Source organism: Toxotes jaculatrix, chromosome 8 (genome assembly GCF_017976425.1).
Source record: "Toxotes jaculatrix isolate fToxJac2 chromosome 8, fToxJac2.pri, whole genome shotgun sequence".
NCBI lineage: Eukaryota > Metazoa > Chordata > Actinopteri > Toxotidae > Toxotes > Toxotes jaculatrix.
In genome coordinates, this window is record NC_054401.1 from 15,244,604 (window position 1) to 15,378,659 (window position 134,056).

At 39.7% G+C, this 134,056-nt stretch overlaps 6 protein-coding genes across 16 annotated transcripts; 3 read left to right on the forward strand and 3 right to left on the reverse strand.

The window, feature by feature from the left end:
• Positions 1-1,982: 1,982 nt before the first annotated feature.
• LOC121186434 (endothelin-2) lies at positions 1,983-4,526 on the forward strand. Its single transcript, XM_041045168.1, has 5 exons — positions 1,983-2,057; positions 2,813-2,969; positions 3,160-3,273; positions 3,961-4,014; positions 4,110-4,526. Exons 1-5 carry the CDS (start codon positions 2,000-2,002, stop codon positions 4,198-4,200), a joined length of 474 nt encoding a protein of 157 aa, XP_040901102.1. The 5' UTR covers positions 1,983-1,999; the 3' UTR covers positions 4,201-4,526.
• A 9,313-nt stretch (positions 4,527-13,839) lies between these two features.
• Positions 13,840-37,108, forward strand: phactr4b (phosphatase and actin regulator 4b). Of its 5 annotated transcripts, XM_041045150.1 has the most exons (16): positions 13,840-13,883; positions 19,501-19,596; positions 20,141-20,185; positions 26,619-26,789; positions 27,152-27,232; positions 28,083-28,592; positions 29,813-30,157; positions 31,352-31,483; positions 32,586-33,117; positions 33,453-33,754; positions 33,890-34,088; positions 34,282-34,337; positions 34,767-34,828; positions 34,919-35,056; positions 35,236-35,312; positions 35,929-37,108. In XM_041045150.1, the coding sequence occupies exons 3-16, from the start codon at positions 20,173-20,175 to the stop codon at positions 35,942-35,944; spliced, it is 2,634 nt and encodes an 877-aa protein (XP_040901084.1). In that variant the 5' UTR covers positions 13,840-13,883; positions 19,501-19,596; positions 20,141-20,172; the 3' UTR covers positions 35,945-37,108. The 5 variants fall into 5 exon arrangements, with proteins under 5 accessions (XP_040901084.1, XP_040901083.1, XP_040901085.1 ...); XM_041045149.1 differs by lacking the exons at positions 13,840-13,883; positions 19,501-19,596; positions 20,141-20,185 and adding an exon at positions 22,992-23,162; XM_041045147.1 differs by lacking the exons at positions 13,840-13,883; positions 19,501-19,596; positions 20,141-20,185 and adding an exon at positions 24,649-25,377.
• A 2,884-nt stretch (positions 37,109-39,992) lies between these two features.
• Positions 39,993-48,036, forward strand: rcc1 (regulator of chromosome condensation 1). Its single transcript, XM_041045163.1, has 10 exons — positions 39,993-40,075; positions 41,709-41,811; positions 42,185-42,372; positions 42,465-42,644; positions 45,297-45,393; positions 45,494-45,616; positions 45,774-45,914; positions 46,086-46,205; positions 46,601-46,753; positions 47,272-48,036. Exons 2-10 carry the CDS (start codon positions 41,733-41,735, stop codon positions 47,445-47,447), a joined length of 1,257 nt encoding a protein of 418 aa, XP_040901097.1. The 5' UTR covers positions 39,993-40,075; positions 41,709-41,732; the 3' UTR covers positions 47,448-48,036.
• A 10,183-nt stretch (positions 48,037-58,219) lies between these two features.
• Positions 58,220-61,059, reverse strand: oprd1b (opioid receptor, delta 1b). 2 transcript variants are annotated; one of them, XM_041045165.1, is made up of 3 exons: positions 60,809-61,059; positions 58,934-59,289; positions 58,220-58,749 (listed from the first exon to the last, which is right to left on the reverse strand). In XM_041045165.1, exons 1-3 carry the CDS (start codon positions 61,057-61,059, stop codon positions 58,220-58,222), a joined length of 1,137 nt encoding a protein of 378 aa, XP_040901099.1. The 2 variants fall into 2 exon arrangements, with proteins under 2 accessions (XP_040901099.1, XP_040901100.1); XM_041045166.1 differs by having other exon boundaries at positions 60,824-60,855.
• Positions 61,060-79,124: 18,065 nt separating this feature from the next.
• tcea3 (transcription elongation factor A (SII), 3) lies at positions 79,125-87,324 on the reverse strand. 6 transcript variants are annotated; one of them, XM_041045152.1, is made up of 21 exons: positions 87,105-87,324; positions 86,256-86,318; positions 85,968-86,073; positions 85,409-85,514; positions 84,331-84,867; positions 84,137-84,250; positions 83,737-83,841; positions 83,549-83,617; positions 83,339-83,440; positions 83,125-83,190; positions 82,792-82,851; positions 82,552-82,623; positions 82,349-82,417; positions 82,178-82,240; positions 81,980-82,054; positions 81,404-81,564; positions 81,168-81,224; positions 80,852-81,006; positions 80,487-80,633; positions 79,673-79,744; positions 79,126-79,575 (listed from the first exon to the last, which is right to left on the reverse strand). In XM_041045152.1, exons 1-21 carry the CDS (start codon positions 87,171-87,173, stop codon positions 79,567-79,569), a joined length of 2,277 nt encoding a protein of 758 aa, XP_040901086.1. In that variant the 5' UTR covers positions 87,174-87,324; the 3' UTR covers positions 79,126-79,566. The 6 variants fall into 6 exon arrangements, with proteins under 6 accessions (XP_040901087.1, XP_040901086.1, XP_040901088.1 ...); XM_041045153.1 differs by lacking the exon at positions 82,552-82,623 and having other exon boundaries at positions 79,125-79,575; XM_041045154.1 differs by lacking the exons at positions 84,137-84,250; positions 84,331-84,867 and having other exon boundaries at positions 79,129-79,575.
• A 15,723-nt stretch (positions 87,325-103,047) lies between these two features.
• tent5ba (terminal nucleotidyltransferase 5ba) lies at positions 103,048-107,776 on the reverse strand. Its single transcript, XM_041045164.1, has 2 exons — positions 107,336-107,776; positions 103,048-104,619 (listed from the first exon to the last, which is right to left on the reverse strand). Exons 1-2 carry the CDS (start codon positions 107,489-107,491, stop codon positions 103,591-103,593), a joined length of 1,185 nt encoding a protein of 394 aa, XP_040901098.1. The 5' UTR covers positions 107,492-107,776; the 3' UTR covers positions 103,048-103,590.
• Between the last annotated feature and the right edge of the window lie 26,280 nt (positions 107,777-134,056).

Genomic DNA, 134,056 nt, shown 5'->3' on the forward strand with positions numbered 1-134,056 from the left:
CCCAGCAATGTTTCTGATTCACTTTCACTGGTCCTTTGCCCAACAATGTTTAACAGCACAGCAAGACAGGGATTATGTAAAGCTTACTCAGGCACAGCAGGAAGTGTGTTGACAAGAAGCAAAAGGCTGATAGTTGCTGTGACTCGACCTTTCATAGGGAATATTACAAAAGGAGGCAGGGACGCTCTTGTATTTTTAGACACTTACTGTATATCAACAATAGTTTGAAGTGAATGATTCGTCCTCCTCCAAAGCCGTGAACATGCTGACAACAACAGACCCAGATGGGTTTGTAGGATATCATATTTTTTTAAGGAGTCAACTGAGGAGGTAATGCTGCTAATTAAAAATAAACACCTGTTTCTAGGACAGAAGTCAGCAGAAAACTCGGGGGTGTGACTGAATAAAAAGAGATGTTCTGGCTTTTCATTTCACTGTTTCTGTCCATTTAGTCTTCTCAGGGACGGGGCACATCTGCGCTCCAGAGGGAACTGAACTTATGGCCTCTGGTGCAAGAGTGTTTTGAAAAATTGACGCTATCATGATGCAGTGTGTGTGTGGCACCTCATCACCATGTCACACATTCCACACATCTTTATGTGAGAGGAAAATGTTGTCCCATTCCCACAGGAAAGTCCTAACATTTTCATATTCAGTCGATTTCACTATCAGGTGATGCTGATAGTGTCATGTGAAATGACAATGGCAGTGAGGATAATATGCGTGCTGCTATGAATGTACTATATTTACATGAGTAAGGGCTGCCATTTGGTTATCTGCATGACTCTGGCATGGCAGACCTGCATACTGGGCACCATGTGGGTGGGACATGACTATAGGAGCCCTGCTGCCAGTGGGCATGGTAGAGCAGTCTGCTTATCTGTGTGTGGGCCTTCCCTAGCCATCATGGAGGCATCAGCTCAGTCACCTCTGGAATTTTGTGCATGACAGCTTACAGTCAAACAGTCGCAAAAATACAAAAATATTTTTATGGAAATGCAACAATTTAAGCTGATATGGAAAATTTGTTAGCAAACAGCTTCTTATTTACACATACAGCAGAAATGGAGTTACATTAGCTTCATTTGGAGTTGCCACTCTCCAACTCCAACTGTCTTTTAGCTCCGACTTTGGTCTTCACCATCTCCTAAAAGAAATATCTGGCTCTGCAGCTGTCAAGTGCTCCACTATGTTCATTACAGTGAATTCCTGGAGGTTAAAACTTGATCAATCTATTGTTTCATTATTGCTCCAAAGAAGAGCTCTTTGACACATTAAAAATGTTGATAGTGTGTCATAATACATTAAAATGTCAGACTCATATCTGATATAGTGTCTGTCTTTGCATCAGGAGCTTAACAATTAGTCTGATATTTAAAATGGAAAGTCCCTGTGATTTGCGTATCTGGGTCTGGATATCAGTGATTAACCATTATTTTGTTTTAAAACATCGATTTTGCTCCAATGGAGAAACTGTTCTTGGGAAAACACCCATTTTTTTCAGCCTCCATCTCTCTAATCTAGGAAATTAAGTAATCCCTCTAACCCTTCTTCAGACCTCATGTCTTCCTCCATCTCTTTTCCACCCCTCAAACCTCCTGTATTGCCAGAGGATAAAGAATATTCCTTTTTCAAAGGCAAACTTCAGACATAAATGTCACTCAGCAGGTCACAGTGGTGTCACGGAGAGGTTACAAAGCAGCAGATATTCCTGGAATGTGTCACAGGTTCGAACACCCTGGGGTTATACAGTGTGGCTCCGTGGCAAGCAGCCGTGGGTGGGGCTTTGACCATGACATCATGAGAGAGAGAGAGAGAGAGAGAGCGAGAGAGAGAGAGAGAGAGAGAGAGAGAGAGAGAGAGAGAGAGAGAGAGAGAGGACAGGAGTGGCAGGGCTCAAACACCTGCAGATAATGAGCAGCAGCAGCACATTAAAAACGCAGCTGTAACTGTGCAGAGAATAGTCTCTCTACAGAGCTCCATCCATCTGCTACCAACAATGTCTACTCACACCAGTGTTCTTCTTTTCATCACTCTTTGGGCTTCCATTCAGGATGGTGAGTCTATTTTCTAAGATATATTCTGAAAAGAAAGACAATTTTTTATGTTCTTGTTTTGGAGGGATGTTTAAGAGGGAAGTGTGAGTTCATCCTCCTCACATCAACCTCAGAACCTTCTTAATTATGCTAAAAGAGAAACAGTTTTGGTTTCTGTTAGACATATTGCAGAGTGTGGTTCACATGTGCATTGGCATTAATCTCGGTCTACCACTGTACAACACAGCATGGTCATCATTGCATGTTGGTGCACATACGTGTTTTGGCAAGCCCAAAAGCACAGGGAACATAATGGGTTCCACACCTCTCCTTTTATCTCAAGGAGATTTTTGCTTTTACTAAGTGTGATACTAAGTTATCATACAGTTTGTAATTGATTCCTGTAATTCCTCATGTACGTAAGTAGTAGGAGCATAATATTTCTTTCTTATTTCATGTTTGCTTCTATTGATCTGAAACAATAAAGAAGAAATGGAGTTTTTGTTTGTGAACCTGTGAGATTTAGTCTTTTATGACTGTCCATGTCCTCAGCAGGACAAAGCCAAGGAAAGCCACTCATTCCCACTCTGTAAATATGTCTGTTTGTTCACTGTAAAAGATAAAGAGTCATGAGAAGAACAGTTGATGAGCTTTTTCATGTTCCCACATCTATCTTTTTGGCATCTGACTTGTCAGTGGCAGGGCCACTGACAAGTCAGTTTGGCTCTAGCTGAAGTTGATGTTCACTGAGTGAGCAGCTCTTTGTCTTGCACCAGGTTTGGGTTTTCCGGTGATGAAACAGCTGAAAACGGAGAATGGTGATGGTGTCCAAACACAAAAAATGAGGACCAAGCGCTGTGCCTGCAGCAGCCTGCTGGACTCTGAATGCCACTACTTCTGCCACCTGGATATCATCTGGATCAATACGCCGAGGTGAGCATGTGAAAACGCACCACATGGAGCGTCTGGATCAGAATAACTCATTGCATTGTAACTCTGAGCCCAATACCTGCAGAATAAACACAAGTTATCATTATATATCGCTGCATGAAGTACCAAAGAGCAAAGTCTGCAGTGTGTTTATGTCATCAATGTGGCACTGAGCCTCTCTTTCTCTCTGCAGTAAGACAACCGTTTATGGTCTGGGAAGTGCTCTGTCCCGACGCAGAAGGTCCACTGGCCGATGCACCTGTGCCAAACCTGATGATCAATCCTGCACCAACTTCTGCAATCACAGGTGAGTTGGGGGTGGGAGCATCCCATATTTAACCAAAGTCGCACTGTCAAGCACCAGTTAAGAGACCCTTGTGAGTTAAGAGATTGTTTGCAAAGGCAGGTGTTATTGCCCTTTGAGGAGGATGAGGAGGGAGGCAGTCTGAGAGGCTATTATTAGCCTAAACGAGTTGTTACTGTGTTCTATGGATCCTACTTGTGCGAGGGAGTGATCATCAAAACAATACAGCCGAGGCCTGAGGGAGTAGAATAATCTAAGGCTGGTGCGCAAAGTTCACAAAGCTTGTTTCTGATTGGCTGAGAGGACCAAGGAGTGAAGTTTACAGGTGGCTGTTGGCAATGAAAGACCAAGTTGAGTATTAGTGTTTCTTAGAAAAGACAAATAATGCCACTGTCCTATACAGTAGAGACAGTGACAAGAGGCATGATGTAAGCATGACAAGGCCTCATGTTTAAATGGTGAGTTATTCACAGAAATAACTGCTGATTGGGTGCATTGTTTGCCGGTAACATAAAACATTTAGAGAGCCTGTAAAGATAAGAGGTTTTTTTCCAGGTTACTTAATGTAAAGTAATTATGTTGGATGCAGCAATGTCAATAAAGTATTTTAAGTGACTGCAGTGTCAGGCCAACTCTGTATTTCAAAGGTGATGGTCATTTTTGATAACCATACTGTTTCCTTGTGTACAGTCCTGAAATCAAATCTGTGAAGACAGATCAACGTAACATATGGAGCATCCTAAGGTGAGCTTTGAATTACTAGCAAAACATGAACTCTCACAACTTCACTTACATTTTGGTCATGTTTTTAATTATGTGACTGACTTTTTGTCCCACAGAACTTTGGATAGCAGGCCCAAGAAAGCTCAGGATGCAGCTGATCCATACAGAGACAAATCCTCTGAGGCTCAGGGGACAAATACTCGCTAAACAAATGTGGCTGCTGAGGCAGCAAGAGAGAGAGGAAGAGAGCAGCGAGCACCTGAACAAATGACACTCCTTTGATAGAGAGAAGGGAAATAAAAGGCTGCTGAGAGATGTGTCCAATGCGGGAAGGACAAAGCGCCACAAAGATGTCTGTTTGTCCCCGGAAATAGAGGGTGGAAAACAAAACAGAGTTCTGCAGACACATCATGGAAACCAGATGTGGTGGATCAGCTTTTAGAAGAGCTCCTGCTGTATCAGGAGATGACAATGCTGTGCCTTTGGTCATGTTGGACTCGAACTGGCAGGTCGGTAAGAGTGGTACAGACAGACAAGGCCAGCACTGAGAGAAGAGGATGTAACAGAGAGAAAAGGACATGCATACTATACATAAATGTACATAAATACATAAATGTATACAGGAATTTCTCACATACATGGCATGAGTGTACTCAGTCTTTTGTAAAATGCATTTGTATTCCTTGTTTTAATGGATCCACAGATTCACTGTTTTACAGTTTAGTTTAGAAAATTACATTTGAGACTTTGTGGATACTTGAAAAAGTTGTTGTCTAGTGGAAATTATCTTAGACATCTCATCAAGGTGTTGTAATTAAAATATTAATTACAACACCTCTGTATCAAGAATTTATTGTGTGCAAAAGTGTAAAATGCAAAAATTAAATCTGAATCATGACAATATTTGCCAGTTTCATTCTTTTTTCTCTCTCGGTAAATTAAACATTCTTCATTGCAAAGATAAATGAAAACTCTCGTGTTAAGTCAATAAAACTAAAACAAAAATTGGAACCCTATCTTGTATGGCTTTCTCTGTTTGCTTTAGGAAAGTGGACCGTGTCAATAAAGTGATTACTGCAGAATAAAACCACACATGAAGAATAATTTGAAGGAAAATAAATCCTTTCAGGCAGCATGTGTGATTCAACCTTGTGGCAAGCAAACACATTTCTGACTTCAAAAGAAGCCCTGAGATGGATGAATGGTCCAGGAATTCAAGGGCTCACAATAATAATAAGTTTACCTGGTATTCAAAGGCAAAGCGGTCTGTGTTATCATAAGGATCTGTGGAAAGAATGCAGCGTTTTGTAACTTTGCTCAGGGGGTGAGAGAGAGGTACAAAATGCTCTGTCACCCCGTGTTCCTTTCAGACTGCTTGTACTGCACATTCGCACACCTGCATATGCGAGAAGGCAGACGAGAGCTGGAGCCGAAGGAGACAATTGCAGGAGACAATTCATTGTCACCTAATGAATAAAGTGGTGGCGAACTGACCTGCTTTTTCTGTCTGATGAAGTAACTTTGATGAATGATAATACTCAAGTGTTAATGTGGCTCTAATTTCAAGCAGTAGGTTTTCCTGCTTCATTGCTTGGCATTTCATTCCTGTCATACTTCTCCTTCAACTTCTTTTTTTCTGGAGAGACCCCCTGCAGCCAAACAGGCCTGAGCAAAGTCACATGCACAGACTGTCCAGAAACTGGCAGAGAGAACTGGTCTCAGCCGCAGGTTCATACAGGTAAAGCAACTGTGACTGCCTGTAGAGGAGTTGCTCTAATGAGCAAGCATGGAAAAAAAAAAACACTGAGAAATTGACTCCGCTACTGTGTCATGATAAATTCTAACAATAGAGTAAAACTGATACCTCTGAAGCTGTATGACTCAGACTCCTGCAATTAGGCTCTGCAAGGATGAGCCACTAATATTTTGCCCATCAGTTCCCTACAAATTTACATGTGCACACTCAGGAAATACACATTCAACTGCTGAACTATTTATCAGAGTGGCATCTACTGTCCTACAGACTGTGCTACAGATACAGGTACAATGAATAAAATTCAACAAATAGCTGTATCTTACAAGAACTTGCTGCCCCATGTCCACAGAAATAGTCAAATGCTTCTAAATTTAGACATTATAATGCCAGCAGGGCTCTTCCTTTTGTGCCATGGTGTTGTAATCATTGCTAATTTTGGCTCCTAAAAACTGGACAGTTGATGACCCTGGTCTGACGAATCTGGATTTCTGCTGAGACTGCAGATGGTAAAGTCAGAATTTGGCATCAACAGCATGAATCTGTGGACCCAACCTGCCTTGTGTCAATGGTCCCAGCAGGTGGTGGTGGTGTAATGGTGTGGGGGAATGTTTTCTTGGCTCACTGTTGGCACCTTAAAACCAATAAATCCTGGTTTGAATGCCAAAGCCTATCTGAGTGTTGTTGAGCATGTGCTTCTCTTTATGACTACAGTTTTAAAATTACTTGATCAGAGTGGCAAGGTGGTGCAGTGGTTAGCACTGTTGCCTGACAACAAGAGGGTTTCCAGGTTTGAACCCCAGTCTGGGCTGTTCTGTGCGGAGTTTGCACAAAAGTCATTGACTTAACTTTCAAGTCAATAACTTTTACAGTGAAATTATTTACTTTCACTATGACTTGACTTTCAGTATTTCCTTACAGTGTCAATTATCTGCTTTCTGTGTTTGGTTATGTTTGGATTATTGCACCCCAACATTGAACTGAGGTAGCAGACAGTAAATCACCATCTCTGACTTTGCAACTCCTTTCTTGTTGCTTTTTGTTCCTGCTCCTTGAGCAGGTGGAACCAGTGAGGTGAAGGCACATCCACTTTTTCAGGGTCTAGTCAGGACCCGCTTATTTTAAGTGTGCAATTAGATTCATGATCATCATAGTTCTCATGGATGACATTAGTGTTTTTTTCCACTAATGTCCGGTGGGAATTTCAGTTAGAATAAATACACTGTACTACTTCTTTTCATGTTGGTTGTTCATTATGGTTGTTTATGCGTTTGTGACAGCTTAGTCAGAGACTTCCTCTGAATCCAATGATAATGAGTCCATTGATGATAATGAAGAGCACCCTGTGGGACTCCCATAATTTTGCCCTGTTGCTTTCCACTTCAGAGAGGCTTGGTGATATGCTGACTTGTTTCAACTTTCATTTCTATCACCCAACTGCCGACAGCAGCAGCAATAAACAATAGCATTGACTATTCTGTAAAACATCCCAAGAGATAAACATAATAAATTCTTATCAATGATTAACTAATATGACAAAACGAGGATTCTTACTGTGTCAACAGGGCTTTGAGAAACCGTCGGCAGCTTCAGTGGCAGAACACTGTCCATGGTGCTGGAACAGGAGCGACCCTAGTGAACCATTTCAATGTCGCCACCATACGCACATGGAAATCACTGGTGTCCAGCAAAATTTTCAGTGTAACCTTTTGTGGTCAACTGGCTGAGACGTTTTCCATAAAAACTAACGTAGTTATTTTAATAAACAAGGTAACGGTGTAGGCAAATATTCAGCTATTATCTCTGTTTCTAAATTGTATATTTGAAAAAAAAAAGAGGGGAAACTGAAAGATACATCAAATCATTGAACAAAATTATCCCAATGAATAAACATCGAACTTATTTATTGCTGTCAAAAATATGAGTTATACTCTCTCATACTTAAACAACTTTGGTTTTCATTTACATGGTATATCAAATCATTGGCCCTATTCACAGCAGGCATTTTGATTTGTCATTGCAGGGAGAGTCAATGATAATGATAATGCTATCAGCTGCTCTCTTCTTTATATGACAAGTTCAATTTCCTGCTGATGCTGCTGTTGCAAAAAAAAAAGTATAAGTCTGAGCTGAGCTGGCCTTGTATTTCTCTTGTTTCAGAGGCCACATGGTTCTACAGTTCTTTCTGGTTCAATGCAAAATAAACGCATTAACTCAGGTACTGTGTAACAATGGTGAGCATTTAGATTGTCCTTTTAATAACACATGTATCTTTTTTTTTCTTTAAATAAAAACGATGGAGCCACACGTTGTACTGTACATACATTAGGCTTCACAGACCTTTGGACTAAGCTGTTGTATCCACTTCAGCCAATTCAGCTCCAAAAACAGGAAGTTCCTCTTCCCCAAACAAACAAACTCTCACCTTTTCTCCTGCTTCTTTCTCTTCAATAAGTCCACCTCTCTGCCATTGTCCGACGAACTCCATCACCCCTCAACTCTCTCGGGTGTTGTTGTGTGATGTCTGGCATTGTGTTGTTTGGCTCCTTTAGCAGCTTTACGTGACTGTGGACTGGATCTATGGGAAATGAAAGTTAAAAGTTATTGTTCTAGTTGCTGATAAAGGAAAAATAAATGATCTGAAAAAAATAATACTGTAAAATACTGTAGAAGAAAGAGGTTACATACACCATGATGTAAATACCTTCTTTCCAGTGCAGGTACAGCGTGTACCAGGTGAAAATATGTACTCTTTAAAGTTTGGTTTTATGTTCTCTGTGACTACCAGTATGATGTGGTTTCTAGAGGTTTCACCTGGCAACATTCCAAATATTATGTTATGTAACTGACAGATTTGTGTACATTGTGGTTGGGACTTCATCCACATGAAATATTAGAGATGTTTTTTTCAGAGGAGCAGGTGCTGGCCTAAAATTGTTTCAGAAAATGCAGCTGTAGGATCAGCAGCATCTGGTGCTGATGTGAAACATCAGCATGTCTGTGTGTATATTTTGCATGGAGAGGATGTCACCATGCTCTGCTTCCCAAAAACCCCAGTGGAGTGTGACCGAGTGATGCTCTTATGTTCTGGTATGCACAATATCATTTATTCACATTGTGAGCGTGATGCAGCTGAATAGCACTGAATCCTCTAAATGACTCATATACCATACCAGCGCTGACCTCTGTGGTATAGTTAGCTTTAAAATGATCACATCATATTAGACACAACCCAAACTCTTTCAACACGATCAGCAAACATTCCTTAAATGCTTTACTGCTCTGTGTACTCCTCTACACAAAAAGGATTTTTTTGGGGGGGGGGGGTCACAGCCAGGTGGCATTGATCATGATTGTTAACAGCATGTACCCACTCTAAAAATAGCCCTCTGTATCACGCATCAGCTGAACTGAGTTAAAGAGCTTGGTAATAAATCAAGAAAATTTAGCTAATATGTAAAGTCTGTAAAATAAGTGCCACAAAAGAGGCACTTTGTTTTCTCCCTGGTCATCATGAGTCACAGGTTACCTCCCTCTGCGTTCACGAGTGTTTGTTTTAATAAAGGAGTGGAACTTCGGAATCCATAAAAATTCATAAGCACCCATTCAAGAGCTAAGAACAGTAAATGAGAAACTTGTCAAAGCAGAGGCTGGGATCTGCTGTCAAACCACCCTGATTCAGCCAGTGATCAAATATTCCACAGCTGTTCCCCAGGAATGTGCAGTGCAGCAACAACCCAGTGTCTCAACCACCTACACACACACACACACATACACACACACACACACACACACACACACACACACACACACACACACACACACACACACACGCATACGGTGTACACATAAACACAACTGTTGCCATGGGGTGCACTTTCCAAAAAAAGTCTGTGCATTATCGTGCAAAGACAAACAGATCTCGCAGTCAAAAACATAAACTAACCCTTGCAGCAGAACAAGTATGTGTTTTACCCTCTTCTGTGCATAGCAATGATTCTTTACCACCAAGGCAGAAGATCATGTTTCTTTATGTGGGCTGAGCCAGCTGTCTGTCCTGTTCATGTCAACATCCAAGCCACTTAACCCATGCTGGAACAATCCCTACTGTGCAGCACTGTGTTGTCAAAACCAGCTAAAGGGGGCATGACTAACAAAGTATAGGACAAAGTGCAAAGGCTCAGTTTGAGGGAGGGATAACGTAACCCTTGGCAACAAAGATGCAATCACTGCACTGAAAATATACATTCAAAATAGATGGTCACTCCCTTGAGCAAGTGTTATGAAAAGGCGATTCGGAGGAACCACTGTAATTTCTTCATTTATGGTCACTTTATCTATTATGATAAATCTCTGTCAGAGATACCAACCAGGATTTTGCAATCTCAGTTGATAAGGCCTTAAGGCAACATAAAAATATATTTCACTGTGAAATCATTACCCCTGTTATTACCCTACATTTGGTATTTTCTTAGGATAAGATTTTATTACTGTAGATATACAGAACAGTACTGTACTACAAAAAAAAATATCAGTATTTGGCGTAACCACCCTTTGCCTTTAAAACAGTACCAGTTCTCCTCAGTGTACATAAACACAGTTTTTCAAGGTATACTTGGCAGGTGGGTTGTTTCAGGCATCTCAGAGAACTTGCCACAGTGCCACAGTGCCACAGGTCTTCTAGGCTGTCTCTGTCTTCTCTGTCTCTTCGAGTAATCCCAGATTGACTCCATGATGCTGATGATCAGGGCTCTGTGGGGGCCAAAGCATCTGTGTTAGGACTCTTTGTTCTTCCTGTCTCTGAAGATAGTTCTTCATGACTCTGGGTGGATGTTTGGACTCACTGTCATATTGCAGAATAGATTTGGGACCCATAAGTACCTAATGGTATTGCATGATGGATGAGAACAAAATAATGTATATGTTATTTACATGGGAATGTTTTTGTTACTATTCCAAGTAATTTGAAATAAATTGAAATTAACCGAGTTGAACTGAACTGAAAGTTGTCAGTCCATCTCACAGGAACACAATATTATAACTACAGATGAACTGTGTGTCTATTTATGTAAAACATACTGTAAATGTTGGTTTTCGTATATACTGTACATATGCAAGCATATGCAAGCATATACTAGCTTTAAATGTCTGCCAAGTACCATCCCAGATGAATGACATCATGACAGATGCCAAAACCTCATCTGATGCTGTTTCGTATCTCAAACATTAAGGGAATTATATTGTAGGTATCAGATGAAAGACTGACCCAGGAAGATTTCAGATATGCTGCTGTGTAGAAAAAACGTGCCATCGGCTTCCTCAGTTAATATTTTACACCAAACACTTACAAGGAATAAAAAATAAATAAAAGAGAGAGAGAGAGAGAGAGAGAGAGAGAGAGAGAGAGAGAGAGAGAGAGAGAGAGAGAGAGAAATGACAATGGTTTAGGTTTTTTCCCACTGAGGAATTTCCTTGTGTTACTTCCTTTGCGCTTTCTACAAAAGCTTTGAACTAAACAGTTATTTGTCTAATAGTGTACATGTACAAGACTCAGTGTACATTTATGACATAGTAAAGGGGCGGGCTGGAGATCCTGGGTCTTGGTTTTCTGCAGACCCTGGGTACATCCTTCCCCTGAAATCAGTGGAGAAACATGCTGTCACTGCAGTTGGCCAGTAGATGGCCTCTGGTTACCATAAACTCCAACTAAAGGAGGCTGCAGAGTCTTTGACTAGAAAGTGTCACCTGATGAATCAAGACTCGCTGATCTGAATTACTCGTAAAAATACTGCCCATAGAATCAATTTCATTTCATGACATTTTACCAATAAGACTTTCACAATAAATTTCTCTGTGTGAGACTTGTAAAGGACTATTATGGTATTATGGTGCTGTTAGTTTTTTTGAAGGGGAGGATATTTTCCCCAGCACAGTAATTCATCTAACTGAGAGAAACCTTAGTTGTCAGTCTAAGAGGCTAAAGAAGAGTCTATTCGTCTGACAGGTCACCTTACTAAGTCAAACTACCTACATCATGAAAAATGAATGAATGAATTGATTTAAAAAAAAAAAAAATTCACACTTTCAGCTTGTGAAAGGATCCCCCAGTGGGGAAACTGCATATTTCACTTTTGCCTCAGAACCAGTTATGCAAACCTATTTGGCGCCTTTCACAAGGAAGTCTTTGGTGATGTTGATAAGAATAAAAGAAAACATGCAATGCTAATCTATAATCTTATGTGTCATCTATTTGCTGCTATGGATATTCAAAATGAAAGAGTTTTGTTTCTAAAAATGAGATGCGCACCAATGAAATATTAACACTCACTCAGATTAATTTCTGGCAAGTAAAACAAATTATGGGTTTATACTTAATCTTGAAACATATGGTTAGAAAATAGAGACAAATTAAAAGCAGAAAAGGGCTGAAAAGCTATCCATTGAATATCAGGTTGTAAAACTTCCACACAGGAATGATATAGGGATATCACTTAAAGTACAAAACTCTGCAGTTTTAAACTTGCCCCCAGTCAGCAGCATCACAATTTATGGTATGAGGTTTAAAAGGTGTCACATGGCTGTAAATTATGATCGTAAGCTCTATCTCTATGTGGGAGCTGTCTTTATATTATTTATTGATTTCCTTAATAAAATGCTGGCCTGGGAAAATTGATAACCTCCTCATTCTTCATCACCATGGTAGGAAGCTGGATAATATAACGGTATGCTGCTCCACCCCCACCCCCCTCATCCCCCCTTCGCTCTCCGGATCAATGCACTGCAATGCCTAGTGGGTACTGAAGTCTTCACAACACAAAGAGGAGCCGTGTTTGCAACGCCCACAGAAGAGATGCAGCTTCCACCGAGAACTACCGGTACCAAGATGCCCGGCTCGGGATGGTTTCCGGTATGTGCGTAAAAATGTTTGGACCGGGAGCTGGAAGAAGGGGAGAGTGAGGTGAGGAAATGACCGGGCTGCTATTTTTAAATCGGCTGTAACTAATTTCAAAGGAGGAGGAGGCGGACGAGGGCGATCAGGAGAGAGGTAATGTGAGTGCAGAGGTCCTGTGGGAGCAAATAAGCCACAGAGTTTGGAGGGAAGACCTCTCCGCAGACAATAACCTAAGTTGCGCTCCAACTTGACCGATACAAAACAAGCCGATATCAGTAGTAAACTGCACGTTTACAAGGCGATGTTGCGCCTGAATATCTTAGTTTTCTGCAGATCTTGGGTGCCACGGGGTGCATGTTTTTTTTGTGCTGCTGTTTTACCACCTTAAACTCCATTTTCCACGGATGCAATGCAGAGGCGTGCAGGCACAACAAAGGATGCGTGTGATCTCCGGGATGTAGATGGTGTTTGTCGATGTTTGTAGTTGGATAACTCTAATGGGATGCACCTTAAAGGTCCGTATGTCACCATTTTCCCCCCTACTAAGGCGCGTTATGTTGCGGGGAAAAGAGCATTCACAGGCCCCTAGAAACGCTTTCCCTTGCATGTATTATCTTGTCTCTAGCCGACAGATAAGGATGCGGCTTGCACCTGAAAAACATGAGCAGTTTCCGAACATATATTGCTTTGAATCATAATTTATAGCTTTATTTTTAGGCGCCGGATTTATCGCAAAGCTGCATTTAAAGAAAACCTCTAAAGCCTCTGCTCCAAAGTAATAATTAGCAAATGGATGTTTGCTTCATGGTGTATCTGCACACTGTATGTGAAGAGCAAAGCAAAATTTGACTTAAATGTCAGCAACAATGATAAGTCCGTGCATAACAAAAACACTTTATTTATCTTGCATTTTAATTATTATTATTATTTTTTTATTTTTCGTACAAATCGTTGCAGTATGCAGTTATCGACGGTGCTTTTATTTTGAAATGTGTGACCGGAATGCGCTGTATTCACTCCCGCTGACTTGACTCTGGTCTCCCATTCACTCCGCAACATCTTGAGTCCACTGGCGCGAGATCCGCTCGCAGAGAGAGAGAGGCAGAGAGGGAGATAGAGGGGGGGGGAGGCAGGTCGATGTTAAAAGCCTTCACACACGGACGGCTCTGTGCTCTCCGTCTGTACCGGGAGTTACAGCTGTTTAATTTGATGCTTTTCACACCGTAGACCGAGTCAACCTCTCAGGTAATTTGTATTTTGCCTCAGGACAGAAAGCGGTTAAGTAATAGTCAGTGTAATCTCGGCGATACAATTAGAAATCAGCGCTCCATTTAGATCTAATTAGGACATGGGCTGTTAGGGCGAAGATGGAAGACGTGAAACACTCTCCTCTACATCCTCACGGCGAAGACTGCGCGTGCATGGCTCTGATATTAAAGTGTAAAATCGAGAGATGGTAGCTTTATGTTTTTTCCCCCCCACACACTATTTACATTTATTTTTATTTATATTAGAGACGAAGGAGAGAGCATTTTTTCCTCTTCAAGGACATTACAAGATATTAGATGCCATAAGGAACATACCAGTAATTTATTCAGATTACAAGTGTCAGTTCAAGAGCAGGCTAAGACACTTCCTGTTAGAAAACCTAGTGATGGAAGCTCTTTTTGGTAAAAGAGTGTGTTTTCAACAGGTATAAAAGTGTATGTGTGTGTGTGTTCTTAATTATTGTTTTAATGTGCATTTATTTTTATTGTATTTATTCTATTCACATTACTATATTTCAGATCTCTTAAAGCTTGGCTATCAGGCCTCCCCTGCTTCTGGAACCTGTGTCTCTTCTCCTATACCCTAACATGCTTTTCCTCTGGTTTCATCTGCCCGTGGCGTAATAGCTCCTGAAGTTAATTTGCTCTTCTAAGAAAAAAAATGCTGCCTCATGGCTTGTGTGGTAGCTTAGCTCTTTCCACTTCCCATTGGAAGCCCCCCCCCCCCCCCCCCCCCCCCCCCCCCGTTTAATGGGCCATTAAGAGGCAACCAGGATGGTTAAGCTGTCATCTGGGCCTGATTGATTCAGTTAGACCACAGATGAGACTGATCTATGCCTGAGATTCCTCCGGAGCTCTCGGCTAAATGTCTCTCGTCCACCCCCACCCTCCTTCAGGCAGCAGCCCCTGGCAGGGAGCAGAGGTGGACAGCCTTGCTTCAGGCTGGAGGCGAAGAATGTAAAGTGGGCATACAACCGTATCATGTTAATGCTTGTTTTGTATGGTCAGTTGCCTTCAGTAGAGCAAAGATGCATTGTGTTGCATGACGATAAGTTTTGTGCTCCATCCTCCATCCTGCAGTGCAGTCTTCTTCACACAGGTGGAGGGGACACTGAGGAAGAAAAGTTTAGCAAAGGCGAGGAGCATTTTGGGCTCCTTGTAAAAGTGGGCCACCGGTCCCTGTGGTGAGTGATGCTTTTCTGGGGCAGGCTCGGTGATGACGCTCACCCGGCCCGGATTGGGAACAGACACCCTCGTCCATCCATTTCGGAGAGGGGTGCGGAAACTGTGCAGCTCGGATACACACTGCAGAGAGATCCAAGCAGAGAGACGGCTCGTCTGACTTGGTTGCCACTTTTTGTCCATCTACAAATCTATGACTGATACCTCTCTGGAGTAGGTCTGTAAGTATGCTTCAGCTCAGTCCACCTGTCTCAGGTATTAGCTATTATTAAATCAGTTATTCACCATTTTTGTCAGTAAGAATGTTAATTGTTAGGACATGTGTTTCAGACAGAAAGTCTAAAGTGTGGAGTTAATGACTTTTCTCCTCTGACTTGGTGGCTTTTTGTGCCCAAAACCCAAGCGCTGGAGTGAGAAGCAAACTGCTATTTAAAGATGGCATAACCCAACCAGCTGCGGCAGTTTCCGCTCCCATCGTAATTGAATCAGAGCTAGCACAGTGCGCCAGTGAGGGTGTGTGCGCTCCACAGAAGATTATAAAGTCGGGCGAGCTGTAACGGCTACTTTCACATACCTGATTGGTGGCTCCTATTCCTGGTGAGTGCAGTTTGTGGGATGGCAGCTGGGAAAAGGACGAAAATCCCAGCTGGTATCATCTGTCCTGAGGCTATCATCCACAAAAAGGATGTGGGCTCTTAATGTGAGTTTTCAGACAATGTACTTCATCTTCATTGTATAGAGTTTTGACAGGATGATGGTATGGGAAGTGATTGATGGAACTGGGAACTGAGGTAACTTTTAGCTCTGTCCCAATATTTTAAGCTCTAATTGGGTGTTTATGTCATTAATTGGTTGTGTGTGTGTGTCTTTTTAGATCTGTTTGCCTGTCAAGGCTTCAGGGAATACGTCTTTCATGACGATAAAGACACTGAGTGACAGAGGTCCTACACAGTTTGGACAGACTCATCTCTTTCATATTGATCTGAGTCTTTACGGCAGAGCGCGGGGAGAGGGTTAACAACTCAGAAGGGAACTAGGCCATGAACATCCTTTTTTCATGGGCATATTCTGAGACTGGCTGTGAGCGTGACACAAACAGCAAGTGAAACAGAGCAATATTTGATTGTGGAATGTGTTTACTCAAGCCAGTTCTTTCCCTGTCTTTCTTTAGTTTTATTTTTCCTTTTGGATCGTGTATGTTGTAGATGACATGCGGCGAGGCAAGCAAGTGTTATTGCATACATAACATATGAGGCTGTGGCTGAAATGGTGGAAAATTCTCTGTATTTGTAGTTCTACCCCCTCGCTGCCTCAAATCCGCTCTTACTTTCAGACACCAAAGATATTTTTCTCTTTCCCTGGATAGAGGGAAGCGCTCACCACTCAGCTCGATTATTTTGAGTCATCCAGCCAAGGCTGTGGCGCTGGGCGGGAGTGTAAAAAATTTCATCTCCGACCACAGATACATCTGACTCCTCTCAGTGGTGTTAGGGATCTCCTCCAGTCTTGTTTGTGTGGCTGTACTACAAAAACTACAATACTTTAAAGCCCATTTTATGTGGTTTTTGGCAGGGTTACTGGCTTAAGTGTTGTTATTCAGGCTTCTTCTTTTCATAGGGAAGTTCACCTTTGACCCTGCCAGTAAACTGTCCTGGAAGAGGAACAGAGAGTAATACCAAGTGCAGGATATCATTTTATGTGTAGGAAACAGTTTCTGAGTTTACACGCCTGATTTGTGTATCACAATGCTGTACAGCCGCGCGACTGACAGCGTCTCACTTAATGGCAGGCCATTGATCATTGATTACATCAGTGGTTTTGTCAAAGGGCCTCCTGTGGCATCAGCCTGGGCACCATCACAGAGTCTAAAGGGGCTTTTGCTCTTATCTTGGCGTTCATTGAAAATAACATTAGCCCTCAGGACTCTGCAGCGTGGTTAGACCAGTAATTCACTGAAATGTAAGACGATATGGAGGTCCATTAGACCACCAGAAGAATTACTTTGCAATGAAATTCATAAGTTTTGTTGAGAGAGGAACTGAAGGAATCTTGTGGTCTCGTTTAGGGTTGGGGTTTGGGGCACATTTTTCACTGGTACTTGTAACCAGAGGTTTTTTTTTTCTCACATTATGTTGCTTTTTGGTTTCTCACGCGAGGGAGTAGGTTTCTCTCAACTGGCCCAAGAGATGTGGCTTTCATAGTATGGCAGCTGTTTTGTTACCGAGAATGGACCGTGGACCATGAGGATGGTGTTAAATCAAGAATTTTAGGCTTTGACTAATTTTTTTTCCTTCATGTTTATTTATCTATTTATTTTAAGGCGATTAAACTTTCTGTAAAATTGCTTTAAATAGTGTAAAATGCATTGGAAAATCCTCAGTCCAAAATTAGTCAAATTAACATGGCTAAACATTAACTGTACAATGATGTAAATCATAGAAAGGCAGCAGATCTGAAAAGCTGGAGCAACTAAGTGTTTTGGATTTTTAATTTATAAACTACTTTAAATGATTAATTGTACAGCAAACAAATCCACACATCTGAGGAGTTAAAGCCAACAAATATTTGGCATTTTTGCTTAAAAGTGACTAAAATAATTCTTCAATAATTAGAGCAAGTGCCAATTCATTTTGTTAATCAACTAATTGATTTGTTTCTTGTAGTTTCATCATTATTAGAAATGGATCATTCTCTGCTTTCTGTTGTCGTTCCATCCCGTGCCCCTAGAATTTATAACCCATTCCCCTTGTATTTGTCAGATGCGTAGAGTACATGTTGATATTTCCATTCTCAACAAGTGGGCATATGCAACAGGTCCAGTAGGTTCAGCAAAATAAAGCCTGCTCATTATCTCTGTTTCTTTTATGAGAACCTTTTGTGTTCCAGTCTGAGAGGTGAACTGGAAATTCTGATAGTAACAGCCTCTGTCTGTTGGTGCCAAACTCAGTTTCCTCTCTGAACTGAGTCAAATCACAGTTGACTCTGTTTCCCCCTGCACTGCTGCTCTCTGCCCCCGGGGCTTTTCAGTCTGCCCTGTCTTTTAACACTGCTATCCAGAATACAGGAAAATCAAGTGCCCCCTATTTAACCTATGGTCAATAAACCTGCATATCTGTGACGACCATGCAACATAGCCTAATCCCAAATTAACAGCCCTCCTACCCCCACCCCTAACATGAAGTTGTTGAAAACTGGAAACTATTGTGTTGGTCTTGTTCTGAGTTACAATACTCCTGGTTTACTTGAAGCAAAACAGGATGCACAAACAGATGCAGAGAAGCACAAGTATTGTAAACTGCAGACCCTTAAAGGGAAAATGGATCATAGCTGCATGTCAGCAGGATATTTTTCCAGTGAAGTTCTTTTATATTTCTGAAAGTAATAAACCCTATTTGTTAGGCATCTGCTTTGCCAAAGCAGTCAGTAACTGTAATAATCAACAGCAAAATATTTTTTGTCAAACATAAATGATCCACTTCTGGTACTTAAAAGGTTTAGTCTGTGGTTATAAAGTGAGGCACTTGGCCAACATAAGTGTATAATCACATTATTGGAGTGTGTCGACGAGAGTGCTTTAACTTTTTACACGTGAATAGTTTGAACAATGCCCAGATGGAACCAAAAGTCTGAGTGCATGCCCGGAAACCATCCTCCCACGAGGTTTTAACACCACCATCAGCGTGACGTAACAGAAATCGATTCACACTTCAGTCATCCAGTTTTTAGGATTGCAGTAGCATCATTGTCTTTTTTTAGTTGACTGGAGTAGTGTTCTGCTGTGGTCCTGCTGCAAATGGTCTATAGCTTCACAACTTCGCATAATGTCTTTTTTTTTTTCATCTGTCCTTTATTATCCTTGGAAAAAAATCTGGTTACGGCAGATCTGCTCAAGTTGGTGACGCTAAAAATATGGAGCAAACATGCTCACATTAGTTCCTAAGCTTTAATATTGTCCCTCTGGCTGTGACACCTATACACAGTGCTGCAGCTTGAGGTGGTGTGACTCTTACTGGACTAATAATGTATCTGGTGTTGGCCCCCAAGCACAACTGTAAAATGGCAGCTTTGCTACTTGATAGGCAGGGAATGTGGATGGTTTTGTTGCATCCTCTAAATGAAGCTTGATGTCACCTTTATGTTGTGGGCTTTTAGAGCCTATTTACACCCTGTATTTTGCTTCAACCACATATCAAGATGCAGATCACACTTAACGGCAGGTGTAAATGGGGTCTTACTGTTAAAGCCCAGACATTCTGGTTTTAATATGTTGGTGTGCGTATGTTTTTTTAGTGATACATTCAAGTTTCTGGGAATCCATGGATTCCCATTAATCTTTTATCTTCACTCCTTGTTGGCAGTGCTCTTGGTTCATGACTAACTATGACCTAATCTTCTTTGTTTTTCTTTATCAGGGGTTACGATGGATGGAGCTGCCATCGTCATCAGGAGACCTGAATAAATACCACTATACTGCTACCACCCCCACCCCACCCATGACTTTCTACAGTGTATGTTTACATCTATTTTTTACATTTCTAAAATCTGCAGTCGATAATACTAATGTCATTTATAATAATCTATAAAATATATATATAGTCTTATCATAACAAGAGTCATGAATGCATAGTACATGGTAAAAAATACTAGACCAGTGGAGCCGTTAATGTAGTAAAAGCATATCTATATGCCATAATTAATATACTGTGTTTAAAATGGGATTTCTTCAGATAAACAGATGTGACTGTGTGTGGTTTGACTTTTAATTTGGCTTGATAGAGACTAAGAATGATTGGGTTTATATTTAGATGCTTCAGATGCTTTTATATTGGGAAGATTAATTTGGGCCTTTAAGGAATTTTAATGGAAACATTTATGACTAACTATCTCATGAATTCAAGACCACAGTGTTGATGTTTTTTTGGAGTATCACTTGCAAAAAAAAAAAAAAGTTTGAGGAAAAACCAGATTACCATTGCTACTACACTGGTTTAACTGAAAGTGTCTCAGCTCACATCTTGAACTGATGTTGATTCTCAAACTGTTGTTTTTCAGGAACCGTTGACTGGTGTGCTTCAAACTCTGTAATGGAAAATCGTGGTGAGTACCAAGTTTCTCGTTGTGGTTTGTTAAGTGCAGTGTTAATGGTGTGGAGAGAGCTGTAGATCCACTCATCTCGCTGCACGTTCACTGTGTTTATGGAGTCTGTCTAGCCCTGCACATTTTATGAGCCACTCAGGACTACAACCATACATCTTCTCAACCTCAGGGCCTGACTGAGGATCAGTTTCCCCTCCCAAAGCTTGGCTTTTCAGGGTTTTCCCTGGTCGGCCTGGGAGGTCAGTGTGTTATGTGTCTGCGATGTGTTGCAGAAGACATGTTTCAGTGAAAATCTGTGGTGTCATTGTTTAAGTTACCCTGTGAATATTGAGAATATGAGCAGCTTTTGACTCCCTGTGTGAACTGCTTTCACTGACGACGCTGATCCTTGCCTCCTTGTAACAGCTGTGCAGGAAAAGGAAGTGCTAACCTTGATTATGTGTCCTGATGGTTTTTGGTAAACCATGACCTGTAGCTCTTCAGTTAACCAGTTCCCTCTGGAATTTGCATAAAAAAAAAAAACAGGTAAAAATGTCCAAATGTTCATACGCCAAAAAATCCCTTGTGACTATCACTGAAGACTTCCTGTGGCTACTTCACAATAAAAGCCATACAAAATTCTCGTTGCTACAAGGCTGTGAAAAACATCTACAGGTGTGCTGTAAAAGTGGAACTTGCATTAGAGGAAGAGTTAAACATTTTGGGAAATAAACTTACTCGCTTTCCTGCTGAGAGATAGGTGAGAAGACACCAGCACGTCTACAACTCACTAACAAACACACATATGATTTATTTATTAAGGTGTAATACCAATAATTTGTTGTTTTACAGGGGTTTATGTGTTGGATTATTTCTTTGAGTTACTGTCTTTATTCTAAGCTAAGCTAAACAGGCAGCAGATTGATATTTAGCATACATACATATTTAGCATTTCTCTCATCTAACTCTCTGGAAGAAAACAAATAAGCATATTTTCTAAGATGTCCTTGAACAAGATACTAATGTTAATGAAATAAGTGCTTGTTCTCTCTCCCGTCCTTACTCATTTTTAACTTGCTTTTAGCACAAAGAAAACATCCATATGGCTGAGCAGTTAAAACTCTGCCCTAATACAAAAATATGAAGCCTATGACATTTTTAAAAATGCTAGTGTGCTATCATGAATGAGACTTGAGGTAGTGACACAGAGCTTTACAGCGCGATCCATAAGGCACGCTCCATACGGTCTTCATGTTGGACAGGGTCTTGTGTGTGCGAGTATGAGTGTACCTGGCTCAGTCTGTCTGCCTGCTAAAGTGGCCTGGCCCAGTCTGTTATCCAGGTCAGGCCAACAGGTTCTGGGCTCATGCGGATTGGCTCAGCTCTCTCTGGAAGCCGGCCCGATGTGGAGGCTGTATGTGGGGCACAGGGAGAGAAAAGGAACGCTGCTGAACACACTAGGTCTCCATCTTTATAAACAGCTCGAGATGCAGCCAAACGCTCAGAAAACTCTGATCTATCCAGGCATAATGACACAGCTCAGTGCTCTGGATGCCTCTGAGGCACAGTTGGACAAGGTTTTCTGAAGACACTCAAACCTCAAAAGAAATCAAAGCACTAATTCAGGGGGTCTGGTCTGCACTCCTTTTCTTCTAGTTTAGAGAAAGTGGTCTCTCTTTTTCTTTCTTGCTCTGCCTCTCTATATTCAGGCTCCAAACAGGGCAGCTCTCCTTGGCAAACATGTTTCAAAGTCATGCTAATGCTTCCAAGACTGTTCATATTGTGATAAGAGACTTGGAGATGTGCTTAAAATGGTGTCTGGAGGCATTAAGAGAGGTGAGCAGCATGATAAACACCCTCTGCTAGTTCTGAACAACAGTAGTAGTCTAATATTAGCGTGCATACTGGATATAGAAATGGCAGCATATGTCTGATTACACATCTTCCCATTTGCCAGGTTGGCTTGTGATCCTTCATTCCTCCTTTAACAAGTTCAGTGTCATAGTAGCAGCTGTACTGCTGCTGGGATTCATGTCATTTCTACATTTGTTCAAGTGTAGAGACAGAGCAGCATCTTGGGCACATTTGACCTTTATGCTGCTCCCACAAAAAGTCGTGTCTCTGATCATCTGTGACATTTCTCTTGATTGAGAGCATTGATTGTAATTGCTCCAGTTTTTTTTTCTCCTCCATCCTCCACATCCAGACAAAAATAAGGTTTTTGCTTGTCAGTTAAGGTGCTTAATTAATTTAAGAATGGCCTATATAGATGTTATCTATGTTTCTATCTTCTGTTCTCCTCGTCAGCTCAAGGAAGACCAAAAAAAAAAAAAAATAACACCAGTGTGTTCTGCACGTAATTGTTTTCAGGGAAAACAATGTGGTCTGAGCTCTGGTTTTAAGTCTAGTGTTTTTCTGCGGTGGTTAAGTCCTTTTATTGTAACGTTTCGCCCGGATCAGTGTTGTGATCCTGCGAGTCCTTGTTCTCTTGAGACCCACTGCACCACATAGCATGCACCACATTGTACATTACAGAACTGGGTGCACACATGGCACAACATACCATGACACACACATGAAATTGAAAACATAACTTGTCTTTTTCCCTGGAATGGTAGGCATCTTTCAGTGAATGCTGACCTGTGCTATGAGCCAAGGAGGGAGGGTCAGTGAGAGGAGGGGAGAAGGAGTCCAGCTCCTGGAGGGAGGGAAGGTCTTAAGGAGATTGCGAGAGGGAGGGACAGAGGAAGGTCTGAACTGAAAGGCGTAAAAGAAAGGCAGACGAGGGAAACACGGAGAAGAAGAAAAGACCTGTGGTAGGGGAGATTAAGGGACTTTGTTGAAGGAGGAGGAAGGCAGGTGGGGCTGCTGATCTGTCCGGTATCGTGTGCGCATTTCTGGGTGCAGGACAGGTAGAGGCCCCTCAGGGGCTGGATCATGGGACAGAGCCTTCGTGTGGAGACCCCAGCTCAGGACCCACAAAAACACAACAATGTTGGTGAGTTTCTGGACTCACTCGTGCGCTTGTGCACTTATTCATTCTACTCCTTCTATTGTGTAGTTTTTCAGTGCTTTAAAGCATAGAAGAGAAATAAGGTTGATTGTATAATCAACATTGCACATGTCCTCTCTCTCTCTCTCTCTCTCTCTCTCTCTCTCTCTCTCTCTCTCTCTCTCTCTCTCTCTCTCTCTCTCTCTACCCCCTTCACTTTCACCACCACAAGGAATGTTAAATCACTGGATCATGTGGATGAATCTCAGCTGTGTTTTTACACACTCATGCATGTGTTTCGCACTTATTTTCTTATCTTAACATGCACAGGAAGGTGAACTTAGATAATGGAAAGACGTTATGTTTAGAGATTTTTGGAAATAGGGATTGTGTCTGACTAGATGAGATTTCACATGTCAACTTTGGATCCATTCCTCCATTTTCCCTTTTAATTACTGGAGTTTTTCATATTACAGCATGTAAACAAAACAGACCTAATTATTCTTTAATCAGAGGTCATGATTTTGAGTTTGACAAAGTAGCAATTAGTGAATTTGTGGGACAGATTAAAACATTTCTTACCTTAAATAGCATTCTCTAATTGTATTTAGCATAGTAGCACTAGGTCAACTTAGCGCTACTGTGGTATTGGGATTTAAATGGTAGACTTTAGATTTTAGGGCACTCAAGATTCCACAAGAAGCAATCACACTGATTATAACCTCTTTGTGCTGTCAATTAAATAGATTAAATTTCATAATCTGCCCTAGCAAGGATTAGGGTTATAATGTGGTTGGAAGTGTTTCCCAACCGTTGCTCCCGAGTTTCTTATGTAAGTGATCGGGATGGATTGGCTTGCAGATTGGCTAAAGGTCGGGGTCCTTTAAAAACAACAATCCCCTTTAACCGCATGCTCACCTGACCAGGCTGCCATGACTCACTGAATCATGAGGTTAGAGGCAAATCTGGCCTCTCTGGGACATGTGTGAGAGAGCGGTAGGTGTGGCTTCAGGACCCGGGGTACGTCAGAGAAACACACATACACATACACACATACATACACAGTGTCACACACCCCCATGTTTCCTGACTGGTATGCCTTATCTTGGCAGAGCCCCTGATTACTGGGCATGACTACTACAATTCTGGTTCTTTCTTTGTTCTCAGTGGAAACTTGATGTGTTATATCATCCATTGGTTTAACAGTCATTAATTAATTTCACTGGTGTCACTGTATTGTACCTTTCAGCATGGTATTTCCATGAGCCGTACAGTGGACTGTTATTGAGTGAGAGGGGAAGAGGCTGTCTTTGTTCTCGGTCACAGAATCAGGGTGGAGTGCTGTTTCCTCCCTGTGTTTCCAGGCAGCCCCCCCCTCCCTTCCATAAGTCCTGTACTTTTTCCCTCTTTTGTAGCTCTTTTTACCCTTTACTCTCATTCCCATCCCCACAGTCACACACAGCTGTAGTGCCACCACACACCAGACCTTTTCTCACTACTGCTGAAACAAGACAAGACAAGTTGGAAAGCTTTTCTCTGTATCTGTAAAGAATAATTTTGAGTGGAACGGCATCTCTCTAGAATGTGATAACTGAGCCGGATGCACTGTAGTTTCTGACTTTTTTTTTCTTTTTTCTTTTTTTTGGGGGGGAATTTTTTCATGTTGGCGGATTGACACATTTTATAATCATGCAACACTGGCTAATGTATAGATCTTCTAAAGAAATGGTCAGTCATCTTTTTCAAACGGATGCCTGCTGCATGGGCTGAGTCGTCTGCAATCGTCATCTCTGCAGTGCTTTGGAGTGTGCAGGCCTGGCACAGCCAGCTCTTACCCTGCTTCACTGGCTTCAGCTGAGCCACTGTGTCAGAGCAGTCTGCTGTGTGAGAACCTCAGTTCTGGATCACAGCGAAGCTGCCTTAAGCAATGCTTAATCTGGATGTTATGGCAGCTGGTCTGAATCCTCAGATTTCTACCTCGCCAAGATAAGCTGGATTTCCATGGTGCGGACATGTTCCTTGAACCCGGACCTTCTCTGCTGTAGTTTCGAACAGTTTCCTGCAACTTGCCCTTCTGGCATTTTCTTCCTTGCTGATTCAACTGTTGGGATATATACAGGAAAGTTGATTTTGGGGTTGCCGAATGCTTCCTGCCTCCCCATGGCATGCTGTTTCAAGTCCCACCACCATGGAAGCTGGACGCTTAACACCCCTCTGCCAGGTAGATCAGTGTTTGTTTTTTGATAGGCTTGTTGAAATTAAACTTTTTGGGACATACAGGGGAAAAAAAACTAATTTCTAAATTGGCAGTAATGCATGAACCTGAACAGTTTTTGATTTGAACTGTTATAGACTGTCAGGCTTTTAAACACTGTGTAAGCATTCAGTTCAAATTTTACCCTGCCAGCAGCACTGAGGTAGCTGTGTGGAGTAGCGGTTAAAGACTCTGTCCTTCAGCTGCAAAAATGGGTTTGAATTCTGTGTCAGCAACCATCCACCATGCTAAAATGTCCCTTAGCAAGATACTGAAACCCTGCCAGCTCCAGGGGTGCTGGCCCATAGCTAACTCTGACTCAAGCGAAGAGTCAGTTTAAACCCAGGAAAGATATTTTTGCTGTTATTATGTTCCTGTGTACCTTATTGGACTGCTAAGTAAGCCACATCAGTATTGTAGGTATTGTGTTAGAAGTATATTGTTGTGGGAATCAGACTGTAAGGCATTATTTTTGCCGAGACATCCTGTGTGTGCAAGAGACTGGATGTTTTAAGTCAGACCCTTTTCTCTCTCCACTGGTAAATATTATGTCTGCCGAATACAGCAGCTGCAGCCGTGAGAGAGCTAATGTTTGAAACTCTCTCTGAGCTCAGCACCCTGTCAGTCAGCCTGTCAATTACATAACCCAGAATGTGTAACCATGGCTGCAGAATGCCATTTGATGGAGTACTTCAGATCTTAATGGCATCTCATAATGATCAGAGTTCTTTAAAAGGTTTTGCTCTGTGATTGTTAGCTGTACGTATGAGGCATGACTGACAGTTTTTTGCTGGTACCGTGTGATTGCAGCCATGTGTGTGCCTCTCTGCTCTGTAGAGGGCTGAAAGGCTGATAAGGCACTAGTCTCCATCCAGCCAAGGAATGTGAGCACTTGACAGTGAGAAATCCTGGCTGAACGCCAGCGTCAGACCTCTCCTGTTAACTGTGGATATGTGGAGGAGTCCATGAGCTCTCAGCATCACCCTGCCAAAGCACACTCAGTCCCCGAGAACTAACAGCTAAAGATAATAACAGCCGTAATGAGCACGGCCTCCTTTACAAAGGCAGCAGATGAGCTCAGTTAGAACAGAAACGTCCTGTGTCAGAATATTGTGACTGGTGATGGAACCTCGCTGTTATTTTCCTTGCTCCTGTGTCTCCTTTTTAACTTGCACAAATCGTGTTAATGCTGTTCTTTCTGTTTTCAGATGATGAAGTTGAGCAGCACCACAGCACAATGGTGGGAGAGGGGGGCAGCACGGGGGACAGCACCCCTCCCCCAAAACGTAAGGGCAAGTTCTCTACCCTTGGCAAGATCTTCAAGCCGTGGAAGTGGCGGAAGAAGAAAAGCAGCGAGAAGTTCAAGGAAACTTCAGAAGGTTTGTGTTGTGAACTCATTGTGTTTATAGTATGAGTGACCCCCCCTCCCCCCTTCATCCTCCTTTCTCACTGTTCCTATCAGTTACATTCATCTTTCATTAGAATTCCTCAATGCGTGTGTTCCTGCCTGAATGTTACAGCCCCCTTGGCTCTCTTTATGTTTTCAGTCCACCTACAATAAGACAATAAGCTGTTAACAAAATATCCTGTTGAGTGAGGATCTCTGAACTTGCATCTTTGAATTGTGGAGCATGAGGTCACACACTAAATGTGACCGATTTTACAGCAGTGTGTTTTTCCTCATGGAGATCTTGAAGGAGAAAACTCAGCGTGTAACCTAAATTCTGTTTGTGGACGGCAGAGCTGGAGAGAAAGATGTCGACGAGACGTACGCGGCAGGAGCTTATAGAACAGGGGTTGCTGAAGGAGGTCCCGGACAACGGTAAGAGTGCTTCTGTGATTCATCTGATCTCTCTGCACAACGGTGTCTGCATCTGTCAGCAGCAGCCCTGAGGCTATCACGCCCACACAGACAGTACAGTTAAGTCATCAGTACGTTATGGCAGGAACACTGTCCTGCTCTCCAGCAGGTGTCTGAGACATATTTTTTAAAAAAGGCAAATTTACTTTCAACTTGCTGTTTTTCAAAGTAATGTAATGTCTGTTTAAAATGGCATGCCACTCTCCAGTGCTGAGGAAAAGTGGAACGAATTGTGCCCTGCAGCAAAACAGCTTTGAGAGGGGTTTGTGCGAGCGTTCTGCTGGCCCCGCTGTTGCAGAAGCCCATTTATTAAACCTGCAGCTGCTCCTTCATCACACCAACAAACACAGACTCTGTCTACAGGGTTTGGGTTAAGGGCACATTTCTTTTTTTTATGTGGGACAGGGCTGCAAGGATTATTTTCATCACTAATTAATCTGTTAATTGTCGTTTCTATTCATTTGTTGTTGTTTTGTCTATAAAATGTCAGAAAATAGTGAAAAAACCCAACGAATCAACTTTAAATTGCTAGATCTGTTCAACCAACAGCTGGAAACCAAAACGTTTTCAGTTTACAACAATATAAATCAGAGAGAAGCAGCAAATCCTCATATTCATGAAAAAAGATCCAGTGAATATTCTACAGTATCAAATGTGACACTGCCGGTATTTTACATGAATAATTTAGACTCAGTGGACATTTAGTGTCTCATTTTCAACACTTGCTAAATGACTCAGAGTGGTGTGTAGCACCTTCTCAATTTTATGTTTGTTCACCAAGGACTTATGTTCTTTTGTCCAACCTTTTAAGATGCAGACGCAGATACGCAAAACCTGAAGCAGCCGTACGTGAAGAATGGTCACACTCTGCCTGTGAGCTCAGGGGTCGGAGGAGGAGGAGTCGGCAGGAGCCCGTGCAACCAGGGCAAACTCCCCTCCGAGTCAGACTTTAGGATGAACCCGGCCTGGCTCCCCCAGCCAGATGACCGCAGGGGCCGCCCGCCCTCGGACGGAGACCGCCGGGGAGCCCTTTGCTCCAGGGTAACGGGACCACATGAAGATGGGCGAAGAGGGGGAGGGATGGGGGCACGTGTGCATGGGGAGGGCGAGTGGAAGTCTAACATGGTCTGGCAGGGCCAGATTCACAGCCAAATGGAGGAGGACAGACGTGGAGGCCGGCTTCACCCCGAGGACAGGCAGAAGAGGCCTGGGCTGCAGAAGGCCCCGTCAGAGGACGGCAGGAGTCGTCGTCCCGTGGAAGCAGACTGGAAGCCCACACTCCCTCGGCACGCATCTGCCGAGGAGGGAAGGGCCCACAGAGGTGAGCCATCTGAGACTTTACACCAGTTCCGAAAAGCTGTAACCGTAAGATCCCTTTTGAGTTTTCCTCACTGTGTGAAAGCCCAACATGAGGTGTTTATTTTACAACTTTTTTCCTCTCTCTCTTGCTGTCACTTTCCTGCTTATGTGCTGTCCTCCCAGATATAGACAGGCTCCTGTCAGCTCCCAGGGGCCCTGCTCCAGCTACGCGTCTTATTCAGGAACATGAGGGAATAGCTCGTCCTCTCTTCTCCTCTCCTAATTAATGTGGCACGATCACTAGACCCATTATTGCCCTTTAATGCTAACACTGTCAGTTCAGTGATAATGGGTGAGGAGCCACAGATAATTGATTTCACTGAAACATTACATTTTGAGAAATAATAGTGTTTTGGGCTGTTTTTAGACTTAAGAAGTTGTCCAGTTGTCATGTATCTGACACCCGAACCACTGAAGGTGAACAGACTTTCTCCCACTTTCCTTCATGTGTCGCTGCTCGTCTCTTTCCTCTGTCTCACCTTGTATTTTCCTTTTTTCTTTCTCTCTGATGCTGCTTTTCCTCTCCCTCTCCCACTCTCTTTCTATCTTTATCACATCTCCTGCTCTCTGTCCTCATTTTTTTCTCTCTTCTCTGTTTTTCATGCTCACTTCCTCCTTTTCCTCTGGATTATTTCCTCTTTGGTTCTATGACGTCACAGTGATAAAGGCCCGTCTGTAAATAAATAACCCTCAACTTCAGAGCTGCAGATTTGAGGAATGGCGTGGGAGCAGCAGCAGCAGCTGTGGCAGCAGTAGCAGCAGCGCAGGGGCCGCTCGGGGGTGTGGTGGGGTGGGCTGAGGGAGGTGGGTTTTTGGTGGTAATTGCAGCCGCCTACTCTGTTTATCTTCACAGCTGATCCCTAGATAATGCAATTTTCAAACAAGAGCTATCACAGAGAGCGCTTGGAGTGGTGAAGCGGCAGAAAATGGCTCACTGCTCAGTCCCCGAACTGAATCATTTATAGCCATGTAGAGATGTATTTTATAATGAGACGTCGCTAATTCAATAATGGGAAAAGATAAAAGTACACTTTGGAAATGCCTGCTATGTAGAATATTGTGCATGTACCACAGAGGGATTCTGATTTTAAAGTGTTACTGGTGTTTTGGTGTGAATTCTCTGTAAATACAGTGAAATGACCTTTCATTATATAACATATTCTCATAATACTGTTTTCATAGAGCCAGACGGCCATTTTGTTCCTGACCCGGAAGCCCTGCGGAACACCCTGCGTGAACCTCTGCCACCTAAACAGCCTGTTATGCCTCCGAAATGGCTGATGAGCTCCACCACTGAACCTGAAAGCGAGGGTCCACCTCGCACCCCATCCAACCACCCCACAACCCAGTATTCCTCTCCCTCCGCCCCCTCGACTGTGGCGTCAAAACCCGTTTGGTGCATCTCCTCTGCGGGTGTGTCCACTCAGCAGTCTTCATCTGCAATCCCAGCCTCCACCCCTCAGGCCACCAAGCAGCCCCCTCTGCCTCCACCCAAGCCAGTGAACAGAAATAACGCTGCTATGCTGGGTAAGTTCTGCAGAGTAGTGGGTGCTTCTGCTAACAGGTGATGGAGGGAGAGGACTTGATCACTTGCAGCCTACATCAACAGTCACAAATGTGCATTATGAACACTCAAACGTCTGCTCAGTTAGCATGTAGTTTTCCCACTGGCGAATGCACTATGTACATTTATGAGTCAGTGCACAACTGAAGGCGAAGTCTTCAACACGGCTAGCAACACACACTTGCACACACATCCTGGTAATGATGTTATCTAAACAGCTTGAGCAGCTTTTCCCCAGCTAATTACTTATTGCTCCTGGATTACTTTAGCTGCCACTTTTCCAACATTTTACACTCTGAAGATAACAGGGACTCTTGTGGCTGTGGGCCGCTGCTCACACACATGCAGTGTAGTGGTTGTTGTTGTTTATTGTGGCTTTGTCTCATCTGGGATCTTGTCTTAATTCCCACTCGGACAAGGCTGTCTACTTTGATTCTTTTTTTATCTTATCAGCAGATCTGATGTCTTTGCCTTGCTGTACCTTACAAGTGTCTGTACTTCTGTGTGATTGCATTATGCTTGGTTTGTTATAGTTATGAAATGCAGTGACGTCTGATACCGTCTATTTCTCACGTTTATCGGTCATGTCATCAGAATCATGTGACAAGTCAAATGAGGAAAAAATATTATAAGATGTCCTGCTTGTCGTCACTTGAGGTTATTTTGGTTAGTGGCAGACAGAAATAGAACACAGTGCAACTCACTTTGAAATTAACAGCATTTTGAGCTCCACAAAATTTGGATTACCAAGAGTAGGCCAGCCCGAAATCTAATTTAGAAAACAAACATCTGCTAATGCGGCCGTTGACAGTTTATTGGAGCTTATTGGAGTTTATTGTCCCATAAAGTCAAAGTTACTAAATATTTTAAAGGAGTGTCCGACAGCTTAGGAAATTCATAAATTTGCTTCCTTGCTGAGCATTCGATACAGGCAGGAGACAAAAACCACAGCTTGACGTTTTTACGCTCTTGGCAAGAAAAGAAATAAGCATATATTTCGCAATGTGGAACGATTCTTTTGAGAGGGGAGAACAATAGTATTTAATTGACATTATGACAGAATTAAGTGCATTTAGAGTGACAGTACCCCAACAGTACACCATGTACCTGCATTCATTAAACACACCAGCTGAAGGCCTCCGTCTCCTCCCTGTTAGTCTCCGCCCTGCAGGGGGGAGAGAACGCTCAGCTTCCGCTCTACTGGTCCTGCTGGAAGCGAGAGTGCGACTATGATGTCTACCTGTCCCTGCCCGTCTACCTGTGCCGACGGGCCGGAGGCCTGCGCTCAGGTAAAAAGATGCCCGCTGGTATCTGTGTGGCCAGGGTGCCGGTGTCTGGAATGCCCTCCTTCAGAGTCTGCGTTCTTCATCATGTCGCGTTCCTTTTAGCTGCCAACATATTCCCCACCCCCTCAATGCCTTTATCTTGTTGATTGGCCTTGATTGCTTCTCTTTGGGTATGGTATGTAAGAGCCGCATGCACATAATGAGCTGATAATGAGCGCACTGGGTGCTTTGTGAATATGAGAGACAACTTCTGTGTGAGTGAGCAGTCGAGAGTTTTCAGTGCTGTACTCTGCTTATTTGGCATGTGAGTGAGGAAGAGGCTTCAGCAGGTTCCAGCTGTGGCCTGCAATGCATCAAGTGAATTTTATAGCGCTAATCCACTTAGCTTCCGCTCAACTGGGAATGGATGGGTGGTTATGTATGGATGTGTGGATGGATGGATCAGTGGATGGGCAAAGGGTGCTAACATAAGGGCTTGTTATAATTTAGAGAGGAAGATGTAATCCCATTCAGTCTAGTCTACTGCATGTTTCATGTCTGGCAACGCTGATATTATTATGCCTCAGTAGCACGGCTATGGCTTTTAACACTGATGTCGCTTTAAAGCCATTCTACAAAGTTTTAAGAATCTTACAGAAAATACAAAGGTGCATGCAAATTATTTGAGCTTTTTGTTTCTGAACTTTTTGCACTTTAATTATGCTAATAAACAAGAACTGACAGCAGGTTTAGGACCCAGCTGTGCAGAGCATGTAGGCTGAATGTATCTCCTTTGTCTCTGTGACCTGGGGCACATGCTGCGCACTGATTAGCTAGGGCAATGTGTGCATTCATGTTGACACGGTCACATGATCCGGCTCACTGTATGTACGCAATAATGCTCAGTCAGACATGTAATCCCAGTACTTGCATTTGTTCATGTGTATTCTGTCATGTTGGGTACATCATACATGTATGGCTAATGTATGTGCGGTCACGTCACAGTGGCAAACTAGATAGGAAAATAAAGCACTTGGTAGCAACTCACTCACAGGCCTTAGCTATAGCTGTTTCTATAGCTATTTTCCTTTAAGATTGGATGAGTGAACTGTTCTTTAATTTGCAGGTGACTTCAACCAAGCTACCGGGGGTGCCAGTCTTGTGCCAGCCAAGCCGTCTCCACCAATGCCCCCCAAGAGGACCACTCCCGTCACCAAACGCAACACAGAGGACTCCTCTGCTTCAAGCCATCCCATCAACCCCTCACCACTTTCTCTGGAGGACCAGAGCAGCCTCCCTGTGGGCTTCCAGCTGCCTCCCCCTCCTCCCTCCCCTCCCCTGCCAACTCACATACCACCTTCTCCACCCCGCCAACACATACACACCCACCATCTCCATCATCAGCATTCCTACCCCCACCCACTGCCCCAACCCATACCCATGCTGTTTGACCCGCCAAGCCCGACCAATGAGTCTCCCCAGCGTCCAGCACCTGTCCCGCTGCATATTATGATCCAGCGAGCCCTGTCCAGTCCCGGCCCGGCTCAGCCGCATCCAGACGGGTCACAACGTGCACACACTCTGCTTTTTGAGACTCCCCCGGAGTACCAAGGAGATCGTGGACGCCCTCTGCCTGTCAGCATTCAGCCACTAAAACTGTGAGTCTCTCTGGACATGATAACAGAAGAACTTTTGTAAAACAAACCTATTCTGCCAAAACAAAATCACAAGTCAGTGCAAGCAAAAACAAGGTGACCGGACAAAGGGGACAGAAACTTTTAATGTGTTTCTACTTACATGAGAGCCAGCCTTGCATGTGACCTTGAGTAGTCTCCACATTAATTTACGCCTTTCACACTTGATTCCATTTAGAGATGGAGAAAATCTTAACTTAATCATTGCAAAGTCAGGTATATCTAGATGAGTGAGTCCTGGTTTGGCTTTATGTGCATCTATAATGCTCATGTATATATTTATTTTCTCTTTCCATTAGATCTGAAGACGACTACTCAGAGGATGAGGAGGAAGAGGAGGAAGATGATGAGGAAGAGGAGGAATACGATGGGGAGATCCCTCAACCAGAGCTGGAGCCACGGAGTCGCCGGTGCTTGGTCGGTGATGCTGGTGTTTGTGTCATCCCAGGGGGAAACAGCAGTGAGGAAGAGGAGGAAGAAGAGGAGGAAGAGGATGAGGAAGAAGAGCATGACATGCATGGGGAGGACAGCGACTCAGATGGCCCTGTGCCTCATAAAGATGAAGACTCCGATGAGGATGAGGAGGATGAGCCGCCACCTAGTAAGCATAAAAATGTTATGGAAATATTCAAACATTATTTTGAGTTTTTAGTTTCAAGACTTCTGTAAAGCACCTTGCAGTGATTTGTGCTGCTGTACCCCTGAATACATCTCTCTCTGCTTGGCTTTTTTCCAGGTGCCCTGGCCAGCCGGGTCAAGAGGAAGGACACCCTGGCTCTGAAGCTGAGCAGCCGTCCCTCTGCTCCGAACAGGGACAGGTTCACCCAGGAGAGGAGCAGCAGAGACGACCAGCCTCCAGGACAGACCGGACTCACCTGGCAGAGCAGGGAGCAGTGGGAGGCCATCCGCACACAGATAGGCACTGCACTCACAAGGTAAAGACAAATATTATCATTCTTATGTGTGTATTCCATTGCCTTTGTATCCTTTAAACTGACAAGAGTGAATGCGCATTTCCTGAAGAAATCAGGCGATCGTTTCTTAGATCTTTGTCCTACTTATTGCCTGAATGACAAAGTGATGAAACTGTGTAAAAATAGTGCTGCGCTTTTTTGCTTTTTTCTTCAGACGACTTAGCCAGAGACCCACAGCCGAGGAGCTTGAGCAAAGAAACATCCTTCAGCGTGAGTATCAACTCTTTTTTCCTTTTCACCTTTTTTTCCTATCTATTAGCAAACCTAATAATGCCACTAGTGAAAAAGACGGACTCTGTTTTAAGTTAACTGCTCTTTATCCAAGGCTTAAACAAAAATCACAGCTCAGTTCAGGCTGATTGTTTTGCCTATGAACTGCTCTTGCTTTTGTAAATAAAGCCACATTTCATTCTTCTGCCATTTCTTTACAATGTATAACAAAATCTGTTTTTTTTACACTTGATGATGACAAGAATTTATACTTGAAAAGACTGCCTGAAACATGGATCACAGTTTAGATGTTTAATTTTGGAAACAGCTTTTACTTTAACTTTCCTGCACATCAAACCATGCTTTCATACCTGAGTCTAAATTAAGATCTGTTGATTTTTTTTTTCTCCTCGCACATATTTTCTTCAGCTAAAAATCAAGCCGACAGACAAGCTGAGGTTAGAGAGATCAAGCGGCGGCTGACCAGGAAGGTGAGGCAGCGCATTCACAACAGACGTCCAAGTGTAAAATCATGTGTCTGCTGGAAATTAAACTGACATTAAAAACTCTGTTTATTGTAGCTGAGTCAAAGACCCACAGTTGCAGAACTACAGGCAAGAAAAATCCTGCGTTTCCACGAGTATGTGGAAGTCACAGATGCCCAGGATTATGATCGGAGAGCAGACAAGCCGTGGACTAAGCTGACTCCCGCTGACAAGGTACACATTCAGTGTGTCATCTCCTGCAAGTGTTTGGCAAACTCAGCAAATGCACCCAACTGATTTACCTGTAAAACATTGTATTTAACAGCATATTAGCATTGATGTGATGGTTAAGACATGTCCCCTTTTTCAAATTCATGTTTAACTTACAACCTCTTTCCTGGTTTTTCGTCTAGGCGGCTATCCGGAAGGAGCTCAATGATTATAAGAGCACTGAAATGGAGGTTCATGAGGAGAGCAGAATTTACACGAGGTATACTTTTATCAGTTGGATCTTGACATTATAATCCTTCAGATTTAATACTACCTCAAACACACCTGGTTACTACTAGCTACTTTGTCAGAAATACAGCAGAAGTACAGGTGTTGGCTCGGTTTACAGTACAACCAAACAAACTACAGTGGTTGAAAGAAGTCAGCTAATAATAGGCCAAACCCCAGTGACAAATACATTGTGTTTCCTGTGACTGCTTCACAATAAAAGCCACATCATGTTTCACTCAAACACTTTTAATATGTATTATCAGAAGTATTGGTTTGTATTAGCTGATAATTAATACCTGCTAACTGCTAACTTAATACTGCTCTGTTATTGGCAGGAGAATGAATAGTAAACAGTGAGGCTGATTTCAGTGAGATAAAATTAGAGATTGTCACACCGGATGACATACATTCATCGTTTCCTGTGAACGATTCCCTTGTGAGTGTGAAGGCAATTTAAATCCAGCGTGGGAATGGAAAAAATACCAGCCATTAATAGCAGCACTAACAGGGTGTGATTTTATTGAAAATCTAAAGGATTATAACTTTAAACAGAATCTGACCGTCTGTTTACGCCTCATGAGATGTCTTTGTTTTGTTTCATTTAGGTTTCATCGGCCTTAGCATCCTCCCCTCCGCGTCCTTGTGGATAATGAAGCACTTAAGATCTCTGTGGCAAGAGGCTGCTCCCTAAGCAGACTGATGGCCCTTAATGTTTCCCGAATGTACTGTACAGATTATCAGGGACAGCCTGGAACTGACTCAAAACAAGAATGCTTCTCGCTTGCCCTCCATCGCCCTCTCACTACATTGCTTTCACTAAACTGAGGTGGTGGTGGGTGAGGACCAGATGCAGTAATTCTCCCAGACAACAGGGGGAACCACGTGCCAATGAAGTGGAGAAGTGGCAGAGGACCTACAGGGCTTATTCTCACTCTGCTGTTATGTGGTACCCCTCAGGGACTTGGATCTAATTACAACCTTTAATGCGGCCTCATTCTGTGTTGCCTTTTTTCTTCTTTACTGTATATGGAAAAGCTAATTCATCTTGTTAATGTAATAACATACAATAAAAATAGTAATAATAATGATGATGACTTATAATGTTCCACACAATAATAATAGACAATAGAGACAACTGGCAGCAGCAAGAGCAGGCTAGTGGATGAAGACTGGGATATTCTGTTTTAGGACTGAAAACCTCTGGGATATTGTATGTGTTTTATAATAATTGTGTACAGACTGCTCTTGTGATACCTTAGAATGAGACTTGGAGAGATCTAACAACAAAATAATCTGTAATGCACAAGATATTTTATATTGTAATTTTGATGACATGAAGTAGTGACTGCTTTTATTTGAGCCTGTTTTTTTTTTTTTCAATTTGGCTTGCCTGTATTTATGGTTGTGATGTGAGGTGGCCATTTAAGCGTCAATCTAGATATAGAAAAAGGTGCAGGTCAGGAGACAGTTGGTGTTTTTATGTGTGCCAACATACCCAATGCCTAAAGGAGCATAGGATACTGGTTTTCATATCACTGATTTCTGCAATCCACTGCATGAGCCAACACAGAATCCAGTGTCACTGGATCTGGATAATCTCTCTTCATTTATACTTTTTTATGAGTTTTTGTACCTCCCTTTAAAGATCAAACATGCAATGCATTCTGTAGCCATTTTGGATAAGGTCATGCTAGTAGTGTCTATACTAAGAATTAAATTGTAAGTTGCTGTGAGTATAGATCAGGGATTTATCAAAAAAAAAAAAAAATCTGAAAATGTATAAACGGTCAACAGGGAGTCATTTGGACTGGAACCTTCTGAAAATTCAGAAGTGTTTTATCTTGTATTGTTGTCTGGCCAGTAGCTTACAGGGTTCTCTATGCTGTGTACAGGTTGATATAGGTTTAACTGATGCTTGTGTATATCTTGTCTTCCTTTTATTTGAAAAGAAATTTTAAATATAAAAGTATTATAGGTTGCTATTTTTTTAAGCACAGAATATTAGTTTATGATTAAATGCTACAAGAACGGGAATATGAAAGTGTACCTTTTCTGTAAAATTAAGTTCATTTTTAATTGAATGTGGAATTGTTTGGACTGACAGTTTTCTTTTTATTTGTAAATAGTCACATCGGGATCTAATTAAAATTCTTTCAATTCCTTGAATCTTCTGTGCAAATCAAGAGATCTGTATTACCTATAGATTTTGTGGGGACAGTTTAAATTGGAGCCTGAAGTGAAAATATGAGACGGCAGTGACACCTGGTGGCAGGTACATTTTTCTCCATAACTGTGAGGAGCCAAATCAAGCGTTTTGGATGCATTACATACCAAAACTTTGGAATACATTTGGCATTCTAAATATATATCCCAGAGGTTAAAAGCAGTTTATTTTGAAAAAAGTGAAGCCAGAATGTTATCATTTAATTTCATGATGAGGCAGTGCTGGAAGGTGACAAAGCTGCATTGCTGACAAATTAAAGCATATTTGCACATTGCATAACAACATGATAGTGTAGATTAAATAGGAAAACCCACATCCTTGGATCACTACAGGGCACAGGCTGAGTGTGTTCCTTAAAAAAATAAATACCAAAGAATAGGAAAATATTCATGCAAAACAGACAAGAAGTCACCTAGAATTTAGAAATAAAACATGATTTTGTTTATGTTAATGTTTATAGTTCTAGATACGTATAAACTATAAAGTATGATGAAATTAAATGAACTAAAAACTAGAACCATGTCTTCAGATTCTAATATGTACTGCAAACTTGGAGTAAACCCAAGTTTATACTGGCCGCAATTCATCAAGGCATGTGAACTCTTTTTTGCAATTCGGGGTAGTTGTATGTAACTTGAGTGTTTCTATATTCTTCTTGTTTAATTTCTACTCTGCTACATTTATTTTACAGCAATAGTCACTAAGTATTTTGCAAATTGAAGCTTTAATACAGCACATATGAACTTTTAAAATATAAAAACTTGTTATACTTTAATATATAATTATAGATAATAGAAATCTATATTATGAGAAAAAAAGATTATAGGTAAGACTACACAACAGCTGGAACATTACAATGATAATTTACATTACAACACAGAATCAGTACTTTTACTACCGCAACCACAAGTTCTTAGTTCTTTTACTCCAGTAAAAGATCCGAATACTTCTTTCGCCACCGGTTATTAGCATAGACCGTATAAAACATGGACGTAGCACCCGTGACATTACCCACTGGTTTCGGGGAGTCGGTTTTGTGACCAAACCATGGGCATTTGAGCTGCGCCATCTTGGATTTTAGTGGGAGTGTACTTTACATATTTGGCGGAGAGGCGGTTACTCTACAGGTCAGCCGGCCGAGAACCCGGACACTTAACTCGGAGCAACCGAGCTAGCCTAAGGCTAATCAGCTAATCAGCTAGGCTAATAAGCTAAGCGGCAGCTACACGCAGCTACATCCACCGCACGACAGTCCCCGAGGCCGACCCGACAAGCCCGACCCCGTACAACCGCGACACAGCATATAACAGAGACCATAATGTTGCTGCTGTGTTTTAAACATGACTCTTTCAGATAGAGAGGTTTTAGGTGGAGCTGCAGGGTTTGGTGGAGTTGTGGGGGGAAATTTATTTCTAAGCCTATTATTTAACAGTGAAACAATCATTATTATTTCATATTAATAAAATATATTAAAACGTTAAAAACATTATTATTATTGTAATTATGATAATATTAACGATAATAAAAAATAATGTTAATAATAATATATTAAAATGTTTAATATCTTTTACCGGCTTTCACCACTGCCTCCACCCACTATCCTCTTACAATTACAGCAGCACACAAACAACAGCAGCCGCTTACTGACGGAGCTGCTCTGTCCACTTTTTAAACAGAAAAATGAGACGAAATAAAATTGTAGCCTAGTCTTGCCGCAATAAACGGACTCTGAGAGCATGGAACACACCGCAACATTGTTCCTAACATTAGCTGCTCCGGTCCTCTATCTGTATCAGCAGTGACCATAAATCGACAATTAAGTCATAAGCCAGCGGCAAAATATGCTAATACATGCTAATTAGTGCAAACATCCAGGTAAAATAGTGAGAAATTTACTTAACGAAAAAACTGCAACACAGACTCCTTCGACGGTCGGTTAGTACAGTCTACACTACAACAAGCCATATTGTCACAAAAACCTATCCGAATATTGGCAAACAAACACGGACACTGCAGACCCTGTGCGTTGGAGGTAGCCGCCTAGCCCAGCCGATGCTTTAGCAAAGAGCTAACTGCCAGTGCCTGTCTATGGGGCTGTCACTCAACGTAACCACGTCCTCATTTATGTAAGAATTTTACATAAATAACACTAAAACGGTTGTGGTACAAAAAAAATCACCACCCACAGTGTTCACGGAGGTGGAAACTATCAATAGAGACCAAAAACAAAAAAATGTACCGGGCTGTAAATATGTTTTTTTAGGCTGTAAAGTTGGCTGTTTTAACATGGGGGTCAATTGAATTGCTCACTTCTAGAGCCAGCCCCCAGCGGAAGCCGAGAAACTGCAGCTTTTTGAACGCGGAAGTGATCCTCACTGCTGAAACCTACAACTGCCCCCATTGGTTATTAGCGATACTGTCTCTTTAAGATTACAAAGAACGTGACGTCGTGCGTGTGGTGCGTGTCTCAAGACCGGGAACAAGCTACGCACGTTCACTGTTAGGCAAACTACTTCTACATATCACAGGTCAGTAAATTATCGCATCCTAAACTGTCCAACTGGAACAGATGTCCGATGATAAACGCTATTTAATCGATGTATATTCCGTTTATTCAATAAATTATGTAATTGTGGTTCATTCATTCCCTAATGTCATGCTAACGCGGCTTGCTTGTTAGCTGGCTCGCAAACAGTTAGCCAGTGCCATATAGACTAGCATACTTTTGTGCGAGCGTGCTAACGGTGTTTATGTGGTAAGAACGCAATTTTTGTAGGTTACATTCCTGCTGATTTAATAGCTCATTGTGTCACTTCTATTTGTGAGTGAGAATAATGCTGAAGGACAGCCTTCTGCAGCTAACGCTAGGTTAGGTGAAATGGTAAATGTTAGCAAGGACACATGGGTACTGCCAACGTTAGATCACGCTGCTTATTTTCAACTGTGCACTTAGGTTAAATGGTAACGGACTGACAGCTCTCTCTAAATGTGTCCTTAAGAAAAGCTGGGGTCTATCATGTACTGTGAGCGCGACTGAAAGCTTAGTGTGATTCCAGCTTACAGTGTAGCTCCAGTGTCCATTTTCATGCCAGCATGGGAGCAGAGGCGGAGGAAGCACAGCTGTCTGTGGGATGAGAGAACCTGACACTGTGCCAGCCATTGAAATGAGCCTCTGACAGCTGTTAAACCCTAACAGCTTCTGGTCGGTGTTACGACCAAAATAAAGACTGATTGTGCCTGTCGCTCCACGGTTTATTGTAGACCTGTGAGTTTATGAGAATGTTTGTATTGTTCAACGTGGGTATGCCATTTTTTAATATCATTAATATATTAATACCAAACACTTCAGCAGATATTGTCATGCCAGGTGCTAACCTGGAGTCCAGGTACAGATTCCTTATTTTGTCCAACCTGTAGTGCAAATCCCAGTTATAAAGAGAGAAGGTCAAGTAATCCTCATGTTTCAGAAGCTAGAACCAGTAAAAAGGCATGTTTGCTTCATAAATGACAATATCAGTTATAAAAATATTGAAGAGTAGATTAATTCTCTTGTGAGTAATTGGTCTAGTTTTAATTGACCGTTTTGTTTGTGCAGACATTTTGAAATGTCACATCAGAAAAAGCACAGACACTGAAAACATTAATGATGGTCATTTTGTCAGGTAAACATGTTGAAATGTCTGCTGTAAAAAATGCTTACAGCTGAAAGCAATAGTATTATTTCTGCTCCACTTAGCAGCAGCCATACCTGTACCTGGGATATGTGCTCCATGCCCAGGCTGCCATGTGACAATGCAGCTCAGGCCTTACAGAACATGAGTAATGTTCAGCAGGCAGCAGACATTATGGGCTGAAACCATCTTATGGTTTCTCCATATGTAAACCTTTCAGCTTGTAGGGGGTAGAGCATGTTAAATATTTTATAATTATTCAATATCCATCCTGTCCATCATGTGTCTGTTCACTGACCTTGGGAAAAAAAGGATGACGCTCGCAATACATAGTGTTTGTGTAGCGTGGACCACAGAGGTTCTGGCACATTTATGTTGTATTTCTGAGACTTCTGTGGCATTTAGCACCACCAGCTGTACAGTGCAGTCACTCAGAACCATTATAGGTTATTAAAATCTTAGACCAATCTCCTCCTATGTTTTTCCCCAGAGTTTTTCCTAAAGTGTTGCTGTCATGCCTGCTAAAAAGACTGCCACCAAGAGGAAGTCTGAGGCTACTGTGGAGGATGATAAAGACTCCAAGAAAGTGAAAGGTAAATGGATGACCTGTTTTCGAGAAGGGTTGTCTCTGTTCATGGACAACAAAACAATCTTTTTTTCTGTGTTTTTATATATTAACTTGTTACCCAACTGAGACTTTGTTCAAACATGCACTATAGATGTATTTCTAACTTGATGAGTCAAATCAAATTGCATAGGGCTTTAAGAAGGCTGCACACCACCAGTTTTGATAAGCAGCCTCATCTACCATAACCATATTTAGTTAATTATTTTTTTTACTTATATATTTATGCATGCATACATGCTGCAGTCCAATTTGTAAGACTAATAACATCTAAAACCAAACTGAATTAGCTGGGTATGAAATTATTAGTGTGTGTATGTGTGTGTGTGCGTGCGTGCCAGTTTCCCACAGGAGTCATGGCAAGGAGGCAGGCCAGGTTCTTGTTCTGGGCCAGGGTGATGTTGGACAGTTGGGTTTAGGCGAGGACATCATTGAGAGGAAGAAGCCAGCCCTTGTGTCCCTGCCAGAGAAAACCGTGCAAGTGATAGCTGGAGGCATGCATACTGTGTGCCTCAGCGACACTGGCCATGTAAGTGGAAATCTGTCTTATTTCTTTTAAAGGTTGCACAGCTTGTCTTAAGTTTCCCAGATAAACTAATTTTTTTTTGCCTCCTCCCCCAGGTCTATACTTTTGGCTGTAATGATGAAGGAGCCCTTGGTAGGGACACAACAGAGGAGGGCTCTGAGATGGTTCCAGGAAAGGTGACACTGGAGGAGAAAGTGGTCCAGGTGTCGGCAGGAGACAGCCACACAGCTGCACTCACAGAGGATGGAACAGTCTACATCTGGGGCTCCTTCAGGGTTGGTTACCTGCTGTTTGGCCACCTAGGCTTCTGTTTGGAAGTGTGTATGTATGTGTGTGAGAGAGATAGAGATCTAGTAATTTTTTGTAATATATATATAGTAATATATAATATAATATAATATGATATGATATAATATAATAAATATACATAATAATATAATATATAATACAATCTAATATATATATAATATAATAATTTTCTATACCCACAAAACTTTAGGAGAACACTTTCTATATTTATCTTCACCTTTCTCAGACACCTGACTATAAGAAACATACAGTGTGAGCAGTTTGGGTTCAGTCTTTTCAGAAGACATTTTCTTTCAGGAGGAATAAAAATCACCTGTCAGCAGGCAGACTGCTCATCAGCTGGTTAAGAACAATTCACTTTTCACCGGAGCATGTCACCATATTACAACATTTTCAGAATTGTGACAACTGATGTGCTGTATATAATGTATTTCATCCCATATTTAAAAAGGAGTGAACTAATAATGTTCAATAGCCAGGCACCATGCCGTCATATACTATGCATGACCCTAATACGACAGCGTTCGGTATTATCTTCCTGGGTTTTGATAGAGTCGAGCATCCAGCTTCAGTTATACTGAACTTAATTTTCGTCACAATATTAACATGAACTCGATGAATGAGACTTTTCAATCTTAAGTATATTGTTTAGGAACATTTTATTGTAACAGTGACCTCATCCTGTTTAGTCTAATTCATTTAAAAATGCTCACATCACTGTCCAAATATTCCCGCATTTTCCCTGTTACCCTCCTCTGTAGTAATTAATTATTTGTTCTGTCTCAGTGGTATCAGTAGTCTCATTTCCTTTCCGCCCCATTTGAGGTGGACTCTACATAAAAAATTAAGTTAAAAGCCGTTCAGAATTACGCCTGACTGGAACTAGTGCAAATGACACAGAATATCCTGCTGACAATTTTATTTAAACGCATCAAAGCTCATTAGTACAGAGCTTGCATCTGAACATATTAATAATTTCCAGGGTTTGTCCTTCTCTACTCGTCAACAATATTGCAAACATCTCGGTGCAAATTAATCCACTCTCTTTGCTGGCAGAAAAAATACAAGTCCTGTGTCCACATTTTTCATATCTTATATACTTCAAAAATATACTCTCTTGAACTACAGTTGCTGTTTGCAATAACCCAATCACAAGCTTTCTTTCTTTCTCTTAGTTCATTATATAAAAATCTCCAGCTCAGACTTGTTCTTTCTCATGTTCCCAGTCAGCCTGATGAATCACTTTAATAGTTTGCGCATCTCTTTGACAGTGCAGCCTTACTTAATGGTTTGCAATTTTCTGTTTTTCTCTGATTTCTAATTCCAACCCTCCCAGAACTGAGGAGTCTTAAAACAATCTCACAATTTCCAGCTCAACCATTTATCCTCAATTTCATTTTTTTTTCCAACATCAAGCTTTTATCTCAACTGAGAACTCAAGTCCTCACATATTCTCCACCTTTTCGCTTCATCAGTACTTTTGCTTTCATGACTAGCTGTTGTGTTCACGCTTCCTTTTCTCACAGAGCTATAGAAAAAATGTCCATTATGATGAACAGTAAATTGCTTATATCCCAATATTCCACTTTAGCTTCATTGCTCTTCTTTATGTGAGCTCAAGAGCAGATTTGTTTCCTGTAATAACATCTCTTCTAGTCATCTCGCTATCTTTGAAGCATACCGGGCTCTCTCTTTCCCCTCTTCAATTATCAAACCATCACTCTATAATGCCGCCCCAGAATGTACCGAGACTCACCCCTTCAAATCTTCGACTGTCTGGCCTGAAGTTTGGAAAAGTGCTTTCAAATCTTTTCTGTTTTGTTAGATGTCGTGCTTCAGTATAACAATTTTTCGGTCGGTAACTCTTCTGCTACTGCAGTATAAACTCTTGACCTAAGTCTTTTACCTGTCACTTGTAGCAGGCTACGGTCTTGGAGAGGAAAAGGGCCACACAAGTGAAGACGAGAAAAGAAAAGTGAAGAAATTCAACCGTAATTTGAAAACCCAGTCCTCGCTGTTTTCCTCTCTCAGCACTTATCACTCCGCCTGCCAGATTACTCATCAGTTTTTCATTATTAATACTCAGTGGCACACTGGCAATTTCATCTCTATTACCTCTGCCTACTGTCTACATTCCCACTTGTTTTTTTGACAGGGCTGAAATTATGCGTGAAACACTCTAACTTCCGCTTTGAGAAATTCTTCAATGTTTTTATTGTTATCCCACATCTAATTAATATTTAACGCTTTCCATATGGGTATTACACATCCCATCAACTCATTTCCATTCATAAGAAATTTGGCATATCAAAATGTTTCCCATCGTTCTGCTTTTACTGCTGAACTTTGTAGTATCTCCCATACTGTCTACCTCTAATTCTCTCAATCTAGGAGAGAATTAGGTCATAACTAATTCAAAGTAAAGAATAAAAGTTTTTGGAAAGACATACAGTCACGCTGCAGATGTCCCCTGTAGATGAAATAATGTTCCCAGTTCCCAGATCTGGGATCATTATATCATTACAGCAAACAGAAGGTTTGTAACCAAAACATGTGCACTGTATGTCTCTGGATTAAACCAATAATATGCTGAATCTTTCTGTTCTTGTTTTTTCCAGGATAACAATGGTGTTATAGGTCTTCTGGAACCCATGAAAACATCTGTTGTTCCAGTCAAAGTCCCCATGACAGAACCTGTTGTGAAAATTGCATCAGGTAAAGACACGGTCCACTTCAGTGCCATATGTCTTTGTTTGTGTGCCACAAATTAACTTCTAAGAGTGTTTCTGTTCAATTTTCATGCATGCTTGAACAGGTAATGATCACCTGGTACTGGTCACAGTCGAGGGAAATCTTTACACATCAGGCACAGCAGAGCAGGGGCAGCTGGGAAGAGTGCCTGAGCACTTCTCAAACAGAGGAGGCAGGAAAGGCCTCGGTAAGTAATACAAACCTCTTATATTTTGATGAAATAAAAGCGTAAATGACTTTACATTGACATTGGTCTATGATCACTGATTACATTGACCGTGTACGCTTTCATGCTTTGTGTGTAATGTATATTACTTTGGCGTTCTTGCTGACTGGTATTTCAGGCCGGTTGCTGGTACCACAGATGGTAAAAGTCAAAGGTAAAGTTCACTTCATAGATGCCTTCTGTGGGGCGTACTTCACTTTTGCTGTATCGAAAGAAGGACATGTGTATGGATTTGGCCTCTCCAACTATCACCAGCTGGGTCAGTATGGCACATCTCTGTGTAGTCCTTAATAATGTGAAGTGTAGTGGCATCTGCCATGACTTTAGGGTTAGCTGGAAGTCAGTTGCTCACACTCTGAGCTAACTGCATCAGACATTATGAGGTTATTGTGTATATCCTTAAACCTCTTTTATTTATTCATCTGACCAGGCACTAAAAGCACCAAGATGTGTTTTGTCCCTGTGAAACTGACATGCTTCAAGAACTCGACCACCTCTTGGGTTGACTTCTCTGGAGGACAACATCACACTCTCTGCCTTGATGCTGAAGGTAAACTGCCACTAATTGATCTGATCCAGATTTACACTGTGTGGCTGTTAAAATCTGCCTCAGTGGCATCACAAAGTCTGATAAGTGTAGTCATCTTAGTAGTTTTACGTGCAGAAGTAACATACAGGTGATGTTAGAAGTCATGTACTAGTGCTAATGCAAGACTCGGCAGAGGTAAATCTGTCCTAAAGACCACATATTGACAGTGTTTGACCTAAAAGGGTCTACAGCCCAAACATTGGAAAACAGAGGGAAAAAAAGGCAGTATGTAAAACAAGATGTCACACATTACAAGAGAATATAAGTAATGTTTAAGAAGTCAAAAATAAATAAAAACACAAGTAATAAAAACAAATATTTTGTTAAAACGAGTCCCTTTTTCCCTCTTCTTTTAGGACAGGTATATAGCCTGGGCAGAGCAGAGTATGGTCGTCTTGGTCTGGGCCAAGGGGCTGAAGAGAAGAGTGAGCCCACACCTGTGATGGGCATAGAGCCGGCCAGTGGTGTGACATGTGGGGCGTCTGTCAGCTACGCTGTCACCAGAGAAGGTGAGAAACAAAGCAAATGCAGAAGAATATTGTGTGACTGAGTTTGAGTCCGTGTGAGTGTGTTATACTGCTCGTTTTAAGGTGGTGAACCACCACAAGTCCTCATACAAGTCATTTCAAGCAAATCATTGGTTAACATTATGGTTAGAGAAAATACAACACTGAAAATAAACAGTCTCCTGTGTCAGAGTCACACTTTTTATACAAACAACCAAACCCAGTGACAGGTTTTTCAGCAGTTGAAGAGCAGCTTGCTTCTTCTGCCTTTGCTGTTTACCCATCATTAATCACTCGATTGCAAGCTGTTCTTTGTCAGGAAAACAAACTTCAGTCCTTTTAAGTGTTATTGGATATGAAGTAAATACCCCTTTTTACGGCAAATTCTCTGTACTGTTAGCTGATATGAATCATACTTTTCCAACTGTCTTTCAGCTGTATTTGTGAAATATTTGCAATGTGCTAAGTGGGTAAATAAAAAGGATGCTCACTCCACTTACTGCTGGCTGTGCTTCCTTCAGGATCTGTTTATGCCTGGGGCATGGGCACCAACCTGCAGCTTGGCACAGGAGAGGAGGACGACGAGTGGAGCCCCGTGAAGATGACAGGCAAACAGCTGGAGAACCGTGCAGTGCTGATGGCGTCCAGTGGAGGGCAGCACACAGTGCTTTTGGTCAAAGACAAGCAGGAGAGCTGATGCCCATCTCTGGCAGAATCCTTTGATTCGTTTCAAGTTGGGGCCTTGCCTTAATCTAGGGAGGGGGTTAATCTATACGTGACTTCCTGTGCTGAGCCAAGGGACTGTGAGAGGTGCAGGGTGAGGGGAGGGGAGCGGTTCAGCCCCTTTTACGAGAACTCTGCTCATCCTAGTGTGAGGAAAATTTCGGTGGATGTTCGGTAGATCATGACAAATAAGAGACTATTTTTTTAAATCTAGTTTTTGATGTTCCCTTTGAATTAATTTCATTAAAAGTCATCAGTGTTACTGTAAGATGGCATATGCGATGTTTGCGAATGTGACTGCAGGAAATAAGAGTGTTTTAATGACTTCCCCAAACAATAGTCTTTTTAATGTTTTTTTTGTCTCATTTTCTTTAAAGCAATAATTCCAGCGACCTTGGTTCAGACAGGACATTTATACTCAGTGAGTTTAATAGAGACTGTGTGAGACTACTGTTTATTTTATCTGGGGCACACAAAATTGTTGTGGCTATTTGGACATTTGGTAACATGTCATAATGCATTTTGTTGGTTTCCCTGTCTGAAAATAAAGATAACATTTTAAGTTTTTAAGTCTATTTTTATCCTATGTATCAGCTATATTGCAACTATTTTGAAAATCAGTAAGTTGTTAGGTATTTTTGTTAAAAAAAAAAAAAAATAAGGAAAAGAAATCGTTGTCAGTAGTAGTAGGTAGTTATTTTCCAATCTAAAATACCAAATATTCAAAGATTCTAGCTCCTCAGATGTGGGGCTTTTCTTTGTGTTATTTGACAATAAACTTATTTTTGGTGTAGATTTGGTGGTACAAAACAAGCAATTTTAAAATGACACTCTGAACTCTAGGAAATTATAATGAACAGTTTTAACAAAATTCTGACATGTAGAAAAAAAAAGTGAGTTGATTAATAGTTCAATAGTCTGCAGTAAGAGCAGTGATGAAATATTGTAGTCACAGCCCTGGGTGTTAAATCTAACACCATGACTGGAGAAGGAAAAATCCACTGTTAAACAAAATGCACATTATTCTAATGAACTTTTACAGTCAATCTGAAAGACTTGATAAATGACAAGTAACAAAATAAGGAAATATTCTCTCTATAGCAACTTAATATACCCAGTTTTGAAGATGTGGGCATATTTTGTTATTTTGTTGTTCATAGCTGTAATACCTTAAAGAAAAAACTGTACTTATTGCTGCAGGTAAGGAGTGAAACATGGCATTATTGAATTTCAGTCCGATCTGATTATGAGTGTTCTCTGTCTTTGCAATCAAACAAACTGAATTTAGTTAGACAATTAAATGTACAGTAGTATAGAGAATTATCATCAGCCGTACAGACATGTCATTTTAAGCCACTGACAAAAAATGTCTGCTTTTCCAGCATATGGACACAGCTGCCCAGCAGTTCCAACCCTAGTTACTTTATGTCTGTGTTATAGATGCAAACACCACATTCCATACGCATGGAGTCATGAATGTAAATCAGAAACACTTAAGGATGCAAATGATGATACAAGTACATACATCAAAGCTACATGCCTTTGTGTTTTATCTGGGGTGAAATGCACGGGGTTCTTGCTTGTCTCATCTTGCTTTCATCTGACCAAAAGGGCGGATGATGAAGTGTATAAAGGCTGAGTCCTGTGAAAAGCCCTCGTGGCAAAAAGCTTCTCAGAAAGCTTTGAAATGCTAAAGTATCTTTCATAAGCAGTTAATTGATCAGAATGGACCAATTCCCTTGTTTGTTTTGCAGCACCGTTTGTTCCGCCACAAGGAAGAAATATGACAGGAACACATTTGGAAGACACCGTCTGTTTCGGTGAATCGGGGTCTGTTTCCTGAGGCTTCTGTTCTGCTGCTTGGGTGTAAACTCTTGAGAAACACAGCTTTCTCCGTTCTACAAACGCTTTTTAAGAAGTCAGAGGTTATCACAGCAGGCTGTTTTGAAATGTTTTCCTTTGTATATTGTAGTTACAGTTATGTAAAGTAAATGTTAGTAGTTAACATCTACTACACTGCCTCACAAAGAAAGTATTCTTACACATTTTTGACGCTGAAAAAAACCCTTTTAGTCTGTTTTGGCAATGGCTCAACCAAAAAGATGATTTGACATTTCGCTCATACTGTGACTGCAGGTTTGTAAACTTTCGCTAATAGGTCAATCCCAAGGGGGCAGTTGTAGGTTTCAGCAGTGAGAATCACTTCCGCGTTCAAAAAGTTGCAGTTCCTCGGCTGTCGCTGGGGGCTGGCTCCAGATGTGAGCAATTCTCCATTAACCACCATGTTAAAATAGCCAACTTTACAGCCTAAAATAACATTTTTTTCTGTACCACAACCGTTTTAGTGTTAGGCTTAAAATTCTTACATAAATTAGGGCATGGTTACGTTGAGTGACATCCCCATAGACGGTCACTGGCAGTTAGCTCTTTGCTAAGGCATCGGCTGAGCTAGGCGGCTACATCCAGAGGCCTCCGGTTACCTTCAGCGGCTGACAGGGTCTGCAGTGTCCGTGTTTGTTTGCCAATATTCGGATAGGTTTTTGTGACATATATGGCTTGTTGTAGTGTAGACTGTACTAACCGACCGTCGAAGGAGTCTGTGTTGCAGTTTTTTCGGTAAGTAAATTTCTCACTATTTTACCTGGATGTTTGCACTAATTAGCATGTATTAGCATATTTTGCCGCTGGCTTATGACTTAATTGCCGATTTATGGTCGCTGCTGATACAGATAGAGGACCGGAGCAGCTTATGTTAGGAACGCTGTTGCGGTGTGTTCCATGCTCTCAGAGTCCGGTTATTGCGGGAATACTAGGCTACAATTTTATTTCGTCTCATTTTTCTGTTTAAAAAGTCCGACATTGCATGGACAGAGCAGCTCTGTCAGTAAGCGGCTGCTGTTGTTTGTGTGCTGCTGTAACTGTAAGTGGATAGTGGGTGGAGGCAGCGGTGAAATATTTATTAAATATTTAACATTTTAATATATTAGTATTAACATTATTAAACCTCTCTATCTGAAACAGTCATGTTTAAAACACAGCAGCAACATTATGGTCTCTGTTATATGCTGTGTCGTGGTTGTACGGGGTCGAGCTAGTCGGGTCGGACTCGAGGACTGTCGTGTGGTGGATGTAGCTGCGTGTAGCTGCCGCTTAGCTTGTTATCCCTGCTGCCTTAGGCTAGCTCGGTTGCTCCGAGCTAAGTGTCCGGGTTCTCGGCCGGCTGACCCGTAGAGTAACCGCCTCTCCGCCAAATATGTAAAGTACACTCCCACTAAAATCCAAGATGGCGCAGCTCAAATGCCCATGGTTTGGTCACAAAACCGACTCCCCGAAACCAGTGGGTGATGTCACGGGTGCTACGTCCATGTCTTATACAGTCTATGGTCAACCCCCCACTATTTTTCAGATGCGACATTTTCTCTCTTGAAATGTTGCCTTAGTTTTATAATGAGCTGTTACAAAGCCCGACACCCAGCTGAGGAAAACTCAGTATCACTCATATCATGATCCATGCTACTCCTTGGGTGTGATGATGCTGATTAAATAACCTTTAGACATGCAGCAGCCATTGTTATTTTTTTCAACATTTTTTTCATAAAATATCTTAACTATGTTACAAAATGTAGTTGTTGCATCGCTGCTCTTTGGTTCTGCACCTTCCAAGACTTTCCAACCTCCAAACTGATAAAAGCTGTATTCTTCTGGAAAAAAACCCTTTCCCTTTGTAAAAGCACTGTGGCTAAATGGGACCGAGCTGTGAGCTTAAGAAAAGGTGTTAAAAGCTTCCATCTTTGACATCTGTTAACAGCTTAACTGATGTCAAAGACAGAGCATTCAAAAATCTCATAACGCTCAGAAACCTCATACATTCCCTGCAGAAAGGGGAACGTTCATGCAGGAATTCAGCAGCGACATCCTGTGATTAATTCCTTTCGCTCACAGAAAGTATAACAGGATTTTTCATAATGCATGTGAGCCCTAATCTTCCCCTTGTTAAACTAATCACAGAGGAGACCGAGGAGTCTCAGGCACCTGCCCCGCCACACATTCACTCTAATAATGGAGAGAGCCAAATTAATCACAGCTATTGGCTGCTCCACTCAGAGCCGTGCACAGGGCTTTCATTAGCTTTTGTTTGGGTTAACATTGGTTTTTGCGTGCGCTTTACGCTACGCATCTGTAACAGGCTCGTGACAAGCTGCATGGTGTGTTCATGAGCAGCAGCATCATGCCATTAAAATTATAACCTTACCATAGAGCACATTGTGCATCATTTAGCTCTGCCTTGATTGGGATGTGGAGGCCCTTGAGTTACCCTGCTGCTATTTTAATTAACTTGTCATTTCAGATTGTATTGAGTGCTGTTTCTCAAGTATGTCTTAATCAAGACATCCAAAGTTTTATGATGATTTGAATGCTTTGGAGAGACTTTACTCTGGGTTGTTTTCATCAAGTGGTCCATCATCATAGTGCGTAGTAGGAACCTGTTGAACATGACTCAGCAGGAAGCTATTGTCGCTCTCTTTCTAAATACTACTTTGAAGGTATACATCAAACCCCTTAAAAACATTTGTAAAAATGATCTTCAAACAAGCACATCATTCTTTCAGCATTCGTACCATGCAACAACAGCAAATGCCTCTGGCTTTTACTGATGCATTCAGAGATGTATGAAATACTCAAATGTTGCCTTGTTGTCTGTTGGCAGATGAGATGTTGTTTGATTTCATTCTCTTGGAAGCTCTAATAGGGGAATGCTTTACTCTGAGAAAACATGCATTTCTGTGAGCGTGTGCACAGGAAACCAAATAGGGTATTATTAGCAAATGAATATCTCTCTTGCTGTTAAGCTGCTGGCACTCCATCGCCAGCGGACCATACTTGTAATTACCGGAGATTGCCTTGATAGATTGGACTCCTCGTCCAGTGGGTTGAGGGCTTCTCATGAGCCCGACAGTGGAGGACCAACAGCTGCGCAGAGGCTGGTAAGAAGGACCAACCCTTGATCTGATGCATATTTACAGACCTATTATGTGGATGTGATGACACCAGGCATTAGACCATGTTAATGAAGCATCACTGAGTGTGACTCATCCCTTTAATGGACTTTTCTTGTTATTTATCCTTTTCTTGACATCTGAGTCACACTGATTGTGTGCTAATTACTTACAAAAGTCCACGTAAACTATGTTCTTCTAAATCACCTTCATGGACAGCAGCTGAAGAGAGATGCAGCTGATACAAAGGGATGGATCCAGTGAAGGATTTGGATTTCGTCTGTAGCCGCTAGCCTCAAGACAAAGACAGGAGGAGCAGGCTTCAGAGGTCTGGTAAGCTCACATCTTTCTTAATCCACACAAGCTTTTCGGTCTTGTAGTCCTCAGCCCCAACCAAAAGGCCACAAAAGGGTTTCACAACTTCGTTCACACATGCAGTCATACTCCACAACAGCTGTAAACAGTCTTTGATGTGTAAAGTCTGGGGATTTGCCCTTTAAAGTGGCACGCATTAGAAGTTCCCTGAAGGCATTAAGCTTTAAAATGGGGTACATGATTTTTTTTTAATGCACCATTTTCATTTTATTATATTATTTTTGACATTGTTTTTTTTTTTTTTTTTTAAATCAAGGGTTCATTGAAAACATTTATAACCATGGAGAGGGCTTTACTTTTTAACATAGTGAAATCTGAGGTTCAATACCCCACCCCCCCACCATCCCAATAATTTTCATACGGTTCCTTACAACTCTCAGCTGGCAGATGGAACCCAGTTTGAATCCCAGTCAGAGCTCCTCAGCAGGGAATACCCGAGTATTTGGTGCCTTGCGAAACAAAAAGAAAAACTTGCTTCAGTGGGTTTTGCACTTCTGGCGTTTTGGGAAACTTTGGTTTGATGGTGTATTTTACGACTCACATGCTGTCACACAAAACAGCAGGCCACATCACCACATGCATTACCCAAAATACCTGCATAATCATCATCTCATTCACTGATTCCTTTTGGGTACATCTTCAGTTTTGGGTTATGAGGTTTTGACTCAGCGCTGGCAGGTTGTGCAGTTGTCAGCCAAGCTGCCGTGTTGTGTGAAAAGCCTCACTTACAGTATGTAGGTGTCTGCTGAAAGAGTTACATGGCTGCCATACTGTGGTGTAATGGAGCTCAAGTCGTGCTTCTGCTCAAGTTGCCAAACAAGATAACTGAGCACCATCAGGACAAGCCACAAATCTGCCTACACAATGCTAGTAAGGAGCAAGACATCTCCCTTATTCACTCATATCTCCTCACAGACAAATGAGCAGGGGAAGTCACATAACAAGTGTCATCCAGATGAAACAGAAAAGAAAAAATCTTGCTTCCAAATTATTGGATGGTCTAAGCTTTTTATGCTAGCGAGGGAATACCAGCATTGAAACAGTGAGAGCTGTAATGAATGCTTCAGTAGCTTCCTCTCTCTGTTCTCGTTTCCCTCTGTTAATTTGTTTGAGTGAGTGTGCAACCATTAGTTTGGGTCAGAAGATGAAAGCTTTTAATTATCTTCTCGTCACTCTGGAACTGCTCTACGGTATCTGTTTTTGTGACTGTACATGTTTGATAGAAAATAATACATTAAAAAAAAAGGCTGGTTGCATGTGGGTTCAGGAACTCCAGGGGGGAAAAAAGAAATAGATTTCAAAGTCCAGAACAAAACTGTTTCTATGGGGGGCAAAGATCACGGATGTAGTTGAGTTTTCAGATGTGGCAGTAGTGCTATAGGTCTGACTGCTCTGTTGAAAAAAGCACTTTAGTGTTCACATGTTAAAAAGGCCAACATGCAGTCTAGTCAAGTCAGGAGCCAGCTCATGGTGTTCGACTAAATTATTCATTTTGTTGCTTTTTCATTTGTCTTTTACGCAGTGAACATATAGGCATGTATATTTCATAGGGAACATACTTTATGCTCCGTCCCCCCCCCCCCCCCCCACCACCATCACAAATGTCACTATCTGTCTACTCTGCCTGATGGGAGCTCTGTGATGTCTTGAATAGGAGATTCTGTGGTTTTTACTGTCTCTATCTCTCATTGCAGTCTCTTGAGCGGTATCTTTCAACATCCGCAAGACTCTGAAAGAGAAATGCGGGAGAGTGATGCCGTCTAATCACAGGTTCTATTCACTGAGACACCATCAGCCTTTGAGCAGAGAGTGATTTCCAGCCCTTTAATGTGCGCAAGAAATTCAACGACAGACCACTTGAACATGTAATCCATGGACCATAATACCAAAAAAAACAAGAAAAAACCCAAGGATCTGTGATTTTCAACACCTCCTCTGTGAGCCTCACTGGCATTTAAGGTAAGAATATTTCATTTACATGTTAACCGTATCTGTAACTATGTCAGAATGGGCATTGGCCAATCGTGGCTGTTTGTACTGGACTTGCACTCTGGTGTCACCCATACAGGGGAATATGCACAGTCCTCATTCAAATGAAAATGTGATTCTTTTAAAAATGTTAGTACAGTGGTTTCTTTTATTAGTTCTCTTTCCAAGACGAGTGTACAAAAACTGTAAATAAACTGTCAGTCTGACGTGTCAGTCAGGGGGTTTGGGCCTTTGTGATTTAAAGGATAAGGCTGGTGATATAAGTTCTACCTGTACTACTGTCAACAAATAGTGTGGAAAAACAGAAAACAATAATAAAGTGATCCAACTTAAAGGTATTGTCTGTGTAGCCCGAGCCAGATGTGACATACACCTTTGTGTTCTGAGCACCATTACTGTCTGAAAAATACTAAAAGCTACACTGTGTACTGGGTGACACGTTCCTTCATTTTCAAGAACATGGCCACTGTTCATCTTGAGTCAATCCCTCATACACTATTCTGCTATTGTACATACTTATCAGAACCTAGTTTGGCTTTGTTTTTTTAATTATGTATTTGTGTCTTGTTCAGAAGGAGTCAGTGGGCTTGAGGTGAGCGCCACAGACAGGTTGGGGAAGTTCATAGGATTTGTTGACAGTAATTAAAATACAGAATATCATCAGCCTCATCCTTTAATTGATTGTGTAAAATAAGGGCATCCGGTGTCCAGAAACCCCAGTATCATCCCTGACTTATTTCACATTGTGCTTTCATTTGTTCACTCACATGTTTAGTGAGTGGGGCTTGCCGGTCAAAGGCCCCTGGGCGCTGTCAACATGGACCCGATCAATAATCCATACTTCATCGTACTGATTAATCATATGTGTAACTCCTATGAGGCCTCACTGGCATTTACAGACCATAAGTGTAAACAACATCAGTAATAACCACAGAAAACAAAGTATTGGATTAAAACTGAAAGGTATCAACAACAATATTTCAAAATAAAAGCACTTACAAGGTACAACTTTTCATATGACAGTTGTATTAATGTTTTCAAAAGACAAAAGCAGTTATTACGTCTACACAATAAGATACTTCATGTACTGTATTTGCTGAAACAAACAATAGGATTTTTTAAAAAATCAAGCACTTTTCTCTACAAAACAATTCACTTTCTGAAAAGAAAACTAAACATAAAGCTGAATAAGGCATTATGGTACAGATTTTCATTCAGCTGAACATAAATGTCGGCCACACTGCAGAAAACATTTGTGCTGCACTTCTTACAGTGATGGCTGTGTAAAAAAAAAGGTTAGAGACCATCCAGATTGGAGACAGGAATGTGGTGTTTTTTGTTTTTTTTTTATGTTTTGAATGCTTCGCTTAATACTTATAGCACTTTGTGTAAATACATAATTATATAACATTTGAAACTGCTAATTGCTTTACAAGTGAAGCTTAATGGTACAACAGCTTGACGGCACATAAAAAAAATCACATTATCACTTATTATGCTGTTACATAACAATACTATCTTTACACTTGATACAGTATATACTGTAGAACCGCGTTGCTGCAGAGGAAAGATGACTGGCATCGGTTTGACTGTTCTCTCAAAATGTGCAAAAAACGTCTAAATCTCGTCCTGTGAGTTTCCAACAATCGTTTGTGGAAAATTGTCCATTAGCTGGAATATGCGGCGAAAGATTCTTGTTGCTTGCTAACGCATTTGATCCAGTTCAGACTTGCCTCCATGCTAGTTTGGAATCATTCAGTTACTTCACTATGAGTTGAGACTGTGCCACTTTGTCCTTCCTGAGCTCCTCTGTTTACTGTCAGCTGAATATTTTGGTTGTGCAAAAAAAAAAAGAGAACAGCAGTCTAACTGCTAGAGGAGTGGAAACAGTGAGTCAGCTGAACACTTATGTTCATGGTGAATATATGCTGGAAGCGCCAGTCACTGCTGCTTAATCATTTTTTTTCCTTTCAAATTGTTCTTTATTATGTGCGTGGCCTTTATCTGTAATTATTTCTCCTCCTGTTGTCGCAAGAATGTGCATGAAATTGGATACATCCTCTAATCTAAAAATCACAGAGAGAACAAAAGCATATTCTCAGCTAAACATTCACATTATTGGATTCTCATTACCTCCCCTGTGAGGCTGAGTGACAAAACTATTACCAGTCTAGGTATACAGTCAGAGAGAATTGAGACAGAGATTCATATTTCATTGTGTTGGCTCTGTGTTCCAGTGCACTTACTGTGAAATTAATCACTTGGAGGTTAAAGTAAATTCAGCTTTAAAGCTGCTGTAAAAATTTTATATTAACAATGGATTCAATGACAACAGTGTGATGAGAAAGGAGCTTCATGCTGCAGTTCCCGTCAGCTCTAAGGACCATTATAGTGTCTTTTAGCTCATTGTTTTGGTGTTGGGGCCTGCAACTTTACTGTTTGGGTTCACTCTCACAGTGTTGTTTTCAGCCATAGCAGACAGATGTTTTCAGCAAGCAGGCTCTAAAAACCCACCGTGCCCTGAGTCCCCCAATTGTAGGGAAGAGAAGGAAACTGCACAAGCTAAGATAAACCCAAATAAAGTCATCATGTTCATTATTTAGCTGCAAATATATGACAGGCTGAAGCGACTCACCGTAGTATCCTCCCTGTTGATGCTCTGCCAAAACTGTACTGCAGCCGTCTCCTCTTCTTGGTGCTACCGGGGATTTTCTCAGTCAGTCTGGACTCTATCAAGTGAAACACATGACCCATGGGACTGAGGTCAGGTGACTGACTCAACCAATCACACACTGGCCACTGTTTGGCCATAAAAAGACTCTTCGGTGGCACCGTCTGTGTGTTTAGGATTAATGTCCTGTCTGACAATCAGATCATTGTGATACTATGTATACACACAGCTTTGAGTCCTACATTGTTCACCTAATATGGACGCGCAGACCCACAAACATTGTTTAGAGTCAGCACTTTAACCTTATTTACTTTTTACTGTGCTGAAGTAGAGCCAAAACAGTAAAAGACTGATAACTCTCCAAACACTCTCTGACTGCACAATGTGTGTGTGCTCAAATGAGAGAACTACATATGTGCTATATACACACTCCAAGATTGTATGTACAGCTGTATCCATTTCCTTATGCACAGGCACACACAGGTATGTTTGTGATTATCCTGACAATCAAGGGACTTGTGTCACACAAACCTACTGGGACGCAGTCATTTCAGTAGATGAATTGAAAAACACAGTCGATAATTTAACTTGATTGGTAGTTCAAAAGCCTGCTGGATATCTTCAGACTCAGACTCCTGTGGTGGAAAACTGTGTGACCTCAGTCTGGAGGTCATCCTGAACGGTCCGCCCCCCCTCCCACTGATCCATGCCTAGTCAGGCCGGCGGTCTCTCTGTCGTTGCAGGAGCACAAACAGAAGCAGGCTCCCGTGTGCTGTTGCGTGCTCTGGAGAAGCTGTTCTGCTCCAGACGGGAGCGATAGGGCAGGCAGAAATCCCTGAAGCACCTCTTGAAGTTCTCGTCCAAGAATGCGTAAAGAACAGGGTTAAGACTGCTGTTGGTGTAGCCCAGTGCGATGCACAGGTGCCAGCTGGCCATTACAAAGAGATCCTTGTGGTCAATATCCACCATGGTCTTGACGATGATGAAGATGTGAATGGGAGTCCAGCAGATGATGAAGGCCGCCACGACCACCAGGACCATGCGGGTGATCCGCCGCAGGTTCCTGTCTTTCTCTTTAGAGCCGGAGAGCAGACGGACACTCTTGAGTCGCAGGATCATCAGACCGTAGCAGATGGTGATGACCAGGACGGGTACCACAAAGGCAAAGATGAACACGCAGATTTTCATCACTGTGTCCCAGTACCACTCAGGTTTGGGAAATGTGAGTGTGCAGGCAGTGTTTCCTGAGGAGTTAAGACAATTAGAAGTTTAACAGAGGGCCATGTGGAGAAGCTAATTTAAGTTAATAACCCAGCTCAATTGTATTCTCTTTTACAGCGTGATTACTCCCTGAGATCAACACTTGCCGCTGAAGGTGCTCAAAAGCCTGTGCCAGCATTTCCTCTGCAACAACAAAAGTCCCCTCACCTTTATCTGTCACCTTGGTAACAGCTATGATCATCACAGGGACTCCAACAGCAGAGGAGAGGATCCAGATGCAGACGTTGATGAGCTTGGCCTTGGCAGGTGTGCGGAAGTCCAGGGCCCTCACCGGATGACAAACAGCGATGTAGCGATCCACACTCATCATGGTGAGCGTGAAGATGCTTGTGAACATGTTGTAGTAGTCGATGGCGATGACCACTTTGCACAACAGCTCCCCAAAGGGCCATGTGCTCATCAGGTACTTGGCGCTCTGGAAGGGGAGGGTGCTGGTGGCGAGAGCATCGGCGAGGGCCAGGTTGAAGATGTAGATGTTGGTAGCGGTCTTCATCTTGGTGTACCTGGTTGATTGGAAGAAAAAGTACTGAGCCCTTTTAATTGATTCTGCCTCACAGTCAATGGGAGCTGTTGATAGTTGCAGGAGATTGAATTTTTTTTTCTTCAAGGTCTGCCTGCTGCTGTGTGGCAAAGAAGATGCCCCGTGTGGTTGACTCACGATTTCCATTAAAATGTTTCAAGGTTAGAAACCAATTTATTGTTGGATCTAAACCGTTTCCGCTCTCAAAGCAATTATCTGCTATTTCCCCTCGAAAAATATTGAACTAATAAAAGAGCTTTTTAGATGCATTATAATGTTTTTATGGCACCACACTAAAATGCATGAGAGCTTCTATGCACTGCCAAAATGATCGTAAGCCTCCATTAAACTGCACTTCTATGTAATGAGTCGATTCCAGCTGAAAAATCCCTCAAAACTCCTCCTTGATTTCAGATTCAGGGAATGTTTTGTTTTTGTTTTGTTTTTTTGTTGTGACCAGCATTGCCTATAAGCCAGCTGAACAGTTGGGTGGCTGTTTAAACATGGATTCCTTCACGAGTCCACAGTATGACAGTGGTTGGTTACGTTTAATTAAATTACAGCAACAGACTTTAAGGATGAGGGAAGACATGTTGGGATGTCTTACCTCTTAATCCATCACATGAAGAGATTTATTACATTACACACCACATACTGATCTCATTGAATGTAATGGCTTTGCCAGGGAGAGATTGAGCACAATGTCTTTTATGTTCACTTTGATTATTGTTGGAATTGGAAAAGAAAAAGAAAGAAAAGCAAAATCTCATATTTCATCCTCCACACATTTCTCCGGGAATTTAAGAGGCAGTTCAGAGAGATGATTTTATTGACAGTGACAGCCCAAGCATCACCTCATTGCTGTTTGATTTAAGCTGCATAATTTCAGCACCAAATCAACATGACAGAAATCGTCACCACATGAAACTGAAGCACACAGTACCATGGTCATTGCTAATGATTTGCAGGTGACGGTTCAACATGCTACCTTTTTCCAATGCAAATTAATCACCTGAGTTTACAACATCATTCCTGACAGGTGTAATGAAGTAATTTCAACGCTAAGCTGTAAATCACATCGCCCTCCATCCCCTCCCTCCCTCCCTCCCTCCCTCTCGTGTGTGTAGGAGGTGTGTGTGTGTTGGTGTGGGTGTGTTTGAGAGTGGCTCTCAGCTGTGGCAATTACAAAACACCATCATAAATGAAGTAATATGGTGGTGAAAATGTATTTTTAGTCACATCACATTTTTAAATGTATTATTATAATCCTGGAATATTAAATATGAAATATTCCCAGAAGTGAGTTTGTAGGGACGGTTAAAAATAATTCCTGATAGTATAAATAAAGATCTATTTATAATTTCCATACTGCATTTTCTGCAATTAAATTCGTGTGTGTGATCAGCATGTTGCCAGCAGCAAATTACAGTTATAAATATCAACTTATTTACTAATAACTTGTCTTCCTTTTTTTTTTTCTCTTTTCATCATGAATCTCTTACCTGACCACCCCGTACATTACAAGCACGTTACCCAGCAGTCCCACCACACAGATCAGAGAGTAGAGAGCCGTGATACCGACGGCGATGATGAGACTTGAAGCGTCCCTGGTCGCAGCCGTGTTGGTCTCGTTCCTTTTTGACGGCAGAAGCAGCAGATCCGCGGAGGCTGTAACGTTGAAAGGAGTTACGGGGACCGAGTAGCGCTCGTTAAAATCACCAAGAGATTCGGGAGGAAGAGTGAGGAACTCCATCTTCTCAAAAGCAGGTCAGATTTTTTTTTTCTTAATATATGTTATTGGAGAAGTCAGAGATTTCCTAAGCAGCTGCACAAGAGCGCAGGACAACTGGACGGCAAATTAGTGATGAGGCGCCAAGGCGAGGTTTGCTCTCTCTCTCTCTCTCTCTCTTTTACTCCCTCTCTCTGTGCGTCTCTGTGCGCTCCCTTTGGCAAAGCGCACTGGCGCACAAAGCAAGATGTGAGGAGACTGTAATCCTGCCCAATTCTTACCCTGCCTAAAGGGATACCATTTGTCAAAGTGCTTTAATCAGATCTAGCATCGAATAATCCCTCATCACATCCTTTTTTTGACTCGTTATTGGCTGTTACCCAAAATTAACAGCCCCTTGCTCCACCTGCCGCCCAACAGCTCATCAAACAGTGTCAATCAAACCCAATCCAAACATCCCTCCTACATGTAGCTTTAAGCTCAATTAGACATGTCTTTATTGAGCCATTCCTCTTATTGCCGCCTGCCTTCACCCTTGAGGTACCCCTTCTCCCACTCTCCACGGCCTGTGGCCTGTATTAGCAGAACTCCATTAGAGGAAAGACTGTTCTCACTAGGCAGTCACCTCCATGAAATTACCTTACTAAACCACAGGAGTGATGCAATTACGTGCCAGTAGCAAGGCCGATTAAATATTTAAGACGGTTTTGATAACCTATAGTGGCAGTCAAGTGTGTGGATTCTGAAGTGAATCCGACAAATTGTCATGTCACCCTTTACTTTTGCTGCCTGGGTAATTGTGTTGGTATCAGTTACATCTGCATGAGCAAACACATTGATGCAGGCGTACAAACATGGAGGCACATTCATCTGAGAACTCTGTTTTTCCTGCAGGACAATATTTAATCAATGCTGCTCATATTTAGCCACATAAGACCTTATTTTCCTGTCTCAGATTATTCTTAACACACCTGGAACATCCCTGGGTAAAAGGGTTTCACTGTTACCATGTTGGTATGTAAAAGACTGAGTGTGTTTTTTTAGGCAATAAATGTGTTGAAACATTTATTTCCGATATTATTTGCTGCTTGACCTATTCAGCTCACACTATGTTACGCAAATCCTCTATTACACAAATGTTTGACTCTAATGCCAAGCTGGTGCGGCTTTTCACAGTTTTCATCAAAGCACTCATTTATCTGTAGCTGCCTTTTGTCCTTAGCCCATTACTGTGATCATCAGAAACCATTAGGAACATGTAGCTGCATGTGATCGTGTGTGTGTCTGCTGCATGCGTGTGCTGGTCCTCAGCCTGTTTGAGAGCATTTCTCAGGGGTAATTGTTTATTTGAACAAAGACAAAACCCTCGTGTGGCAGTAGTGCTCGTAACTGCAGCAGTTTGTATGCACTCTGCAATGTGACCTTTACAAAATCCGCCTTTAAGCAACCACCATCAGCACAGCACAAAGCAGGGACCGTCAGAAGAATAGGACCAGCTCGCTGAACAAAAGCTCTGAAGCCTCCCTCTTTACTGTTCCTTCTAAAGATAGATCATGTGCGTCTTGCTAAGATGAAGAGCAGTAATTAACATTATCTGGCTCATATTAGAAGTTCAGTGAGCTAATTTCTCTTTCATTACTGGGGGGTATATGTTACAAGCTTCTGTTTAGATTACTGACCATCCACAGGTGAGCATGATCCTCAAAATGATGTTCAACACCGAGGTTTCAGCCACAAGGTTTAGCCGGTTTTGGCTCTATGAATGGTAGTGTTGGTCTGTCAGTTGTTAAGTTGATCCATCACTTTCGACAACAATTGTCAAATAGATTGCTATGAAATTTCATACAAATATTCATAGTCCCCAGAGGATGGATCCCTGGTGATCCTCTGATTTTTCCATGAGAACCACCACAAGGCTGACATTATTTAGTTTTAGTGAAAAGTCTTAAAAACTGTTGAAAGGATTCCTATAAAGTTTTCATTTATCCTAACAAACATGTATAAGGTAGATTAGCATCAAATTTTGAACAGACATTCATGGTTCCCAGACCATGTGTCTGACTTCTTAGATTCCTGAACTTTTCATGTGGCATCATCAACAGGTAAAAATTTCAATTTCAAAACTTTGGTTAATGACCAGATATCTGCAAAACTGACATCCCATCAGCTGCAGGCTACTCTCTGTTTAGTGCTAATTAGCAAATGGTAGCACGTTAACATGTGAAACTAAGATGGTGAACATGGTAAACATCACCCATCAGGTTAGTTTATTGTAACATTTAGCTAAAGGCACATAAGTACAGCCTCACAGAGCTGCTAGGCTGTAGACTGTTGTCTAGTCTTGTTTTTAAAGATTCAATAGTGAAAAATACCTCAGGTGTGTGGGAGTAAAGGACGTGTCCTTTCAGTCTGAATTCCTTCAGTATTTCTAAAGTTGAAATCAAACAGTGACAGACAATGAGAAGCAGAGGGGTGACTAACAAGTTTAGAGTGGAAAGTGTGGTTATGGAAGTGCTGTACTTTTTTCTATTAGGGAAAGTCTGAGAGGTGCTTACAAAAAAAAAAAAAAAATCATACTCTAGTGAAACATAAGGGTGAGTGTAAGATGAAGGGAGGGACACAGTGGGGGTGGAGAGGTCGCGAGAGTTATCAGACAGACGCCTCCCCTCACATATGTTTCATTGAACTCAGCCCACTACACCTCCAGAGGACTCGGCAGTAAATTCTGGTCTCGACACTTTGCCAGCCTGTTAAACTACACAACTGCGATCACAGCACTCAATCTCAACAAAAATAGTCCAAGTGGGACAGCTCACCCCGCCGGCATATAATGACTTACACAGCAGTTCAGAAAGTAAATTCACTAAGTCTCATTTCTGTTCCAGCTGTATGACACCTGCTTCTGGTGCTGGAGCTTTGATGATATACAGGGTTACATTAGGGAGCTATCCATCCCCCCCTAATGAAGAGGACTAAAAATACTATAATGTATGGGTGCAGGGTAGGTGCTCTCTTTAATGGCAACAGGCTGAGTGTATATGATGAGCCGTGTCTTTCTCTGTATACAATTTCAAGATCTGGTTGAAATGTGTCATAAAAGAGATTCAAAATGGGTCTGGACGTACAGTAGCCGACACAAATAAAATGCTACTGTTGCTGTTGCTGTGTTTATGTTTTCTCCTCTCCCCTCAGGGAGAATCACTCATGATTAGTCTGTACAGACAGCATGATTACTCGCATCACTCATCAGCCCAATGGAAACCTTGGGAAGCATTATGCTGCCTCTCCGAACCCATCACGTTCGTGGCAGGGAATTCAGAGTGCAGGCGCTTTAAAGTCAGCTTGATGTTCGGTTTCTGCATAAGGACGGAGTGATGATGCATGTTTGATTTGCTAATTATCACATAAGGCAAGAAGTCTCTGCTGATGATTGATTCAGTGTTAACAAATAATTTTTATTTAATTAAAACACTGACACTTCATCTTCTGTCGATTTAGTCGTCAGTCATACTTGTTGCACTTGCTGTCATCTTTTATTTTATATGTTGACACTGTTATGACTGGTTGCCACAACTTGTGCACGACAGCAGTTCGGATATAAGCCAGTGAACTTGACGACTTCTGAAAGGTCAGAGAAAAGAAGAAATATATACCACATTCCAGCTTGACATTTTATTTCTCCATGTCGCCAGTATCTTTCTGCACAGACAGTATTAGATGGTGGAGAAACTACAAGGAAACTCATTTGCTGAGGCTTTGTAATGTTTTACCAAGTGCTACCTGTTTGTTCTGCAGCTGTCAGCGCTGAAGCACAGAGGAGAGCTTAGCGTCTGCTTGCTGTCACATTGCATTGCTATCTAGCAATCACACATCAAGCCATGTATAGTATCATCAGCTTGACCTGTTCAGCCTTCAAGTGTGAACTCATGTTATCTTCTGACTCCTGGAGAGGCAAGGGCTGTTATTAGTTTATATAAATACACTAAAGTTAATGTGAATTCTGTGTGATGTGGACATGCAATGGTGCCATCACACATTCACGATGTTACTGTTACACAACCTAAAAGTATATTTTGATACATTTTCTGTGCAGTAATAAAGGGACGAGAATATCTGTATTATTTACAGTTCACATTCTTCATGAATTAACAAACATATCTTTGTATGATCGATATTTCCTGCGGGGATCTTTTGGCCTGAAAGAGCAGCTAAAGATAAAACAGAGGAAAAAAAAGAGTCGTTAGAGGGAAAGGAGTGGAGCTGAGGAAAACAGCAGGCTCCCTTTCCTTAACAGCGCTGAGAGACTGTGCAGCCAGCAACCTGATTAATTTTCAGACCTTCGTCACATAGTCAAAATTTTGTTAAAGCTAATAGGCTGTCTTTTTGTGGCAAATGAAAAGTGTGTGAGTGTGTGGGCAGTGTCAGTAGAGCACAGCCATTAACTGCCGCGGTGACAGAGGCCCACAGAGATAAACAAGAACGCAGGCTTTGAAACATCGCGTTGTAGATTTTTTTTGTGTGCTTTTTTTTTAAATAAACATCTGTCAGCTTCCATAAAATGTGATGGTGCATCATGTATGTTTAGGGAAGTCACAGATGCCCTGCTGTGTATTTATGCAGTCCTGCTGGAGAACAGAACGGAGCATGCTGTGACCTGCAAATCTGTCTCACACCCAAGATGTTTACACATGAAAACAGAAAAGTATCTTAAAGCTTGAGAAATGTTTACATCATGTGAGAGTGCTTTTTAAGTCATTGGTATTATTAATAAATACATTGTTGGTATGATGGTTGTAGCTAAGGTTAGGTCTGCATTTAGGGATTGTCCAATGATGGATTACTTTGTCATTTGTTGAGCGAGTATCTCGTACACTTCAGTTGGAAGGACCCCAGGCTGCACCACATGTACAATGGTACATATGAAACTGCCAATGAGATTTATTTACTTATTAATGGAAACTGTTGCAATTTACTCACTCACAGACACACACATACATTTCTAGTACATTCTTTTTGCCCCTGTATAAGGATTTTGTGTTTCTAATTGGACAGAGGAAAGACTGGATACAGAGTGTAAAATCTGAAATGAACAGACACAAAAATGAGGTGCTTAGACTGTTATGAGTCTGTAAACTACTGAGTTGTCAGCACAACTGTGCAATCACTCAGAGGAAATTGGAACATTGTTATTTGTGTAGTGCCTTTGAGAGGTTCAGGCTTCTGCTGAGCTTTACGTTTGTGATCTTTTTCTTTACAACTGGATAAATATAAAAAAAAGATAACCACAGGCCTGGAACCTCACTGATATTTTGACATTTAAATGTAAACACCTCATGGAATAAATCAAAAATATCTTATAAATATAGAATTTATTTAGAGTTGGTTGACTGGCTTATGAGAAATTAATTAGTCACACTAATAGTTTATCACTTCAAACAATAGTGCCTCTGATTGCATAGTTACTGAAGCTTACCAAATCCATTTTGTGTTTTTTTTCTTAACATCATTAGCAAGGAAATAAATCATTCCTAATGTAAACTGTGAAGAGTTCTCCTTGATTGCAGTGCTACTTATTTTAAACAGGAGACCTCCCCAGGCATGATAGCTGTGATTGACAGACATTTACTCTCTGTAGCTATAGCTGCTGAATGAAAATCTTAGTCTCCTTCTCACAAGATGTTATTTTCATCTGTTTTTATTTTTCATTTTTTATTTCTTTTTCTTTTACAGCGGTACTCGGCAATAGCGGGCAGAGGTTCAGCAGTTTCAGCTGACAATTAGTTATGCAACAGCGATTTGTCGGGGTCTGGGACTTGATTAGTTTTCTGATTTCCGTCTGGCGGAGGCAGCCAGCACAGTTTAGATATGACAAGACAGAGGCAGCAAGCGCTAATTGAAAATGTTGGTAACTTTAATGCACATTGTGTCAAATATAGGTTGCAGCATTCAGTATGAAAAGACTGACATCTACATTTAAAATAAAAAAAAAAAGAAAAGTTTAGGGTTTTTTAAAAGGTTTTTCTTCACATCAAAGTCAGAGGCATCTCTTCTTTTGAAAGAGCAAGTGTTAGTCATCTGCGTCATCCACTGGGGGTTTTGTGCGACGGCAGAGCTTCTGTCCTTGACCCACACAAAGCCAATTCATGTCTTGTCATCCTCTATGCTCTCTCTTACTGCCAAGGAAGCCAGTTATAAATTATAGCAAATGTTGTGAAAAGAACTGCTTTGCAGAGAGGAGCTGAGTGGTGATGCAGCAAGCCAATATTAATATTCAATCTGTTTTTTATATTCACTTAAATGATGCTTGTGCAGAAAAGTAAAGTAGACTGTCAGTGAATGCACAGTGTCAGATGAAAAAATAAGCAAAAGAAAGTTGAAATTCAAAGTGACTGAAGCACGTACAGTAGTCCTGGACTGTCAGCGGTGAAAACTGGCTTGAAAGCTGGTTGTCTTACTGGTCAAATATGTTGGTATTGATTATAGTTATATATACTTTTTAATGGCAGTGGCGCGCACTCAATCAACAACACAAGACATTTAGGCTTGTTGTATAGTTATAGAAATACGCAGATATTTGCGTAATTCTTCTCTAATTTTTTGCCGCCTGTCCTCTGTATTTTTACCTGAATTACAGGTTTTTACAGCATGTTTGTCCTCGACATAATGGCCTCCACACACAAACACACACAGTTTCCTTTAATTGGCGCAGAAATGTCCTTATTATTGTTCCTGTCACTGCACAGTCTTCTTCAGGGTCACCTGATATTTGCACTAATTCACAGTGAAGCTGCAGTATGGGGGTTGGTGTCAGAAAGGTGTGAAATGAAATGGAAGAGAGTACAAGGTACCAGAGAGGAGCAGCACTGGTGATTGGTGATTCTCAAACATACACTCACATGTATGCAATGAGTGAGAGAAAGAGACAGAGGGAGAGAGAGAGACCTGCAAAAAATGTACAAACACAGTTATTACCTAAACAGACAGTTATTTAAAAAAATGCTACTCGCATGAGAAAACAAGGGGGAAAAGAGGCTTATGTAACACCGCAAAGAGGCACAGATCACATCTAATTATACACATGACCGTTGGAGTGGCAGATGATCATCAGCGCTCCCTGTGACTCGCTAAAAAGAAACCTGCTAAAAGAGTGAAAATGGATTTGACTTTCATCCCTGAAAAATCCCCTGACGCCGGTGCACTAACACCAACTTTCAAAACCTGTTTTTACTTTCAAAGTGTCCAGGAATCTGTACAAGCTGAGGTCAAAGTCTGGAGCAGTGGTTTCAAAGCTTTTTTTTTTAAATATAGAACCTCCAAAGCATTTCAGAGGCGCTGAAGTGTGTTTTCATCAACATTGTCACATTCCATATTTTTATTTGTAAAAGACACACAAGTGTAGTTTCTTTGTGTCAGTGGGTTTTCAGGATTAGATCTGTACTTTTACCACCTGAATTGGCAGAAGTTGGACATTTCAACCATTATTCCAGTGCTTTTAGTCATTCACTACATGACTGTGAGTGAGGACAGCAAACAGATCAAGCTACTGAACTGAGCGGAGTTCTCTGAAATACAGAGATGAATCAAGGCAGCAAAGGGAAAAATATCGACCGGGATAACTGACTAACAGAAAGATGGGCCTAATGAGTAACAGGTTGAGAAATGACTCAGAGAAGAAAAAGAACAAGAAGATATGAAGAGATGAAAAACAGCAATGAGAGATGAGTTTGAAAGATGTTAGAAGAAGATCGAGAGAAAAGTGCATTTACACTGGCGGGAAAAGAGAATAAAAGGTGCAAGCTGGAGGACCTCTATCAGTGTGACAAAAAAAAAAAAAAGTTGGTAAAATGTGGTTGTCAAGGAAACAGCGGCTCTAATCTCCATATGAATTCTCCCCGAAAGAGCAGAGGAGACCACTTCCATATTTCTGCCTTTTGCCGTCCTCTGAGAGCTCAGCTGCCCTCACTGTGACACCTGACTCAAACTGAGGTGTTTACATCAGCATTCAGCCAACAACGGCCTTTAATCTAATTTGAGTTAAAATGAATTCAAGACTATTTAATACCTTTAGTGGTGATAGATGAGGTGCAGAGCAGAATGCTAATTTCATGTAAAAAAAAATCAATTTTGAACGGCTACTATGTTATTTTTGTGCCCTTAATCTGACTTTCTATTTTCTGTGCAAAATAAAACATTAGCTTGAAAGATGAGGAGTATTTCTCACATTCCCTGCAATTCCATGTAATTACCTGCTCTCTGTGTATAGTATAACTGCATTAGCTATATTTTTAGTAAATTACTTTCTGGTGCTTTGTTCCCACCTGCAAATGAATATGACATTTTGGGTGTAGTTTCACAAAAATTGCCTTGCAAATGAATCACTTCTCCTTTTAGCAGCTGTACTGGAGATTAAAAGTTAAGTTTAGGCACGCCCTTTATAAAGTGTTAACACCTTAATGCCTTGTATCTAATCTTGTAGTCTTTATGAATGGTTAATAAATCATTTACTAATGCTTTAAAGGTCAGTTATAAGCCATTAATAAGAGCAACTTAGGGGGTCGTGACATGATTAATAAAGGGTCACAGTTTTTTTTTCCTTTTATATCTCATCAGCAAGAGTTGGTGAGTCCCCTGAAATTAGACGATTTAATAAGTAATTAAAAAAAAGTTCTATAACACATTTTGTTCACATATTTTGCAGCCCTTCTTTAAGATCTCTCCCTAATCTACTAAAGCGCTAGTTTGTGTGTCAGACTGGTTACATGTTACAGTTTGACAGTGCAAGACTAGCTGCTTACGCCTGTTTCCAGTCTTTGTTCTTAAACGTTTGCTAATCTAAGCCTCAGAGTTACCATAGAGATATGAGAGTGGTATCAATCTTCTCATCTAACTCTTGGCAGGAAAGTGAACATGCATATCTCCTAAATACACATATTCAAAATGTCAAACAATTTCTTTAACATTTCTTTCACAATTCCTGAATTCCTTTTTGAAGGATAATAGAAAGTGGTACCCCATTCTGTAGTGTCTAAATAGGTCCTAGAATTGAAGCACTGAAGATCTTTTTTTAGTGTTGGTGTCTCTGGAGAAATGATGTGACACAAATGACTTCTCTAAAATTGACTGTATTGATTATGATGTGGTTATAGTGTCAATAATTTGGTTTTCACAATAATGGTGTTGCAAAAAAAAAAAGAAACTAAGTGATGGTGGATAGTCGCTGCAGCATTGATAATGCCAGGAAGATGGTCTCACAGGGTGTAACAGCAGCTCCTCTGAATATATGTTAACTCTATTCCCAGGTGTAGGGACGACCTGAAATGGAGTCACCGCTTCCTCCTGTGATTGACTGAAACCCAGCTAATAAGTTGAAGTGGAGGCAGCGACCTTAGTCAGTCAGGAGGGCACTTTAAGGTGAGGGAGCAGAGGAGTAGAAAAAGATAAAGACTGAAGGAGACTGAGGGGGAAGTCTGAAGCCCACCTATTACAAATAAAATCACTTTTCGAGAGTAAATGCCAGTGAGGCCTTCACTGCTCATGCAGAAGGCCTGAGTTTCTTGCTGTAATGACTGTCACCGGATGATAGCATTTGAGTTAGTATCTTCAGATAGCCACTGACATTTGCAGCTGTCTAAAGGCCATGTCGCCATTCAGCATTGACAATGTCTCCTTTTTGAGGCTGACCAGCCAATTACCTGAAGATGTATCATTTGGCTCAATGCCTATGCACTAACAGGTAGTGCACTGACAGGTGCTCCATAGGTTTGGCAGCAGTCCCATTCTGTCTCCAGCTTAAGTGCTTAGCGCCAAAACAGCAGTAGCCCACTTCAATAATTCAGCCATTTTTAAGAGGACTTTGAACTGTGAAGAACAGGTCTGGTTCAAGAGTCATCTATCTCTCAGTCAGAGAGCCTGTAAGATTATGAAGGGTCCTCAGGCTCTGCAAAACAGGAGGAGGGAATTAGATTTAATGAATGTCTGATGTAGGAAGCAATTCCCAGGACTGGAGCGACAAATAGATGGGTTAAACTCTGGAGAGAAGAGAGGGGATTAAATGATCAAGTTTCTGCACATCTAGGATTGACAGAACCTCCCAGGGCACTAAACATAAGATGATAAGATGAAACTTTGATGATGAGTGTGGAGAAGCTGGGTTGGTGCAGCATCAAACAGTGACATGATACAGAAAGGAGGGAGAGAAAATTTAGATTTTATTTTCAACATCAACAGCAAAACATGCAGAGCGAAGCAAAATGAACTGACAAGGAGATGATATAGAGAAAATATAACTACAAAAAAAGAATTTGTATAAGCAGCATGAAATAAATGAATATTTATGACAAAAATTTTGAGTATATGCGCACATGTGTTATATTCATCTTATTAGGTCCAGAGAAGGCCCACGTTGTAGCAACGCTGTGAAGGAAATTGGTGAATGAAGGACTCAAAGGCAAGATTTAAAAGCAAAGGCAATAGAGCTCCTAATTGCAATCTATACTTCCTGTTTTCCTTCAAACACTAATGTTGGAGGCGAAGCATTCAATGGGAGAAGGCCGACTGCAAACCAAAGCCCTCATTAGACCCTCGTTGAGCGACAGAGTGTTGTTAGCCAGAAATCACAATGCAGTGAGAGTAGTCAGCCAAGAAAACAGAAGTGAGAATGAACACTGTGGCTGCCTGCTCTCACCCTGGCTCCGGTTTCCCTGCTGATCCAATAACAGTGGACAGTTAGATACAGTGTGTTTTCCCATGTACCACCGGGCTTTAGATGATCACCAAACAAATCACTGTTTTGTTGGCTCAATATCGGCAAGGCGCATCATCTGAAAGTGGGAATGGAGCTGTAAACAAGGTTGTTATCACCACTGTTTTGCCAAGATTAATTCTTTGGAAATAGACTACACTATAAAAGTCCTTGTGTCATTTGAAACCCCATTACAAAGAAAAGCAGGATTGTGGGCTTATGTTCTGAACGTACAGACATATTTTATTGATGTTATTTTGGACATCTTATTTGTACTGCTGACAGCAACCCTTTTAGGTCCACCGTGGCAGCATCACAAATTCAAAAACGGCTTCTGTTATTTTCTCCAAGAGCAAGATAAAAGGAGGGAAACGCAGTTGTTATTTTGATGTCTGTTTTTGTTGAACACATTAATTTCCCGTGGACACAGGTATTAGCGAGTTGTATAAAGATGTTTTTTAGTGCCTCATTTTGTACTTTTAAAAACTTTAAATAATAAAAACATAAGCTTTTTATTGACATCCTTCCCTCCTGCCCCAGTTAACACAGCAGCATTTGGATGTTGCTCTGCCTCAGTTTTTCACCCTCTCAAGACTCTACAAGGCTCATTGAATAATTTCCAGCAGGAGTGGGGAGCCGAATTTCCATGAGAATGGCTTCAGCCTCATTACACATGATAATGGTATTGATAAGAACTATCTGAAATGGACATTTCATATAGACATTTTGGGCATCTTGCAGGAACATTTGCATATTCATATAACGTGTTTGTGTTTTTTTGTTCTTGTTTTTTATTTAGGTTTTTTGTTGGTCTGATTTAAGTTTTCAAGTCAAATAGGTGCACCTGGAAATTTTATTTTTAGCCATGCTACATGGATGAAAATGTTGGTCCACCACTTTGGTCCTGACTGAAATATCTCAACAACTTCGAAATCTGTACAGACATTCCTCTTCCTCTCAGGATAAATATAATAATAACTTTTCTTTTAGAGCCGTCATTAAGCCAAAATTAGAACTTTTCCCACACATTCAAATACCTGCAAAAGTAATAGCATTCCCATCATCCTCCGCTGTAGTACTTTGTGTACTTTGTGTTCAGTTATAATTAGCAGTTATAATTAGCAAATGTTAGCATGCTAACCAAGGGGGGAGTTGTAGGTTTCTGCAGTCAGGATCACTTCCTCGTTCAAAAAGCTCGGCTGCCGCTGGGTGCTGGCTCCAGAAGTGAGCAGTTCTCCATTGGCCCCCATGTTAAAATAGCCTAATAAAACATATTTACACAATTGATAGTTTCCACCTCCGTGAACTCCGTTTTTGTACCAGAACCGTTTTAGTGTTACTTAGGCTTAAAATTATTACATAAGTTAGGGCGTCGTTACGTTGAGTGACAGTTCCATAGACAGACATTAGCTCTTTGCTAAAGCATCGGCTGGACTAGGCGGCTACTCCAGCGGCTGACAGGGGCTGCAGTTTCCGTGTTTGTTTGCCAATGTTCGGATAGGTTTTTGTGACAATATGGCTTGTTGTAGTGTAGACTGTACTAACCGACCGTCGAAGGAGTCTGTGTTGACTGTGTTTTTTCGGTAAGTAAATGTCTCACTATTTTCCCTGGATGTTTGCACTAATTAGCATGTATTAGCATATTTTGCCGCTGGCTTATGACTTAATTGTCGAGTTATGGTCGCTGCTGATACAGATAGAGGACCGGAGCAGCTTATGTTAGGAACAATGTTGCGGTGTGTTCCGTTTATTGCGGGAATACTAGGCTACAATTCTATTTCGTCTCATTTTTCTGTTTAAAAAGTCCGACATTGCATGGACAGAGCAGCTCCCTCAGTAAGCGGCTGCTGTTGTTTGTGGTAACTGTAAGTGGCTAGTGGGTGGAGGCAGCGGTGAAAGCCGGTAAATATTAAATATTAAACATTGTAATACTATTATTATTATTATTATTATTAGTCTCATTAATAATAATGACAATAACAATAATAATAATAATAATGATTTTTTTTCACAGTTAAATAACAGGTTAGAATTATGGTCTCTGTTGTATGCTGTGTGTCGCGGTCGTACGGGGTCGGGCTAGTCGGGTCGGACTTGGGGACTGTCGTGTGGTGGATGTAGCTGCCGCTTAGCTTGTTAGCCTAGCTGAATAGCCTTAGGCTAGCTCGGTTGCTCCGAGCTAAGTGGCCTGGTTCTCGGCCGGCTAACACCCGGCTGACCCGTAGAGTAACCGCTTCTTCGCCAAATATGGAAAGTACTCTCCCACTAAAATCCAAGATGGCGCAGCTAAAATGCCCATGGTTTGGTCACAAAACCGACTCCCCGAAACCAGTTGGTGACGTCACGGTTGCTACGTCCATGTTTTATACAGTCTAGGATGCTAACGCACTAAAATACAACAGTGAACAAGGTAAGCACTGTAGCTGCTAAAACACCAGCGCGTTAGCATTGTCATTGTGAGTTATGTTAGCGTGCTCCCCTTAGCTCAAAGCGCTGCTCCGCCTAACTTTGACCCCACAGAGCCGCTAACATGGCTGTAGACTCTTAGTCTTGTTGGTTGATGTCTGGCTATACATTACTTCTTTAATTAACCCCCATGTCTACAGACAGACTGTTGTCAGGCTTATTGCATCCTGTTACACATGAGATTTTATTGATTACTTGGTAAGTTATATGCTTTGACTGTCTCACTGGCTCCTTGTTTTCCTGGATGTCTCGTGTATCCTTTGCTTCCTTACATATTGGTTTCATTCAGTGGCTTATCACTGTCTGTTTTCAGTCTTCTGTCAACAGATATCTGTGTATTAACAATGTTAAGCTCTGAAGCTCAGATTGAACATTTACATTTGGTAGGACTGCAGACAGCTTGCCTGAAGGCCTGGATCTTCTCAATGAGGGGAAAATTAGTTTTTCGCACATCCTGCCTGCTCAGTTGTAGAGAAAGCATACAGATAAGTGCGTTTTGTAAGCTGCAAATATCCCTCATTTTAACTTGTATGCCTCTGTGGGTTCTGTGTTTAAAGTAACCAATAATCAAATGGTGCAAAAAATTATTTTACAGTACTTAGAAGAAAGTCTTTATTCAAATGTCACTTAAGGCAGCCCTGAAATAAAAGCCAGTTAAGGTGAGGTCCAGCACCAACCTTGCAGAAACCAAATGGAGTCCCGCAGCTTGTCCTCAAATGCTCTCCAGCAGCCCACTGTGCCCCTGTCTGGTCCAGGTCATTTCACCCAGCATTACGCAGCCATGCATATTATATCCAGTACGATTTGAACGCCACTCCCCAGGTTCCCTGTCCTGACAAATACGACTCACTCCAAAACATCTGACAAGGTGCAGGTCCTCAACGCTTGTAAATGTCAGAGACTTTCCTGCTGGTCAGACATCTTGAGTCCACCAACTGTTCATTTGTAGTCAAGATGTCCACATTGGGCAGCCTGACAAAAAGGACTGTGAGTGTGATGATATACCAAACAAAGAGGTGTCATATCACATTTAAAAACTCCCTGACACCAACCTCCTGAGATTTAAGGGCAGCCACAACTCCCGGCTAATAGCCATCATAGTTTTCCCCCTTCAGTATACAGGCTGTAAGATTACTTACCCTTTACAGCAGTACATCAGATGGCTTTTGCCCATCTTGGGGACTTTGCTTTTACTAAATAAATGAAACAGCATTCGCCTATTTGAGAACAAAAGGCAGGTGACTGAGAATGAGTCAGTTGGCACCAAAGAAGTCCCAAGTTAGAGATCATCCCTTCCCTCTCTTCCTCAGTGGAAGTGGGGATGCAAGTGATGCAGTGCAATTTTTTTTAAACATAGTACTGACCTCCCATTTGAATGGGCTGTTATATCTGAAAGAAGATAACCTGACACAGCCTACACAAAATTGTAATGGAGTGTTGGAAAGTTTAATTTTAGTGCATCATGAACTTGTAGAGGATGAGACAGTTGCAGAGGTTGAAAGACTCCAGCAGGTTGCTGGAACGCAGAGATGGCACAATTTCAAAGGGGAAGACAATTTGGAGGCTTCAGAGGCTGAAGATGTTCTAAATTGAAAAGTTTCATGGGGAGATAATGTTTCCTTGCAGCAGGTTGGCATGACACCACTGCTTTTAAGATACATTACAGAGGCAGAAGAAAAAAATAAAATCACATAATCAAGATTGCAGGGCTCAAACTTGAATCATTTCTACAATCTGGAAGAAAAACTAAGACATTATCTCTTTTTCTAAAGTATGAAGCAGTTATCTCATAGAACCTTCTCTTTCACAGTAAGCTTTGTTCTTTAGGTCCCTTTTTGCAGTAGGGGAATGTAACTTCACTTACATAAGTACTATACTTAGTTACATTTCTGAAGTACTTGTACTTTACTGTTTCTATTTTGTGTCTATTTTGTGTGTTTTGTTATTTATTAACTACCAGTCACAGACTATAAAATAGTTAATACTATCTCCAATATTAGCTCAACCAACTACAAGTAAAAACTGTTCTGTTGTTCTGTTTCAGTGTAATATTGGGGTTTTTTTTTAAGTAAAGCATCTGACTACTTCTACTGCTGCCTTTTTGTATATCTGTAGTAAATTTAGGAACTTTACATCTGTCGTTATAAGTCACAACTCAGGTTGAGTTGTATGTTCAAGGTCGTGCACACAAGCACAAACATTGTTAAAGGCTGACACAGGGGAAAACCTGCGACACACTGTGACTAGGACGTTTCACATTTACTGACATTTACAGAGCCATTAGCATGGCTCTAGACTCTTAGTCTTGCTGAACTGTAAAACATGGGTTTTATTGATTTTACTTCAAATCTAACAAATTATCGACTATCAGAAAATATGTCCAGCCAGACCTTTATACTGTTCAAAGCACATTAATAGCTGTACAGTGAAGTGTTTGATACGTATAGTGGTGTGACTGATTATGTGATGCAGGGTACACTGCATGCCTACCAAGTCTCATTTATTTCCATTTATAGAGAGGCTGCATGCAGCAACAACAGGGGGCTGAAAGGTTACAGACTCATCATAACACTGCACAAAAACATTTCAGACAAAGAAGACTTTGAAAAGTCAACCAGGCAACACACTTTCAAGAATAATACAATCAGTGAGGGCTGTGTAAGCCACATGATTACAACAGATATAAATGTATTCACAGTATGATGCAACATTTAACCTCCCATTTACATACAACAAAGAGGTGTCTCTTTTCCTCTGACAGAGATATAATTATGTCCAAATGTTGTGTAGTGAAATAAATTCATCCTGACTGGCAGTCATTTCAGCTCCTGAGGTCTGGTTGTTCAGAAGTAGATGGAGTAATCTGATTGGTCAATGCCTGTACACGGCTGACATTGATGGACTTCCTCAAATGTTCTCTTAAAAGAGAGAGACTGTAACATCTATGTTGAGTTTACATCACAGCGTGTCTTTGATTTACTTGACAGGGCACGTCACACCACACATGCATTTATATTTATATATGACCCATATTTATGGGTCACATGAGTATCTATCGAAGGATTGTTGTTTTGTCATATTGCATGTCCACTGGCTGTTTACCTGCTATTTATGTCAACCTCCATTGAGGAATTTGAATTTGTTTTGGAGCATCAGTGCACGTTAAAAAACACTGGAAAATCTCAGTATAAACTGTCAAAAGATTTCTTTTTATCTGCAGCATGATGGACTCAGTTCACATCTGAACATGTCAAAATTGTGCAGAAGGCTTTAAAGATGACATTAAATATTTAGTAAAGAAACAGGACTGACAGACCATCTGCACACCTAGATTTTTATCAGTTTTAATGCAGGTGTCACATATTTGCAGATTTGGGGGTTTTTTTATATAACTGATGGTAAATTAAAGGTTGGGGTACTTGCAGTCTTTTAAATGTCATCTCTCATTGCAGTGACCCCATCAGATTGATTGCCTGCGAGCTGCAAAGTCCAACATTGGCATAAAAGTAGACACATGTACTCTGTATTGTGTGTTCTCACAATTGAACAAGCTGATAAGGTTAATAATGAGGCTAATAATCAGTAATAATGAGGCTAGAAAGGCTAATAATAATGAAAGCTTTTGTCTTTTATCAAAATATCATTCACAATTACATTGTAAATGGTTTAAGAGCGCATGAAAAGATTTGGAGAGAATCAAGATTTATTGATTCAACAGCTTTTATTTTCTCACATCAAAATTCACCAGCTGGTGGGAACAGAGAGGTCTCAGAGCAGACCCACTAAGTGAAAATTTGGGGAATTATCTTGCAGAATACATTAACAAATGATTTCAGAAAGAAACTTTGGGCTTTGCACAGATTATTAATTTTACGTGCTTGTGTGAGAATTTCCAAGCTGAAGAGCCAGTTAATGGAGTAAATTCAGCGACATGGTTATATTTTTTATATATATATGTGTGTGTGTGTGTGTGTGTGTGTGTGTGCGCATGTTTATGAGAATCTGGTGAGTTTAAGTTGCATTTCAGGTAACATTTTCCTGCCTTTCACTTTTAGGATGAAAGAAGGATGATGATTATGACGGCAATGCACCACTGCAGAATTACACAGTCAGTGCTGATGCTTCCTGAGCTCTGCCTGCACATCAACAGTGGACTTTTAATGGTGGAAATGATGCAGAAGAGGTAAATGAATGTGGTTTCAACTCACAGGAAACCAGATGGTGAATACTCAGCCAGAAGGCTGCAGGGAAGCTTTTCCCTTCCTATTATTGCTACTAAAATAAAGGCCATATTTCTCACATTACCAGTACATTTTTACATATGAACTGTACGTAGTCATTTCTTAAGAAACTGTGGACTGATTGGGTAATAATTTGCACTTTGCTCAAAGCACAAAATATTTTCATAACATTATCAGCTGTGCTCAGAAAGCAGGTTTGTATTGTTGAAGGCTGTGGAAAGGCTTTAACATTGTCACATAAGTCTTCAGCAAAACTTCCCGCTGGCTTTACCCGCCTGTTGAACTGGCACTAACAAGTAAGTGCCTCATTTGTGGTCTGTAACCTGAGGTGAGAAAAATTCAGGAACTGCGGTATGATAGATCGTTGCCATCTGCTGTACATTTTCAGTGGTGCAATAGGCAACCTTCATAATGGCCATCTCCCATTTCACCATTTTCATTAAATATGGAGTAATAAGCCTATATTATTATTCATAATTATTAACATTTTAATCGTAGCCCTCTTGAAATATTAGCACATTGTAAATATAATGCTAATTTTGAATATATACTCAGTGTGTTCTTATGCCCAAATAAAAAAAGCATCTAATCCATCCTTAAAAACAATAAAAGCAACAATGTTATATTCTGTGAGCCAAAAGAAATTATAGGATGATGCTGAAAATGTGTTAAGTGATTTTTTTTATTAAACAACATTTTAAAAAGCCATCATACTGATGATTTATGCAATTTATTGGGATATGATATATACATATAAGTGAACAGCTGTAATATGCCACAGCATAGTAACTGGATTATGATCATCTGTCCATCATGATAGCACCAATATCATTAATGTCTTCAAACTGGGATGATTTAATGACTCAGTCATCAAACTGACATTCATGCTCAGTCTTTAAATTCACATAAAGCAAACCCGGATTATTAGCACATGCTTATAAATCTCAAAATTTCAAGTAAAAATTGTAAGAATACTACTGTTTTAAAATCACTAGCTGCAATAATTTATAAACTCCCTCCCATTATAGAAAATATGCAGTTCAATATACCCAGAAAAAAAAACGTGGTTTCACCTGGAAGGCATCAGCAGAACTGAAATTTAGAAAAAAAAGTGTTAAAGAAGTGTTTTTAAAAAATATTCAAAAACATACAGAGGCCTTGCTCTCAATAACTTAAGGAAACGACTTACCTTCCAGCGGTTACCACATTCATTACACAGGACAAATGTGGTCATCGGCTCATCAGCACTGCGTGTCTGCACCTACAACACACACACAGGAGGTTTTGTAGACACAAGCAGTGCATTACAGTGTAAGGAAGCAACTGACACAATCTAGAGAAGACGTGAATAAACCTGCTACACAATCATTCACTCATAATTACTTAATTAAAGGGTATTTACTCCAGTCTTAATGGAATAAGATCTCACAATTACAGATCAGTTTTCAGGCTTCCACGTCTTTGACAGATGGTCCTTGAATGAATCAAAAAAACACCACAACACTAAGGCAGCTCTAAAAAATAACTAAGTCTTCATCCACTGGCTTCTCATAAATACACATTAATGCAACATTTCAATTTTCAATGTGAGTCTGGAACATGGTGTGTGAGGGTGCCTACTGTTCTGTATTTTGAAGGACACAGCTGTGAATAACTCTTCTATTAGAGCTCCCTCTCCCTGTGCAAAAAGGCCTGGGAACCATTCTATGTTTAAGGGAAATACAGATTAAAAATTATTTCACTCACCTTATAACCTAACCTGACAAAGGTATCCCTCCCTTGCCAGATTTCTTCTACCTTCTTCTGTCATTAACTCCTAAACACTACCTTTCTTACAAATTTTTAAAATTAAAAAAAATGTTTAGATATATTTTTTCTTGCTCTAATAATTAAGTTTGGTTTGTTCAAACTCCACAATCAACCCTGAGATGGAAGATTAACACAGGAGCATGAGGGGGAAAAGTGTCTGTATGTGTTAATTTACCATGTGCCTGTCTATTTACCTGGTTGTAGGTGCAGTTCTTCTTCTTGCACTTGCTGCACTGCAGCAGGTCGGTGGTGGTGCCACCAGTTTTGGCCATCTGGTGCTCCCTGATGGCCTCCTGGGTGAGAACGTTCCTCAGCTGTTTCAGCTCGTCGCTGGCCATTTCCTGCATAAGGATGACATGTCGAGGGAGCAGAGAGGGCGGTGTGAGGTAAAGCAGTTATGAGAGAAAACAGGAGTGTGTGTGAAATGCCGACTGAGAAGCTGGAGGAGGCCAAGTGTGACAGGCAGGTACTTGACAAAGTGTTGCCAGGCACAAAAACAAATTTGAGCATCACGAAAAGGAGTTCATTAATGAGTAAAGATGATGGTGGTGGTGTGTACCTCAGCAGACATGGTGGCGATGCGGCTTAACTCAATGCTCCCTGCCAGCACGTTTCTGCGTAGCCCAGGGTTCTTGGGGTCCTTCAAGTTGCTGATGCGGCTGCGGACTCTGTTCTTATATTTCATATCAGTGGCCTTTATCTCCTGGTAGATATGTGCAACCATGTAGTCAAGGGAGAATTAAATCCACTGTGGCGTGTAACTGATCACAGTAATAATGTCTATTGGGATCTTTTCCATCTGAATCATCACTGAGTCAAAAACAGATTAGTCAAACCAAGCACAACAGCAAACAGTAAACTAAACTGAAGGATATGATCTTCAATCTCTGCTCCCATGCTGTCACAGTTGGCTCCAAAATCTTTGTAGTCGTCTGTGAAGGCCAGAAAAAAAAATCATGTTAATCTGCACACAACACTCATACATATGTAGTTTATTGCTGCGAAATGCCTGTATGCAGTCTGAGTTTGAATGTGTTACTTTGTCAGCATATTAAGACATTGGATGATGTTGTGTGTTACAATCAGTGACAAAGCGAAATGTTGAACTCACTGTCTGTGCGCAGGGCAGCTGACAGCATCTCAATGCACTTGTCCCTGATGGAGTCTCCAGTTGACAGGTGAGGGGACAGTGGACCCCCGGCAGAACTGAAGCTGGGTGACATGGGGCTGGTTGGGGTGGTGGGAGTTTTAGGGGCATCGATCTTTCCTTTCCTGTTAAAAAGGACATGTTAAAACAATCACAAAGCGGGATGATAAGTGTCACCTCTGCTGTCTTTGGTCTGATTTGGACGATAGGGCTGATGAATGTTTTTGGTCTCCACCAACTCTTCAGAAAAATATCAGATTCATTAGCTGCTAAACCCTCCAATATATTCACAGACTTGTTGCTAACCTTTTCTATTGTTTTGTGTTCCAGAGGCCTGGAAGGTGTATGGTGGATTAACTGCTCTCATCAAAACCAAAAATAAAAATTGAACTGAGAGACACTAAAATGCTTCATAGAGCTGAAGGCAAACTGAAGTTGTATGATAATTCATACAACTGATTCTCTATGGGACTCTCTTATCTCAGGTAAACTAAATATTACAATTACTTTAATAATGTAAAAAACATGATATTGAAATACCTTTCAATGCTGTCAGTTGAGGGCTTCCTCTGTGGAGGTCCAGGCTGAGAGGTCTTAGAGCTGTGAGAATCTCTCCTACAATACAAAGTCAAAGTCATTACCTGTATGTTTTCCACTTGTAGAAACCTGTGAAACTTTTAACAAAAAAAATCACTCACAGTATCAGGAGTTTGGTGAAATTTGAGTTAAGTCATTTACCTTTCCCCTGTTAGCTTCTTTGCTGGTTGTGAGCTGCTTTTCTTTGAATCAGTGGAATCCCGTCTATGTAATGAGATTCTCTCAGTAAATCTGTTTTTATCGACAACATCAATTTCTATTTTCTATATTCCACGTGTGAATGAGACTGAAATTAGCACATACGAGTCCTACCTGTCAAGTTTGGAGTCAGTTGAATGACGTTTCACAGCTTGGCCAGGCTTCGAGTCGGAGGAGTCCTTCCTACAATGAAAGAGAAATAGAGCTGTGATACTGACAAAAACATAAACTCCACATTTGGGGATTGTGTTTGACATGACACATCATAAAATACAATATACAGCAGAACTTATTTTCCTGCTCCTGCTCCTGCACACCTGTGTTTTTCTTTTTTGACATCCAAACTGGGCTTTTTGGGAGGTGGTGGTTTAGAGTCAGAGGAATCTTTCCTGACAAAAGGAAACATTTGTGCATGAGTTTGAAACAACTCCAGCAAAAGACAGTGGCTGTATAACAAGGCAAGCTCCTCATGCACTGAAAACCGACAATGAACCACACAACCACCACGTGTCACGCCCACAGCTTAACAAACATTTTCTCACTCATAACGCGCCAACCTTTCTCTCTTGGCTTCATCGGAGTGTTTGTTAGACACTTTGCCATCCGATGACTCTTTCCTGCAAAAAGAAAACAGTCTTTGTACCACCAGAAAAACTAACACAGGCTATGATCTTTTTACAGTCAGCTGTTTTACAGCATCTTCAACTATCCCTAATATAAGTCACGATTACAATGGCGATGGCAGACTCATGAAAAAAATTACAAACCTTCCTAAATCAGAAAGTTTATTTTTCCAAATTCTGTTATCCAGTGTTATCCAGTGTTGCTTTTCTAAATCTAAAACATTAACAACGATTAATGAGGCACAGACTAATTCCCAGATCCCGGACCTGTCTTTCTTCACATGATCTGACGGCTTCTTCTGTGAAGGAGGTTTTGAGTCCAACGATTCCTTCCTGTTGTGGCAAATAACACAAGGATTCAATGCAGAGAAGGACTTTCCAAATGAAATTACAGGTTATTTTTCCAAAATAACCCTCACAGACACTTCAAGGCAGTGATTGCAGACTTGCAGTCTGTAATGAGGACTCATCTGATCCAGACCTTTCTCTCTCTTTTTTCCCGTCCAGTGAGGGACGCTTCGGCGGGGGGTGAAGGTGAAGAGGGAGCGGAGGAAGAGGAGCGTTGGGGTCAGGAGGCTCTTTTCTAAATTAAGAGACGCGTTTGAGCTGCGCTGAATCACTTCATGGTGAGAGTGAATAATAGCAGTAAATGTCAGTGTGATGCAATGCAAGTGGGCATGCAGACCCTGACCTTGGTGGGGGAGGATGAAGGTGAAGAGGAAGAGGAGCTATTGGAGCATTTGGGTCCGGTGGAACCTTCCTGATGTGAGACAATCAACACTGGTTTGAGAATCCCACACTCCCACACAACGGTTTGAAGCATCTCACACTTATCTGCACTCAAAAATCGAATCACAAACATGCACCAAAGTGCCTGACCTCTCTTTCTTTACTTCCTGTGATGGTCGATGCTTAGCCGGAGGAGAGGCGGGTCGGGGAGTGTGAGGACGAGGGTGTCGGGAAGAGGAGTCTTTACCGTCCTTCCTGAACAAACGTCACAACAGTACAGATCAGAGCGCTGCATCCCAAGAGTCCCCAAAAATGCGGTATGCTGTTCGAACTAAATATAAAATCTTTTTAATAAAGACACACCTCACTGACTCATCACAGCATGCACCATGCATAGCAGGTATCCTGTTAGGCCACGAGTCTGGTTGTAAAACTGCAGGAACAAATGTCAGTGCATATGAGTAACTCCAAACCCGTTGTGTCATGCAGTGTCAACAGGAGCATGTGGGTGTTTCATGCTCTTCAGCTCAGGCAGCGTAAGAGTCCTGACCTGTCTTTTTTCATGTCCAAAGAGGGGCGTTTGATCGGGAGAGGAGGCCGAGCAGGTCGAGGAGGAGAGGGGAACCGGGTAGGATACAGAACACTGCTGTCCAAGACTCCCCTCCTGAAATGAATAATTCAGTCTGAAGCTGTCGGATGGTTTTGGATGTGTAATAATCAGCATTTAAACCACCTCCCTCTCACCTTTCAAATACTGGCTTGTGAACATCAGCAGGTTTCTCTCTCTGGGGTTCACCCGGCGGTCTCTCTCGTTGCGGCGTGTTTACGGGCCTCTCCGGTTTGCTTTCCTCTCTGGGATTGTCCTTCTTGGTGTCATCTGCGTGGCTTTGCTTCTTGGGCTCCTCGGGGTGTTTTTCCTTCTTGAGTTCTTCCACATGTCTGATCTTTTTTGCTTCTTCTAACGATCTTTCTTTCCTTGGGTCTGGCTTGTGTCTTTCACTCTGCAGGTCTTGTAGATGCTTCTGTTTCTTGTTATCCATCTCCAGTTGGGGATCCTCCACAGCCTTTTGTTTTTTTGATTCTTCTAAATGCTTTTCTTTTCCAATTCCTTGTGGATGTTTCTCATTTTGGGTCTCGTCAAGGTGCTTTTCATCCCTGAGGTCATCTGCATGTCTCTTTCTGTTTTTGTGCTCGTCGTCATGTTTCTCTTTTTTGTTTTTATCTGAATGTTTTTTATCAGGGTCTGAGTCATGTTTCGGTTTGACATCCAGTCTCCTGTGACTAACAGAAACAAAGGAAGTATCGTTTTTGCCGCCATTCAAGAGCCGGCAAACATTTACCTGTCTCACTTACACTTAGGTTTATTGTCATAATGCAACTTAGGCCATATCATTTACCAGTAATTATTTGGCTGTAATTCTGTTATTAACATTGGCAGCTGCAACACTGTTGATGTTACAATAATAAAGGAAGTGGCACACAACTCTATGAAGCACAAAAAAGAAAACAATAAAAACAAAGAGCGAATTCACAAAATCACAGATGTTTATACTCTTGACTGGATTAAAATCACTAACAAAAAAATCCAAGAGGGGCTTTACAGGAGAATTCAGTGCTTCAGTTTGAAAAAAAAAAAAAAAAAAAACACTGAAAACTGTCACTGCTTTCATAACCTCTTTAGAAACGTATCGTGTTTCTAACTGTGAGCAGGCAGGTATTCTGGCAATGACCCAGCTGTACTTTCTTCCATAATGTCCCTCCTTTTGTGCTAAACATAATGTTACCTGTGTGGTTTCTGTGCAGGATCCATGAAAGTACTGACCTACTCTGTGTCTCGGAGGGTGAGCTGTTAGGAGACGCTGCTGTCTTGCTGGAGTCCAGTCCGTTCTTCATTTCAGCTGGTTTCTCAGGGTGAGAATGGCCAGAGTCTGTGTGAGCACATGTGAAGGGGAGTCATATCAGCAAATCATTCAGTCCACAAATGGATTTATTGCACAAACAATTATTTAACTGCTCAATAAATGTATCATGTACGTACAGAGGGGTGAGAAATTAAAGGAAAAACCAACATAAAGTATCTTAGTAAGGTGTTGGGCAACCATGTGCTGCCAGAACAGCTTCAGTGCTACTTGACGTTGATTCTACGTCAAGTGATGAACACCATTTTTCCAAAAGATATTCCCTAATTTGGTGTTCAATATTCTGATGGTGGTGATGGAGAGCACTGTCTAACTCGTGGGTCCAAATGAGTGGATGTTAACTGCTTAACTGTACCGTGCAATGCAGCTGTGTGGAAACATCTGCATTCATTATGTTTCCCAATTCATTTGTTCAGGTTTTTCCTTTAATTTCATGTATCATGTCACAAAGACAGAGTGTACCCAGAAGTCTTTTCCAGTCCTTAATGAGGACCTTTGCCAGGGCAATGACTTCCTCATCTGAGCAGTGCTTCCGGATCCCGTTCACAGACATGCCAATCCTCGTTTCCTAAAACATATAAATGTACCGTGTTAACTTTAATGATCATGCAGTCATTTCATTTGTCCTGTCAGTTATTCTTGACTTGCTTCTAATTGGTTAATTGGCGGAAAAGCAATGGTGAAGCTGTACTCTAAATCTAATATACAGCTATAGATAAATACTAATAAAAACTCTATACTGGAGCCTACCTGGAGAAGTTTGAGTGTCATATTGAAACCTCTCAGTTCTTTGAGCAGGTCCATGGCGCCCTCCTGCACATACAAAATAATCAGAGCCAACATGACTTTTAAAACTTCAATGTTTTCTTTTCCAAATATGCGATAACAGTGTAAAATAAAGATCTGACAGCATGCAAACACATTTTTGAAAGAGAAGCCACTAAATGATAAGTAAGCACAAACAGTTTCACTTCTGTATTTTAAAGTTTTCAGCAGCTCTTTAGTCAAATGAACATTGGTGACATAAATGTTTAAAAATGTGTCACAAAGTGCATTAAATAAACATTTTTTCAGACTGTTTACTCTGATCATAAGCTAGAAGTCACGGTTTTTTATTGACTGCATGGTTTACAGCCCTCTAACTCTGCAGGCGCGCCATGAAACAACGTCCCGTTGGCAGTTTGAATCACACACACATACACACACACACACACACACGACCTTGCCCACAGGCCGCGTTGTTTACTTTCTCTTGCATACTTTAATTTCTGTTTACTATGTCAACCAGAGGAGGATTTTCAAAAAGTCGTGGACGAAGTGACAAAACCTGACCCCTTAGGACGCTGCACACTCGGACACCGAAACGTCCTGCAAGCGAAACGTAACAAACACCTGTTGATCATTTGTTACAAACAGACAGGCTCGCGTTACAATTGTGCAGACTTTCCAAATACAAAGAGTCAGGCGAAATCAAACTTATCTCCTCCGTTAAACCGGTGGAAACCATTTCATTTTCAGAGAGAGACACTCGCGGGCCTTCTGCAAAGCACGAGGTGGCACCACAACGCGCCACCTGTGGGTGTCAAAATATAGTCTCACCGTGTTATTTCTAGACACCATCTTGTCCAGTTTCTTTGCAATCCGGATGAGATCTTCCTCTCGCGTCATCGCTGCATTTAATAGACTTTAAACGAATCAATAATGTCGATTAGTCACTTCTTAAATACCGTGAAAGGAGCTTTAAATAAAAAAAGTTCGGATCCGCTGCAGTTTGGACTTTACGCACGGCGCACTCCATTCAGCCCAGAGGCGTGTCCTGCAGCAGGATCCCAGCTGACCAGCGCGACACATGACAACAACTAAATATAGACACTGTAGTAGACACATGGGACAACACAAATATCTAAAACTCGAGGTGATTCATGTAAAACATTTAAGGCGTTTGTCAAACTTTATAACAAAAAACTTCCTCTTTTCCTCCTGACGTCAACTTTAGTTTTGTTTTTGTTTTTTGTTTTTTCAACTTTAATCTCACCGGCTCCATTTACTATGGTATATTTCTCTGTATTTAGGCTGCATTATATCGCCAACTGTGTGTGTGTGTGCGTGTGTGTGTGTGTGTGCATAAGACGTTGGTTCTCAGCTCAAACGAGGTCAGTGTCTAATGATTAATCTGTCCAAACTGAAGGCGGCGTGCGCTCACAGTTATCTGCACACACCAGTACCAACTGCAGGAGCCCCACACTGAATCAGGGCTTACTACATGTTTATTACCTCAACCACAATTTCAGCACGGTCTAAAAGAACAGATTTATACAGCTCTTTGGAGATTTTCAGTTACTTTCGTATACAAAATAAAGTCCATGTAAAAGTAAAATAAATAAATAAATGTCTTCCTGGATTTGTTTATAAGTGTTTGCCAGCAGAGGGTGCTGTGGTGTAAGCCTACAGTCCCAGACAAACTTCACAGGACAACTTCACTGATCCTTTCAAAGGATTTAACTTTCGTTTTATACTGAAAACACTGCTCAGTATTTGGTGCCATTTACACTTGGCAAATGTGGGGAAAAAAACAAAATGCAGAGCACGCTCTCTGAAATCTTTACATTCATTATGATCTAACATTCTAGTTTTGGACAAATTGAGCCTTTTTAATCTTTTTCTTTTTGAAGAACCTGCTTGAGGAAACATGTTGTGTTTAAGTATGAATGCTGAGGATGTAGGGGCTGTTTTCCAAGAAACACCCAGTGTTTGAAGTGATGCTACATTATGCTAATATTGAACTTGAATGCTATTATTTAACATGACTTGAGCCTGTAATTGCACGAGTCTGTGCCACAGCTCACAGTCTTTCTTTGAGTCCCGTGGTTTACAGTGAGTTAGCTGAGGTCAGTTAAACAAACATCCAGAGAATTAAATTATTTGAGATTACTCGGGCAAGTACTTTCTACAAGGTCCTTTGTATCCTTGTAAAAAATATGTTTATATCTCAACTCTGACAACTTCTTGGAAGCAATCACTTACAGACTGTTTTCATAGCAAATCTATTCCTGGTGGAACAGGCCCCTAGAACTTTAAGGCATGAAGGTTTTACTCCCACAGTCCACCAGGAACTGAGCCCCACTACAGTTCAGATCTAAGAGACATCCCTGCTGCTGGATGTCTCGACAGTTGTGGGAAGCAAGGCCATGTGAGATGCAAGTTGCAACAGTTTGGTTCTGAAGTTAGATCAAATGTCAGTGGGATAAAGACTTTAATTGGTTTGAATTTCTCTGTCTAGAAATGCACTCATACCCAACAGTTTATATGGACACAGTTTATGTAGACAGCAATGCTCTCTAACATAATTGTATATCATTACAAAACAGTATTGGCTGGAAAAGTTAAATGTCTGGCCTTAAAGCTAAAGTATAAGTGTTCTGCATTTTTTTTAATATAACAGTTTATAATTTATAAACCTAAAATACAATGTAAGGCCCAGTAATCTAAGAGCAAATGATTACTATCTTGTTTATGGTGCATGGATTTGAAGATAACTGTGTTAATGACGGCAGGTGAAAGTACAGACTAAGAGTATTATCTCTTTGTACTGCTCTTACACAACAGGCTGAGCGTCTAACCCATCCCCGCCTCCACCTGAAGACAGTACTGTGTCTGGCAGGTAGAGATAGTGCCGGCCAGCTGGAGAAGTGGGACAGCTCGCTGTGAGGTAAGAAAGGAAGCAGGCCAAGAGGAAGAACCAGTGATCAAGATCAACCCGCAACATCCTTTAACTCCGTGTACTAAACCCTTTTGAGCTCGAGGCTGTGGAAAGAAAAACCAGAGGATGAAGAAAAGGGGCTGCTGCCCTCCTGCAACCTCTGACCTCTTTCCCAGACGCTCAGACTAAATAAACTGTCTGATCTCTTCATTCTTAGGAAAAGTCTGTGTACACCTTGTACCACCGGCCCCTGTGTTGATACATTGAATTAGGCTAATGCACTAAATATTGAGAATTAGTCACTTCCCCTCAGTCTATACCTGCAACTGAATGACACTAGGTACATTTACTCAAGTACTGTACTTGAATTTGTTTTTTCTCTTGTTCGCCCATTTATTTCAATGAGGGCAAGCAAAATAACAGCAAACACTTTGCATAACGCAAAGCAATTCAGTAAAACATTACAGCCTTTGTGACGGAGGGTAAGGTAAACTCTTCAGCTTATTAATATTTGTCATAGAATAAGATAGCTGTAGTAGACAGTAGTTTTGGTGCTGTTGTAGTCGATCACCTCATCCACCTCAACTAAAAATGTAAAATGCTACTTACACATGAATTCATTAGGAATATTATTCCAGTCATATTATGTAACAGGGGTGAGTTTTCTACAGCATGAGTGCTTTGAGCTGTTGTTGCAAGTGAAATTTGACTTTGAGTATTTTTGTGTTGTGGTATTACTGCTTAGGTGAGATTGTGGTGTTATATATTGTGGTATTTTTACAAAGGTAAAGCATCTGTGGGTGTACATACAGAAGATCACGTTTTTGTTTTTTTGTTGGTTTTTTTTTTGTGCATTTGGTTAATCTCCCCTCTCTCTGAATTCATGGTGGCTCCACATGGTTACATAATAGCATCTGTGTGCATTCCCATACACTGCACTGAAGTACCCTGAGCCTCAGCTGCTGGGTTTGACAGTCTATCATTAGCCTCTTGGGTCTGACCACATCAAGTCCTATCTTGTCTTTGCTTGCGAGTGCAGTAGAAAGTTAGAGGTGTACTGAGCGGCTCGAGTTTTCTGAGCAAATGGAGGAAAGTGGTCCTTCACCCCTTACTGTAATGTGCATCTGCCATGTTTTAACAGACAAAGAGTTAGCACAAATCCATCAGGAAACATCCACAAGTCTACTTTCCTATCCGTGCACCTCGCTCTGCGCTGGTGTCTCTGCCAGTCACAGACCAGAGACGCCAGGCCTGGGCAATTATGGCAATTTTTGGATGACATCAGACCAGAAAATGAATGATTTCATTTAGCTGTCAATTTTTTTTCTGGATCTGGTGCAGGATGCAGAACCTGTAATAGAACACGTCAAAACAGAGTGGGAGAACTGTTTAGACGTTCACATCTGCATTTGGCTAGAAGGTAATCCCAGCCTGGTGGGGTTGGTTTGTCTGTTAATAATGACCACTGTTCAGCGCTGGCACTTGCAAAAAAAAAAAAAAAAAAAGGCTGAATCTCCCAGAGAGGTTGGACCACCCAAAGACTTTAAGCACATCCTTGTACCTTCAGCTGTCTCTAAGTCTCTATTTACGGACACACACACACACCAAATCTTCCACATCCAAAACTGTTTTGGTGGTGCCGCCGTTTTAGGCTACCTTTGACCAAAATAACCGGTGGTGCCACCGTTAGACACAATCCAGCCAAAATAACTAAATGACTGCTCAAACTAAATTTGAATTATGCACTGAGCAAGAGCTGTTTAACCCTATTCCTGACTACAAAAAGCACTGCTGTTGTACTGTGTGTCACCCGGACTGCAGATTATGAAGAACTGAGACAGGGAAAATGATTCACCCTTTAGCTGCACAATGAATACTCCAAATATGCCTTTAAAGGCAGAAGAAGCTGGAAAGGGAAATGTAAAATATGTACTATAACTTATCCACAACCGTCAATTACACACTGGTATACTGGACAGACACTGAGTCATTTGTACAGTGCGTCTGCAAAAAGATCTTGTGGTTCTTCCCAAGGCTGCGATTTGATCTCTGAGCTTGTGCTTGAGCGTCGGCTTTATCCTGACAAACAAGTGCATAACCCTTTTGGCTTGATACTAAAGGATGGGGGGCGGGGGTAATCCTTTGAAATAAAGAAACAAATCAGTCTGTCGTCAGTGGAAGTGAAGCTCGAAAGAAACACTGCAATTTTGTGCCTCGACACCATCGAGGCAGATAACTCCTCAGTGTTTGTCTCTTCATTCAAAAACTAAGCAGGAATCGGTAATTGTACTCATTGCTCAATTATCTAGCTGTTTACAAACATCACATTGCATAAACTCTTCAGATCAAGCTGTACTAATTGATGAAGCAGAGTTCCTAGACTAACCAGCCAAATTGTGTTAGTGTGTAAATCCCCTCTTATTCTCATTTCCTTTTCAAGTGCCCACTAATCCAATTAGAGCACCGTAGTTCATAACCTGCGGCATCTACCTTTCCTCCCTGTATTAGCAGCTTTTGCAGTGCTTTCTGTTGGCATTAGATTCTGCACAGGTTAGATGTTCATACCCAGGAACTGCAGTGATTTGAGACAAGCAGGAAGTAGACCCAGTGCTAAATAATCCAGTTAGTTATACACAGCGTACAAAAACATTTTAATCCACCAATGTCACACATTTCTAAGCTTATTTTTAGCTTAATTTAAGACTTCATTTGGTCTCTGTTAGCAGTTTGTGTCCATGAATACCTCTTAAACATCAGTCACCAATACTTGTAATTTAAACACAACACAGTCAAAAACTGTGAAGTACATAAAACCAAATGGACACCAGACCTCAGGGTAACAAGAGGGAAAATATTTACAATACCGCTTCCTGCCATGCACAGAGGCACATTCACAGGTTCTAACATCCGTAAAGCAACTTATCCATGTGTTGTGAAAGGATACAGCTTTCCCGACTGATTCATGCAACTAGATACAAATGCAGTACTCAGAATAACAGAGTCTTCACTTAACAGGCTTGTGAGTTATTCATCATTTTAAAGGTTTGCTGTAGTTTGCTCTACCATATGGCTTCATGGCATATTGTATAATGTATCTGTGCCCTTTTTAAAGCAGAACTCCATCATTACCCATTAAGATTCGCTAACTGGCCTTGGTGAGCGCTACTCCGCCTTTGAACAGCTGTACAGCATCTCCTGTAGCTCTGGAAGAGCTCTGTCAAGTCTGAGTAAATAACCCTGATGATCCCATAAGGAGTTTAACCAAAAAAAACATACACATTTTTCACAGAAAACCTGCACTATAAACTGAGGGGCATCTTCTGTGGAATACGGGCCTTTACCATTCTGAGAGTATGGAACAAACAACTGGTCAAGTTGAATTATGGGAATTGTAGGGTCCAGTGTTTTTGGAGCTTTGCTGAAGTGCAATTTTAAACCCAGGAGTAGACAACTCCTCAAAGTCCCAGTGGCCAATATTTTACTATTATCCTATCGGTGTTGTTCCAGAGGACAAACTCATAAAATTGCAGTGCAACTCCTTCATATTCTCTCAGTATTACTCTACTGTTTAAACAGCAAGTGAGTAAGTACGTACAAGAAGTGTTAAACAACTAATTCATGTTAATGATTAATTTGATTGTTTTCACCTGTGGCTGCGTTTAATATGACATTCAGCCTTTTTTGTGCCTCATGAAGATCTGCTCGATCAAAACACTGCACAGAAACAGTGGATGAAATCAGCGTGGGGGCAACCGACACACAGTGTGCTGATTCTACTTTTAGTCATGATAGCTCTGGGCTTCTGCCAAAAATGAGATCAGTCACAATATCTTGCCATCAAGTTGGACATTTACTGTACATTTCTTCCCTCAGCTGGATCCATGTGGAAGAAACTGAAAACAATGAAATCAGGCACAAAACAAAAATAAACATCCAAAACAGAGAAAATCAGCTTATGCTAAGAAAAAAAAGGAGTATGAGGGTCTATCCAAACAACTTTCAGCTGTGTTTGTTTCAAGTTTGTGGTGGATTTATTACTACCACATGAGACTGCAACAGCCCAAAGGAAACGGGGAATCCTGTCCAAGAGCTCCAATGAAAAAACCCTCCCCATGGCCTTGGAGGTCGCCCCAAGGTCACACAAGCAGACTTGTTAATGCATGGGTGATGTCATGACCAAGAGGTCTCCAGTCATGATGTCAGGATATATATCAGTGCCTGTGTGTGTGTGTGTGTCTTTTAGGGGGGATGGGAAAAGGATGATGTGTGTATTTGTTTCTGTTTCGGTTCAAGGACAGCACACAGACACTCTCTTGTCTATGTGGTCTCCAGGGTGGTGTCTCCACTGAGGACAAGATGCCCCCGTCTTCATCTGCTCAGACGTCCTGCAAGCAGATCACATGACAACAATGTATGTTTTACATTTTCAGTTTTTACCTTTACACCATCAAGGTCATTTTGTTGTATTATTTATTTATTTATTTAGGCTGCTGATTTGCAGCTTGCTTTGTGCAAATTTGAGCAGAGGATATTTGACGTGAATTATTATAAAGAAAACAATAGACATCCAGGACATCTGCCAGATAGAGAAGCAAGAGGGAAACAAAAAGATTATGCAGACGAGGGAAAGTGATGTTATCCAATCAAATGATTAATGTATCTCTGTCCACGGAGCTGTAGAAATCAGGTTATTGTGTTACATCACTTGGATGAACACCAGAGGTTACTGTTGGCTGGCACAGTACGCTTCAGCAGGGCAGTGTCGCTCCTCTGTAGCTCTGCCAGAAGTTAGTAGATGCTGCAGTCTTTTGGTGTAAATGTAAAGCTTCTGTCTCAAGTAGCTTTTGTAGTATATTAGTCAGATCAAGACAACAGGTCAACAGGTGTTGATAAAAGCGATTAACAGCGATAGATTGGAAAAGGAGTAAACTGTTCTAACGTCTGGGGGATCTGAGGGGTGTGGCTGTATAGAGTGAGGATATGAGAAACATAAACTGGTGGCAGTCTACTGTATGCCGTGCTTTGAAATCAGATAAGAAATAATCTTAAAATCACTGCTATTTATAAAAGAAGGCCAGTGCAAGGTAGATGTGGTTTCTTCAGAGCAGATATGGAAAACTGAGTCTAACATAAAGGGTTTTACAGTATTTATTACATGATGTAATAAAAGCATGTAAGATGAGCCCCAGATCTCCAGAACAGAGAAAAGTTAGATTTAATCTATTGACCTAATGTGGAGAAATGTCAGATTTCAAGGCAGAGACCCAAGAAAACTGGACTACACCACCTGGTTTTAACGGGACGTATAGCTTCATGACATCAGTGTAGCAATAATGGGTTTTGTATTTTCTAAACGCTAAGCCTGTTGAAGCATGACAAATGCAAATAAAATAGGGCCTAAAATGGAGCCTTGGGGCACACCACAGAAAACAACAGCAGGTAGAGGTCCCATTTCTTTCACACCAGCTTGCAGACAAAAATCAACAACTCCATTTCATTTAGTCTGTAATTTTCTTATAGAGCTTTTAGAGAGAATATTGCAGGAGAAAATCTAGAGAGCTCAGTGTAAACAGGCTGACAGATACTACCAGAATGGAGCAAACTAAAGCCTCATGTGCTCTGTGTCCTTACTGTAAGATGTCCAAATTTGATAATTCTATCCTCAGGAAAAATAGAGGCTTGTATCCGATGTGGGCTGACACGAGTGGATGGAGCAGGTTGTTCCAAATCCGCACGTTATGGTCCTACGCTTCTAGCCGGTCAGGATAAAACCAGTGACTGGAAAGTATGCAGGCCAAAGAACATACTGACCAAAGTCAACACACTATGCTCAAGAGCTCAAATATATAATTGTTTTATTAATCAGAAAATGCCTCCTCAGCTGGGTATTTGAAATAACAGTTAATGATAAGTTACTGAGGCTATCCCATAAAGGAAAAATAGTTGTTTTTTTTTTCAACTATTTTTCCTGGGGTCGTCCTGCCTACACCATGGCTTTTAACAATAAACCTTTTGGTAGACAGACAAAATGATTTCATGAGAAAGGAACTGCTCAGTTTTATACCTCACTATAAAAAAGGACTGACAGAACAAGAATTAGAAATTATCAACAAAACAGCTGGAACACAAAACGGTAATTACGCGCTCATATTTCACTCCCGAGTGACTGTTTAACAAGTGTGGTTTAATGCTTGGAAATGCATTTGAGTAATTAATCGGAAAATCCATTGTGTTCGTGCTTGGGACCAGAAAAGTTTTTGTCTTGGGAAATATTGCTTAATGCCATTTGAAATACATTTCCCAAGGTTAAACATTTGGTTTGGTTCAATTATCGTGTTATTTCTTTTAAAATTTCACTGAAATGAATTATGCGATTCTTAAAACACACCTGGAATCAATTCTTATCTTGACCTTCACTGCCAGTTATAAAATTAATGGCCTGTAGTGAACATAGATGCCTTTTTATATTTTGATAAAGAAAATGTGCTGCTAAATTCCTACACAAAAGACAGTCTGTCGTCAGTGAACACAATAAAGTTTCTAGATATGTTAGCACTGAGGTTGTGTAATGTTAAATTTCATAACTGGGCCTTGACATATGCTTTACAGTTTAAATGTGAACAAGAAGAAAAAATACAAGCAAAAAGTTGAGGCTTCCATGATCTTTTTGACTGTTCCCTGATAGCTGATGTTTATTCATGTTGCAGAGGGACATGGTTTGGAGCAAAAAGCATACGTCTCAGAAGTGAAACATACACCAGCAAAACAAATCACAGATTTATGCGTTTTGATGAGGCCTCATTTTTTCCATTAGATCTCGGTTTCAGACAGAGAATAAATGCAGTTTGACAGAAATGTTGGTTTTGAGTGGGGAAACTGCCATCCTCAAAACTTCTCCAATGACCTTGGAACAACATCAAGACACAGAGCGTTTAATGATTTTGCTCAGATTAATATCAGCACAAAGCCATGGAATTATTATAACCAGATCGAGTTGATGTGCTCAGAGAACTGGTAGCCAATAACCCCAGTCACTCGCAGCGGGAGGCAGATTGTGGGGGTTGAGCAGTGAGACTGTGGCAGCAGCGGGGGTGAAGAGCAGCTCTGAGACATGTGGAAAACTTGAAACGTGGAACAATGATTTTTACTGGGCCCTGAGTAAACAAACCCACATCAGGTTGGACCCAGATCCTCCCACATGAGTCACCCATCTCTTGAAAACCCCACATGTAGATCTTCAACAGTCCTCTGTCCACCAGTGTTGATGAAGCGCACAACCAAGCCCCTCTCTCAGCATTACACTTCCTGTCCTGTTCCAGGAATGTAGGAAGGGGGACACCAGTGAAAGGGGCCTTGGTGATGGGCTCCACATGATGTCTCCACTGGTGAGAAGGCTCGGGAGCCACTGGAGCCCATCCACCTTCTGAAAAGTGCTTTAGATCACTTTTCAGGATAAATCCTGGAGGAGAAGTACTAGGTTACTCTAGGTTAAAACAATGTTACCACAAGGTCCCTTTAGAGGCTCTTCTGGGGCTTTTGATCTTCCTCAGTCAATGGAGTTTGCCCAGTTGCCATGAAATTGTAGGTGTTCAAATTTCCACTTTTTCATTAGGAACTGAAGAAAGATTAAAAGTTCATTCTTGACTGTGGAAACAGAATCGAGAATAAACTTTCAATCTCAGCTTTTAAGTTCACATGAGCCACAAGTCCTTAAAATCTCCAATTCAGCGTTAGAATTGCACTCTTTGCTTACTTCTACGACATGTATTGAGCATTTTGTTCTGCCACTAAATATAAATTACAGTCATAACCATGGCAGATTTGCCACTTCAAAATTTACAGTAATTTTGGAAACAAGGTGGTTTCGGTTTCACATGGAAGTAAAGAAATGATTTTTAGCCGTTGTTGACCGTGGATGCTGTCTTCAGCCGATGGCATTAGCTGAAGCTAGATAGCATAAGCTGAAGCAACACAATGATTACATTTATGTTTTCATGCTCATATTTCCAAACTGCTTCAATTTTAGAAGAGGAAGACGTTTGAGAATGAGGGATGACTGACGAGCTTGGCAGGCTTAATACTATATAATGCAAGGGTCTGAACTTCCCTATAGAGCCAACAGAGCCACTATTGTTACCTTGAAGTCTGAAATACTAGCACCTTGGCTCCCACAGGGTGGTTGCTCCAGTGCTAAAGGTATTTTTACAACATAACCTGTAATCACGCAAAATAATCAAGAAATTAAACAAGGTTACTAATTGGGTTACTAATGATTACATCTTAAGTTAAAGCCAACAAGCTCACAGTTAAATTCACTCCTTACACTTTTACTTACACTTCTGCAAACATTTTAAATACAGAGTATCACTCTTACCACAGCCTTATGCACACCGCTTCAACATGTGCAGGAATCCAAAGTTTGACAGACCTGCCGTACCCAGTTAAATCGCCAAGCTATGATTGATCAATCGCTGTTCGTAGAGAGATTTAGAGAACAGTGGATGCCATGATGGCTACGTAACGCCACCTGCTAGAGAAGATCAAGTGAAATTATTGAACGCTTCAGAACAACTACCAGCAAACCTTGTGGTGTGACTGTTTTGTCAACTCCTGTTTCTAATTGCAAAAAAATGAACTTTCAGTCTCCTCTATATCATCTTTGTCCCGGTATTGGACAGCAATGTGAATGATATGGCATGGTTGTAGTTTAGAGTATACATGTGCGTCTCTGTGGGTGTATGATGGTAAAATAACAGACAATAGTTTGATCTCTGCTGCAGAGAGGAGGGTATTAAGTTGTTGATGTTCTCATAATATCTCTTTTATAGTCGAATGAGGCGGATGTTATTTTGTGCTTTCAGATCTTTTTGATCCCAGCTGACAGAGATTTTTTTTTTTATTTATAGAAGCAGACGTGTGCTTGTGTATCTGGCAGAATTTATGAACATGTTTTGGTGAATAAATCTTAAGACCAAGAGAAGACCATCTGGTGCTGCTACAATGAGAATAACAAACAAATGAAAATACCAAAATAATTACTTGTTTACTTCCAAGCACTAAAGATTATAAGATTTCCGATAAGGATTTAGTTTGTCATCTTGTTAAATGAAACACAGGGGCAAACAGTGATGATGTTACACATGAAACTTGACAGCTCCACCTCAGATGTTATACTGTTTGGAAGGGGACAGAGTAGAGGATCAGTCTGGGCACTGCCCCCCTCATTGGGTAAACTCTACACACTGCAGCCATTCAGTTGGCCCCGGCTCACTGGATAAAGTTAGGATTGTTTGTCAGCGGGCTGTAATGCCAGGAATGCTCAGCGCTGGCTCCCCCCTTGTGTGTGTGAGTGTCTCTCACACTTTATTTTGCCTCTCCAGCAGCAGTTTGGATCTGCAGTGACACCCCCACGCTCCCTGGACTCCAAAGTGAAATAACAGATTCTATTTCTCTCCTGCGAGCTATTTTGGTTCACCAGCACACACAATCCACAACCGTACCCCACCCTCTGCCTCCCACCCCCTCGGCAGAGACTGTCCCGTCTATGCTCTGCACCGGCATTTTCTAGCATGTTCCATCCGGCCATCGTGACATCACTTCTTAAATGAGAAAACACACACACACACACACACAAACATTCACAGCTTGACTCTAACCAGTGTCCAGCTGCATCCGAGTCCTGCTGAGCTCCTCTAAAAGTCTTCTTTTTTGAGGGTTTTAATAGAAATCAATGATGTTTCATCTCAAGCTGAAACAGAAAAAAAGGAAATATTATTATATACTTAAGAGCATAATTATGTCAGCCTCTTCCTTTTTTTACTGGTTAATAAATGGTCTAATAAAGCTTCGTAGATTAGTAGTCAGGCCCTCTAAAGCATAAATGCTTGTGAGTTGCCATGACCACACATTCAAAAGAATTTAATTTGCTTATTTGTTTTCTTGCAGAAAGTTAGATGAAAAGAACAACACCACTGTCGCGACCGCAAGTTAAATATGAAGCTAAAGCTAAATAAGTTGTGTTTTTACAGAGATACGTGCTGCAGCTATTCCTTCAAGCCAAAGGAACAAGGACAAAGTGTTGAGACACTTTAAGTCGTGCCCCTGTCACTGTTACATTTATACATATATATGTATTATTTATTACTTCTGATGCATTAGAGTATGTGCAGAAATTTTATGTTGTAGCTGTTCAAGAAAAATGAAATTCTAACTAGATTCTAACTGGTTATTTTACTGTTTCATAGTTTGATAATAATACATCATATGAAAAATAATAAATAATAGTATGTTTGCTGTGTAAAATCTCAAAGCCCATGCACACCACTGTTTCCACTAATGTTTCCTGATTAAAGTTCTTCTCAGGACAGAGTGGGCATGTCCAACTTGAGCTTGACTGACACCTCCCTTGCCCCTTTGTTGGTTTTGTACCAGCCTTATTAGTACATAGTGTTAAAGTTAGGATTGTCCCTTGCATGGACTGTATGACCTCTTACTGAATGGAAGAAAGCTTTAGCACATCCAGACCAAAAAACATTTATTACTTTGTCGCTGTCCAGATTTTCTGTCCAATGAAAACACTGTATCAAAACTTTGGGGCTTTCCATGTTTTCAGGTAAATTAAAGGATTAAGCTTTAGCTTTAGCTGAAGCTTTTTCAGTGAGTTAACTCATACGCTCATAAAACCCTTTGAAAGCTTATTGGATAATGTCAAAAAGCCTAAAGTAGACATTTTGGGGATACAAGGTTTTCACTCAACTTCAGCAGCTAATGATTTAAAGTCCTAATATGTACTACTGCGGGCATGATGGCTCCTTGTAAAGCATTGGCTTCTTTTTTATGATATACTAAGGAGGTAGCTGTGCCACAGTTGTTTGGAGACTTTCCCCTCATTAAGAACTTGTAATGAACTTGTGGACATTTCTCAGCACTGTACCCCAGCAACACAGCAACACACAGACAGCGACCCACACATCTCCTCCAGCTGAAGCTGCACTGTCAGCTTGCTCCAATCACGCAGTTCAAGTAAGACATGTGTTTCCCCTTTGCACCCTCAGGATGAAGTCATATCCAAAGAGTCATGTGCTCCCAAAGTACAGCTTAATTTGAAACATCTCCATATCCTCAGACTCAGGTCTGTGTGATCATGAATTGAGTCTTAAAAGTTTTGTATCCTGCATCAGGGGAGACAAGAACAAAGAGAGAAAGCATGCACCAAACAGAGGCACGGAGTGAGAAACTCCCAGTGGATAATGGGTAAGTGGGACATTATAATCGCTCCCTTGGGTGAATAAACCCTTTTTCAGTAGAGGTAATAGCACAGACACCAGGCCAGGGTGAGTTTGATTTGTGTTGTGGCAAGAATTTGTGAAATCTCTGTCATTACTGCGTCTCTGTCCTGTCATCACCCTCTTTTCACACAGACGTGTGCACAGAACCTCAGGCCACACACATACTCTGCAAATTAAAGCCCAAATCAAATGTCTCAGAAATCTCACACTATTATCTTGGGGATAAAATTTCTACCTCTGTCATCTAGACATGGTAGTTAATATTAAAAAAAAAATTAAAAAATCGTTTTAATCAACTATTAGTTCAAGCTACTACTTGGTTCAACAGGATTGCAGTTAAAAGCCAGAGACAGTAAAGCTGAATTTCATCTGTCTCATACGCAACGTTGCTAAGAATTAGTGTTAACCCAATAACCATAAAGTTATTGTGTTTCAGCTCTGCTAACATGAAGACATTAAATGAAATGACACCGCACCAGAACAAGCAGAGGCGGTGATTGTGACAGATTACCAGAATGTTCGATTCCAAACTACTCTGAACAGGCTTCAAACCAGCAAGAAATCATTTCCAGTGTGTTTACTGCAAATTTGTACCCAGAATAACCCTTCAGCTCATAATGTTCCTCTGTTTCTCCAAACATTTTTATCCTCTGTTGAAGCATCATGCTGTTATTTTGTATAGTAGAGGAAAGGATAATTATGTTCAGGGATGATGTGACACTACATGACAGGTAATAGATAAAAATCAAGCACTGTATTCTCTATTGTAAAATTTCTAGCTTCAAGCACAAATGTAACTGCATGAAATAGTTGCTACAACTTGTGATAATAAACAAGCTTCTGTGCAAAGAAAGGCTGAAAAGCCTTTCAGGATCCCTGCATGTCACTTGTTTGTGGTGTTTTGGTTAAAGGGGTGCTCCACTAATTTTGGACTACTTTGGCAGAATGTTGCACTGGGAAAAATAATGCTGAAAATTGATGTAGCGATGGCTGAGATCTTTTCCGTACCATGTGTCCAAAAGCACTCAATCCTGCTATTCCCATAATCCAAACTGATAACATAATTTATTAGATCATCCTTCCCTGGTTGTGTCATTCAAACTCCTGCCCCGAGTTTGTAACACAGGCTTTTTGTTAGGGATTTGTAGGCTTCAAGGCCGAGAGCTGAGATAATGTTTAGAAGTTTAAAACTCCCTTAGAGCCACGGAGGACGTTACACAACTGTTTTAACAGGCTTAGTGGCACTCCCCATGTCTTGTAGGAGGATCGCTGAGTGAAAATGTAGTATTTGTTTTTTGTATTGTGCTCATATCATGCATGTTCCCAGTAAAGTTGTGTTTAACCACATTACCGCAAACACTACTTTAGCATAGGAGTGAGTACTGGTTGCACCAGAGTTAAAGGTAACTTTCAGGTGAAAGGGTTCATACACATTGCACTGAGAGCAATGGGGAGAAGGTCAGTAGGAGCCCAACTTGAAACCTTTGCCCCAGAACTCCCGAGCAGGGTTAACTCAGCCATGTGTGGAAGAGAATATGACAAAAAGTGAAAGAATTTCCCATTAAAAACATTACGAGGTCTAGATTACTTTGTATTGGCTCCAGAAGTGACTGTTCCCAGTAAAATGACTCCGTGACCACGACCAATAACCCTGCTTTTAACAGATTTCTGCAAAGATAAGCCAGTGTGTATATATGTAGTCTACAATAATACCCTGTTTGTGATGGCCTTATTTCAACATCTGACTTTTTTAAAATCTAGTTAAAGTTAAGCGTGGAGAGGGACTGAATGGCTGTGGCAGAATAAACAATTTTTGGTATGAAATGGCACAAATGTGTCTGGTTTGTGAAGATCCAAGATCTGCTAATAATCTGTATGTTTATATATATATACATATATATAAATACATCCCTGTGTTTTAACAAGCTTTACCTTTCTGCCTATGTCTGTAAAGATTTTTGATTTTGACTCAGACAAAATGACATGGATACGGTATCAGTCAAGCAAACAGGGCTGGGTTTCCAGTGGTAACATGGGTGGGAGAACAGGCCACCCTTTGTTAAAAAGCTTTAGTATCACAGAGGAGAGAGAGGCCATTGTGCTTTAGAAAAGCCTCCTTATGGTTCATGTCCTCAGATTGTAATGGATCCTCAGCCCCAGTTTAACAAATGCAACTCACTCCAGCCGACAGTATATGCATTTCAATGGGCTTGGTTACAGGAAATGAGCCGCCTTGTTGTCAACAGCTTATGAAGTATGGAACAAACAACCCTCCACCCCTATCCATCCATCCCAAGGAAAGGAGGATGAAAGTCTGAGTCATTCTACCTGTCAGTTTTTATCCAAAGCTTCTCTCATGTGAAACAAAAACATTTTAGCCATTTATGATGGCCTTGTGGGAATATACAACTTGACTGTGTGAATGGCGAAGCAGTTCAAATAATGGCCAAACTGCAGCTCTCAGAACCTAAGATTAAAATGTCAACAATCATTATAGGTCAGGGTTAAAATAAAATAACCACAATACAAAAAAAATTGGAGTTTTTCCTTTTTTTTTTTTTTTTTTAATCTCACAAATATGAATGCTTCTGTTCCTGAAAAGAGAAACAGAGTAATCTAGAAAACACTGAATGCACAGTTCTCACTTTACAGATGTTTTTAGAACATTTCATGGTTCATTTTAGGCACTTGGAATCATAACAACATTCCCTTTCTGAAAAACAAATACATCTTTGGTCCGGTATGTAATTTTAAAAAAATAAAGCCAGCGTATGAAAATAACACCAGCTTCAATGTTTGTTGCCTCAAAAATGTATTTCTGACATACACTATATAAAGCGTCACAAAGACTTTTTTTTAATACTTAAATAAGATATTATCGCTACATCTCAGAAATGACCAGCAATCTTACAGATGTTTTGCAAGAGCAAAGTGAGAAAAATTAATGTGTCGGCTCAATCAGATGTACAGCAGTACAGGATTGTTTTAGTCAAGTCACATTTGGCAAACAAGGGTTTCCTTTTTTGGGGGGTATTTTCAGTCCACTTCCTTTGAAAGATAAAGAGCGATGGAGACACATCCACCTCTGTCCTCCAGTTCAGCTACAGGGCAGCCACGTCTGATATGAATTACTGCACGGTGAGACCTGCGGCGGCTGCACATGTGCAATGTAGTAATTACTGAAGTTGATGTCCTGCACATACGGAGCTGGCTGGTAGTAGCATGTGACGTTTGTCACAGTGGGGATGGCGTTCTGCTCAGCCAGCACCTTCAGCGCCAGCATGGAGATGAGGCTGAGCGTCTGGCGCCGCTCGTGGCCCATCAGACACACGGTGCTCTCGTTCACTACTTGGTGCAGAGTCATGAGGCACTCGTACCGTTTGTGCTCCATCCCGGCAAAGTGGTTTTGCAGGTAGGCCTCCAGCTTCCTCTGCTGCTCGCCTATGTCAGGGAAGTCAATGAAGAAGCGTGAGCACATGTAGCGCTGCATCTGCTTCATGTCTGCCTCTGAGGAGGGTCTGAACCCTCGCACCAGCAGGTGGCAGTACTTCAATAAACCGCCCCCTCTGATTTCTTCAGGGCTGCGTGTAGCTATGGTCCTCTGACACAGGTGATCCATGGCCTCCTTGAAGTCCCCATACACACTCTCCCCGATCACAGTGGGGTGAAAGCTCTCAGACATGGGCGTCTCTGAGCAGCGGTCAAATAAGAGCAGAGAATCGAGGCAAATCTGGAAGGAGTCCACACTGAATTCGAACTGCCGCCGCAAAGAGTCCACAAATTTAAGCTCCACGTTCTTGCCCGTGTTGTTGGACAGCGAGATGAGGCTCCAGCGGTCCGTGTCATTACAGACTTTCACCAGTTTTTGTACATAGGCCTCTTTGAGGGTCAGTGCTGTGATGCGCTCCTTGGAGACCCCGGCTGGCAAGAAGTCCAACAGGCAGTCCAGCACGACGTCCTTCACCAGACGGAAAGCCTGGTCGTCTTTCAGTGACACCCCGAAGATCAGGTCGAGGTCTTTGTAGCCCAGTCCAGTGTCCTGATGGAGCACGTGGCTGGCAGCAGATCCATTCAGCCTCACGTCTTTAACACACACACCTCTTTCCTCCAGCCTTGCCCGCACCACCTGGACAGGAAGGAAACAGAAATACAGTTTGTTATTAATAAGAAAATGAGAGTTAAAAATAAAAAATAAAAAAAAGATTCCCTTGTATGTGTGTTTGCAGAAATGATGAAAAGACTTAAGTTTAAGTCTTGAAATATATCCACATAAGCTCCACACTGGCCCAGTGGGAATCAATAGTTTGTGAAGGCAAGATCAATACCGCTGGTCACAAAAGTCCATTTCATCACCATCAGCCTCAGTCTGAATGAAACCTAAAGAGCCCAAACATAGAGCAGTGGCAGAGCTGACACGTCTGTGCTCCAGGCCCATCTGCCTCTGGGTCAGATTGTCTTACCTTATTACAAATAACAGCGATAAGATTTAAAATCCTGAACTGTAACCAAGAGAAAATGAACCAGACCGGTAGTGTCAAAGTGCTTTAGGTTAAATGTCACAGCTTTGGGTCATTAAGGATCAGCTGCTTCCTCTGTCCAAGTGACCTGTAACATGTTTAAAGAAAGGCATATCCCGCCTCAGTGCAGCCACCTTTGAGGAGGATGGTCCACAGATGGACAGGGCATGGCAACCTCACTGCTAGCAAAGCACAAAGGGGAAACATGTCTGAGTCCTGAAGTATCAAAGGTAGATTCAGCCTATGGTTGCCTAAAGGGAAGTGACAGTTTACTTGTGCCATACAAACATACTCCTCTCAAAACAATCCGAAGTCATATTAACTCAGTATATACACAGCAGGCGGACTTGATGCAAAAGCTGATACATGTAAACATACTGTAATAAAAACAAATGAATGCCTGTCTGACTGCACTTTCCAAACATTTCTACTGATCAAATAATAACTGCAGACAATTCAAACAGTTAAACCTGCAGTACAAATTAGTTGTTACACACTCGCACACAATCCTAAATCTCCCTACTGGCACTGACCTGTCAGATTAGTGTCTGTTAACTCTCTCTCCCATGGTGATCAGATAACAAGCTGGCTCTATTTATACATACTGGGTCAGGCTGGAGACAAACAAACATTTGAAGGCAAGTCAACCCCTCACACGAGAAGGGGGAAGGAGGAGGACCAAAATCATAATAGCATAACTTGGCAGTAATATCGTTGTAATCATTCAGCCATAAAGCTGTGCTGATTGGGTTCAAATTCCAATCAGAAGCAATTACAATGTGTTTTTTTTGTGTGTGTTTCTGTGATCGAGCCAATATCTCAGAGCAGTGAGAGTGAAATTCAGCCTCAGGCCTACATCTAGCACCTTTTCTTGCTACAGGTAGTCAAATCATCTGCCTCTGGAAGTACAAGTATGCCTCTGTTGGCTTTACATCACATCCTGCCCAAAGCACAACAGGTCTGAGCTGTGAAGTGGATAGAAACAGAGGGTGTTGTTATCTTAGATCCACAGGTCTCTTTGGACTCTAGTGCCTCATGATGCTGTGGTGGATGTTAAACGGCCTGTTTATCCCTCTAACCCTGCAGCAGGACAAAGGTCCGCTCTCTCTCGGCCACACCTCCTTGGATGCATAACAGAAGAGGCACAATTACAACACAAATACCTTTTAAACATACATTAAAACTACAGTAAATAGTCTGATGCTAGTTTGTCATGACAGGAGATTTACTGTCGGTCATGGTTCAGTCAACCCCTAAATGAATCTATGTGGCAGACGGCAGATTTTAGAAATGTAAAATTATATGGGGTTTCCACAAATCCAGGGGAAACATAAGAGTGGGGCTCAAACCTGCATTTAAGCCTCCTGCACGCTCAATGGAGCATTCATCTTTTCCACAACCACAAGCATGAAGCTCTGGGGCTTCACATTCTTGTTGAGATCATCTTGAATATGTCAATGTGTAAATGAAATGAGGAAAAAAAAAAAGGTTTCTGTACCAGATCGCCTTACATGATTTTGTTAGGATTCCACTATATGTTCAATGTGAAATTCTTTCAGAGCATTTACCACTTTAATGCATAGCCAGCTACCTAGAGACACCACCAGGGGAAGTGAAATGTGATCTAGGAACAATGTATAAGAGGGTGGAAATGTAAAGGGACTATGTCAGACAAGGGGAACTATATATGGCTTTATACTCCTCACTGTGAATTTTAATATGGAAGTGATGGACACTAAGACAAATCAACATGAAGCTCTTTCATTTGAATTATCTTGCTGCTGGACACAAAAGTTTTAAAATGAATAAATACTTTAATTTAGTGTCACCAAGGGGAAAGAAATCCTGGAGCCATAGTTTGCCTGCAGATATTTTGTTAGAATGGCTGCCTTGGGAGGAAATTAGAAGCAGTCAAAATTTAAGCTTTCCCTTCCATTAAAAAAAAAAAAACAGGAAACAGACAGAGCAAAAAAATCATGATGTAATTTGCCATGGAAATACAATCAAGCCAGGAGGGAATAAAAAAAAAAATCTAGTGTCGATTACTGGCTTTCAAAGTGAGATTTGGAGACCACCAGGGGTCCTGGAGGGGTATCCAGGGAGTTTCAGTACAGTTTTAATTTTAGCATTTAATTCCCCAGATGTTATCTGAGTGACTACTTGATCCACAGGTTTCACAGTCTTTATTATCTGTCCTGTGAAGTCAGGTGTATTATTTCAGAAAGGGAATTTCCATGCTCAGACCCAAGTCTACAACTAATAATGCTACTTAAAAATGCAGAAATACGCAAGTGATTATGTAAATGTATGAATGTGGGTTTGTACCTGGACAATCTGGCGGGGTTGCACGGACAGAGTGGGGAAGTTTCCTCGGCCGTGGATGGGGACAGCCTCCCCCAGAATCGAGTCCAAGCGCTGCACCTGATCCCAAGACAAGACACAGAACCGCCGACTCTGATCCGACGCATCGCAGCCAGACATGGCGATATTAACTTTCAGCCCCCCAACCCCAAAGGAAAAAAAAAAAGAAAAAAAAAGAAAACAGAAATCAGCAGAATGTGAATCAGCGCTTCCTCCCAGCTCAGCTCTTTATCTTCTGTCTCAAAATAAAAGCCAGATATTCCTGTGAATGTCAGCGGTGAGCAGGTCCGGCTGTGAAGCCTGAGGTGAGGAGCGGAGAAGAAAGAAAGAAGAAAAAAAGTTTGCTAGAGTCTCAAGTGGTGGAGGTTGGAGTAGGATCAGCCGCTTCCTCCGGTGTGTGCCGCTAAAATCCGGTCAGTCTGCAAAGGACCGATTCATAAGGAAGGTCCAGAGGGTTTAAAGCCTCATTAGCATGAGCGCTGTGATTGGCTGCTGTGTTTGGTCATTGATTATGGACGCCCTGTCTACTCTGCAGGGAACACCCTTCATGTCTTCATGTGACGCACTTGTCAGCCTCCACCCCCTTCTGCTCCACTCACGGTGGGTGTATCCTGCATGCTGACAGGGTTTTCCCTCAAACAGTCCTTATGATCTGTCGATCTCATTATCTGAGTCGCCTCAGCTGCATCAGTTTTAGACGCTTGATTATCCATCAATCTAACATTTGGTCATTTAGATTAGACTGAAAGCTGATAAGTGAAAATTGATTGATCACAGCTTTACAAACACGACCTCCTCACTTTTACTCTCATGATGCATTTCCTTATTTGCCCAGGGAATGTTTGCAGAGCATGCAGGATGTTTTCGCAGTAATGCCCTGCTTCATGATCCTACAAACCTCCAGCACCCCAGAGAAGACCATGAGCTAAAGTTAAAGGATCTCGCTTGAGGTCACTTTAACAGAAGCTATATCTTTTATTGAGGCCATACTACATACGAAATAAAGCAAAAAAAAAAAAAAAAAAATCCACCAAAACTCATCTTAAAAGTTAACGTTAAAGTGACAACTTATTTATTTATTTACAATTTATTTCTAGCCTGTTATTTAACTGTGAAACAATTATTTCATATTAATAAAATATATTAGAAGTTAAAACATTATTATTATTACTGTCATTATTATTAATGATAACAATAAACTACTTACTGACGGAGCTGCTCTGTCCATGCAATGTCGGACTTTTTAAACAGAAAAACTCCTTCGACGGTCGGTTAGTACAGTCTACACTACAACAAGCCATATTGTCACAAAAACCTATCCGAACATTGACAAACACAGACACTGCAGCCCCTGTCAACCGTTGGAGGTAGCCGGAGGCCTCTGGATGTAGCCGCCTAGCCCAGCCGATGCTTTAGCAAAGAGCTAACTTCCAGTGCCTGTCTATGGAGGTGTCACTCAACGTAACCACGCCCTGATTTACAAAAGAATTTTAAGCCTAAAACGGTTGTTCATGGAGGTGGAAACTATCAAGAGAGACCAAAAACAAAAAATGTACCAGGTTGTAAATATGTTTCTTTAGGCTGTAAAGTTGGCTATTTTAACATGGGGGTCAATGGAGAATTGCTCACTCCTGGAGCCAGCCCCCAGCGGCAGCCGAGGAACTGCAGCTTTTTGAACGCGGAAGTGATCCTCACTGCTGAAACCTACAACTCCAACCTTGGGTAAAACACATACAAATAAGTGGGTTTCAGGTCCTTTTTTTTTTTGACAAAATCTCAATTTACTTTGGCTTTTTTAGTTTTGGAGTTTTGACAGTACAGTCATCTCATGTGTATTTAGTTCAAGAAAAATACTGTAAAATACATTTGATAATGCAAATGCATATGAGCCTCTAGCATTAGTTTTGTAAATAATTGAAAAGATTATACAGTACATAAAACCACAGTATGTGATACATACAAATGACTCCATAAAGCATTCTGGAAATCCAACAACTATTTCACTGAAATCCAGAAGCTGCTTGTCAGCAGCTGAGTATTTAACCATGATAGCAGGCTATTAAAACTGTAAAATGTTGCTTGTTAATCACACATTTTTATAGGTCCTTATCGTTTTTAGTGGATGGCCGTGTTTAAAGTGGAGGGCCGTTACCTTTGAGTTGTTTGTTTATTCAGCCAATGGAAAATTGAAGCCTGCAAGCCACATGAACAATCATTCATTAAACTTGCTCGTGATTGTGCAGGGGTTTATGAAAAGGCTCAGATAACCCGTGATGCCCTTTTCATTGCAGCCTTCCATTTACGTTTTCAGATACCCTGCTGCCACTTCTTTCCACCCTGCCTCCTTATCTGCAGTGTTTTTTATTTGTTTTGGTGCAGATGCAGAGACATTCCTCTAGTCAGAACAGAACATTTGCTGGCTTTTCATGGCTTTTAATACTCTGTATGTTTGTCCATCTGCAGAGGGCTAAGTTCATATGAATACTATTAAATTACTTTATTTAGCTGGTGAATCTATGATCTGTCAGATACAGTTGCTCTCCGCTTTAGTTATTATTTCCAAAATCTTCCAGTTCTCCCAGGAGTGGACTGTGGTCACATTGTCATTGTCTTAACGCCTTCCCTTGTTCAGCATTTATCCTATTATGTGTTCAAATGCACTAAATGTCCCCTAATGAAGGACCTCACACAATGGTAGACATTACTCACAATGGCAGACATTACTCTTTCAGTGGTGAGAAGGCCTTAAGATTCTTCAAGTATGTAATTTGCCAGTGAACAATACAGGTGAAAACGTCAGTAATTTCCTCTTTTGAAATGACCCAAATACCATGTCATCATGTATAAAATCCCCAGCTTCTCACACCTGTCCACGCAGTATGTTAGTGCACCTGTAAAATGTTTACGAGAGTAAAGTTCATCATTCCATGATTTACCTGTTAGCAAAACAGACAGACAGAAACACACGTTCTTACACACTCAGGCACGCACATCATAATTTCTTCCCCAAACACATCTGTGTGTGTGTGTGTGTGTGTGTTTCATTCACTTGACAACACACAGCTGGAGGTTGACAGTGTCTACTTGGACTCTGAGAGGTCAGGTCGTGGGTGTACAGTGGATTTGGTCTCCACAGAGGATCACTTCAAATCTTTGTGATGTCAACATAATCCTGTTTCTGTGGCAACAGCATCCACGGTTGTTGGGCAGTCGGGCCGAGGCGTCTCCAGCTGAGGGTCCTGCCAGCGGCCGATGTGAGACATCTGCGTCATCCGACTATAAATAACCCCTCCATGTGGCAGCTGTGCATCCTGGGAGCCGCGCCAGCATTTACCTGAATGTGAAACACTTGGGGATGAGAGAACAATGACGGCAGATAAATGTCAGGCCACTTGACATTCTCAGGTTCCCTCACAGCCCCATGTCAGAGGGAGTCAATCGGATGTAAAGTCAAGACATTCACACAATGGAACAAAAACAGTTCATGGGATTTAAACAAAAAAAAACCTGAAATGTGTACACTGCTTTGTGTAAAATTCCCTCTTTGAGTTTTTTGTTCATTTATGTCAGTGTTTTTGTATCCTCTGTTTATCCCTGAGTTGACATCCTGCTGGAGCCATGACAAATGAGACTGTGAGTCTTGTAGGCGCGGTGAGATAGCCAGTATTTAAACACACCTTAAACAAATGATGCATTATGCAGGCGTATGATCCAGTCCTAACCATGGTCAAACATTATGAAACAATAGTCTTCATAATATTAAAGACCTTCAGTGAAAGTTTGTTGAAGACAGTCATAGTTTTTTTGTCTTTTATATTTGTGCTCAGAGGCTGATAAAAGACATCAGACAGTTATTTTATTTATTTATTTTTATTTTTGGTCAAACATCTCTATCTGTCTTTGCCTCATGGACAGTGACAAGAAGAGGAACAATGCTGCGGAACAGGTTTTTCTCAAGTGCAAGGACATGATTGGACGTCACAACGCGTTGTAAAAGCGTGGCTGAAAATCGATGTTGCCAAACAACAAGCTGTGAAGTGCCACAATGATCTGTTGTGCAAAGATAGATAACACTACGTCTGTCACACTGGATGAGTTGTGAAGCTCTTTTTCTTGCTCGTCTGTCAGGGCTCCTACAATCTGAGTGAATTATTTCCCCAAAAAGACTTCCTTCATTCCACACTGAGCTCACTCAGACATGTTATACCCAAAGACCAAGTCTTTGCTATTATTAGAGTGTGCATCATGTGTAACTGGACAGTGTCGCCATAGCTAAAACAGTGATGCAGCTGCTGCTGTTACATCGCATGGCTGACATTACGCTGCATGTTTAATTTTGAATCTACTTCTTCTTTGGTTTTGTGATTGAATCAAACCATTTTTTGTCAGGGTTGCTGTTCAGGCTCAGTCTGCCATGGCAGTAGATAAGCTGCCTTTACAATCAGGTTGAGGTGACCAGTCAGCCTGGACACCTTAGGGCCTACCTGCGATAGAGAGAATTTGTGATAAGAGAGGTAAGTTTACTTTTCCGGATTGCTCCAGATGACAAATCTATGGGACAGTGGAACAAGGTTACGCAAGCAGCCTTGCTGCTGACGTCAGACTGCCTCGGCTGCCTGCTTGATTGATTACAGTAGTGCTTGGCAGAGCTGGCCGGTGCGCAGCTGGAAAAAACAAACATGCCAAAAACACACTATAGATTCAAGTGGCATCGTACATCTGCTGTCTGTGCTCTGTCTACACCTGTAGTGAAATGGAAAAATACTAAAATGAGAGAGAGCAAACACACTGTTTGCTGTTGACCCGATGTAAGCTTTGTTACTATTGTTAGACTGATATCAAATCATGAGTTGTGTTGCCTTTTTTTGTGTGAACCAAGCCTGATTTTAAGGGTATAATTAGTTCTTCCCAAAGATTATAAGTATGTTAACTCTGGCTTATGTAATAAAAACCAGAGCTGCAAATGGTTTAATATTACAGAATCAGTTCCGTTCTCTTATCTTGTTTTATTTCTGGTTTTATTATTATTTCTTTTCACTTTTCTGAAGTTAAATTACAAACCATTAGTATCTATACAAATCAAACAGTCTGCAGGTCCATAGCTATAGCATTGCACTGGAAATATCTTTCAAAATGAGTGATTAATGTGCGGTTGAAGTACTCTGAAGCTCAACAGACAAATGCAGTGTTAGACTACGCATTATCTAAGGCTCGGCTCACTTTACCCTCTGAACGGGAGGAAAGACTGAAGTTGTAGAGTGTTTAGAAACATGGGTCTATAGAAAGGTATGTAACAAGGCAAGATAAGAAATTCCTTGTAGAGGGTGGATTAAATCTCTCATTTTCCAATAACTCAGTTACACTGCTTATGTGACATAGAACAGAGAGCTGAGGGAGTCCTGCACACATTTTCTCCTTTATCTATTTTTTTCCCTTCTTTTCCTTGGGTATCTCAGAACATGTGACTTTTCCCTGCTTATAGAACAGCCTGTGTAGGAGAGAGGAATGCATGGCCCCCGTAATAAAACACCCTCACCTTCTTCTGCATGTCTGGGACATCCTAACTTGGACAGGTTCCTTAACTGGAGCTTAAATCATGTTACGTAACAGTCCCACGCCCACCCCAATAGGAAATTTAGGGTCCCTGTTGCAAATTACCTCGTCAAATACTTTAGAAAAAGAAAACAGCCTCCCAGTTTGCTTCACTTCCCAGCTTTGGAGTTGGGAGATGAATGGTTTCCTCTGGATTCTCATTCATGTACTATTGTCCCCTAACCAAATACTACTAACTGCACTACTAGGGGCACAGAAACAATTTGACAGCTGCCTACAATGTGCAGATACCGCTGAGTCAACAAATGTAGCCAAAACAAAATCTTGTTCTTGTTCTGTAATTTTCTCAGCACATGTGCCTGGTGTGGACACTGCATATTAAAATATACCAGAGAAGAGAACCGGCTGCTTCCACTTTCTGGAGCATTTACCAGAAGTACGAGGGAACCCCTATTTAGCACCAAGCTCTGATTTCATTCCCAGAAATCCTGCTCCACACCCCCCCATCCAGTAGCCGAGAGGAAAATGCAGCCCGGGGGACGCTAAAGACTGTAACACTTCGGAGAACAGTTGTGCTGATTCACCTCCGGGCTTAAGCGCAGCAGAGATATGGAGCAACCCCCTCAGAGACAATGTCTGTTAAGGTCATGATCATTCACTGGTGTAACTGATACCACTGGTGTGAAAACAGCAGAGATAGTTTTGTCCAACCTCTCAGTCAGTCAGGTTAAAAACTCTGTCCAAACAAGCAACCAATAAAAATGCTATCAGCAAGTTTCTCAGATCATCGTCCAGATTTCTTAAATCCTCCTCCTGGAAGGATTAATGGGATCGGGCGAAAGTGTATCTCATCATACCACAGGCCAGAGAGGGCCAGCTGGATGTTTCAAGAGCTACAAAACTTTTATCATATCAAAAGAGCAAAGTACGCTTATTATGATCAGTGATTTGCAGGCATTTCCATATTCAAGGAAGGAGTTTGTGAGCATTGATAACTAAACAAGCTTCTGAACAACAACAAACCTGGCTTGTTCGTCGTAGTTCTGAAGATTCATGCAGGTTTTTTTCTTCTTGAACGGCTGAGATTTATGCAGTGCTGTAACTGGAAGCACGCAGGAGGCAGGCATGTTGCACACATGGCTGAGAGCTGCTCTGAGATACATACTGTGCAGCTATCACTCCGTGTTTTAGATCAACAAACCGCTTGACATTCACCTCACAGTCTCAAACATTTTACAGTGCGATTAAAAACCCGGTGGCCTGTGTCTGTCTATAGAACATCTCCTTATCTCTCTGTGTGTCTTTGCTACCTTTCTCCCCTTTACATAACTTCCTTTTAAGTAACAAAGATAAACATGATAAGCAAAATGGAGCATTTAACCCCTTCTTGCCTCATAAAACTGTACTGTGGAAGTCAAACATGCTGGTAATATGTCTGGTCATGCCCTCTCAGTGACTCAGCATTTACTATTTATCTGTCCATCACCTCTCCCACCTCTTTTTCCCTCTCCTTTTATTGCATGTCCTACATATAACCAGGGCCATGACCAAGTGCATGAGGTTCAGTGGCCTTTAATGGTTATTGCATAATCCATGTCTCTGCGTAACCATATTCTTACATATATAACATTCCTATACTGACCTGCCTGAAAACACAAACACTAATAAAATACCTAATACCATTAAAACTAACAGTGTAAGAAGTATTTACAAAGAAAAGCCTGCATTAAAAATTGTACTAATATGTCAATGTAGAAATATGTAATTTACAGATTTTTTTAAATTAAATTACTCAAACAGTCCACTCCCATAAAGTCTTATCAAATAATTGAAGATACAAAAAACTTGTTTTTCCTTCGACATTTAAAAATGTCCCAGAACTAAAATAAGCCTTTGAAAGGGAAAAAAGAAAAGACTAAGTGCTCTTCACATTTTACAGAAAACTCTAGTTTTTTTAAATGTATGCCATGTTACCCTGACTGAGAGGAAAAAAAAGTTATTAAATTTAAATTAATATTGTGCTGTTCTTTTCCTCTACATTTTCAGTATTAAAAATATGTAAAAAAAAAAAAAAAAAAATTTGCTAAAATAAAACATGATTCCAATTTCATCAAGAACCATCATGATGTGAGTGAGTGATAGACACTCACTGAGTCATGTTAACATGATGGTTTATTTTAAATGTGCACACTGATGCCGAGGTCTACACATCTTTTTTTCATGTGACAGTGGGAGCAATTTATGAACATAAAACCCATTAACAGTCAATTTTGAAATTAATAGTTATATTCAAAATTAGTCAGGCTTAAAAACAGAGCAGCCTAAAGAAATAAACAGTGATGTGCCATCCACTGGCAGGTGAGCCTTATCATCGTATATATTAAAAATGCAGGTCAGCAACCAAAGCATTTTTCAGTGGACTGATTGAGGCCATATCAAACAGTCTGTATGATAACGGCTGCTGTGATAAGGTCTGACCCAGTGGTACCCTGGTACACTAATCCAGATCCATGGCACATATTCAGGTTTCCATGGGGAGCGCTTTTCCACTTCACCACGCACAGCCAACGTTTTTCCACTGCAAGAACTGTGTCTCACGTCTTTTTACTTATTTGCTTATCTAATCTGAGCAGTGAAAAAAAAAATAAGCCAAATACTGAATGTTGCAGTTTAGCAGATATGGTATCTTAGAAAAATGAAAAATATTTTTATGAGTGTTTGGGAGATATGAGGGTGGTGGGGGGGCATATTAATTGAGGCCTATATATCAAGATCAAGACAACAGTAAAAGTTGCTGCTGAGATACAGTTGCAGTCCAATGAAAAGTGCAACAATTATCTCACTGACCAGCAAAACCTAAAATGACCCATGCATAGTAAGCTGTACAGTCAGAACTGTAACCCTGCACTGACCAAACTGCATACAAACACTGAACTGAACTATCATGAGCTATATGTACTAAAAGGCTTTAAGCTTTAGCATGAGCCACCATGCTTAAACACAGAGATAATCGAATCCACCCTTGTCACACCCAGAGAAACTCCAGGACACAAACATATGGTTAAGTACTGACCAAACTCTGCACACACAGACACACTCACATTCTGTGAGGAAATCTTTATCATGTTCAGTGTCAGCTAGGACGCCTGAGTCGCAAACTTTGGCTTCTGCTTTGACCCCCTAATTTTGTTTATCTACATTTTATATCATGCGTCCACTATAAGGAAAACACAAGACACAAGTGTACAAGACCTGTAGGGCTATTTGGTTTGTGTTACAGTTCAACATTCAGGATTCAGAAATTTTAACCACCATGTGCAAGCTACCCACAGGATTCAGTTGTTTCATGTTTCACTGGCAGAGGCAACAAACTATGCCTGCTGGCAGCTGCAGCCTCCTGGCAGCTGGTTCGTTCTGCTCAGTACAGGGTTAATTATATCCAGCTTCACTGCCCAGCACATAGAGAGACATACACTTTTAGCTCTCCAAATCACAGCAGCAGTGATGCTGACAGCAGCCCTGACTGTGAGTCACCTGTTTTGTTCGCAGAGGTACTTCACTTCTGCTCTGTAGTAATGTGTCGGTCACGAATGAAACAGCTCTTAGAGCCGGCTCTTTGACGTGAACGACGGGAGCCGGCTCCTGATTGGGAGCCGTTTTTTTTTTTTTTTTCATTTTATCTTTTGTCTTCAAGCCGCACGTGATTGCTCAATATGTGTTTGTGGCCTGTGTTTGCGACCTGTGATTGGACTGAGTAGAGGGGAGAGGGGCGGTAGTTACACTCACAGCAGCAGTAGCACATGAACAGGAGAACAGGAGGGGCAGAGAGATAGAAAGCAAGGGGCTACAAGAAAAGACAAGGCCATATTTTAGTATGGCCTCAAAATGTCATAAAAATGGTCATAGTATAGTAAGGCGTCAAAATCAGCCAAAAAAAGTCAAAACATTTTTTGACGTCAAAATGTCATAAAAAACGTCATACTATAATACGGCGTCAAAATCGGTCGAAAAAAGTCTAAATTTTTTTTGACCTCAAAATGTCATTAAAAACGTCATAGTATAATAAGGCATCAAAATCGGTCAAAAAAAGTCAAAATTTTTTTTGACCTCAAAATGTCATAAAAAATGTCATAGTATAGTATGGCGTTTTTTTCGGCCAAAAAAATTCAAAATTTTTTTTGACCTCCAAAAGTCATAAAAACGTCATACTATAGTAAGGTGTCAAAATTGGCCAAAAAAAGTCAAAAAATTTTTTGACCTCCAAAAGTCATAAAAAACGTCATAGTATAGTAAGGCGTCAAAATCGGACAAAAAAAGTCAAAATTTTTTTTGACCTCCAAAAGTCATAAAAAACGTCATACTATAGTAAGGTGTCAAAATTGGCCAAAAAAAGTCAAAAAATTTTTTGACCTCCAAAAGTCATAAAAAACGTCATAGTATAGTAAGGCGTCAAAATCGGACAAAAAAAGTCAAATTTTTTTTTTACCTCAAAAAGTCATAAAAAACATCATAGTATAGTAAGGCGTCAAAATCGGACAAAAAAAAGTCAAAAAATTTTTTGACCTCCAAAAGTCATAAAAAACGTCATAGTATAGTAAGGCGTCAAAATCGGACAAAAAAAGTCAAAACATTTTTTGACCTCAAAATGTCATAAAAAACGTCATAGTATAGTATGGCGTTTTTTTCGGCCAAAAAAAGTCAAATTTTTTTTTGACCTCGAAATGTCATAAAAAACATCATAGTATAGTATGGCGTTTTTTTCGGACAAAAAAAGTCAAAAATTTTTTTGACCTCCAAAAGTCATAAAAAACGTCATAGTATAGTATGGCGTTTTTTTTTCGGACAAAAAAAGTCAAAAAATTTTTTTGACCTCCAAAAGTCATAAAAAACGTCATAGTATAGTAAGGCGTCAAAATCGGACAAAAAAAGTCAAAACATTTTTTGACCTCAAAATGTCATAAAAAACGTCATAGTATAGTATGGCGTTTTTTTCGGCCAAAAAAAGTCAAATTTTTTTTTGACCTCGAAATGTCATAAAAAACATCATAGTATAGTATGGCGTTTTTTTCGGACAAAAAAGGTCAAAATTTTTTTTGACCTCCAAAAGTCATAAAAAACGTCATACTATAGTAAGGTGTCAAAATCGGCGAAAAAAAGTCAAAAACTTTTTTGACCTCCAAAAGTCATAAAAAACGTCATAGTATAGTATGGCGTTTTTTTCGGACAAAAAAAGTCAAAAAAATTTTTTGACCTCCAAAAGTCATAAAAAACGTCATAGTATAGTAAGGCGTCAAAATCGGACAAAAAAAGTCAAAAAATTTTTGACCTCAAAATGTCATAAAAAACGTCATAGTATAGTAAGGCGTCAAAATCGGACAAAAAAAGTCAAAAATTTTTTTTACCTCAAAATGTCATAAAAAACGTCATAGTATAGTATGGCGTTTTTTTCGGCCAAAAAAAGTCACTTTTTTTTTTACCTCGAAATGTCATAAAAAACGTCATAGTATAGTATGGCGTTTTTTTTCGGCCAAAAAAAGTCAAAATTTTTTTTGACCTCCAAAAGTCATAAAAAACGTCATAGTATAGTAAGGCGTCAAAATCGGACAAAAAAGGTCAAAATTTTTTTTGACCTCCAAAAGTCATAAAAAACGTCATACTATAGTAAGGTGTCAAAATCGGCCAAAAAAAGTCAAAAATTTTTTTGACATCCAAAAGTCATAAAAAACGTCATAGTATAGTATGGCGTTTTTTTCGGCCAAAAAAAGTCTAAATTTTTTTTGACCTCCAAAAGTCATAAAAAACATCATAGTATAGTAAGGCGTCAAAATCGGACAAAAAAAGTCAAAATTTTTTTTGACCTCCAAAAGTCATAAAAAACGTCCTAGTATAGTATGGCGTTTTTTTTGGCCAAAAATATTCAAAAAAATTTTTTTACCTCAAAATGTCATAAAAAACGTCATAGTATAGTATGGCGTTTTTTTCGGACAAAAATAGTCAAAATTTTTTTTGACCTCCAAAAGTCATAAAAAACGTCATAGTATAGTAAGGCGTCAAAATCGGACAAAAAAAGTCAAAATTTTTTTTGACCTCCAAAAGTCATAAAAAATGTCATAGTATAGTAAGGCGTTAAAATCGGACAAAAAAAGTCAAAAAAATTTTTGACCTCAAAATGTCATAAAAAATGTCATAGTATAGTATGGCGTTTTTTTTTTCGGCCAAAAAAAGTCAAAAAATTTTTTGACCTCAAAATGTCATAAAAAACGTCATACTATAGTAAGGCGCCAAAATCGGTCGAAAAAAGTCAAAAAAAAATTTGACCTCCAAATGTCATAAAAAACGTCATAGTATAGTAAGGCGTCAAAATCGGACAAAAAAAGTCAAAAAAATTTTTTGACCTCCAAAAGTCATAAAAAACGCCATAGTATAGTAAGGCGTCAAAATCGGACAAAAAAAGTCAAAAAAATTTTTGACCTCAAAATGTCATAAAAAACGTCATAGTATAGTATGGCGTTTTTTTTCGACCAAAAATATTCAAAATCTTTTTTTTGACCTCAAAATGTCATAAAAAGCGTCATAGTATAGTATGGCGTCAAAATCGGCCAAAAAAAGTCAAAATTTTTTTTGACCTCCAAAAGTCATAAAAAACGTCATAGTATAGTAAGGCGTCAAAATCGGACAAAAAAAGTCAAAAAATTTTTTGACCTCAAAATGTCATAAAAAACGTCATAGTATAGTATGGCGTTTTTTTTTTGGCCAAAAATATTCAAAAATTTTTTTTTACCTCAAAATGTCATAAAAAACGTCATAGTATAGTAAGGCGTCAAAATCGGCCAAAAAAAGTCAAAAAATTTTTTGACCTCAAAATGTCATAAAAAACGTCATACTATATTAAGGCGCCAAAATCGGTCGAAAAAAGTCAAAAAAAAATTTGATCTCAAAATGTCATAATAAACGTCATACTATAGTAAGGCGTCAAAATCGGACAAAAAAAGTCAAAAAATTTTTTAACCTCCAAAAGTCATAAAAAACGTCATAGTATAGTAAGGCGCCAAAATTGGTCGAAAAAAGTCAAAAAAAAATTTGACCTCCAAATGTCATAAAAAACGTCATAGTATAGTAAGGCGTCAAAATCGGCCAAATAAAGTCAAAAAAATTTTTGACCTCCAAAAGTCATAAAAAACGTCATAGTATATTAAGGCGTCAAAATCAGACAAAAAAAGTCAAAAATTTTTTTGACCTCCAGAAGTCATAAAAAACGTTATAGTATAGTATGGCGTTTTTTTCGGCCAAAAAAAGTCCAATTTTTTTTTTGACCTCGAAATGTCATAAAAAACGTCATAGTATAGTATGGCGTTTTTTTCGGACAAAAAAAGTCCAATTTTTTTGACCTCCAAAAGTCATAAAAAACGTTATAGTATAGTATGGCGTTTTTTTCGGACAAAAAAAGTCAAAAAATTTTTTGACCTCCAAAAGTCATAAAAAACGTCATGGTATAGTATGGCGTTTTTTTCGGACAAAAAAAGTCAAAATTTTTTTTGACCTCCAAAAGTCATAAAAAACGTCATAGTATAGTAAGGCGTCAAAATCGGACAAAAAAAGTCAAAATTTTTTTTTGACCTCCAAAAGTCATAAAAAACGTCATAGTATAGTAAGGCGTTAAAATCGGACAAAAAAAGTCAAAAAATTTTTTGACCTCAAAATGTCATAAAAAATGTCATAGTATAGTATGGCGTTTTTTTTTTCGGCCAAAAAAAGTCAAAATTTTTTTTGACCTCCAAAAGTCATAAAAAACGTCATAGTATAGTAAGGCGTCAAAATCGGACAAAAAAAGTCAAAATTTTTTTTTGACCTCCAAAAGTCATAAAAAACGTCATAGTATAGTAAGGCGTTAAAATCGGACAAAAAAAGTCAAAAAAATTTTTGACCTCAAAATGTCATAAAAAATGTCATAGTATAGTATGCCGTTTTTTTTTCGGCCAAAAAAAGTCAAAAAATTTTTTGACCTCAAAATGTCATAAAAAACGTCATACTATAGTAAGGCGCCAAAATCGGTCGAAAAAAGTCAAAAAAAAATTTGACCTCCAAATGTCATAAAAAACGTCATAGTATAGTAAGGCGTCAAAATTGGACAAAAAAAGTCAAAAAAAATTTTTGACCTCCAAAAGTCATAAAAAACGCCATAGTATAGTAAGGCGTCAAAATCGGCCAAAAAAAGTCAAAAAAATTTTTGACCTCAAAATGTCATAAAAAACGTCATAGTATAGTATGGCGTTTTTTTCGCCCAAAAAAAGTCCAATTTTTTTTTGACCTCGAAATATCATAAAAAAGGTCATATTATAGTATGGCGTTTTTTTCGGACAAAAAAAGTCAAAATTTTTTTGACCTCCAAAAGTCATAAAAAACGTCATAGTATAGTATAGCGTTTTTTTCGGACAAAAAAAGTCAAAATTTTTTTTGACCTCCAAAAGTCATAAAAAACGTCATAGTATAGTAAGGCGTCAAAATCGGACAAAAAAAGTCAAAAAATTTTTTGACCTCAAAATGTCATAAAAAACGTCATAGTATAGTATGGCGTTTTTTTTTTCGGCCAAAAAAAGTCAAAAAATTTTTTGACCTCAAAATGTCATAAAAAACGTCATACTATAGTAAGGCGCCAAAATCGGTTGAAAAAAGTCAAAAAAAAATTTGACCTCCAAATGTCATAAAAAACGTCATAGTATAGTAAGGCGTCAAAATCAGCCAAAAAAAGTCAAAATTTTTTTTGACCTCCAAAAGTCTTAAAAAACGTTATAGTATAGTATGGCGTTTTTTTCGGCCAAAAAAAGTCCAATTTTTTTTTGACCTCCAAATGTCATAAAAAACGTCATAGTATAGTAAGGCGTCAAAATCGGACAAAAAAAGTCAAAAATTTTTTTAACCTCCAAAAGTCATAAAAAGCGTCATAGTATAGTATGGCGTTTTTTTCGGACAAAAAAAGTCAAAATTTTTTTTGACCTCCAAAAGTCATAAAAAACGTCATAGTATAGTAAGGCGTCAAAATCGGACAAAAAAATTCAAAATTTTTTTTGACCTCCAAAAGTCATAAAAAACGTCATAGTATAGTATGGCGTTTTTTTCGGACAAAAAAAGTCAAAATTTTTTTTGACCTCCAAAAGTCATAAAAAACGTCATAGTATAGTATGGCGTTTTTTTTTCGGACAAAAAAAGTCAAAAATTTTTTTGACCTCCAAAAGTCATAAAAAACGTCATACTATGGCGTTTTTTTCGGACAAAAAAAGTCAAAATTTTTTTTGACCTCCAAAAGTCATAAAAACGTCATAGTATATTAAGGCGTCAAAATCGGACAAAAAAAGTCAAAAAATTTTTTAACCTCCAAAAGTCATAAAAAACGTCATAGTATAGTATGGCGTTTTTTTCGGACAAAAAAAGTCAAAATTTTTTTTGACCTCCAAAAGTCATAAAAAACGTCATAGTATAGTAAGGCGTCAAAATCGGACAAAAAAAGTCAAAATTTTTTTTGACCTCCAAAAGTCATAAAAAACGTCATAGTATAGTATGGCGTCAAAATCGGACAAAAAAAGTCAAAAAATTTTTTGACCTCCAAAAGTCATAAAAAACGTCATAGTATAGTATGGCGTCAAAATCGGACAAAAAAAGTCAAAAATTTTTTTGACCTCCAAAAGTCATAAAAAACGTCATAGTATAGTAAGGCGTCAAAATCGGACAAAAAAAGTCAAAAAATTTTTTGACCTCAAAATGTCATAAAAAACGTCATAGTATAGTATGGCGTTTTTTTTCGGCCAAAAAAAGTCAAAAAATTTTTTGACCTCAAAATGTCATAAAAAACGTCATACTATAGTAAGGCGCCAAAATCGGTCGAAAAAAGTCAAAAAAAAATTTGACCTCCAAATGTCATAAAAAACGTCATAGTATAGTAAGGCGTCAAAATCGGCCAAATAAAGTCAAAAAAATTTTTGACCTCCAAAAGTCATAAAAAACGTCATAGTATAGTAAGGCGTCAAAATCGGACAAAAAAAGTCAAAATTTTTTTTGACCTCCAAAAGTCATAAAAAACGTCATACTATAGTAAGGCATCAAAATCGGACAAAAAAAGTCAAAAAAATTTTTAACCTCCAAAAGTCATAAAAAACGTCATAGTATAGTAAGGCGTCAAAATCAGCCAAAAAAAGTCAAAATTTTTTTTGACCTCCAAAAGTCTTAAAAAACGTTATAGTATAGTATGGCGTTTTTTTTCGGACAAAAAAAGTCAAAAATTTTTTTGACCTCCAAAAGTCATAAAAAACGTCATAGTATACTATGGCGTTTTTTTCGGACAAAAAAAAGTCAAAATTTTTTTTGACCTCCAAAAGTCATAAAAAACGTCATAGTATAGTAAGGCGTCAAAATCGGACAAAAAAAGTCAAAATTTTTTTTTGACCTCCAAAAGTCATAAAAAACGTCATAGTATAGTAAGGCGTTAAAATCGGACAAAAAAAGTCAAAAAAATTTTTGACCTCAAAATGTCATAAAAAATGTCATAGTATAGTATGCCGTTTTTTTTTTCGGCCAAAAAAAGTCAAAAAAATTTTTGACCTCAAAATGTCATAAAAAACGTCATACTATAGTAAGGCGCCAAAATCGGTCGAAAAAAGTCAAAAAAAAATTTGACCTCCAAATGTCATAAAAAACGTCATAGTATAGTAAGGCGTCAAAATTGGACAAAAAAAGTCAAAAAAATTTTTTGACCTCCAAAAGTCATAAAAAACGCCATAGTATAGTAAGGCGTCAAAATCGGCCAAAAAAAGTCAAAACAATTTTTGACCTCAAAATGTCATAAAAAACGTCATAGTATAGTATGGCGTTTTTTTCGCCCAAAAAAAGTCCAATTTTTTTTTGACCTCGAAATATCATAAAAAAGGTCATAGTATAGTATGGCGTTTTTTTCGGACAAAAAAAGTCAAAAAATTTTTTGACCTCAAAATGTCATAAAAAACGTCATAGTATAGTATGGCGTTTTTTTTTCGGCCAAATAAAGTCAAAAAATTTTTTGACCTCCAAAAGTCATAAAAAACGTCATAGTATAGTAAGGCGTCAAAATCGGACAAAAAAAGTCAAAAAAATTTTTGACCTCAAAATGTCATAAAAAACGTCATAGTATAGTATGGCGTTTTTTTTTTGGCCAAAAATATTCAAAAATTTTTTTTTACCTCAAAATGTCATAAAAAACGTCATAGTATAGTAAGGCGTCAAAATCGGCCAAAAAAAGTCAAAAAATTTTTTGACCTCAAAATGTCATAAAAAACGTCATACTATATTAAGGCGCCAAAATCGGTCGAAAAAAGTCAAAAAAAAATTTGATCTCAAAATGTCATAATAAACGTCATACTATAGTAAGGCGTCAAAATCGGACAAAAAAAGTCAAAAAATTTTTTAACCTCCAAAAGTCATAAAAAACGTCATAGTATAGTAAGGCGCCAAAATCGGTCGAAAAAAGTCAAAAAAAAATTTGACCTCCAAATGTCATAAAAAACGTCATAGTATAGTAAGGCGTCAAAATCGGCCAAATAAAGTCAAAAAAATTTTTGACCTCCAAAAGTCATAAAAAACGTCATAGTATATTAAGGCGTCAAAATCAGACAAAAAAAGTCAAAAATTTTTTTGACCTCCAGAAGTCATAAAAAACGTTATAGTATAGTATGGCGTTTTTTTCGGCCAAAAAAAGTCCAATTTTTTTTTTGACCTCGAAATGTCATAAAAAACGTCATAGTATAGTATGGCGTTTTTTTCGGACAAAAAAAGTCAAAATTTTTTTGACCTCCAAAAGTCATAAAAAACGTTATAGTATAGTATGGCGTTTTTTTTGGACAAAAAAAGTCAAAAAAATTTTTGACCTCCAAAAGTCATAAAAAACGTCATGGTATAGTATGGCGTTTTTTTCGGACAAAAAAAGTCAAAATTTTTTTTGACGTCCAAAAGTCATAAAAAACGTCATAGTATAGTAAGGCGTCAAAATCGGACAAAAAAAGTCAAAATTTTTTTTTGACCTCCAAAAGTCATAAAAAACGTCATAGTATAGTAAGGCGTCAAAATCGGACAAAAAAAGTCAAAAAATTTTTTGACCTCAAAATGTCATAAAAAATGTCATAGTATAGTATGGCGTTTTTTTTTTCGGCCAAAAAAAGTCAAAATTTTTTTTGACCTCCAAAAGTCATAAAAAACGTCATAGTATAGTAAGGCGTCAAAATCGGACAAAAAAAGTCAAAATTTTTTTTTGACCTCCAAAAGTCATAAAAAACATCATAGTATAGTAAGGCGTTAAAATCGGACAAAAAAAGTCAAAAAAATTTTTGACCTCAAAATGTCATAAAAAAGGTCATAGTATAGTATGGCGTTTTTTTTTCGGCCAAAAAAAGTCAAAAAATTTTTTGACCTCAAAATGTCATAAAAAACGTCATACTATAGTAAGGCGCCAAAATCGGTCGAAAAAAGTCAAAAAAAAATTTGACCTCCAAATGTCATAAAAAACGTCATAGTATAGTAAGGCGTCAAAATTGGACAAAAAAAGTCAAAAAAAATTTTTGACCTCCAAAAGTCATAAAAAACGCCATAGTATAGTAAGGCGTCAAAATCGGCCAAAAAAAGTCAAAAAAATTTTTGACCTCAAAATGTCATAAAAAACGTCATAGTATAGTATGGCGTTTTTTTTCGCCCAAAAAAAGTCCAATTTTTTTTTGACCTCGAAATATCATAAAAAAGGTCATATTATAGTATGGCGTTTTTTTCGGACAAAAAAAGTCAAAATTTTTTTGACCTCCAAAAGTCATAAAAAACGTCATAGTATAGTATAGCGTTTTTTTCGGACAAAAAAAGTCAAAATTTTTTTTGACCTCCAAAAGTCCTAAAAACGTCATAGTATATTAAGGCGTCAAAATCGGACAAAAAAAGTCGAAAATTTTTTTTAACCTCCAAAAGTCATAAAAAACGTCATAGTATAGTATGGCGTTTTTTTCGGACAAAAAAAGTCAAAATTTTTTTTGACCTCCAAAAGTCATAAAAAACGTCATAGTATAGTAAGGCGTCAAAGTCGGACAAAAAAAGTCAAAAAATTTTTTGACCTCAAAATGTCATAAAAAACGTCATAGTATAGTATGGCGTTTTTTTTTCGGCCAAAAAAAGTCGAAAAATTTTTTGACCTCAAAATGTCATAAAAAACGTCATACTATAGTAAGGCGCCAAAATCGGTTGAAAAAAGTCAAAAAAAAATTTGACCTCCAAATGTCATAAAAAACGTCATAGTATAGTAAGGCGTCAAAATCGGCCAAATAAAGTCAAAAAAATTTTTGACCTCCAAAAGTCATAAAAAACGTCATAGTATAGTAAGGCGTCAAAATCGGACAAAAAAAGTCAAAATTTTTTTTGACCTCCAAAAGTCATAAAAAACGTCATACTATAGTAAGGCATCAAAATCGGACAAAAAAAGTCAAAAAATTTTTTAACCTCCAAAAGTCATAAAAAACGTCATAGTATAGTAAGGCGTCAAAATCAGCCAAAAAAAGTCAAAATTTTTTTTGACCTCCAAAAGTCTTAAAAAACGTTATAGTATAGTATGGCGTTTTTTTCGGCCAAAAAAAGTCCAATTTTTTTTTGACCTCCAAATGTCATAAAAAACGTCATAGTATAGTAAGGCGTCAAAATCGGACAAAAAAAGTCAAAAAATTTTTTAACCTCCAAAAGTCATAAAAAGCGTCATAGTATAGTATGGCGTTTTTTTCGGACAAAAAAAGTCAAAATTTTTTTTGACCTCCAAAAGTCATAAAAAACGTCATAGTATAGTAAGGCGTCAAAATCGGACAAAAAAATTCAAAATTTTTTTTGACCTCCAAAAGTCATAAAAAACGTCATAGTATAGTATGGCGTTTTTTTCGGACAAAAAAAGTCAAAAAATTTTTTTGACCTCCAAAAGTCATAAAAAACGTCATAGTATAGTATGGCGTTTTTTTTCGGACAAAAAAAGTCAAAAATTTTTTTGACCTCCAAAAGTCATAAAAAACGTCATAGTATACTATGGCGTTTTTTTCGGACAAAAAAAGTCAAAATTTTTTTTGACCTCCAAAAGTCATAAAAACGTCATAGTATATTAAGGCGTCAAAATCGGACAAAAAAAGTCAAAAAATTTTTTAACCTCCAAAAGTCATAAAAAACGTCATAGTATAGTATGGCGTTTTTTTCGGACAAAAAAAGTCAAAATTTTTTTTGACCTCCAAAAGTCATAAAAAACGTCATAGTATAGTAAGGCGTCAAAATCGGACAAAAAAAGTCAAAATTTTTTTTGACCTCTAAAAGTCATAAAAAACGTCATAGTATAGTATGGCGTCAAAATCGGACAAAAAAAGTCAAAAAATTTTTTGACCTCCAAAAGTCATAAAAAACGTCATAGTATAGTATGGCGTCAAAATCGGACAAAAAAAGTCAAAAATTTTTTTGACCTCCAAAAGTCATAAAAAACGTCATAGTATAGTAAGGCGTCAAAATCGGACAAAAAAAGTCAAAAAATTTTTTGACCTCAAAATGTCATAAAAAACGTCATACTATAGTAAGGCGCCAAAATCGGTCGAAAAAAGTCAAAAAAAAATTTGACCTCCAAATGTCATAAAAAACGTCATAGTATAGTAAGGCGTCAAAATCGGCCAAATAAAGTCAAAAAATTTTTGACCTCCAAAAGTCATAAAAAACATCATAGTATAGTAAGGCGTCAAAATCGGACAAAAAAAGTCAAAATTTTTTTTGACCTCCAAAAGTCATAAAAAACGTCATACTATAGTAAGGCATCAAAATCGGACAAAAAAAGTCAAAAAATTTTTTAACCTCCAAAAGTCATAAAAAACGTCATAGTATAGTAAGGCGTCAAAATCAGCCAAAAAAAGTCAAATTTTTTTTTGACCTCCAAAAGTCTTAAAAAACGTTATAGTATAGTATGGCGTTTTTTTTCGGACAAAAAAAGTCAAAAATTTTTTTGACCTCCAAAAGTCATAAAAAACGTCATAGTATACTATGGCGTTTTTTTCGGACAAAAAAAGTCAAAATTTTTTTTGACCTCCAAAAGTCATAAAAACGTCATAGTATATTAAGGCGTCAAAATCGGACAAAAAAAGTCAAAAAATTTTTTAACCTCCAAAAGTCATAAAAAACGTCATAGTATAGTATGGCGTTTTTTTCGGACAAAAAAAGTCAAAATTTTTTTTGACCTCCAAAAGTCATAAAAAACGTCATAGTATAGTAAGGCGTCAAAATCGGACAAAAAAAGTCAAAATTTTTTTTGACCTCCAAAAGTCATAAAAAACGTCATAGTATAGTATGGCGTCAAAATCGGACAAAAAAAGTCAAAAAATTTTTTGACCTCCAAAAGTCATAAAAAACGTCATAGTATAGTATGGCGTCAAAATCGGACAAAAAAAGTCAAAAATTTTTTTGACCTCCAAAAGTCATAAAAAACGTCATAGTATAGTAAGGCGTCAAAATCGGACAAAAAAAGTCAAAAAATTTTTTGACCTCAAAATGTCATAAAAAACGTCATAGTATAGTATGGCGTTTTTTTTTCGGCCAAAAAAAGTCAAAAAATTTTTTGACCTCAAAATGTCATAAAAAACGTCATACTATAGTAAGGCGCCAAAATCGGTCGAAAAAAGTCAAAAAAAAATTTGACCTCCAAATGTCATAAAAAACGTCATAGTATAGTAAGGCGTCAAAATCGGCCAAATAAAGTCAAAAAAATTTTTGACCTCCAAAAGTCATAAAAAACGTCATAGTATAGTAAGGCGTCAAAATCGGACAAAAAAAGTCAAAATTTTTTTTGACCTCCAAAAGTCATAAAAAACGTCATACTATAGTAAGGCATCAAAATCGGACAAAAAAAGTCAAAAAATTTTTTAACCTCCAAAAGTCATAAAAAACGTCATAGTATAGTAAGGCGTCAAAATCAGCCAAAAAAAGTCAAAATTTTTTTTGACCTCCAAAAGTCTTAAAAAACGTTATAGTATAGTATGGCGTTTTTTTCGGCCAAAAAAAGTCCAATTTTTTTTTGACCTCCAAATGTCATAAAAAACGTCATAGTATAGTAAGGCGTCAAAATCGGACAAAAAAAGTCAAAAAAAATTTTTGACCTCCAAAAGTCATAAAAAACGCCATAGTATAGTAAGGCGTCAAAATCGGCCAAAAAAAGTCAAAAAAATTTTTGACCTCAAAATGTCATAAAAAACGTCATAGTATAGTATGGCGTTTTTTTTTCGGCCAAAAAAAGTCGAAAAATTTTTTGACCTCCAAATGTCATAAAAAACGTCATACTATAGTAAGGCGCCAAAATCGGTTGAAAAAAGTCAAAAAAAAATTTGACCTCCAAATGTCATAAAAAACGTCATAGTATAGTAAGGCGTCAAAATCGGCCAAATAAAGTCAAAAAAATTTTTGACCTCCAAAAGTCATAAAAAACGTCATAGTATAGTAAGGCGTCAAAATCGGACAAAAAAAGTCAAAATTTTTTTTGACCTCCAAAAGTCATAAAAAACGTCATACTATAGTAAGGCATCAAAATCGGACAAAAAAAGTCAAAAAAATTTTTAACCTCCAAAAGTCATAAAAAACGTCATAGTATAGTAAGGCGTCAAAATCAGCCAAAAAAAGTCAAAATTTTTTTTGACCTCCAAAAGTCTTAAAAAACGTTATAGTATAGTATGGCGTTTTTTTCGGCCAAAAAAAGTCCAATTTTTTTTTGACCTCCAAATGTCATAAAAAACGTCATAGTATAGTAAGGCGTCAAAATCGGACAAAAAAAGTCAAAAAATTTTTTAACCTCCAAAAGTCATAAAAAGCGTCATAGTATAGTATGGCGTTTTTTTCGGACAAAAAAAGTCAAAATTTTTTTTGACCTCCAAAAGTCATAAAAAACGTCATAGTATAGTAAGGCGTCAAAATCGGACAAAAAAATTCAAAATTTTTTTTGACCTCCAAAAGTCATAAAAAACGTCATAGTATAGTATGGCGTTTTTTTCGGACAAAAAAAGTCAAAAATTTTTTTGACCTCCAAAAGTCATAAAAAACGTCATAGTATAGTATGGCGTTTTTTTTTCGGACAAAAAAAGTCAAAATTTTTTTTGACCTCCAAAAGTCATAAAAAACGTCATAGTATAGTATGGCGTCAAAATCGGACAAAAAAAGTCAAAAAATTTTTTGACCTCCAAAAGTCATAAAAAACGTCATAGTATAGTATGGCGTCAAAATCGGACAAAAAAAGTCAAAAATTTTTTTGACCTCCAAAAGTCATAAAAAACGTCATAGTATAGTAAGGCGTCAAAATCGGACAAAAAAAGTCAAAAAATTTTTTGACCTCAAAATGTCATAAAAAACGTCATAGTATAGTATGGCGTTTTTTTTTCGGCCAAAAAAAGTCGAAAAATTTTTTGACCTCAAAATGTCATAAAAAACGTCATACTATAGTAAGGCGCCAAAATCGGTTGAAAAAAGTCAAAAAAAAATTTGACCTCCAAATGTCATAAAAAACGTCATAGTATAGTAAGGCGTCAAAATCGGCCAAATAAAGTCAAAAAAATTTTTGACCTCCAAAAGTCATAAAAAACGTCATAGTATAGTAAGGCGTCAAAATCGGACAAAAAAAGTCAAAATTTTTTTTGACCTCCAAAAGTCATAAAAAACGTCATACTATAGTAAGGCATCAAAATCGGACAAAAAAAGTCAAAAAATTTTTTAACCTCCAAAAGTCATAAAAAACGTCATAGTATAGTAAGGCGTCAAAATCAGCCAAAAAAAGTCAAAATTTTTTTTGACCTCCAAAAGTCTTAAAAAACGTTATAGTATAGTATGGCGTTTTTTTCGGCCAAAAAAAGTCCAATTTTTTTTTGACCTCCAAATGTCATAAAAAACGTCATAGTATAGTAAGGCGTCAAAATCGGACAAAAAAAGTCAAAAATTTTTTTAACCTCCAAAAGTCATAAAAAGCGTCATAGTATAGTATGGCGTTTTTTTCGGACAAAAAAAGTCAAAATTTTTTTTGACCTCCAAAAGTCATAAAAAACGTCATAGTATAGTAAGGCGTCAAAATCGGACAAAAAAATTCAAAATTTTTTTTGACCTCCAAAAGTCATAAAAAACGTCATAGTATAGTATGGCGTTTTTTTCGGACAAAAAAAGTCAAAATTTTTTTTGACCTCCAAAAGTCATAAAAAACGTCATAGTATAGTATGGCGTTTTTTTTTCGGACAAAAAAAGTCAAAAATTTTTTTGACCTCCAAAAGTCATAAAAAACGTCATAGTATACTATGGCGTTTTTTTCGGACAAAAAAAGTCAAAATTTTTTTTGACCTCCAAAAGTCATAAAAACGTCATAGTATATTAAGGCGTCAAAATCGGACAAAACAAGTCAAAAATTTTTTTAACCTCCAAAAGTCATAAAAAACGTCATAGTATAGTATGGCGTTTTTTTCGGACAAAAAAAGTCAAAATTTTTTTTGACCTCCAAAAGTCATAAAAAACGTCATAGTATAGTAAGGCGTCAAAATCGGACAAAAAAAGTCAAAAATTTTTGTGACCTCCAAAAGTCATAAAAAACGTCATAGTATAGTTTGGCGTCAAAATCGGACAAAAAAAGTCAAAAAATTTTTTGACCTCCAAAAGTCATAAAAAACGTCATAGTATAGTATGGCGTCAAAATCGGACAAAAAAAGTCAAAATTTTTTTTGACCTCCAAAAGTCATAAAAAACGTCATAGTATAGTAAGGCGTCAAAATCGGACAAAAAAAGTCAAAAAATTTTTTGACCTCAAAATGTCATAAAAAACGTCATAGTATAGTATGGCGTTTTTTTTCGGCCAAAAAAAGTCAAAAAATTTTTTGACCTCAAAATGTCATAAAAAACGTCATACTATAGTAAGGCGCCAAAATCGGTCGAAAAAAGTCAAAAAAAAATTTGACCTCCAAAAGTCATAAAAAACGTCATAGTATAGTAAGGCGTCAAAATCGGACAAAATAAGTCAAAATTTTTTTTGACCTCCAAAAGTCATAAAAAACGCCATACTATAGTAAGGCGTCAAAATCGGTCGAAAAAAGTCAAAAAAAAATTTGATCTCAAGATGTCATAATAAACATCATACTATAGTAAGGCGTCAAAATCGGACAAAAAAAGTCAAAAAATTTTTTAACATCCAAAAGTCTTAAAAAACGTCATACTATAGTAAGGCGTCAAAATCGGTCGAAAAAAGTCAAAAAAAAAATTGATCTCAAAATTTCATAATAAACGTCATACTATAGTAAGGTGTCAAAATCGGACAAAAAAAGTCAAAAAAATTTTTTGACCTCCAGAAGTCATAAAAAACGTTATAGTATAGTATGGCGTTTTTTTCGGCTAAAAAAAGTCCAATTTTTTTTTTGACCTCGAAATGTCATAAAAAACGTCATAGTATAGTATAGCGTTTTTTTCGGGCAAAAAAAGTCAAAATTTTTTTGACCTCCAAAAGTCATAAAAACGTCATAGTATATTAAGGCGTCAAAATCAGACAAAAAAAGTCAACATTTTTTTTAACCTCCAAAAGTCATAAAAAGCGTCATAGTATAGTATGCCGTTTTTTTCGGCCAAAAAAAGTCAAAATTTTTTTTGACCTCCAAAAGTCATAAAAACGTCATAGTATATTAAGGCGTCAAAATCGGATAAAAAAAGTCAAAATTTTTTTTGACCTCCAAAAGTCATAAAAAACGTCATAGTATAGTATGGCGTTTTTTTCGGACAAAAAAAGTCAAAATTTTTTTTGACCTCCAAAAGTCATAAAAAAACGTTATAGTATAGTATGGCGTTTTTTTCGGCCAAAAAAAGTCCAATTTTTTTTTTGACCTCGAAATGTCATAAAAAACGTCATAGTATAGTATGGTGTTTTTTTCGGACAAAAAAGGTCCAAAATTTTTTTGACCTCCAAAAGTCATAAAAAACGTCATAGTATAGTAAGGCGTCAAAATCGGACAAAAAAAGTCAAAAATTTTTTTGACCTCCAAAAGTCATAAAAAACGTCATAGTATAGTATGGCGTTTTTTTCGGACAAAAAAAGTCAAAATTTTTTTTGACCTCCAAAAGTCATAAAAAACGTCATAGTATAGTATGCCGTTTTTTTCGGACAAAAAAAGTCAAAAAATGTTTTAACCTCCAAAAGTCATAAAAAACGTCATAGTATAGTAAGGCGTCAAAATCGGCCAAAAAAAGTCAAAAAATTTTTTGACCTCCAAAAGTCATAAAAAACGTTACAGTATAGTATGGCGTTTTTTTCGGCCAAAAAAAGTCAAAATTTTTTTTGACCTCAAAATGTCATAAAAAACATCATAGTATAGTAAGGCCTCAAAATCGGACAAAAAAAGTCAAAAAAATTTTTGACCTCAAAATGTCATAAAAAACGTCATAGTATAGTATGGCGTTTTTTTTTTTGCCAAAAATATTCAAAAATTTTTTTTTACCTCAAAATGTCATAAAAAACGTCATAGTATAGTAAGGCGTCAAAATCGGCCAAAAAAAGTCAAAAAATTTTTTGACCTCAAAATGTCATAAAAAACGTCATACTATATTAAGGCGCCAAAATCGGTCGAAAAAAGTCAAAAAAAAATTTGATCTCAAAATGTCATAATAAACGTCATAGTATAGTATGGCGTCAAAATCGGACAAAACAAGTCAAAATTTTTTTTGACCTCCAAAAGTCATAAAAACGTCATAGTATAGTATGGCGTTTTTTTCGGACAAAAAAAGTCAAAATTTTTTTTGACCTCCAAAAGTCATAAAAAACGTCATAGTATAGTATGGCGTTTTTTTCGGACAAAAAAAGTCAAAAAATTTTTTGACCTCCAAAAGTCATAAAAAACGTCATACTATAGTAAGGCGCCAAAATCGGTCGAAAAAAGTCAAAAAAAAATTTGACCTCCAAATGTCATAAAAAACGTCATACTATATTAAGGCGCCAAAATCGGTCGAAAAAAGTCAAAAAAAAATTTGATCTCAAAATGTCATAATAAACGTCATACTATAGTAAGGCGTCAAAATCGGACAAAAAAAGTCAAAAAATTTTTTGACCTCCAAAAGTCTTAAAAAACG

Excerpts from the sequence above, each read along its gene's own strand:
- LOC121186434 (XM_041045168.1), top strand. The coding sequence starts at position 2,000 with ATGTCTACTCACACCAGTGTTCTTCTTTTCATCACTCTTTGGGCTTCC. Across the intron at positions 2,970-3,159 it reads ATCTGGATCAATACGCCGAG|TAAGACAACCGTTTATGGTC; the intron begins GTGAGCATGTGA and ends TTCTCTCTGCAG. Across the intron at positions 3,274-3,960 it reads ACCAACTTCTGCAATCACAG|TCCTGAAATCAAATCTGTGA; the intron begins GTGAGTTGGGGG and ends CCTTGTGTACAG.
- phactr4b (XM_041045147.1), top strand. The coding sequence starts at position 25,158 with ATGGTGCGGACATGTTCCTTGAACCCGGACCTTCTCTGCTGTAGTTTC. Across the intron at positions 25,378-26,618 it reads GCTTAACACCCCTCTGCCAG|ATGATGAAGTTGAGCAGCAC; the intron begins GTAGATCAGTGT and ends TTCTGTTTTCAG. Across the intron at positions 35,057-35,235 it reads AGCTGACTCCCGCTGACAAG|GCGGCTATCCGGAAGGAGCT; the intron begins GTACACATTCAG and ends TTTTTCGTCTAG.
- rcc1 (XM_041045163.1), top strand. The coding sequence starts at position 41,733 with ATGCCTGCTAAAAAGACTGCCACCAAGAGGAAGTCTGAGGCTACTGTG. Across the intron at positions 45,394-45,493 it reads TGTTGTGAAAATTGCATCAG|GTAATGATCACCTGGTACTG; the intron begins GTAAAGACACGG and ends ATGCTTGAACAG. Across the intron at positions 45,915-46,085 it reads CTCCAACTATCACCAGCTGG|GCACTAAAAGCACCAAGATG; the intron begins GTCAGTATGGCA and ends TCATCTGACCAG.
- oprd1b (XM_041045165.1), bottom strand. The coding sequence starts at position 61,059 with ATGGAGTTCCTCACTCTTCCTCCCGAATCTCTTGGTGATTTTAACGAG. Across the intron at positions 59,290-60,808 it reads GTAATGTACGGGGTGGTCAG|GTACACCAAGATGAAGACCG; the intron begins GTAAGAGATTCA and ends CCAATCAACCAG. Across the intron at positions 58,750-58,933 it reads TACCAAGGTGACAGATAAAG|GAAACACTGCCTGCACACTC; the intron begins GTGAGGGGACTT and ends TTAACTCCTCAG.
- tcea3 (XM_041045152.1), bottom strand. The coding sequence starts at position 87,173 with ATGACGCGAGAGGAAGATCTCATCCGGATTGCAAAGAAACTGGACAAG. Across the intron at positions 83,842-84,136 it reads TTGGACATGAAAAAAGACAG|GAAGGACGGTAAAGACTCCT; the intron begins GTCAGGACTCTT and ends ACGTTTGTTCAG. Across the intron at positions 83,191-83,338 it reads GGGAAAAAAGAGAGAGAAAG|GAAGGAATCGTTGGACTCAA; the intron begins GTCTGGATCAGA and ends TTGCCACAACAG.
- tent5ba (XM_041045164.1), bottom strand. The coding sequence starts at position 107,491 with ATGTCTGGCTGCGATGCGTCGGATCAGAGTCGGCGGTTCTGTGTCTTG. Across the intron at positions 104,620-107,335 it reads AACCCCGCCAGATTGTCCAG|GTGGTGCGGGCAAGGCTGGA; the intron begins GTACAAACCCAC and ends CTTCCTGTCCAG.